Source organism: Watersipora subatra, chromosome 5, assembly GCF_963576615.1.
Source record: "Watersipora subatra chromosome 5, tzWatSuba1.1, whole genome shotgun sequence".
Lineage (NCBI taxonomy): Eukaryota > Metazoa > Bryozoa > Gymnolaemata > Cheilostomatida > Watersiporidae > Watersipora > Watersipora subatra.
Window position 1 is genome coordinate 62,610,258 of NC_088712.1, and position 144,179 is coordinate 62,754,436.

General features: G+C 35.4%; 4 protein-coding genes across 4 annotated transcripts; 3 read left to right on the forward strand and 1 right to left on the reverse strand.

Moving 5' to 3' along the window:
* Positions 1-31,381: 31,381 nt before the first annotated feature.
* LOC137396723 (protein ZNRD2-like) lies at positions 31,382-68,142 on the reverse strand. The gene is made up of 6 exons (XM_068083033.1): positions 68,051-68,142; positions 54,509-54,657; positions 52,662-52,746; positions 45,249-45,400; positions 35,354-35,476; positions 31,382-32,039 (listed from the first exon to the last, which is right to left on the reverse strand). The coding sequence occupies exons 1-6, from the start codon at positions 68,058-68,060 to the stop codon at positions 31,893-31,895; spliced, it is 666 nt and encodes a 221-aa protein (XP_067939134.1). The 5' UTR covers positions 68,061-68,142; the 3' UTR covers positions 31,382-31,892.
* A 2,580-nt stretch (positions 68,143-70,722) lies between these two features.
* On the forward strand, positions 70,723-102,044 carry LOC137397030 (Bardet-Biedl syndrome 1 protein-like). Its single transcript, XM_068083314.1, has 14 exons — positions 70,723-70,800; positions 72,361-72,527; positions 73,051-73,140; positions 73,681-73,852; positions 75,257-75,365; positions 77,370-77,501; positions 79,285-79,391; positions 81,664-81,784; positions 91,598-91,826; positions 96,724-96,885; positions 98,472-98,605; positions 100,131-100,265; positions 100,447-100,533; positions 101,694-102,044. The coding sequence occupies exons 1-14, from the start codon at positions 70,775-70,777 to the stop codon at positions 101,775-101,777; spliced, it is 1,755 nt and encodes a 584-aa protein (XP_067939415.1). The 5' UTR covers positions 70,723-70,774; the 3' UTR covers positions 101,778-102,044.
* Positions 102,045-105,107: 3,063 nt separating this feature from the next.
* LOC137397566 (glycoprotein 3-alpha-L-fucosyltransferase A-like) lies at positions 105,108-106,280 on the forward strand. Its single transcript, XM_068083858.1, has one exon. It carries the CDS (start codon positions 105,108-105,110, stop codon positions 106,278-106,280), a length of 1,173 nt encoding a protein of 390 aa, XP_067939959.1.
* A 12,082-nt stretch (positions 106,281-118,362) lies between these two features.
* LOC137397567 (glycoprotein 3-alpha-L-fucosyltransferase A-like) lies at positions 118,363-119,559 on the forward strand. The gene has a single exon (XM_068083859.1). It carries the CDS (start codon positions 118,363-118,365, stop codon positions 119,557-119,559), a length of 1,197 nt encoding a protein of 398 aa, XP_067939960.1.
* The last annotated feature ends 24,620 nt before the right edge of the window (positions 119,560-144,179 follow it).

The following is a 144,179-nucleotide window of genomic DNA, read 5'->3' on the forward strand; positions in this document are numbered from 1 at the left end:
TTTATGGTAAAACATGTCTGTACATATAGATTTTATGGTACCAAAAACTTCTTGTTTCAAGCAGCCTTAAAACAAGGATCATAAATCTGTAAATTCGTTGTTTTCTCATATAAAAGAAAGTTGGTTTTATCTCTTTTTACAATAAATAGGCAGCATATGACATAATTAAATTGCCGCGCCTTTTGCTTTTATAGCTAAAACGAAGTTTTCCAAAGTCCCGTGTGCCATGAGTGATCATCAAATGTAATCATTAATTACCCTATTATTCTATGTTGTTGATAGTTAGTGATGGGCCGCAGTCGATGGTGGGTTTTGCTGCAAGCTTAAATATCAGAGTTTGAGTCCCGTGCAGTGTAATTTCTTTTTTGACGTTTTCAGTATGATTTCGGACAGGCAGAAAGTCTGATGGGTACGGCTCTTATTATAGTAAAGACTAGCGGAATGCTCGATGTTGCACAGGTATTAAAACCAGCTTATAAACAGCGAAAGATAATGTAGTTGCCTGCCACTTGTCAGTAGCCTAGCACATCGCAAATAGCTAATTTGAGTAAGCTTACTAATAAGAGCTGTTAAAGCAAGTATAAAATTGTGTTGCGCCGTAATGGAAAGTGGTAGCGTATTTTCACCCAAATAGCTACATATACCGCCCAGTGAATCCATCAATCTCACATAGGTAATTAGTAAGGTATTGGCCTGGAGAACGGGAGGTTCCGAGATCCAATCTTCTGCGACACGAAATCTTCATTCGTATATTTTAATAGCTATAGCTGGACAAACCAAGCTGCACACGTACACGCAAACTTTGAGATTTTTATATATAAATCTATTGAAAAGGTTAAAAAACCCATAATATATATATATATATCATATATAGGAAGTAAAGCTAGAAGTTGCAAAGATATGTCCCTCAAAGAAAAGCCCTCAAATCCTTAGCCTGGTTGCGAGACACACTAAAACAATTTTTCACTAAAATCATTAAAAAACTGAAAGAAGTTGTAGAACATATTACAAAGCTCATGTCTCCTTAACTTATAGTACTTTTCATAAAAATTTTTATAGCTGCTGTTACGTTTCCTTAACCTAGAGTTGCTGTCTGCGAGACAAGCCAATTACAATTGTTTACCTGTAGAAAATTTTGTAGAGCTAACGCTCTACTCTTATTTTTCTTTTTGGGGCGGCAAATGGTAAAAAGTTTTTACCATTTGCTTGGGTTCTTTCACCGAGTACCAGTTGCTAAAATTTGGCAGAACTTTGATTCAGTCGTTTTTTAAAGCGGTTTGTTTGGTCCAGCAGTCTATAAACTTTCTTATGAATTGTCGCTATACTATCCTTTAAGTATTGTTTATACAACGTACTATACACATATGGCTCTGTACAAGGGCATGTAATTACATGTATAAGAACTGTGAGAGTTTAAAAAGAGGCTTAATTGCTCTGAGGTTTTAAAATTACGCTTCACATTAAAACTAATACCAGCTAATACATTGTTTATATTTGATGAAAATTCCCATTTTATGGATGAGCCTGGAACGATAACCCTGGTAAGTAGGAGCAATTATTGTGCTCTATAAATCTTTAAAACAGCAACTTCTTACCATGGCTTCAGTCTTTACAACAACAAAGAGATGCCTCCAAGTGTTATTCTGTTATAACGAAAGATGTATCTTAAATGGGAATACCAAGACAATAAATACTTTGATCTTATCAAAATGCTTCAACACATGCTTTATTCCTATAATATTTATATTTTATATTATACAGGGTTATATAATAAACTATATTATAATTATTGTAAAAAACGCCGCCCTGTCTTTCACGGCACAGTAGCTGATTCCCGTTTTTCAGGCCCAGAAGGCATCTCAGCTCTGCTTATAGGCATCACTAATCCAACTTTCTTTTAAAGTATCTAGAACACACACTGGTCTTTAGAGCATCTGTTGCTCCTCTGTACCGCTCATGCATTATATATGACGGTCACATGCATAACTTAACTTCACAATGCTTTTAGAAAACTTACCAATTGTTACATACTCAGCAAACAAGTGGAGATAAGAATAGTGATGATATGCAATAATTTATTCCTCTGGAAGATTCATTGCAACCTCTGTGGCTAGCAATTGGTTTTTTAAGAATCAGAAAAGTACAAAATAATCTCTGATGGATGAAATCAGTGATAATCGGGATAAGCCACATGCCTCATCAATATCTAACACCTGACTCTGTGTACTCTCCAGTCACCTCATCAAAAATAATCTTCTCTGATATTTGATACTTTATCTGAAATTGGTGCCAATCTGACTGGATATCTGCTTGAAAAAGGAATTGTGAGTCATGTGATGAAGTCATGTGACCGCTAAACCAGCAAAGCAAACACAAGCACTGAGTCTATTTCATCTTAAACCCTGGTGTATGTAAAGATTTGCAGGGTCTGGTCACTGGTCAGGCTACTAGAATCCAGCTTTGACAGGCTAAGACATGTTAAGACAGGCTAGGCTAATAATGTGTCTTTCACTGTTTTTGTGACAAAGTTAATTTGTAAGTTTGCGTAATTTACAAAATGAAGACAGGCAAAATCTACAGGTCAGCGAGTGTTTTTTCGAGAATCTCTATCCAATGTTTTATGATTGCGAAAGATGGAAATGGCACTTATGAATGATGTGCAACAAACTTCGCATTAGCTATTGTATTTTATAGATTTCTCAGACTTCAGGCATTCCTATTTTGAAAGTATGCTGCTAAGCAATACAAGATTGCCCCGATATGATCCCTGGGGTTAAATTTTTTATTTTTTTAATACAGCGCCTGCGTCAATCGCAACATCCAAATGTTCCCTGAAAAACTTATCGCACGGTAAATCAACGTACACACAATTCCAAGTCCGCACCATGCCTGCCATGGGAACGTAGTGATAGATTATAATGATACGCTGACCAAAAAGGGAGAAATCACAGTACTCCGATTAGAAAGTTGCCACTGGATCATAAACCGCTACAAGAAATTATCTGTTTTTACCACAGGTGTTAGAAAAAGATCTATAGTGTTAACCTCATGTGGTGAGCAGCAGGTGTCAACAGCCAAGCATAAGGGGTTTGAACCGAAAATTAAATTTAGCCATTTCTGCAAGTAACAGCAAAGTAGAAGTATTGAGTAAGTGTAACTTTTACTATGCAGTACTGACAGGTGCTCCTCTGGCTGTACTGTTATGCGCTGGAGAGGTGTGTGAAATGTTGCCTGTTTAGTTTCTGTATTTTTGCTAAGCTCCTGCTGCCATTGAGATTGCTCTACAAGTGTACTACCAAGTCATCTTTTTGCATTACAGAAGTAGATGTAAAATAGAGTGAAATAGCTCTTTTACCAGATCAGCAAGTCAGCAAGTCTGTAAAAGTGCATGTTTGTAGCAGAATGGGTTTGTAACGGAACAAATCACTAAATTGACTGATTTCTACTTGAACAGGCCAAAATATATCACGGATCTATGGAACATCAAAGCTCCTTCAGCTTACATTTGGTGCAATGTTCAATGCATGGTGTAACCATTTATGCATTGTGCAAACAACAACACATAGTGCAACCATTAATGCATTGTGCATACTACGCCGAACTGAATGTCGAGCTGAACTTCAAACTAGTCATTGATCTGGACGCCGAGCTGGACGTTGACCTTAGCATCGAGTTGAACATCGTACTTGCCATTGATCTAGAGGTCGAGCTAGATATTGAGCTAGTCGCCAAGCTGGATGTCGAGCGGGATCTCGAGCTGGACGTCGAGCTGAACCTCAAGCCGGAGGTTGAGCTTAACGTCTAGCTCGGCGTCCAGGTCAACAGCCTGTTCGACGTCCAGTTCGATGTCTAGCTCTACGTCTAGCTCAATGAATAACTCGAGATCCAGTTCAACATTCAGCTCAAAGCCAAGATCAACTACTAGTTCGACGTTCAACTCAACGTCCAGCCAACAACTAGCTTGAAACCTAGCTCGAGGTCCGAAACAATGGATAATTCGACATCCAACTCGATGTTAAGCTCTATGTTCAGCTTGACGTCCAGATCAACGGCCAGTTCGACATCCAATTTGATGTCCAACTCGACATCCAGCTTGACGACTAGCTTGAGATCCAGCTCAATGTCCAGCTCCATGGCCAGTACAATGCCCAACTCGACGTTTAGCTTGACGTTCAGCTTGACATCCAGCTTGATGTTTTACTTAACATCCAGACCAATGCTGGTCAGAGCGAGCAGTATCAAAATGATTCAGATCTACTAGAGAGTTTGGTGCTACTCTCTTTCTAATGAACTGCTTTTTTCAGGTTTTTAATTGTTGAATCAAAGTGAGACCACAGTCTATCAGATACATAATGATATTTAGTATCTAGCTTACATGCATCATCATGACTTATTTTTTTCACAATGACAAATTAATGGCTGGTTTGGAATAGCTATGCCAAGTTTATGTGAGACTCATGCAGATGTTTCTAACTGGAAAATATAATATTTACAGTCCTGAGCAGTTTTTATTCATTTTATTATAGTGTTTTCACTAGAGTCCTTGGACCTCTCATGCACGTTTTAAAAATGATTTTAGCAAACTTACCAATCGCTACTTTCTCAGCAAACAAGAGGAGATAAAAATAGCGATGATATGTAATAATTTATTCCTCTGAAAGATTCATTGCTAGCTAAAGCTAGCACCACGGATAAAAACAATAACAATTGCTAGCTTTAGCAAGCTAGCAATTGCTATTGCTTTAGCTAGCAATTGCAGAGCAATTGCTAGCTAAAGCTAGCAATTGGTCTGTTATGACTCAGAAAAAGTACAAAATAATCTATGACTGGATGAAATCAGTGATAGTCGATAAGCCACATGCCTAATCCTTAGCTAATGGCTGACTCTGTGTACTCTCCAGTCACCTCCTAAAAAATAATCATCTCTGATATTTGATACCTTATCTGAAATTGGTGCCAATCTGACTAGATATTTGCTTGCAAATGGAATTGTAAGTCATGGGACGAAAAACAGCCATACGGAGAAAGTGCAAGCAGAGCATTCTTGTGTTAGCATATGTTAACATATTTACCGGTATGTAATACTTGATTGCTTTTATAGAATCATGTAAAATATTAAGCATATGTTAATGTAAACTGGCAGTTAGCTAATTTAAAGGTTTTGTGCAGTATGTAGTGAAAAAAAATGAGTTTCTGTGCAAAGCCTGTTTCACAAATGAGATATGTTTGCTACAAACAAGATCATACTAAATTAAGCAGTTAATATGACATCGTAGACCTACAAAAATAATAGTTACAGACTCAGGTTCGATATAGACAAGAGCTGTGGTAATATACTCGCCAAAATGAGCACTGAATCTTGCTTTAGACCCGTATTGTGCCTTAATTGCCTACTTTTCAGCTTTGCCACAAGGAAATCCTAACAAGAGAGAAAATCTCAGTGCTGTATAGTTTCACAGAGTCCAGCAACGGAAACCGGAAACAAAAACTTTTGTTTCCAAACAAAGCCGATCGACATACTGATCTCTAAGGAATATTCATGCCTCGCTCTCAATACCTCACTTTTTTGCAAAGAAAGAACTTGTTGACTTGGACCTATTAAACACCATTTGAATAAGAAAAAATTTACTTTCTAACCATATACAAGAAGTGTGGTTTTTGATTATGTTTAATCTGATTAAATCTGGGAACTCCTTACAAGAAGGGAAATCCCAATGAGAGAGGAATTCCCAACTAGAAGGGAAATCCCAACAATTGAGGAAATTCCAACAACAGAGGACCAGACCTCATTGACTTTTTGTTGTTGACTGCAAACTTGGCCCTCCTTATTGCCAGTTCATGGGGTTATAAACTGAGACAAAGACTGAAATCTTTAAGTAGTTAGTACTGATTGGCCATAAGCATAAATAAATAATGCTTTTATAGAAATACGAAACAACATAAAATATAATTATTACACAATAAGTAAAAATCTTAAGATGCATCAAAACAGACTGTTTGAATCTATGGATATTATCTATCTTCGCAGGATAAAGGCCAGCAACAGTCTGTTTATTTTCCGCAACTGTTTTAACTGTGGCAACACTATTTAGGGTTCATGTGTGTCTATGATGTACAGTGTGTGGGTGGTGTGTGAACTGCGGCATGAGTGTGTGCATGTGGTGAGTGCGCTAAGTGTATGTTGTGTATGTGTTGTGCGTGCATGGTGTGAGTACGGTGTGGTGTATAGTGGTTTTATGGTGTGTGTAGTGTTTGCATGCGGTGCGTATTTGTTGTGTGTTTGTGTGGTATGTTTAAGGTAATGTGTACAGTGTGCGTATGGTGTGTCTGTTTGATGTCTGTGTGTGTTGTGTTCATCTTCAGGTATATCACAGAGTGGCCTCTATGCGCCAGACACCCGCTATATATAATTTCTTCTTTTGTGGCAGCGTCTAGGAATCTCTTCTCACCGCCATTTTTAGTGAGCCAAAGTGCTGCTGCAGTGATAATATACCACCAGCACTTCACTTAGGCTCTCAATGCACTTCACACAACTTAAACAGCTTCAAGTGCACATCATGGGAAGGAAACATTTTGAATTCTGTGTTTCTTACTAATCTTAGCCTACAAAATTATCTTTCTGTTAAACTGGTTTGTTAAAGGTGCTTTGTAGCACCTTATTTGCGAGGTAACTATGGGGCAGAAGAAGACTAAGAAGATTATTAAGAAGGGCACTTGATGTGTTTTGTTATTCCAAAACCTTTTTTAGGACCTGGTTTTGCACATCCAAAATTGATAAATCACAGGAATAGTCCAACTATCAGATTTAGTATTATAGCAGTAGAAAAATTATTGTTGCAACCACCTGGCGGAGGGTGGGGAGATATTAGGCTTCATGTAATGGATTCGTGCTGATAGCCTGTGTGACTTAGCTAGGCAGGGGGTCAATGTTGGGACTTAGTATTTCTTGGCTTGTCGGGGATTAGCAATCTTCAGGATAAAAGATGCGTGATCTTTATTTTGGGAATGTACCACTTAAGCAATATGGGCGTGCAAATTCTACCTCACTTTATTTTTGATTCATAGACACACATTGGGTGATCACGGTTTGTATTGACGAAGTAATGCTGGTTAATAGTTTACTTTCTGTATGCAATTATTGCATAATAAATGTTAGCTAAAGCTTGTGATGAATTGCTATCAACACTAATTCATTAGTACAACATTTGCTAGTGAATTTGAAATGAAGATCGGAGTGTGCAATACAAATAACTGAATCACTTTAATTGTCTATACAGCTCTTACTCGCTCTAGTATGTCTATGTCTATGGCTGTTGTTTCCGAATCCTGTTGCTTGTTCACTAGCAGTGGCATTTGTATATAAACTGTAGATTAGTTGTAGTGTCTAGGACAGGCGCAGAAAGACAAAATTAATACTTAATGCTACCACTGTAGTCCTTTACATTGCATATATATTGTAAATGAGAACTAAGTCCAAGTCAGGATCAGACAACCAATAATCGATCCGACAAAATAGTGGGAGTTGGCAGAATTCTACTTTAAACCATAACTGTCACGAACAACTTTTATTGTATTTACCAAATAAATCAGACACGCTGATTCCGATTTTGTACTCAAAATAAAGATTAGTCCACTAACCTTCAAAGTCATTTAGGCTTTTTTAAAGCGTTTCAATATCCGTTTCAAAAACAACACAATCGGCATTACAAGCTCCGCCCATAAATATGTGACGAAACCTAGCTTTTTCAGAAACGGAAGTTAGGAAAGTTTAGTCCGATTTAGAATAATAGAGATGGGTGTCTTAAAACCCATTATTATCTAAATCCAGCCTGTAAAATAATTTCAGTTTTTTATGAAAGGGATATAAACTATTTAAAATTGCTCGCAGCTTGTTACATGACGTTTAAATGGGCTGGACGCCGAGAAAAATGAGCTCAAAAAGCACGGTTTTATCACGAGCTAGCGTTGTTATCGCGCTTTTTAAATATGCAATGCTAAATAGCTTATCTACCTTTCAGAAAAGACTGATATTATTTTTAAAGCTGGATTTAGATATTAATAGATTTTAAAACACCCATCTCTATTATTCTAAATCGGTCTAAATATCTCTACGTAACTTCTGTTCCTAAAAAGCTAGGTTACGTCAAGTATTTATGGGCGGAGCTTGTTATGCCGATCGTGTTGTTTTCGAGACCGATATTAAAACGCTATAAAAAATCCTTTATTACTCTGAAAGTTAGTGGCCTAATCTTTATTTTGATTACAAAATCGGAATCAGCATGTCTGATTTACCTAGTTAATACGATAAAAGTTGTTCGTGGCAGTTATGGTTTAACACCATTGTAACAACCACAATTGATCTGAACTGTAATCAGTGAAGGAACATATTATACTGGCAGATAACTAGAGGCAAATGTTACAAACTTTTATATGCAACATAACAGTGAAATAAGAAAACAAGAACTAAACCGCTCGTAAATAATTATGGAGTTGTTCTCTCAAAAATGTTTGATTTCACAACTGCTATATAAATAAAATGGTTCTAAAATGTGTGTAAAACGGAAGCATTTAGTGAATCTGTTCGAGTTGTTCAGTAATGAGCCGAGGGTCTAAAGAAGAATTCACCGGGGTCCCTTGCATTTGATGATGAAACCTGCAATGAACAAAATATGTGTCGCGGTCACAGAAACCATGGTTAAGTCGCAAATCGCGAAGTTGAGTTATCCGACTTTGACGTTGCACCAACTGAAATTATAATATTGGTAACGATTTTTGTAACACGTGCATCTGGACCAATCAAAGAGTGATATTTCTGAATCTGAAGTCAGTTTAGCCAATAGAAGTCTTTTACCCTAAAAAAAAAACCTAAACCATTGCTATGCTAAACAGGAAGTACTGAAAAATGGCGTCCGATAAATATAATCGTTTCTTTTTTGCCGATTTTAAAAATAGCTCTGACATTTTGGACACTCATAATGAGCACTTTGGTATTTCAACTGATGTCAAAAGCGGTGAAAGTAAAGGGAATTACGATGATATTTTCCTAACAATTCTTACAAGATTATTATAATATTGAATTATAAGAATAATTATTCGATTTTATAAGATTATTATCAGATTTCATTATAAGAATAGTTATTCAAATTTCCAAGATCGAAGTATATAGTGACCGATGGTGTGCAATATGTTACTGTTATTATTTTTCTAAAGATTTTGTTGATGATTTGGCTGTGCCCGATATCGCGGTACTGCCAAGCTGTTTTTAAAATCTACAAAATTAAGTAATACATTTTCTAATAAATATACAGTTATTTCTATGACAACCAGCTAAAATCTGTTTAGATTTTTAAATTCAGCATAATTTTTTGGATATAAATACAGAAATCTAGATATATATCACAACTTCTTGATATTGGTTGCTATGACGTTTTGAAATGTAAACAAAACTGTGCATTGGTTTTCATTTCTCAAACTTTAACACCAGTTTTTTTCAGAACCATGTTTTCGCACTAATGGTAAATGTGCATTCAGTTCATTGACCATAAAATTTGCTGTAATTAAGCTAGAATCAAAATTTTGTTTGCAAAATAACTGTGAGAATTTTCTCCTTCTGCTAATGTAGATAACTCCAAATTTCACAATCTCGACTTTACCATGGTTTTTGTGATCATGGCCCATATGGTAAAATGTGGTCATTTCGATGGCATTATGTCATACTTATCCTTTAATTCCAGCAAAATTACTTCAGGTACGGAGGAGCTAACAAACAACATTCACTAATACTTCTACATTGCTGAATGCCTACCAAGTTTAACCAAAACATTCTGCAAAAAAGCAGATAGAAAACATAGAATGGAGAACTAGTCATGCTAACAGAGAACAGCGACATTCTTCAAACATGTTATAGCAAGCGCATGTATGATTAAGATAAAGATAAAAGGTTACGAACAGTGACCTGAATGGCTAGCTGAAGAGATCTTAGCCCACATTCTCATCATAGCTAGCCTCTGGTGGAGCGATAGTTGCTAACCCATCCTGCAACAAGCAATAGAAATTTTATTCGCTAACAACGCTACAAAAAGTCTAGGTCTATAGGCTAAAGCTACTTAAAACCATGATTTAGTCTGATTGCATGCTATAAGGATATATTATATTTATATAGTACTTTCTGAATTCAGGCCGTTGTGCGGGTGTTAAAAACAGCTTATAAACAGTGGCAGGTAATGTAGTAGCCTGACACTTGCCATTAGCTTGGCACATTGCTAATGGCTAAGTTGGGTAAGCTAGTATCCATATTGCTAAACTTACAAATAGTGAGAGCATGCCTTAGTGGCGTTGAGCTATAACACAGATTCGCTATGCGTATTTTGACCCAAATAACGACTCACACCGCCAAGAGAATCGATTGCACCTCGTGTAGGTCAATAGGTTAGGTTATAGCCTGGTTAATAGGAGGTTCCGAGATAAAATCTATGATACGGATTTGTCATTGCTAAATACTAATCGCTATACCTAGAGATTTAAACTATCTCTAAACTTTGAGATTTATATATACGTATATATATAGGCTAAAATGAGCTATACTTGGAAGTTATCTGTTTATAACCTTTCAACACCTGATCCGTTTTCATGAATAAGAAATTTGAACAGACAAGTTTTAGATAATCTAGTCCAAAAACAAGTGATAGTAATATAGCATCACAGCTGTTTTTCCAAAAGCTGTTGCCATGTTTTTTAATGGCATTAATTTATTGCGCTATAAAAAAACATATTCTAAGGGTCATTCGAGCTGAAAAGATATGTTAACCACATCATGCATGGTTTGGTTGTGAAACAAGGCTATTGGCCTTGCACCATGCACATGAATAACAACAAGAAAAACGAATGATAGTGTAGAAAGTACACAATACATTACTAGTCAGTTCCTATCTGCTTGTAAAAATCAGCAAAAATCTTAGCATAAACATATAAATATATATACAGTAGATGATCCTATATCGTAAACATATAAATATATATACAGTAGATGATACTATATCTTAAACATATAAATATATATATAGTAGATGATCCTATAGCGTAAAAATATAAATATATACACAGTAGATGATCCTATAGCGTAAAAATATAAATATGTATACAGTAGATGATACTATAGCGCAAACATATAAATATATATACAGTAGATGATACTATATCGTAAACATATAAATATATATACAGTAGATGATCCTATATCGTAAACATATAAATATATATATACAGTAGATGATCCTATAGCGTAAACATATAAATATATATACAGTAGATGATCCTATAGCGTAAACATATAAATATATATACAGTAGATGATACTATAGCGTAAAAATATAAATATGTATACAGTAGATGATCCTATATCTTAAACATATAAATATATATACAGTAGATGATCCTATATCGTAAACATATAAATATATATACAGTAGATGATACTATATCTTAAACATATAAATATATATATAGTAGATGATCCTATAGCGTAAAAATATAAATATATACACAGTAGATGATCCTATAGCGTAAAAATATAAATATGTATACAGTAGATGATCCTATATCTTAAACATATAAATATATATACAGTAGATGATCCTATAGCGTAAACATTTAAATATATATACAGTAGATGATCCTATAGCATAAACATATAAATATATATACAGTAGATGATCTTATATCGTAAACATATAAATATATATACAGTAGATGATCCTATAGCGTAAACATATAAATATATATACAGTAGATGATACTATAGCGTAAAAATATAAATATGTATACAGTAGATGATCCTATATCTTAAACATATAAATATATATACAGTAGATGATCCTATAGCGTAAACATTTAAATATATATACAGTAGATGATCCTATAGCATAAACATATAAATATATATACAGTAGATGATCTTATATCGTAAACATATAAATATATATACAGTAGATGATCCTATAGCGTAAACATATAAATATATATACAGTAGATGATACTATAGCGTAAAAATATAAATATGTATACAGTAGATGATCCTATATCTTAAACATATAAATATATATACAGTAGATGATCCTATAGCGTTTACATATAAATATATATACAGTAGATGATCCTATAGCATAAACATATAAATATATATACAGTAGATGATCTTATATCGTAAACATATAAATATATATACAGTAGATGATCCTATAGCGTAAACATATAAATATATATACAGTAGATGATCCTATAGCATAAACATATAAATATATATACAGTAGATGATCCTATAGCATAAACATATAAATATATATACAGTAGATGATCTTATATCGTAAACATATAAATATATATACAGTAGATGATCCTATATCGTAAACATATAAATATATATATACAGTAGATGATCCTATAGCGTAAACATATAAATATATATACAGTAGATGATACTATAGCGTAAACATATAAATATATATACAGTAGATGATCCTATAGCGTAAACATATTTATATATATACAGTAGATGATCGTATAGCGTAAATATTTTATGTAAGTTAGTCTTAATGTAAAAGAATTTACATAAAGTTTTTGCATCGGACTACATAAGAGTTTCCATACATTCTACAGCGTCAACTCGGTGCAAGTTCTTCAATTCAATTTGAATAACAAAAATCCCATAGTAAGCCTTAAAAATATAATATTTTTTCTGGTCTTACTTGGGAGCGAAAACATCATATCTAGGTATCTCTATTATAGATACTAGTACTCTGAAAGTCTAGCGTGCAGTGCGAGATTGTCAGGAGTGCCGATAAAACAGAGAATAACCAGCTGCACAATTATACAGAAATACCTAAAGGTGGTCAATTGGTGCAGGTGAAGGTCGGTCTAACACGTTGAATGTCACGAGGTGGAGTCTCTTTGAAAGCAATCTTTTATTTTAATTTCTAACCCTGAATTCGGACAGACAGACGGATCAACAGAAACTGGTCTTATTATAGTAAAGGCATATACTTTTTGTTTTACTTTACTTTAAACATATACAATAAGTTTTATATTTTTCAGCATAGATCTCGCCGGGTTAAAAAAGAGTAAAAAAACTGATTTGAATTAACATTGAAAGCACGCATCTTCCATAAAAAAATGCAAAATTAATGTAATTGTGCACTCTAAACCAAGTGAAAGTGACAAGAAAAAGGGAAAAGTTGTCGATACAAACTGTACAATAGTACAAAACACTGTACACAATACTGTACAGTTAAACCGTTATGTGTAGTTTTTCCTTTTTGAAGGGCTGAAAGAGTGAGCATAAAAAGATAATGGAGCAGATTAGACAATTTAAATGTATTTCACTGTTCGCATAACATAAAATCCCTATAACATTAATGTTCCCAGACAAGACAATTTATGTTGCTGGGCCGTCCACTGTATATCTTATATGTGCAAACCAATAAATAAGAGTGAGACGAGTTGTATTGGTCACATGACAGGATAAATATAAATCATCAACATTGTTGTTTTCGACTGTAGCGATGCACTGCCTGAGCTCATAGCTAACACTTGTCATAGACTGATTATATTTTGTTGAATATTTCTCACTAGTAGTTTAGCATGAGAGAACTGGGAATAAACAGGTAATCTGACACGTGTCAATATACCTTGGAAAACCTGAGAACAACTTGCAGCCTCCAAAACAAGCACATAATGACGAATTACACTTACAACATTAATAAAAGTACATCCGCATATTTAGATTCAATAAAAATAAATTTTAGCTTTAAATAATATGGCAATAGAAATTCAGTAATAACTTTGGTGCGATTAATACAAGGGTGACAACTCCAAGAAAAAGGGTTTATGAGTTGACTCTCATAAAGACAGGAAACTGTGGCTGAGCATTTATTGGTCAAACCATTAAAAGACACATTTGTGACCGGCTAACATAGAACTATACATAATATTGAGTACTAACCAATCCGGCTTGAAAGCATTCATTTGGATTGGACCAATCATACTTTGACATCAAGCGCTCACTGTCTTCGAGTAGGCCGATCACATCTGAAATTGAAAAGGACGACTGCTTAGCAGCCAGGTCCATATCTCACATATATAACCACAATTTTACACGATGTACATCTACATATATAATTCTCAAAGTTTGTGTGTCTGTATTCTGTGATTCGGTAAATCGGTCTGTCCAGCTATAGCTACTGAAATGTTGGATTGAAAATCTCGCTTCATGCTAGATTTGAACTCACAGAGATTACAACCGCAAGTTCCTAACCACGCGTTTAACCACTGAGTTACACATTCCTTAGATTTCTATCGCCCTTAAAATATATCGTACAATATTTTCTCGATTGTGCACGCTAGGTGACATATTAATTGATACATGGCGCCTATGTGTTACGATGCCCCTGTGATAAAATATTTGTTTGTATTAATTAAAAACAGTTCATATTAATAGTATCACTACCAACTCATCTTTTATTGTAATCGTAGCAAAACAGACTTAATTTAGCTATTACTTGCTAATTATTTCACATTTACATCTAAACCCTTTTATAGTTTTATTCTTTTGACCTGCACAAAACATTTTCCTCATGATATGAAGTCTTAAAATTAAATTCGTTTGACAAAGTTTGAAAACCTTTACAGTTGTTTTTATTTTTTCTATTAGATTATTCAACTGCACAAAACGCTTTTCTCATGTAGTTTGAAAGTAAGAATGGTAATTGTTATTAAATGTTGAACAAAAATAAATTTTCTTCGCAGACTTTTATTACCCAGGCATTCACCTAGTATGTGTATAACTAGGATGGAGAATTAGTGAGAGATCTATCCTGAAATAGACTAAAAGTAATCTACTTACAAATGACTCATCAACCAGCATCCCATTCTGCGTCATCAAAATACTAACTGTAAATAAAACCCTGCTGACTGATTGACTTAAACCAACCAATCACCTCGGTTGGTTAAATCAACCAATCACCTAGACTTAAATCAACCAATCACCTCGGTGAAACTACCTTCGCAAGGAAACCCATCTAATTGGTTGCTGACCAGGTCATCATCAGAGAATACAATTTCTGAAGTTCTAGGAGGAGTGAGCAGATCTAAGGAATTGGGGCAAGGCATAGTAGATGCTCCTGGTGCAGACACCGGAAAATCAGAAGAAACGGCTGGTATGTATCTCTGCAGGTGTATGGATGAGAATGGCACTTGAGAAGGCAAACCGGAATAATAGGGAGTCACGGTTTGTAGTGGGCGTGTTTCCGTGTTAGCTTGCTGCAATAAATTATAGAAAGTTGCTCATAGCGCTACTGGGAATAATCCAACAGAAAAAATGGAATAATATAAAATTGGTTCTTTTACTCTGTAAAAATTATAATTAATGAAAAAAAAATCTGCAATAAACAAAAAAGTGCCAATTATCAACATTCTCAAAATTTATAAAACAGCTGAATTCAAGCATAAAGAGCGTAAATATTTTCTTTCTTACATGTATCATACTTTTCGGACTATAAACCGCACCCCTATGTAAGCCGCAGCTGCTTTATTTTCAAAAAACGATAATAAAACAATACATAGGCCGCACCTTTGTATAGGCCGCAGAACTCAGGACGGTGCTTTTTGACACGGCAGCAACTTTCCTGTTTAAAACGGAACAGTGCCTAACGGCAGTTTCGTATTAATCGACGCTTTTTAACCTAGTGCCTAACAGAACAGTACCGTGAGGCATTGTTTCGTATTTTCTTTTACCGCTAGTGGCGCGCTAATCGGAGATTCTGGTTAATGCGCCCTAGCGATGAAAGAAAAAGCCACAGAATAGCCGCACCCTTATATAAGCCGCATGGCTCAAATCATCAGAAAAAAGTCGCGGCCAATAGTCCGAAAAGTATGGTAGTTTAATGTTCGTCCATCCGAAGGAGCGCAAAGAAAATTAGGAAACATACCCTACACAGAAATTTACTCTAGATATTCTGATTCTCAGCCCATCTAACCACTCAACCACCTTTCCACACCTGAGAATAATTGTGCACATGTTTATTACAACCTAGTCTGTCAGTGTACTAGTTTACTATAAATTCTCTAACAATTTAGCATGTTTATTGCTTATTTGCGCAGAAATACATCATGAGGAGAAAATGGCACAACTAGAAAAGAATCAAAAATATAAAATATAAGTTAAGTGAATGAAACATAAGAGCAGAGATAAAACTGATTGAGAAGAGAAAAGTGCTGGGGAATCCGTTCAGATTAGATGAAAGCTCGAAAATGAAAAGCTATGAAAACTTGAGATGAAAAGCCTAAGAACCAACGAAGTGGAAGTTACGGAATTAATGAAATCAACTATAGCAACGATAGTAACTAGTGCTATCATGTTACACATGCTTTCCTTCTTACCGTTTTAACTGCGATCAAGTTTTGCTGATTTCAATCTTAAACCATTTTGACAGTAAGATTACCTCAAACATAAAAAACATTCGCAAATGATAGAAAATATTGATACTTTCCGATAAAACTTTCTAAAATTTGTGCAAAGCAATCTTCAACAGCTCAGGCTGTTCATTGCTATGGCTATTTATTACTTATTTATGTATTTTGCACCGAAAAGTCATACACAGCCAAAAAATGGACAGACAAACAATTATGAACAAAACCGGTAGGACGATCAGTAAGTCAGCTTGTCTGTCAATCTATTGCAGTGAAAGTAGACGAGAAAATATCTGGAAATTTCTGAACCAGCGTACTATACAATTTTAGTGTATAAGTGATAACTTTCAGAAACAATACTACATATTAAAGGAAACATAACCTCGAGTTTTTAAAAGCCTGTATTTTTGAGGAGTTAAATAGGTTTCATATTTTATTTTTTCTGCTTTCAATTTATACATTTTTCATACATTTCAAAAGTTTATTTTGTCTAAAAAGCATTTACTTCATGTCAAATTTTGGTCATAAATTTTTTTGTAGTTTACCAGCTTTTTATCGATAATTTAAACTTTCCCAGAAAACCATTCCATTTTGTGATCATTCAAGCGCAATGTGGGAAATCCACTTTTCATTAAGTGGATTCCCAAGTTTCCAAATTAGATGGGAATGGTTTTTCCGAGTATGAATTACATTGGGAAATACATGAACAGCCAGCCAGCAATGTCATTCAGCCAACCATTATTGCTCCTTTCCTTTGAGAAAAGAAGCAATACCCTTAAACCATAACTGTCACGAACAACTTTTATCGTATTTTCTAGGTAAATCAGACACGCTGATTCCGATTTTGTACTCAAAATAAAGATTAGTCCACTAACCTTCAATTTACCAGCGTTTCAATATCCGTTTCAAAAACAACACAATCGGCATTACAAGCTCCGCCCATAAATATGTGACGAAACCTAGCTTTTTCAGAAACGGAAGTTCGGAATGTTTAGTCCGATTTAGAATAATAGAGATGGGTGTCTTAAAACCCATTATTATCTAAATCCAGCCTGTAAAATAGTTTCAGTTTTTTATGAAACGGATATAAACTATTTAAAATTGCTCGCAGCTTGTTACATGACGTTTAAATGGGCTGGACGCCGAGAAAAATGAGCTCAAAAAGCGCGGTTTTATCACGAGCTAGTGTTGTTATTGCGCTTTTTAAATATGCAATGCTAAATAGCTTATCTACCTTTCAGAAAAGACTGATATTATTTTTAAGGCTGAATTTAGATATTAATGGATTTTAAAACACCCATCTCTATTATTCTAAATCGGTCTAAACATCCCTACGTAACTTCTGTTCCTAAAAAGCTAGGTTACGTCAAGTATTTATGGGCGGAGCTTGTTATGCCGATCGTGTTGTTTTCGAGACCGATATTAAAACGCTATAAAAAGTTCTTCATTACTCTGAAAGTTAGTGGCCTAATCTTTATTTTGATTACAAAATCGGAATCAGCATGTCTGATTTACCTAGTAAATATGATAAAAGTTGTTCGTGGCAATTATGGTTTAAATACTTATATAGATATTTGATAATGTAAGAATACCATTTGAATGTTGTCCTCTTCAAGCTTTGGAATTTTAGCAAGGACCGGAGAGTGACTGTCTCCTAGTAGATTGACAGCATCCTCACTTGCGACAGCCTAAAACCATTGTAGAGATCATACAGGAAATATATGGATGTTTTAAATTCAAGCGTAATTCAGTTTTAATTGAGCCAGTTAAAAAGCAAGAGTCCCAGACAGGTAAAGACCTTGGAATAAAAGATATGGTGCGAGGGTCTTGGTTCTCTGAGCTTAGAAGATATGACACCAGAGTGTTTGTTCTCTGGGAATAGAATATATGACACCAGAGTGTTTGTTTTTTCGGCCTAAAAGATATGAAGCCAGGGGGCCTAAGCTTAATTGGACATAACCTTTCTGTCGGAGTCTGAGGACAAGTTTTTGGTTACATCATGGACGAACAATTAACTATACATATTTATATATATACATATATATGTGTATATATATATTGTATAGTTAATTGTTCGTCTATGATGTAACCAAAAACTTGTCCTCAGACTCCGACAGACAGGAGTATTTTAATATCTCGACACTCATATTCACATTTATGCATTTACATTTTAGCAGTATATATATATATATATCTATATATTCCAATGTAGCGTGTTAAAGCTGCCAAATAGTGCTCAATGAGTGATCAGGGCTTAAATATAAAATTTATTCATGTAAAACCTTAGATAAAAAACAACTTTATTACTATTAGTTTCATGTCTGTTACGCAGACAATCATCAGATAAAATTGTTTTGGTCCAACTGAGTTATATATGTAAGAGAGGTGTAATTACTATAACGCCTGATAGCTATGTAATTGCATTTCGTAGTGTGTATTTAGTAGAATGTCGGCATGTGGAAGCTAGCTCGTTACGCTTGTTGAGTGAGCTCATTTCTGGTTTTGTGAGGATGATGTACTTTTCTGATATGCACAGGTTACAACGCTTGGTGGCTGGGTCGTATGGCCTTGCGTGTTGAACGATTTTCCATTTAATTGTATACGGTGTGTTCAGGCCTTTTAGCTGCCAGATGTAGTTACTAAGCTCTGTGGCAGATTGCTTGTCCTGGTGCCTGAAAGATGATATGTGGCCGCTAAGTCGTGCCTTAAAGGTATTTTCTGTGAGGCCAATATAACTTTCTGGTAGGTTTGCTACCGTCGTCTGCGGTGACTACAGCTTGGTAAATGAGCGACTTGCTAAGACAGTTTCCTTCGAGAGGGCATTCATTTGGTGCGCGACAGTTGCATGTTTTGTTGTAGCACCCAGCAAACAACAAAACATGCAACTGTCGCGCACCAAATGAATGCCCTCTCGAAGGAAACTGTCTTACCAAGTCGCTCATTTACCAAGCTGTAGTCACCGCAGACGACGGTAGCAAACCTACAGAAAGTTATATTGGCCTCACAGAAAATACCTTTAAGACACGACTTAGCGGCCACATATCATCTTTCAGGCACCAGGACAAGCAATCTGCCACAGAGCTTAGTAACTACATCTGGCAGCTAAAAGGCCTGAACACACCGTATACAATTAAATGGAAAATCATTCAACACGATTTTCCACATGCCGACATTCTACTAAATACACACTACGAAATGCAATTACATAGCTATCAGTCGTTATAGTAATTACACCTCTCTTACTTATATAACTCAGTTGGACCAAAACAATTTTATCTGATGATTGTCTGCGTAACAGACATGAAACTAATAGTAATAAAGTTGTTTTTTATCTAAGGTTTCACATTTTATATATATATATATATATACATACATATATATACATATATGCTGCTAAAATGTAAATGCATAAATGTGAATATGAGTGTCGAGATATTAAAATACTCCTAGAGTACTCCTTTGATAGCAAGTGTTCTCGGACTGTCATTTATTATCTGTGATAAAATCAGCAGAAAAAATACTGTGAATTGTCCTCTCATGAAAAAGGGAAGCCGAATAAAAAATATTAGTGACAACGAAAATCCCAAGAATAAATTTTTATGTATTCTGAAAAACTAGTTTTATTTAAACCATACCTCAACACTGTGACGCTTCCTTTTTTCTCTCTCCTCTCTTTCTCGCCTCTCTGTCTCCTCTCTTTCCCGCCTCTCTGTCTCCTCTCTTTCCCGCCTCTCTCTATCCTCTCTTTCCTGCTGCTCCTCTCTCTCCTTAATTCTTCTCAGTTCCTGTTGATACTGGCAAATATACAGAAGCTTTATTCTCATTAACTTTCAATGGATAACAGCATTAGTTGCCTAAGGCAATAGCGTGTTCACCAAAGGACACTGAGGAGACTCTCAACAGAGTTATTCAGCTCTACTCTTTCACAAAAGCTTTAGCAGTCAGAGAGAACTTTGAAGTTAAGAAACAACAACTTCACGCACTAAATCTTACCACCCCAAGTTATTGACACCTGAAGACAAGCAACTGGCTTTTTAAGTTATCGTAAAGTATCTTAAAACATGCTTATATGTATTCAATTTTTCTGACAAAGAAGCTGCAGCTATTTTAGTCTTTTATTGGTTGTCAATAGTATGTGATTATCGCGCAGTGCAAAAGACCTTCTTGCCCACTTTCCTGATCTTTATTATTCTGATTGAATGTGTGGTACGTAGAGGTGAAAGCATCTCAGTTTTTTTTCATTGATTATTCATTTTTCCTTAAATTATAGTCAATTTGAAGAGTAGAGAAATCAATTTTACATTAGTCTGTTTTTATTATATTTGAACATTACTATTAGCTCTACCGAGCAACTTCCTGTAATTTGTTGTAGCAAGCTAGCCAATATTACCAAGAAATTCCAAACAAAAGAAACTGACACAATTCCAAAGGTTTGTCATAAAATCTATTACAATTATCGTAAATTTGCTGTCAACGCGACAAGTTTGAGAAGCAAAGGCTATGAAAAGTTACTTCAGCTTAGTAGTTGTTTCATATGATTGTCTCTGGAATAGAAAGCGACCAACCGTTTCTTGTCGTTGAGTTATTACTCGCAAATACTTAGCTTAAGAGAAAAAATCAGTGACTGTGAAAAGCGAAGCAGCAAAAAGATTCTGCAAAATTTTTTCACGGTAAAAGTTTTTCGGCAATTATTTATAGCAACCATGAAATTACTGTTGCTATAAATTGTTATATACGCAACATTGCAATTTGGCCAGCTCGGAAAATCTGGAAATAATTTTATAAACATCAACCAAATTTTAAGGATGAAATATAAATAAACTTTTAAGCAGATTCAAGTATATTAAAATGTAAATTGTAAATATAGCAATTACATTGCAAAAACAGTGTCGACACAGAACACCCAAATAAAAATATTCAACATTGACTTTCTACTCCGGAGTCTCATTGTTCAGAAACCAATATTTACTATAATAAGAGTCAGTCTATCCATCCGTAGTCATGCTAAGAGCGTTAGGAAAAAGAAATTATTTCTCACGGGAACCAAACCCAGGGATTTGAATTCAAAGACAGGCACGCTACCAATACACCACCCGATCATCCTGCTGCACCATGAAATAAGTATGTATACAGTTGGCTAGCTAGCTAGCTGCATACGTACTGCTAGCATAATAGTTTGAATACAACTTTCATGCAGAAAAAACTTGGCCACTCGGTGAAAACGATTCCTTAAATTATTAAAAAAATTGGCTGAAATCTCCTACAGAATAACAGCTCACTTGTCTCTCTTCAGCTTTACTTCGAGTGTGAAAACTTGTATTAGTTTCCCTTTCAATCCGCTCTATAGCTGCCTCCCGCTACAAAAAAGTTACCAAACGATCTTGAATACAGGTCGTTTATAAATGAAATAATATTATTGTTTCATAGGCTACTATTATGACAGTAAAAATGATATATACAGCTTGTATAGGCATCCATATATACACATATTTGTAGATTCATGTTTATATCCGTATATTTTTTTCTGTTTTTGTGTTTGTTAGTCCATGCTGGAAATACAGCAAGTACTCATCAAGTTCCCATATATCAATATCTTAGCCATTCCAAATATAGTGTTTTTCTGTACAGTTTTCAGAGTTAACAGTACTGTCGCAGGAGTGTATATATATATATATATATTCCAAAGTAGTGTGTTAAAGTGCATTAAATGGAAAATCGTTCAACACGCAAGGAGGCCATACGACCCAGCCACCAAGCGTTGTAACCTGTGCATATCAGAAAAGTACATCATCCTCACAAAGCCAGAAATGAGCTCACTCAACAAGCGTAACGAGCTAGCTTCCACATGCCGACATTCTGCTAAATACACACTACGAAATGCAATTACATAGCTATCAGTCGTTATAGTAATTACACCTCTCTTACATATATAACTCAGTTGGACCAAAACAATTTTATCTGATGATTGTCTGCGTAACAGACATGAAACTAATAGTAATGAAGTTGTTTTTTATCTAAGGTTTTACATGAATAAATTTTATATATATATATATCTTATATCTATTATCTATTTCTCAAAGTATGTTTTCTGTTTGCGGTAAGTCCAGCTTTAGCTATTAAAATTTTGGATTTAAAATTCCGCGTTATGCTGAACTCATGAAGATTATGAATGCAGATTGATAATTCAACGCTTTAACCACGAGACCACGGAAGCTCATAAAATTGCTCACTCTTTATACATAACGTATGAACAGTTTTCCTTTTTCACACCAAAATGACGCAATAATTAAAACTCTATGAACTCTTTTAGCTCTATATTATATGCTATATGCTATGTTATATATTATATTATATACTATATTAAGCTCCGTATTAGGACTAATATGTGTTTTCGGCAAAACAATATCAACACTAGACTCTCTCAATATTAAAAATTGGCGATTAAATTCTATAAACTCTATGAAACGCGATGCCTTTTTGCGTTTTCGTGAACCACTATTTCCGGCTTTTCGTAAGGTTCAATTGCTAAATCGCTGTACAGGTTAATACTTTTCATGCGGACAATTGTATTATCTCGAGTAGGAAGGCCTCTAGATTCTCTCAGCTTCGATCAGACTAAGACACTACAACATCTCATTTTTACATATCGTCGTACCAGTATCGTCGTATTCAGAGTTTTGATGGATGGTGGAACTGTATTTTTTATACACACACTTCTATGCAAGAATTATTATTATTAAATCAAAATATTCAGAATTTTTATTTTGTTTTCTCAGTTCGTATTAATTGTATCACTACCGAATCATCTTCTATTGCACTTGTAGCATAGCAGACTTGATTTAGCTATTACTCGCTAATTATTCCACATTTACATCTAAACCTTTTTATAATTGTTTTAGTTGTTTCAATTTATTTGAGCTGCACAAACAATTTTTTTCATGATATGAAGTTTGAAAGTTACAGTTTGACAACGTTTGAAAACCTTAAGTTGTTTTCATTTTTTCTCAAATTATTTCAACTACACAAAACACTTTACTCATGATATGTAGTTTGAAAGTTAGAACGGTAAATGTTGTTATATGTTAAATACAAATCAATTTTCTGTCCAAAAACCTTTTTATTACCCTTTTTTATTAGTATATATATAAATCTCAATGATTGTCCATTTGTATATCCGTTTGTCCAGCTACGTATAGTGATGTGATAAAGTTTTAAGAATGGGAAATGCGCTGCCAACTGGATTTGAACTCACAACCTCCAGTTCTGTAGACATCCATTTATCCAATACACTACACTGTCTAACTGGCATATCATGGAAAAAATTGAGCACTTAGTTGGAAATCATGCCAATCTTTCATGGCTTCACATTAAACACTGCAGCTAGCGTTATGCATAAAACCATACCAGAGGAAAAATGCATGCCCATACGTGAATAAAAATGCTTAAACTCATTTAGCCAACAAGACTATTACAATCATTATAGGTCTGTGACAGGCACTGCAGCTGGTACGTATGAATTACACATAAATAAACACGGTAAACAGAAATAGCACAGTATACGGAAATAAATACAGCACACAGACATGAACACAATAAGCAGAAATAAACTAACACCTTCATTAAAAAGTTAGAATAGTAAGTTTTGTATATGTTGATTAAAAGTAAATTTTCTGTACAAAAACTTCTTCTATTACCCGTGCAACGCCGAACATTCCTCTAGTTTATATAATATATATAAATCTCGGTGTCAGTTGTCTGTCCCATTATATAGTGATAAACTTTTAGTAACAAAAATTCCCTTTCACAAAGGATTCGATCTCGGAACCTCAAGTTCTGGAGACATTGAGCTTACCCATTAGACTACGCTATTAACGGTCAATAATAGTGAAGATATTCATTACATCGGTTAAATATGCATAACGCCGTTACGTTACACGTAACGAATACCAGCTGGCCTCACGGCTTCACTAGATGAACTCTGGGTGTTGCACAGGTAATAAAAACAGCTTAAAGGTGTCGTGTAAAGGTAATGTAGTAGGTAATGTAGTGTTTATAAGATGTTTTTCATTACCCATGCAACACAGGGCATTCATCTAGTACAAATATATTTACAAAAAACATATATATGTGTGTGTACTAGCTGAATAGGGTCATAGAAAAAAAATATAACTAAATAAATACCCGACGTTATGCCTGGGGTTGCACGGGTAATAAAAATCAGCTTATACATAGTGGCAGATAATGTAGTGGCAATTGGCTAATTTGAGCAAGCTAGAATAAATATTGCTCAACTTACAAATAAGAGCAAGCTTTAGAACAGTGTCATCACCCGTATTTTAATACATGTAATGACTATCTGCCAATTAATCCATTATATACCAAATAGCTTAATGGGATAGATTGTCGTCTTGCGAATGATAGATTTCGAGGTCAAATCCGCCGCGATACGGAATTTCCATTCATAGATTTTAATCACCATAGCTGAACATACACACAGACTTGGAGAATTATTTATAGACTAGCTGTGCTACCCGGCGATGCCCAGGTAATAAAAAAGTCTTTAGTCAGAAAAGTTATTTGAATTTAACATTTAACAACATTTGTCATTCTAACTTTCAAACTACATATCACGAGAGAAGTGTTTTGTGTAATTGAAACAAATTAAGAGAAAAAATAAAAACAGCTGCAAAGGTTTTCAAACTTTGCCAAACAACTTCTAAACTTCATATCATGAGGAAAATGTTTCGTACAAGTCAAACAAATAAAACGAATAAAGACTTTTTAGATGTAAATGTGAAATAATTAGCAAGTAATAGCTAAATTAAGTCGGTTTTGCTACGATTGCGATAAGAGATGATACGGTGATGATACAATTAATACAAACTGAGCAAACAAAATAAAAACCCTGAATATGTTAAATTAATAATAACAATTCTTGCATAGAAGTGTGTGTGTATACAAAAAGGTTACTGTTCCACCAACAGCTATCCATCAAAACTTTGAATACGACACTGGTACCTTTTGACATTGGTACAAATGTAAAAATGAGATATCGGACTGTCTTTGTCTGATTGTACGACGAGAGAATGTAGAGGCTCTTTCCTTGAGAGACGATATGATTGTCCACGTGAGAAGAATTGACCTTGACCCCAGATATGGTAATTAAAACTTACAACAAATATTTCATAAAAAAATCAGTGTGCACTATAGCTGGAGTGACAGACAGATCTACATACACACATACTTTGAGAAATATATGTATATATATATATATATGCATTGAGTCACTAAAATTTAATTGCCTTGGCAATTAATTTTTAGCCATGTTAGTGGTAGTGCCTACCTTTGGCACTAGCATTGTAGTGCCAAAGGTGGGTACTACTACGTATGATGGAATTACCTCAACATCGTTTTCCTGATAACCATCCAATATTGTTGGATAAATGTCACCCGACATACTTGCAACGTTTCTTTCTCATGAGCTGACCTACAAACAAAATTAACAGATAATCTGTGTTCTCATATTTTTGTGAGATGTATTGACAAAAGCTGATGACAGACAAAATATATTTAATTTTAATATTGGTTTCCTCTGCTGATGCGGCCACGTGTCATGATGACAGAGTAAATAAGGCCTCTTAAATGAGCTCACAGTAATGACTTCACTCAACTAGATGGCTTTATAACTAAGGCCAAGGCCAATATAGCTACATTGCATGCTGCTTGTTCATGAATATCAGTCAGAGCTCACTGTAGTCAAACAAGGGCTAAATCTGCATTCAATCCCCCTATATAGCATGTTTCAATGTTTGAAAAGTTTAATTTCAAAGGGATATGGTTAAATAATAGTTGAAAAAGCAATGTAAATTTCTCTCCAACTTACACAAATTATGACTATAGCTAGAATGATGACATGAATCATAAAATAATCGTAATTTAAGAAGCAACTTTTTGAGACTTTATATACGGTAGCATACTATCAATAGGCATATTACTTTCGGTCCCTATGTTAATAGAAACATGAACTAGCTATCAACGCTGACTGGCGTTCCTATTATTATCGTTGGTATCGCTGCCGTACAAGAAACAAACTAAGCATACATCATATTGTTTGACATAATGAACCTAAAAAGTTACCAATAACAAGTTTTTAAAACTATCTAGTAAAGAGAATTTAAGAAATTTCACAACACGATTCATAACTCGCAGAGCACAGTATACAGTGGCAGCATACAGTGTACAATATACAATGTATAGTATACAGTGGCAGTATACAATGTGCAGTATACAGTGGCAGTATACAGTGTACAGTATACAATGTACAGTGGCAGTATACAGTGGCAGTATACAGTGTACAGTATACAGTGGCAGTATACAATGTGCAGTATACAGTGGCAGTATACAGTTACAGTATACAAAGTACAGTATACAGTGGCAGTATACAGTGTACAGTATACAGTGGCAGTATACAGTGTACAGTATACAGTGGCAGCATACAGTGACAGTATACAGTGGAAGCATACAGTGTACAGTATACAGTGGCAGTATACAGTGTACAGTATACAATGTACAGTATACAGTGGCAGTATACAGTGGCAGCATACAGTGACAGTATACAGTGTACAGCATACAGTGGCAGTATACAGTGGCAGTATACAATGTATAGTGGAAGTATGCAGGGTACAGTATACAGTGGCAGTATACAATGTACAGTGGAAGTATACAGTGGCAGTGTACAGTGTGCAGTGGCAGTATACAGAGTACAGTGGGAGTACACAGAGTACAGTGGCAGTATACAATGTACAGCGGTAGCAGACAGTGTACAGTGGCAGTATACAGGGGCAGTGTGCAGTGGCAGTGTACAATGCACAGTGGCAGTATATAGTGTACAGTGGCAGTACACAGCGGCAATGGGCAGTGGCAGTATACAGAGGCAGTACAAAGATTATAGCGGCATTATACAACGTACAGTGGCAGTAGACAGTGGCAGTATACAGGGGCAGTGTGCAGAGGCAGTATACAGGGGCTGTGTGCAGTGGAAGTGTACAATGTACAGTGGCAGTATATAGTGTACAGTGGCAGTATACAGAGTACAGTGGTAGTGTATAGTGGCAATGTAGAGTGTACAGATGCAGTGTATTATAGTGGTAGTGTATAGTGGTAGTGTATAGTGGCAATGTACAGCGTACAGTGGCAGTATACAGCAGCGGTATACAGTGTAAATATGCAGTGTATAGGACAGTATATAGTTTACAGTGGTAGTGTGTAATGGCAGCGTATAGTGGCAATGTACAGTGGCAGTGTACAGTGGCAGTATACAGTAACAGTATACATATTCATTGTATAGTGCAATATATAGTGTACAGTGGCAGTGTATAGTAGCAATGTATAGTGTACAGCATACAGTTGGACTACAAACACACTTAGTTCCCTTATAAATGCCAGAAGTATCGACATCATACATGTATTATTTTAACAAACAAGTCATTCTGTCAAAAACCCAAACAAACATGCGTTCTGGTAAAAAGGATTTTCCAAACAAAGCATTCTATTTAATACAACATAACAATAGAAGCTGACATAAAATTTTCCTTTAATACTGCTAAGCCCCCTTTAATGGAGTCTTCCAGTTATAAGTTATATTATCAGAGCTATTGACTACGCACATAGAAGAGTCCTCTCTTTTTCTTGAGTAACACTTGACTTACTTTATATGCTCACACATTAAACTTCCAAGTATTTGTCAGTCATGGCAGCAAAAGCTGATAGAAGGCCAGCATATAATCAGTGCGACATATTAGTAATGTTTTGGCATCATGAGAAGATTGAAATTCTCAGTTTACTATTGACGACACAAAAATGAAAATATTTTTGCAATTCAGGATGTACTTAAAACTCCTGTATCAAACATGGCAATTGAGTGTTCCAATCTATTCATAGATATGCTTAAATTTGCCTGGTTGCCATAAATTTTGCATTTTATAGAGCATACAAGCAAAGCAGCAGATGGATTCCTATGAGTTGCGCTCTTGCAGGAAAGTGGACCACTACCTGATTGCACAGTTCAGTTAGTCCGTTTCACAACAAGCATCAATATTTCATCAGCACTAGGGAAGAGTTTAAACTTAAAGACATTTGATAGTGACAGAGTGGTACACAGTTTAATGATGACAAGTAGCCTAACTAAACTTTTATTTAGCGATCAAAACTTACGTTAAGGAATTGTCGATATATCTCTACCAATTCTCCTTGCCTAAAACACTTGGCAGCAAAGCGGTAAAAATCTGTGATGAGAAGTAATTTCTTTTTGTCCGCTTATCTCAGGATGCGACCACTCGACCAGCCCGCTCCATCTAAAATGGCTAATAAGTTTTGAATTTCATGCTTGATGACTTTGGGTTTTCCATATTGAATTATCCTTAGATTAACAGACAACGGTCATTCGTTATTGATCGCTATTCAATCAACAATGCTAGCTTTACACAAAAACACTGGGACCACGTGTTTACTAACATGCTGTGCAAAGAATTAGAAAGATTTTACTTCATGCAAACCACTATTAAATTTTAAGTGAGCCGTGCGAGTGACAGACTGCTCAGAACTTAGAAATGCCCAGAATTGTGTGTGAGTACACCTTGGCTTGGTTATTTGTAATCTAGCCTTGTTTTTATCAATCTTTTAGAGATTAAAAATCTGGTCTTTCAATTGTGATTACTAACAAAATACAGATTAATGCACTCATTAGAAAACCTGCCTTATAAGCTAAAGAGCAAAGGTTGGCACCACTTGTCTGCTTTTAAATAAAGTGGCACACGAGTCATTTGTCCATTGTAACACAAGCCAAGTAGTGGGAAGCTCGAGGAGGGTCCAGAAAACTTATTTTAACAAAGCAAGAGTCAGTATTGCTTGCGCATGTGTGGCCCATGCAACATTAATGAATATTTCTACAGAGCGACCTAGATGATAATTTGAAACATCCGTTTCTGGTACAATGAAAATATTGGAACAAACTGAGCTAAGCCAAAACATGGTTGCTAGACAAATACTGACATGCATCTCCTATCATGACTGATTTGATATGAAACACAAATTCATGCAAAACAACGATCTGGAATAATTATAATCAAATAATATAGCTTTGCATCAGGCTATAAAAAAAACTAAGTTTACAAATATAAAACAAAAACATACACAAACCAAATGGGTAACAACTCATGCGGGTCTAAAAGTATGAAAGGGCCTTAAATCATCACCGTATTTTTACAAAAACGTCTAAGAAATGAAAGCCAACTCTAGAAAAATACATGTTTTTTATATCGCTTTGCCTTTTTCGATGAAAGTTGAAAAAATTCTCCGCCCTCCTTATAAGAAGTTGCCAGTTTTTAAAATATGAATTTTCAATGAGATGCCAAAACGTTGAGCGGCATTTAAATCCTAATGTATGTTTTCTTGACTCATAAAATTACTTCAAGAAGACAGTAGTTCCATGTCCGAATGCTATAGTTTAGCTGTCGGAACGCAGCCAATTTGGGTGGGTAGATCTTACTAGTGAGGTAAAAGTCATCAAGTCAAAAATCGAGTATTTTCAGTTTTATTTGATTTTGGAAAAATAAAATCCAGAAGCCTTCCGCTGAGTTGATATCTCTATAAGAGTTATTGTAATGTTAGAGCAGAGAAGGATGTCACATTGTCACTATTTTCACTAATGTTTAAAACAGAAGTTCTTAACAGTCGAAACGTGTTTCACGCATTTGGTTAATTACTTGTAAAACTCGTCTGCTAAGAGTTGTCAGCACCTGAACATTGAATGAAGAGATTGAATGAAGAGATTGAATGAAATAGTCGATAGGCATACTGCCACTGACCATGTCACAGGTTTTTAAAACTGATTCTCAATCTGAATGCTATATTTTACCAAAATTGTTTTAGAGAGAAGATGCAGCTATCGATGAACCTTGAAACTAACTATAGACATACATGTAGGTGTCTATTTCTGTATATCGATTAAATCAATAAACGCATGCCAAATTTTAAAAGCACCTTTCACAATCTACAGCACAGCTGTACAGAATCAACAATTTCTTGCAAATCACAAACGAGTCCAAAACTTAAATGTAGTGCACCTCTTACCTCTTGAGATCAAATTTAAATGGTAGAATTCTCCATCTGTCTGAAGAGCAGTCGATGTAAAATTTGTATAAAATTCTCTTCCATGAACAGCATAGCAGCCAGCCTCGTCATGAAACCGATGAGAATCAGGGGATATATAGGCAGAAGACTTCACCAAGGCTTCAATTACTAAGTTTCCCTGCAGCGACAGCGTAGTGACACACCCCATATGGTGCTGCACTGCCATCATGGAAACAGCCGTCCCACTTTCATGACTTAGTGTCGCTGTTTGGAAGAAAAACATATGTGCGTTGCGGCATGTTTGTGCCATGGAAACGGCTTTAGGGACCTACCGGCGGGTGGGCGTTACACTTGTGTATGCGCATAGGTCTTGTTTTTCCTTGACCTATGCTTTGCCATAAGTTAAAAAAAAACAATACCTATTCGCATGCACAAATGCAACGCCGTTGGTCCCTGATGCTGTTTCCATGGCACAAACATGCCGCAATGCAAGTGTGTTTCTCTAACACACGTTTGGTCCTTGACCTCTTAAAGATACAACGTTGACATAAGGGGTCACTCGACCATGGCCCTACTATAGTGCCTTATGGAAACATGATCCGCTTGTTGGCACAGCATAACGTTTCAGCACTGATGCACCCAGGTGTCACTACCCCATTGCTGTATCAAACCTTGTATATATGTCCAACATATTAGTGTTCGTTATGTAGGCTTTAGCAGAACTAGTATATCAGAAGCTGATTCTATTCGTTTTGAAAAGCTACTGGAAATTACTAGCTCACAATTCTGACAAAATAGCCAATGACTTTATTATTACCGAAAAACTTATAATTTTATTGCGAATAGAAGAAAAAGCAATGCAGTGGTCAACAGGTAACCTTAAGGTAACCTTGAGGTCTCTGATGAATGTCAGCGACATTGCTGATCAGCTCTCCTGGTCAGCCTTATGATATAACATAGTAAAGCAACTCACACTGAGAAAGATAAAAAAACATACAAGTCTTATATTTGCCATCCGCTTGATTGTGATTTTGTAAAACTCAAACATAACATCTTCCTTTATACAACAATCCGCAAATAATTCAGCGAATGAAGTTTGATGTGTTCAGATGTTACGAGTAGCCTATTATACTACTATTTTACGATTGTTACAAAACAGTATGATTTAGCTAACACATAATGAACTTGGTAATCTTTGAAAGACTGACACACCCCATGCAATAGGATGATGCGAAAAGCAACTGGCAGCATAAATACAACCTATGTATCCACTCTGACCATGTATATAACGGAGCAGACGTTTAGATCCCCTTGAGAGAGCCAAGCGTAGCAACAAGTTTCTGTATAACTTCACAGAGCGTCAGTATTTGTTCAGGATGCTCAGCCCTAAGCAACTCTGTATTAGCCCATTGCAGCTTCGATTCCAGAATAGAAACTGACTCCGCGACCTAAATCAACAAGAAATACATGTTCCTGTTGCGTAACCTATAGAAGTCTCAGTATCTAGTGGGCTATAGAAAAATCCTAGAGGTCGAAGCAACTTGTAAGACATTGATAAACTCCTGAGATCAAGAATACCACCCCAACATGGAAGCTTGAAAAACACTATTAGCCCGTTTAGTGTTGTTACTAACACGATGGGGCAAATTTACCACAGGAATGTTTCTTGTTACTTGTACAGCATTAAACCATAACTGTCACATACAACTTTTATCGTATTTTCTAAGTAAATCAGATACGCTGATTCCGATTTTGTAATCAAAATAAAGATTGGTTCGCTAACCTTCAAAGTCATTAAGGCTTTTTTAAAGCGTTTCAATATCCCTCTCGAAAACAACACAATCGGCATTACAAACTCCGTCCATACTTGTGTGACGAAACATAGCTTTTTCAGGAACGGAAGTTAGAGAGATGTTTAATTCGATTTAGAATAATAGAGATGGGTGTCTTAAAACCGATTATTATCTAAATCCAGCCTGGAAAATAATCTCAGTCTTTTATGAAAGGTATATAAACTATTTAAAACTGCTCGTAGCTTGTTACATAATGTTTAAATAGGCTGAACGCAGAGAAAAATGAGCATTAATTAATTAAAAAGCGCGGTTTTATCATAAGCTAGCTAGCTTTTTTGAGCTCATTTTTAAATATGCAATGTTAAATAGCTTATCTACATTTCAGAAAAAACTGAGATTATTTTTAAGGCTGAATTTAGATAACAATAGATTTTAAAACACCCATCTCTATTATTCTAAATCGGTGTAAACATTCCTACGTAACTTTTGTTCCTAAAAGGCTAGGTTACGTCACGTATTTATGGGCGGAGCTTGTTGTGCCGATCGTGTTGTTTTCGAGACCGATATTAAAACGCTGTAAAAAAGCCTTCATTACTCTGAAAGTTAGTGGACCAATCTTTATTTTGTGTACAAAATCGGAATCAGCTGTCTGATTTACCTCGTAAATACAATAAAAGTTGTACGTGACAGTTATGGTTTAAAGCAGTAAAACAATGTGTAGCCTAGGCTAGCTTTTGAACATTATTGATGAGAAATTAAATGAAATGCGTGACCAATGGCGGAATGGTTTGACAAAAATCGGCCAATGGCTGACGAGCTTATTCAACAATATGGGCAGCTGAACAATGGCTGGCGGAGGTCAAACATAAACTATTACCAGTGTTGTTATTAATAGGGTGGACCAAATTTCTTATTGGAATGCTTCCATAAATTAACCCTTTCACTGCCAAAGACCATTTATGTGTTTTCTAAGGTCGAGTGCCATAGATGCATTTGTGCAACATGCCCAGCAATGGAGTAGTAACTTAATTTTATCATTCGTTGACAACATAACCCATGGTCTTTAGGACTTTTATGATATCGACAGTGTTGTCCGAAGATTTCTCTATAAAATTAGCCTAAAATAATGAAACAATTTAAAATTTCTGTTTGAGAATTTCCAACCTAAAAATGAACATTTTTTGTATAAGTTTTGTTAAGTACCGCGCGAGTCAGAAAACAGATAATTACTTCTGTCGATGACACTATAGCCAATTCAGATTTTTGTGATTATATAGATAATTAAAGTAGCTGCTCTGACTCTGATAGTGGTGAAAGTAATAGTTTTGTAAGAGTAAGGAACATTGTGGAGGATCGTTTTAGCTTCGTAGCGATCGTAGCTTCACATAGCTTTATTATCGCACAAAGTATAGATACATTGAATTTTTTGCATAGCAGTGTTAGTTAAAATGTTGGCAAAATAAAATATGTAACAAAAAATGTTCTAGATAAAGTTTGAAATTGAAAACATATTGTATACATATCATGAAGCGATATCGGCCCATTTTCGGTAAAATGGCTGAATTTGTACATGGAGGACAGAGAAAGGGTTAAAATTGAACTTGCTCAAAATTTTAGTAGATTTTATCAGAAGGTATTTTCCTATCACTTGCGATTGCTAATGATATTTGAGGTCATCTGACTGCCAAGATGTGTTAAGATTACAATCGACAAAACTGGATCTTTGAAAAAATCTGATATCAATTACAGCGATGACAACAACTAGTGAAGTCATTTCGCCCATATTTTTTTCTGAGTGTTTCAACTACGATCAAGTTTTGTTTGGTTCAATCTTAAAACATCTTGGCATTCAGATCACCGTCAAACATCAAAAACAATCACAAATAATAGAAAAATATCGACACTTTCTGATAAACTCTACTAAAATTTTGTGCAAGTTCATCTAGAAAATTGGAACAAATACTGTTTTAACATGAGCTACTCAGGCGTGACACAAATACTGTTTTAACATGAGCTACTCAGGCGTGACACAAATACTGTTTTAACATGAGCTACTCAGGCGTGACACAAATACTGTTTTAACATGAGCTACTCAGGCGTGACACAAATACTGTTTTAACATGAGCTACTCAGGCGTGACACAAATACTGTTTTAACATGGGCTACTCAGATGTGACACAAATACTGTTTTAACATGGGCTACTCAGACGTGACACAAATACTGTTTTAACATGAGCTACTCAGGCGTGACACAAATACTGTTTTAACATGAGCTACTCAGGCGTGACACAAATACTGTTTTAACATTGGCTACTCAGATGTGACACAAATACTGTTTTAACATGAGCTAGTCAGATGTGACCCAAATACTGTTTTAACATGGGCTACTCAGATGTGACACAAATACTGTTTTAACATGAGCTACTCAGACGTGACACAAATACTGTTTTAACATGAGCTACTCAGACGTGACACAAATACAGTTTTAACATGAGCTAGTCAGATGTGACCCAAATACTGTTTTAACATTGGCTACTCAGACGTGACACAAATACTGTTTTAACATGAGCTACTCAGACGTGACACAAATACTGTTTTAACATGAGCTACTCAGACGTGACACAAATACAGTTTTAACATGAGCTAGTCAGATGTGACCCAAATACTGTTTTAACATGGGCTACTCAGATGTGACCCAAATACTGTTTTAACATGGACTACTCAGACGTGACACTAACACCATATTTCAGGCTCTACATGAATGGCAGAACCCTAGACAGCGTACGAAAAGCCATTGAATAGACAAATAGTGATAGGAGCTGAATCTTTTGTACATGTACATCAGACACTTGCAGTTTGGTACATGTACATTAGACACATATAGTTTGGTACATGTACATCAGACACTTACAGTTTGATATATGTACATCAGAAACGTATAGTTTGGTACATGTACATAAGACACTTACAATTTTAGTTCTACCATTCAATACTGCTGGAGAGGCTGTCACGTTGCTCATCTCAAAGTCATTGCTGCCGGGCTGTTCAAGTCTGTTAAGCAGCCTCGAGGCAGCCACTGATATGTTAGGCAGCTGGATGTCATGGAAAAGACAAAAACACGTGTGCAACGAGATGACTGAAAAAAGCTTTAACACATTTAGAGCTTAGCGATATAGTATTCACTTGTTGGGTGGCGATTTTTATGGTAGAAAATTTGAACAATCACTACCATTTAAACATATATAGCCAATCGAATAACAATATAATTATGTAATGGCGATCTATCTCACACCTGACGATGTTCAGAGTAAGCGATAGTGGAACTAAAACGCACAGGCCTCATTCCTTCGACGCACATGGCTATCTATGGAATCAATGTTTCTAACTATCACTAACACAAAACAGTTTCTTTTCAAGTTCAAATATACAAAAACATTAACAAATATTTGCAAATTTTGGTATAATAACACCACGATATATCGCGAATCGTCTCGTGATTCTTGGAAATCGCTTTAAATATGATACAACTTAAAAAGCGGTTGACTAGGTAAAAACTTCATGGTTTGTCAAGTAGGGCACTGAAAGTTTGTCATTACTCAGCAAATGGCAAGTATTTCCCATGAGTTTGAATAAAAATCCTTGTGCATCAGGTGAATGCCGATTATGGCAATAAGTCTGTTTCATAAGCAGGTCACACTAGATTGAAAAGCCGTAATAATAAAGGTGAGTATCATCACGTCCACAAAAATGGCAACTGACAAAGAAACGAATATTAAACACTGAGAACTAGTTTAAACTTTGTTATGAGAGAAACAACAGAGTCAAGCCAGACAATCTGTGTGCAGTTATTCGTGCCACTCTGTATCAAGTTGCCGGATACTGGAGTCATGTCCTTACTGATTGTTGCCAACTGGGTGCCGAAAACAGCTGCAACTCCTGCCTCATAAATGGTAATTGCAGACCCTACAATACCATCATGACTCATACTCTAGTGTTACATGCTACGAATTTTTGAGCTTCGAAGTTGTGGTTTTGATCGTAGGAATGAGGACGAATTTACATGATACGCAAGAGTGGTCGCACCACTCGCAATTATTCGTAGCTGACGAGTTTACGTGCTACAAAGAAATTGTCGCACAGCTCGGCGTTTTCTATATTAGTCTGTTGCGCTTTTATTTACAACGAGGCGCAAGTTTTATATCACGACTGACACTCCTAAAATGCGTCTAAAGTCAAAGCGTGTAAGAAATTTTTCTTTAAAATTCCGAGTTAATACTTTTTATTTCAGAGATAATATTATTTACACACGTGCATTAAAAACAGAGCTGCATGGATATGCTGTAAGTACGGCACTAACGTAAATATGCTGTAAGTACGTCACTAATGAAGATGATTAAAATCCAACCTCCGATAGCAAAGATTTGTGCAATAATACGAATATCGATGTTTACATGATATGCAGTATTTCGTTGTCGATACAATGTTTTCAAAAGTACCGCCCCTTGAAATGGAGGTTTGAGTCGCTTCAAAGATTTGATGTTTCAAACCATTTACATGCTACGAAGATAATAAATACGACAAAATTTTGTAGCATGTAATACTAGTGATAGATGTCACTAACCAGCAGCATGCAATTATTGGTTTCATAATGAAAGGTCTTAATTTGGCAAGAAACTATCGATAATTGCAGTACAAATTAGTTAGACAGCTTTGATAAATTGTTGTTTTGCTACGAAAAGGTTTGACAGATCTTGACAGAATCTGCATAAACAGGTTTATTCAATATAACCGGCCCCCAGTCTACAAAGAGAATCCTTTTTATGCGTATTTGTGAGAAATAGATGGACACCGATACAACTATTAAATGGATAGCAATCTATATTTGAAATGTTGCCATAATTAGGTGAGTGTCGTTACACTATGAAATACGCAGAAGATAAAATTGCTAAGCTACCAATAGTTTTTACAAAACAAAATAAAAATTTGGAATGTTATAATTCAATTAGCAAATTCAATGTCAATTTGTCTCAGTAACTACCGCCAATTGCGTAAGGTAGGTGAGAAAGGTGAACCAACCATGAAATTTTGTTACATGATATGTTAGGAGTATATCTATGAAGTGTTGTATAGACACTTGCTGGAAATAATGAAAATGATGTTCAAACGGAAGTCGGAATAGTTTCCTGCTTTAACGCCGATTGTGTAGACCTTAAGTACCGATCAAACTTGATAGATAGCAGTGTGTGCGTGAGCTGCTGGTATAGTCACTTGAAATTTGGTACACTACATCAAAAGGTAAAATGCTGAAATATTTGTAGGATTTGAGAAATATATCTAACCTTTATATTCAGGCAAACTAAGAATTGCTTGTTTTAAGTTTTCAGTCAATTTTTTTGAAACAGCTTATCAACAAAAACTTGCGTACGCGAGAATACAGCCACAGCTCGTCGGAACCAATGATTATCCACAATTTTTGAGCAATCAAATTTGAGGATATAGCACAAGAACTATTTAATTCTAACTACAAGGTGATTCCAGATAACTTTTACCAACTGAATGCAACCCCTCAAGCATTAAATATGATTTATCATTTACTTGTCACAAGCAGTGACTGTGCATGTATTTAGGAGTATGTGTTGCACAAACAATGGCCATGTGATATCTGGACATGTCTGAGATCAAAAGAAACTCGTTGATTGGAGACATGCCCAGTTGCAGAGAGCAATTTATGTTTGGATACCACTGTCGTTACCACCAGTGGCCTTTCTGCTATCTGAACTCTAAACTCCTGTTTGTATGACCAGCGGTCAAGACCGAACAGCTTATGATAATATTGAAGAACTAAGCAAAGTGCAATGTTAGCTGCGATGCAGTACCATAATACAAATCAAAAGGTGAGATGACAATGTGGCAGCAAGCCCTATGAGCCACATAAACTATTACTATTGTATCAAACATTGAATAGTCTCGTTCATGGCAATAGACTAAAACTGAGAGACAAATCACACAAGAAGTTGCCGGAATTTGCCAGTTGATTGAGAAACCCGACAATCTACATAAAAGTAACTATCGCTAGTTTTTTTAGCGGAGTTATCATCAACAACATAGTCTTGAAAAAAAATTATATGAAACGTAAATCCTAAGAGAAGTTATTGTAAAGTAACAAACATTTTGTAAATTTTTCAAATTAACAAACATCTACGAATAATATGCCAACTTATGTGTCTAGTGTCTACGATTTGCATAATTTTAATAATCTTTAAATCGCTTTTAACGGGCCAAACTTAAAAATACAAGCCAGAAAATAGGCAAAAATATCTACATCCCTAAAAAATGTGGATTAATATCATATTACTTTTGTTTTGATGCAACAACAGAGATTCATTCAAATAAAATGCTTTATCATGTGATTTATTTATCAGTAAAAGCATTTTAACCTCGCTGTTCATGTGACAATATCCAAAAGCCTGCTTCTCCTTGACCTCTTTAATTATTGTTTAAAGCTGTCTGACCTTTGTAAGTAATTAAGACTGTGGAATGAAATCACACTCTACTGCATATCACGTGTAATATCAGTAAGTGATCGCCTCCTTTGCAGTTTGGTAGGCACAGGAAGGGGCTGAACTCTGATAATAGATTATTGGCTGGTGTACAAACTGAGTCTTGATTTTCCATCTTGCGATTTCTTTGATTAAAGCTTGCAAAACTTTTACTTTGGACACAAGCCAACGGCGGGAATGTGACTGGATTGGGTCACTCGAGGCGTTCAAATTGTAGCTTCATGCTATCGTCACAGCGCTATGAAAGCGGTGGTAGCATTTTCCTCGTGGATACACAATAGTAGGCCTATATGATAACCGAAAGTCAATAAGCCCATGTATGGGCCCATACATGGGCCCATACATGGGCGCCCTTTTTACGATGCTGATGCATCATAGAAAGGGTTCTACTGATATATTGTTAATTTGGGCTGCATAGAACGAGTAATAACGGAACAAGAGACAAAATGGCGCAGTTTTTGAGTGAAAGAAATGTGGAGTCAAAAGGTTAATAAAAGATTTCTGCTTACTGCGGTTAGGTTTGCCACAGCTGATGACTCAACAACATTCAGATGTGAATTAAGGCGGAGCGTGGCGCCTGAAGGCCAAATGATATCAGCACTTCTAGAGAGTGCTTTTACTAACTACGAATAGAGTGGACATTAAAAGTTTTATACTTATGTTGTACGAAACAGTTGTATGTGAAACGTATGTATTACTTGTACGTAAAAATTGTATGTTGTCCGAAACAAATGTTGTATGAAACTGAATATAACAGTTTATTGCACTGGACTGTAATAAACTAAGGTAAAAAAATATTAGTAACATTTACAATATTCTTATGAGCTTCAGTTATTCAGATATGAGTGAGCTTTGTATATATATTTGCGAAAAAAATCATGGAAATGTCCGTTTATCTGGATACGTGTTACATGCATAGAGCAACTTCAATTTGAAGCCCCCATCTCATCCATATCATCCATCCATCTCAGATACATTATTTGCATGCTTATTTAGTATAAAAATTAACATTATTTGAATATTTCTTTAGAGTAATTAGTTAGCATCTGACATATCATATGGCTAAAACTGGTTGTGACACTCATATATGCATTTAGAGAACTGATCATAGACAAGCATTCTAACCAAGCGCTTCCTTAGAATCTGGAGAGCGCACTTCTCATGGGGATGGCATTTGGATTTTCGAAACACTATCTAGATAATCATATCTGAAAACATGCTGAAAAGTCTAGTAAAGATGCCATGGTTTTCTGCGGTCAATTCTCATTGTTTTTTCAACGCTGCTGCATGTTGCTCACTAGCATTGGTGTGCATAGCCACAACAAATATCTACAAAATGCGTTGGCAGCGCATTTCGTTAGTGTGTGTAGTAAGACCTTAACACATTGAGGTTTCGCACTTATGCACAAACACTTACATGACCGACAGCCATTTTAGCAGTTTTGCGAATTTGTAGTGGTTAAGAATCTATGAAATTTCCAGCCGATGAATGAGTATAATATGCTTACCAAATATCTACAAATCTGATATATTCACTGCAGAAATCTATTTAGATTGCCTATGCAGCAGGTTTAAACAGTTCGAATGAGTGTTTCATTAATAATAGTGAAAGAAATGGATAGCGACAAAGTAATATCCATTTCATTGTGATGTTCCAAACGATTTCTAAATATTTATCAAAACTTACTAGTAACTCCCTTAACCTACATGTAAGTTCTATCACACTATAAACTAGTACACATCTATAATATATATTAAAAGGAAAGGCTATATCTTCGTTGGTAATTGCTGATCTAACCAATAGAAGATACGATGTCTCGGAAAAGTCGATGATCCAAAACCTTTCATTTCTATAAACAAAACTTACATTTTTGTATGCTGTTTTCTGTCCATGTTACGAGGTGTTTTAGTTTAAAATCAAAACCTTCCTTTTTTGGAGCATTCATTTAAAGAGGTTTCTGCTATTGATATTATATACTGTAAAATAAAAAATTATTTGTTAGTCAATCTTACATTTTTTCGGGGCTCTACTCATGTGGTTTATTTTATATTCATATCATGTTACATAACTCTACATTAATTTATTCTAGCTTTTTCAAACTTATTTTATATTATCTTAACAATTCTAACAAAATAAAATGGCTAGCATTGATGCAATATGAATCAGATCTTAAACAGTTGTATTTTTATTTTCAAAAACACTTTTTGTATTAGATCATCCAGTTTGCTATAAGGTCAGCCATGTCAGATACTATTAGGCATATTCTGCTGGTGAAAGGCTCCTAATGATATATTGTTAGTTTGGCCTAGCTCGAACAAGCAATAACGGAGCAAGAGCCAAAACAAAGTGCTGCCTTTTTTACTGAAAACTTTGCGCAACGAGTAGAGTGAAAGTCAAAGGGTTAAACTTGACAGGAGATAAACGATGCAGAAGTAGACCAAGGTCCCTGACCTTACAATTACACTGCGAGGTCAATTGACATTTGCAGTGTAATTTATTCTAAAGAGGTAAAGTTTAAACTAAATTAGTTTATACTGTTTTCATATTTTTCTCATTTTATTTTTGCTCCCAGCTTCAACGCCTTCACTTTTGCTGATTAAACTATGATGCCATGAGAAACTATGAACATAGCGTGTTGAAAATTACAAAGCATTTGAAGTCAAATATTTGCTCAAACTTTATATCATATGTTGGAAATTAATATTTAGATGTTTGACTGTATGCAGTTTTCAACAAGAAGGTGAGTTTAGACTTCATATAATAATTTTAAACACAGATGTCCATGTTAGGACGATAAAAAATGGCGGACTAGGGAATGCTGTACATGAATTAGCTAGACTCACTCTACAAAGATATAATAACTTGACTCCATCTTGTCTCTTAGATAACAGTCCCGTGTCAAAACTAAGCAAATGAATTTTGCAAAGCTGGTCAACTTTTGTTAATTTTGAATTGCTGGTTTACACCTGAAAGGGGCTCGTGATACAACAAAGTAAATGAATGCAGCATCGAAAAATTCGCAGTCATGCGCTTTCTGGCATGTTCATGAAGAATACTAACTCACAGGATGTCACAGCTACAACCTGTGATTGCTATAGCCGGATTATGTCTATTCCGACCTCATTCGGTTGAATCATTCATGACTTTGCCTCACAAGTTTTTTGAATGCAAGTGATGACAAGTCCACTGATCTGGTTTTCCCAAGCTAATTGGTAAAACCAATTAGCAATTGGTTTCCCAAGACAAGCGGTAAAACCAGTCATTATTACTCATGCGTAACCCTGAACAAATTGCAAACATAATACGGTAGTAGGTGTTTTGTGGCCATAAACAGAATTATAGATAGGCCTACACTATGTTTCCATGACAGCGCAAGTTTGAGCCAATCCGCAAGAGATCCACATCATGGAAACAGCAAAACTGTGCAAGTTAAGCGAGTTTTGCAAGTCGCAAATCTTTACTGAATGGTTCACACTTGCGAATGATGGAAACGGCACTTGCGATTGACAGCATTAAAATATCGTGCAGGCTATTCCATTGTAAATGCCATTTTAATCACAGGTGTCCTTTAGCGGGACATTGCCGAAGCCAAGGCCGTTCCTTAGTCTACACACACATATAAAAACAACAAAGATCCATGTAGTTATAAGCAAAAACAAAAGTATCCACCCAAATATTTCACCAATCCGATAAGCAGCACACACAACTAAACCAATCGACAGAGTCACTCATCATGTCAAAATATTCCAAGTTTCAAGTCATGTCTTGCACAACTCACCTTATGGTTTCTCAAAACTTGTCCCAAAGTCCCTATTAATTTGAAGCTGTCCCATTGCTGTTTTAGAAATGGTCGCTGCTAGCCTAACCTAACGTCCTGATTCAACATCTCACTAACTATTGGGGCATTGCTAAAAGAGAGAATCAAAAAGTTCGGGAGCACTCAGCATTGCCCGATAGTTACTGAGATGTTGAATTAGGACGTTAGGCTAGGCTAGCAGCGACCATTTCTAAAACAGCAATCGGACAGTCTCAAATTAGTAGGGACTTTGGGACAAGTTTTGAGAAACCATAAGCACTATGTTTCCATGATGCGCAGTGCTTCGGAGTTGCGCTATCTCCGAATCATGGAAACGGCGTCTTCGCACTGAAATCACTGCGCACTGATCAGTGCGAAGCCAGTGCAAATTCGCAGCAAGGAAACAGCGACTGCGCAGTGGCTGCGCATAGCTCTCATGCCGTGGAGACGGATTCTTCGAGGGCCATAACCTAGTACAAAGGTTGTCCTGCTAATCTTGTTTTTTTACTATTCTTCCGATCTTCTTTCACCTAAATTTAATTATGGTCTGCATTCACGAGGATGATGAGGTGATTACTTTCCTGGACTTTGTTATCGATGCCAACACTTTTTGAAAAATAGGTGGCAAGTCCTAAATTAACGTTTAAATAATATACTTAGAAATACTTATTAAAAATATATTACTATGTAAAAAGTGTGTTAAGGTTTGTAAAACCTTGTGAATGTTTATTGTAAATAAAAGTATGACGACAGAATCATAAAAAGACCGTTTATGACGTTCAGTATCTGTGATCGATTCTATTTCTCCATCAGGCGATTCGATTTATACAATTTCTCTTCTCTGGCTAATTTGCGGTATTTGCTGAAAACCACTGCGCAGCATGGAAACGTACAATCCCCTCGACTTCGGAGGGGGCTGCTTCGCAGTACTGCGCACCATGGAAACATAGTGAATGTGAGTTGTGCAAGACATGACTTGAAACTTGGAATATGTTGACATGATGGGATGATGGGTGGCTCTGTCGATTGGTTTAGTTTTTGTGTGTGCTGCTCATCGGATTGGTGAGATATTTGCGTGGATACTTGTTTTTGCTCATAACTACGTGGACCTTTGTTGTTTTTTGTGCGTGTAGACTACGGCCCGGCCTCGGCAATATCCCGGCTTCGGCAATATCCCACTAAAGGACACCAGTGGTTTAAATGCTGCTAAGCTTTGACAAGACTGTGCTGCTATTTATTGACCTGTAGAGTCAATAATTAGGTACACAGTCTGTCTTTTTACCAAAGCTCTGGCTTTAAATGCCATGTTCGAATGTCAATTAAAACACTTATCATACGATAACTGAACGTGCATACAACTCAAAATTTTCATCATGTTATAGAGTTATAGAGACACAGTGATAGCGCCTAGCTTAGTGCTCTGCATGTTTTGATATTGGTATATATGCTGACTTAACTCCGTTGATCACAAAACATGCATGTTTCAGCTGTTGTTTACTGAATAGAAGTGTATTCCATCAACACACAGAAATCTCCTTAATAGATATTATACAGATAACATCAGAAATCGATTAATGTTGGTAGGAGACTTCGTGGTCGCACATAGCCCTTACTTTTGAGCCTATCCAATCCTATCAAATTTCGATAGTTCACTAAAGTTGGATATTTCACCAAAAGAGCCTTTTGACTTGCTGTTATTTACAGGCATTTATTTACTGGCGTTTTTCTGCGAACAACAGATTATTATACTAGAACCGAGCCTGACCTCTAGACCATCACTCATGCTGATTGGTCCATCACAAAATGACTTTTCATGACCGTCAGCACGGCTAAATTCACTCAAGTCGAAATATAAAAATAGTACAAAATATAAATCCTATATATGTACAATATCTACAGATGTCAAAATGTCTTTACACAGAATTCATCTAAAACAATGTAATTATAAAAACTGCACTGAATATGTATGCTAAGTAACTATTTGCCTATTATTGTCCTTTTTCTGCTGTAAGTTTGTATATTTTTTGATAGACTACACGATATCTTGTAACTATGTACATCTCCTTGCCTTCAATCTTATCTCCTCGTTGTTCTATTTCACCCATTTTAATGAGCCCAATCTTGAGCTCTATCAGCTCCGAAGGTTCAAGGTTATTACCAAAACCGGACCATTAGAGGGGCAACTCCCTCTTTTTTCCCCATATTCAGTTAAGCAGGATACCTGTGTCACTCCTATGAAATAGCAACTTACTTACTTCTTTTGAGAATCCTGTTTTAATCTACTTCAGCCAATCATGTTTGGCACAAAGCATTATTTTTTAATCGCTTTACGACAGTGTAATATGGACAGGTTGTAGTGTTAGTGATTGCTGTCTCAAATATACAGACCCACGTAGCATTTGGTGACGCACCAATAATATACGTACTTTAAAGTATTTTTAAATGAGGTTTCATTTTAACAATTTTTTAAAGTTTGAAAACAATATATTATCAGCCTGTGAGCCTACCGGTTGATGTTCAACAGAAGGAGAAGAGATCATTGGACTAGGCTGTTGGTCGACATAGTGTAGCCCTGAATCTGCATCAGCTGAATACTCTGTCGTTGTCTGGCCAGTGGCCCCCTCTCGAACTTGTGAAGCGGCAGCTATGTCACTCATTACTAAATATACAATAACCACATGTGACAACCTAGCTTCAGAGGAGGACTTGAGTACCACTATTTGTGCTAGAAATTGTCTTTTGACTGGCACCCATCATCCAACATGAAAACCGTTACAGCTTTTTACTCGCGAAATCAAGGTGACATTCAAGTTTTCAACATCTCATAGTTTACTGGCAACCAAAACCATATAAATTAACTAGATAAATGGCTACAAGTAAATAACCAATAGGAAACAAGAAATTGAAAAAGTCAGAATAAATGAGTTAACAAAAGCCTCGGCAACTGTTTGGCAAACTTTTTTGATTCTAAGAAATGACAGCTACATACAAGATGTATGAAGAACAAGCACTTTTTAGAAGGAAAAGGAAACCCAATGATTGTATATGACTGTCCAGCTGAAATACAACAGCTGCTATTGTGAATAGAATGCAAGCATCAAGAGAGATGTCTAGATATGTCTATATAGTCAATCGCAACTAACCACTTGGTAAAAAGTGGAATGTGGTTGATATTCATTACAAAAGCCACTTGAGCTAAAAATTTGCATATTTCTGTACCTACCAAATGTACTGTAACAATGCGTTTGTTTTCACACGAGTTGCCTCTTATTGGTCACATCTAAGTTAGCCTATACCACGGAGAATGTTATACATGCCATCTCTACCGGTTTGGTTTAGCAAAAGAACAAGTTCAAAATAGACCTAACTCATTCGAGAAACATGCTTGTACATGTTATCCTGGAAGAGAATAATTTCTCAACTGAGAACATGCAAGAGACGAAATGACAGACAAGTTGAAAACATCTCAGCACGATCAACATGCAGTTGGGCTATTGACTGTATTCTTGTTCGCAAAAAGACATTTTTAAAAGTTGTTATAGAGTCCCTCTCTACATGCAGGACCTATTCCCTTTCTCAGATATATCAATCATCTTGCTCAAAGCACAAATAACCTCCAGGCTATATCATTTGCAGACGACACTAGATTGTTCTATAGGCTACGTCGAAAAATTTAAACGACAATATCTTATCTATACACTGTGAATTACAGCTTATCAATGATTGGTGCAATGATTGGTGCAATGATTGGTGCAATGTAAACCAACTTACGCTGAATGCTGATAAAACCAATTACATAATTATTAAAAATCCACAAAACTAGTTTAGATTGTTAAAGAAAATTCCATCAATAACCACCACATAAATAGAGCGGACAGTAGATTTTAAGATTTTTAATTGACAGCTCTTCCAATTCGTGGATCTACATTCACTAGGTTTCCATGCTTCGAATGGTTTGGGAGTTTCTTCCCCTCCGAATCATAGAAACGGTAGAATTTGAACGGATTTGATGTAATCTCGCTTAACAAAATTTGTACGAAGGCATTCACTGTGAGACTACTATTCGATGTCACAGAACCGCTCACTGCGGATCGATTCGACTGTCAGTGTGATCGTCCACACTGTCGGATTTGGCAACTGAACTCCGACAGATAAGCGATTTTGGACGATTCAAAACAAGTCTCAAGCAACACCTCCTTGATTCACCGAGTAGTCATTGTGTCTTTTTCTCATCTAAGAAACTAACTAACTGCTAACCATGTCTCAGCTCCATGACCAGCTACGAGATTGCGTATGTGAATCATCATTGCACTGCTTTTTGTTAGCATTTCCAGCTGTTATATAATTTTTTCAATGAAATAAAACAGTCAGAGGAAGAGGTAAGGAACCAAATATAAATTCTAGTTGACTATGACGGCATGAGGTGATAAACCGTTAGGCACATTTTCCATTGTTGTAAACAAATGCCTGCCAGCATCCATTTACAACGGTGATGTCGTTTTTGAGGCTATTCAAATAGTTAGTTTTAAACATTGATTGTCAAAGTAAAACTGCAGAAAATAAATTGATTATTATAGAAAACCGAAATGAAACTGATGCAAAAATTACAAAGCACACACTTTAATACAAGCTGGTACTGCTTGACACAGTTCAAATAATAATCCTATGAGCCACTGGTCAATAGATGAAGTTTTGGCATGGAAGGAAGGTACACGTGATCAAACATTCAAGCATTCAATAAGGGAGTCGCAGTATTAGGGATTACTAGTGTCTAAGTGTGGCTGTTGCATTCCAAGCTTGACCCAAAAACCCTATAATGAGTTTTTAAAATTTCCACGCTTTGAGATTGGAAAAAGCTTCAGAGGCCATCTAGTCATAAATAACATTTGGAAAATATGTCCCAATATTTGCAATTAGAGAGCAAACATTTACTGTCTCTTTGCAAGTTAACATGTCTAAGAGAAGAGGTCATTCAGTATGCAGGCATAGCAAATATCAAGCAAATAGCTATGATAGTCAATAGCTCCAGACAAGCTGCCACAAAAAAGTGCTACTTTCTGCTGTTTTGTCTTTGGAGAGCTTGAAACAGATTTACAGTTTTCAGTTTGCTGCCAAGTCAACTAACTACAAGCCAACTGATAGAAAATACAAAGAGCAGAAAACATCTAGAAATCAGCGCAAATTTGGTACAAACTAGTGTTGGGCCGGTATTGGGTTATCCGCTCTTACCGATACCGAGGGATTCTCGGTATCCGAGGAAACCAATCATTTTCGGTGACAGCTAGGTATCCGCGGCCGGTTTGATATGATCGGTATTTATCCGTAAAAGCCTACCGGTAAATGGTTATACGGATATCCGGAGAGATTTTTAAAATGCTTCGTGACGAACATGCTAATCTCAGCAAGCATTGGCGAACAAATTCAACGAAAATTTCCACGCTTACTGTATCTACTATTATATTACGTTACATTGATAATGCCCCCAGCCTCGAAGGTTTGGGAGTTCTACACAGATGGGAGGATGTATAAAGACTCTAACGGGACTGGACTCTAATTGGACTGCGTATAATTATGTGATAACATTACCTTATTACAATATGTGATAGTAGGATTTTTTTTAAACTGTTTCAGTATATTTAACAAAGAGAGCCCCTTGCCATTATCTATCTGTTCTTGATTATAAATAACGTTTGTATCAATAACTATATTTTTAATAGAATAAACAATAAAAAACATCTATCATGAAAATTATATTTCCATCTTTCTTTTCTTTTTTGGCTTTCGAAAACAATGAGTCTCTTTGCCGTAACAATATACTGCTGACTAAAGAATGTTTTTTTGCACAGGCTATTTTTTGCACAACGATAAAAGTTGTTCGAGACAGTTATGATTTAAAGTTTAAACCATTAAACTTTAAACCATTTAAATACACACTGATAACCACATACCGAACAATAGTACCGACAATACCGAACTTTCTTAGTTGGCAAAGGATACCGAATATGGTAAATACCGAGGATACCGATACCGGGAAAACTGATAAAAAAGTGCAAGGATATCCGATCCGGCACTAAATTAGATACCGGCCCAACACTAGTACAAACTCCTATATAAACCTTTACATTCACGAACAAACCACACGTTTGGCAACACAGTCAGGCCTCAAAGGAAGATATCTGGTGCTGGCAGCTAATCACATGTGAGCAGTTTTTGAGACAAATGCTTTAAAATACTAGCATAGCTACTAGACAACATGCGAGTTCAAGAGGGGCGAGGTGAAAGTTTTCAGACATCAGGAAAAGTTTAAGGCCTTTGTGAAGTAGTAATAAATACATGCTTTAGGCGTGTACCTGTAAACTGACCTATTCTACTGCATTAAAATGTGATGCATTCATTGTGGGGATGCATTTGAGGGAATAGGCAAATGCTAATGTTTTAGCTTCACAGGTTTTGATCGAATCAGATTTTGAACAAAACATTCCGGAATTTTTCTCTTGTTTCTCTTTTCGAACAAACATTCAGCAGTCGAATAACCAAGAAAACGCGAGAATACGAATCGGTTGCCAACTGATGCTCTCCCTATTCCTTTAGTATTCAACTCCTTGTTGTTCAAGTTCGTACAGCGAGTTCGCTGTGATTTATAGAAATAGCAGAATACTGACTTTATTTAATGTTTTGTATTTGTAGTTGCAATCGTATTTGTTACTTTTTACAAATTCAGGACTGACCACTTGTTACAACATGAGATGAAATAGAGAAATGTTAATAGCGGACAAAACGCGTCGCACCTTAGCAAGTATAAAACTTGCAGCTTGAAACTGAGAAGGCAATGCGAGAGCTGGAATGGCTGTGATTCCATGTGATGCTAGATGACCAGTAAGTAAACAGACCAGGACCGATGATTGCACTACTCTATAGAGGCACACAGACACAGAATATGTAAATACCTATTCGAGATCCTCTACAGAAGAGAACAGACAATTGTCCCTGTGTGATAACTAACTAATACGATGGATAATTGCATTACCATCAAGAATATTGTTGTTACTAGTGACTAGTTGCTGTCTTTTAGACAATTTTAGCTTCGTGTTGGTTGACTTATATCATGTGATCATTCATTATAAAGATTACCACCCTTTGCTCACCTATTACTATACATTTAATGATGATCATTTAAGACATCTGTGGTTCATATAAGATCGAATGAATATTACAACTTGAAAACTAAAAGAGCTGCAAAACATATTGGTTTAGCTTATCATAAAACCTCTATATGAACGCCACCTTTATTTGAACACCGCCTCTGATAGAACACCACTACAGAAAAAGGACTAAAACTACAGCGACACCTTTTAATTTAATGCCACCTCTATTTGACTGCCACTTTGAAATTAATTGATCTTTACAAATCCACAATAGATAGTGATCAGTCAGAAAGTGTCCACAAAATGGTAGACCAGATCAAAAAGCCATAAACAGCGGGGCTGTTTATGCTTTCACGGCATGAGCATCAGTATATACATTTCAGTGAAGATACACATGTAAACATAATGCAATGTGAAGTTGTCTTTCTATGATAATTCTGAAGGAGAAGAAAACTCCAAAAGATTGAAAAACAGTTTGCCTTTTATTTTAAGAACTCAAAGTTTTCAAAAGAACTCAACAAAGGAGAAAAGTGTAACTATTTATAGCTATTTATAATTATAGCTACTTCCACTTACATGTGGGTTAGTAGACTGGTTATTTTATATTTCAACAAAAACACTGGGTAAGCGATGGTTAATTGCTTCAGGCCCTTGACGCCATAACAGCATACCATGTCAGCATATCATATCTATCTTCCACGACCAAATTTAACGGTATTTTAAAAAACTGTAATTTATTAACCAAAAGAATTGTAGGCTGTCAGAGTACTGAGATTAACAAACTTTCAATTCAATGCAAATAATATCTAAATATACAGTGAAACTCGGATAAATCGCCCTCGGATAGATCGAACACATGGTTAACTCGAATGGATTTGCTTGGTCCATTCCCACGCAATGATAAATGGCTTTAGATAACTCGACCGAAACTCCGTTAACTCGAACGGTTTTATTCCAAACGGCTACCAAGACGGTTGTTACTATCGCTTTAGAATATCACTTTATTCCAAGCCATAGAGATAAACATCGACTTTTAGTAGTTCTTAGGCCTCGTTATTACCAACATCGGCAAATATTTTCATTAACGACTTTTCTAAAGGTTTGCAAAAATCAAATTTTACCAAACATCCGCTTAGCGATAAGCCCTCCGAAAGCAAGAAAAGCGAGGTAAAATTTGGATAACTTTAAAGTAATATCGGCAAAATTGATAATGGGTTTTTAATAGTAAAACAGTTTTGTAATAACTGACTTACTGCAAAATTGATGTTGGTTAAAACGCTCGGTAAAAAAATACGCATGTATTTTTTCTGAGCGTTTTTAATCTGAGAACGTCCTGGCAGTCACATCACCTAAAGCAACAAACAAATCTCAAGTGATAGAAAAATATCTATACTTTCTGATTAAAAATATTTAAAACTTCACACGAGAAACCCTCTAACTTGCAACAAGCAATCTATGCTTTTGATTGATATATAGTTTGTATATGTACATGTATCTACTGATAAATACGTGCACTTATGACTGTCCTGCTAACTTGAACGCTCTAATAACTCGAACACTTTTGCTCGGTCCCTTGAAGTTTGAGTTATCCGTGTTTCACTGTATATATAGACTAGCGAAATTACCGGCGTTGCGCGGGTATTAACAATCAGCTTATAAACAATGAGAAGTAATGTAGTTGCCTGTCACTTACCTTTAGCCTGGCACATTGCCAATGGCTAATTTGAGTAAGCTTACTAATAAGAGCTAACTACTTAGACTAACTGCATTAGTTATGTAGTTAGCTCTTTTAAACTAACTGTGTTACGGAGTAACTACGTTATGGAGTACTGTCATGGAGAGCAGTAGCGTATTTGCACCCATGTAATTACATATATCGCCTAATGAATACATCTGGCTCGGGTGGCTTAATTGGTATAAGATTAGACTGGTGAGCGGGAAGGTCCGAGATCAACTCTTCTGCGATACAAATTGTTTATTCCAAGATTTTAGTAGCTATAGCTGAACAAATGCAGACAAACTTTGGGAATTATAGATTATATCATATATAATAATTTATGATGATGGTTTTTCATGTTGAGCAAGACAAGTATGTCTACTTGTTTTGACAAATTGAAAGGCAACTCCACATAGCCAATAGGGAAGAGATAAACGAGCTAGTGCGAAACATACCCACTACACTATAGGTCACTCGATTGGTAAATATGATGGCAAATTGTTTTCACAGAGCCAAACCTTGACTTTGAACTACGATACACAGCTAACTTTCCTTCTAGGCAGCGTGCTTAGAAAGGCATATGATAAACGTTAATTGACTACCCTACAACACATGCATGCCGTGATATTCATCTGTTACTAAACAAGCTAGAGTTCTGCTGTCAAAACCGATTTGGAAAGTAATTTAAACGGAGAATAAGATACTCATTTTGTTTGCAATAATTAGACAAGCACCAATCACATTCCTTCTTCTAGAGTAATGCGGCGCTTGCTTATTTTTAGTGGAGATTGAGAAAACTAGAGTAGATTCTTGCTCAAGTTGCTTAATTTGAATGCTTACGAACAACACGGACACCATGACCTGAGCTCAATGTCCTTTCCTATTGTGGACGATTTAGCCAACAAAACTGTATGAGAAGTTGAAATAATACAAATTAAATCCTTCCACCAATTTGCGGCAAGTAAAAAATCATTTATCTTTGGTAAAGGAAGACAGTCATAAATCCATAAGGGTAGTCAGGCAACGCAAGGCTGTGGAACTAAAAGACTAATCCATACCAGGGTTGTCTTTGTCAGTGTCGGAGGTGAGCTCCTTGCAAGCCACACAGTAGTCCACGCCCTGTTTATCTCTGAGCAATATCGTCTGCAACACCAAAACAGCAGGTGGTGTTTGGTCAACTACTGCCCTTATTGGAGAAAAGTTAACTTTCAAGCTAAAGACCGAGAAAAATCTCACAAGGTTCTTAGGGTCGACTTTGACATCTGTCATCATACATGATTATAGATGTCAAAACTGAGACAAAAAGAAGTTATTCACTCTCTCACCTTGGAGGCCGTTTTATCATCTACATGTACTCGACTTGTTCCAATTGAAAGAAAAACAAGCTGTCTAACATTGGTGTGTGTAAAGCAGGGACATTAGCATCGCTTGCAAGTGGTTCCCCTCAAGATTATGAATAAAATCGTAAGACCGACATAAGCAATTTTATTAAGACCGCGGTCTATCTAGAGGGTAGAAGATCTGGGGCTTAGATGTATCTACCATGAACAGGCAGCCAGAAAGACATGTAACTAGACCCTAAACTAGCCATAATTAACACCAAAAACCACTCTAGTCACAGACATCTTGTAGGATGTCAAATAAAACCAATTTTTTTGGGCAACGGAACAGCAGAGACTAATGCATGCATAAAATATTTATGAAAACTGGAATTTTACTAGATAAACTAAAGTGCTGCAATGAGTTAAAAATAACTCTAGACATAACTTTCAGAATTTTATTAAAATAAGAGAGTTCAAGCATTAAGACAGTGGAATATGGACAGGTTGTAGTGTTAGTGATTGCTGTCTCAAATATACAGACCCACGTAGCATTTGGTGACGCACCAATAATATACTTTAAAATATTTTTGAATGAGACTTAATTTTAACAATTTTTAAAACTAATTTAAGGCATGTGTAGGCAATTCCACGTTTAGTGGAATTGCCTACACATGCCTCTTATCTATTATAATTATAACTAGCAGCCCTAAGCTTGTTGCACCCCAACAAATTTTGAAGTTTGCCACACTGTCACAGTTCAGGTAAGCCTTAGTTGTATAATGTTTCTAGAACACAATTTTGTCGATCTCCAAATGTTTCTAGGATTTTTAAACGATTTCAAATGATTTTAGGATCAGAAATTTCAGGCATATAACCATTACAAGTTGATAAACCTTACCAGTTTAAAATTTCCTTGATGGCGCATTCAAAAGTTCATTCAAGTGATTATAAAGCAAAAAAAGATTCTCAATAAAATACTAGATTTTTTTTAACCAATACACCATTGCCAATATTTCATACTGCTTCCAAACAAAAACAAGTGAGTCCAGAGTTCCATCACAAAGGACCAGTTTTCCAATAGACTTACGAAAAACTTCAACATTTAATAGTTTTAAAAGAAATGTCAGGAGCCACTTATTAAGCTATAAGTATATTACTCAAGATCAAGTATATTAATCAAGGTCGGCCTACTATTCAAATTTCAATGAAATGTGCCAAATATTTCAACTTATATGCCAAAATATGCCCACTTCTGTGGGCTTAGCGCCTCGACTAGCTGCAGTGCTACTGCGCATGTTGGCCTTATTATATCTTAATATGTAGGAATTAAGCGTTCATTTATTTTTTTCATTTAATTAATGTTGTACTTATATCTTAATTTTTGCTTAATGTCATATTTCTACTAATTGATAAAATAAAACACACACAAGCACGCAATTAATGTTTTGGAATGAAATATGGCGATAACACAAAGAAGAACACAGCATGAAGAACATGCACAAGTTTAACTGAGGCCTCTATTTTAAATGCACTAGCAGTTATGCATGATAATTTTTGAGGTGACTCCAAATACATATACTTACACCACATTCTTCACATATTTCTCCGAGCATTTTGTATCCTTTAAGTAAATACTGCCCCATTATTTGGCTGATCTTATCTTGTCTTTCTCTTCTGGCACTCAGCACTTTCATTTCTGCCTCAGTAGGGGGCTTCCAGTCGTCTGCATCTCCTACCACATACTCAACAGTAATTATTTCTATCAATCTCACTCTTGCAATATTTTGCTAATGATTCACACAAAACAATTTAAATGTGTTAATATACCATGAAAATAGAAATGTGAATTTGAAGCCTTCACAAGATCAGCATGTATGATTGGTACGAATAAAGTTATTGCTGAATAAGTTGAGGCTCAGATTGATAACAAATAAATCCGTCTAGCAGTCATAACCATCTAATCGGTAGGCTATTTAAAAGAAGTTCTAAAAAACAGATTGATAACCTAGGGACATGGAAGGCATACATGGATAACTAATTGCAATATTCAGTCATACCTCGACATACGAGTGCCCTAACATACAAGAAAATCGAGATATGAGCAAAGTAGGTATTTGATCATTTGTGAGCAAGGGTACTGAACACAACAATTAAAGCACATTTTTCCATCGTAATATCCTGTTTTAAATAGTTGTTTCATAGGATAAAAAGGAACTAATTTGTATTTAATTATTTTATATAAAAAATATTACCTTGAGATCGGAGAACATTGACATACGGGGTCAGCCCCAGAATGCATTAAGGTCGTATGTCGAGGTATGACTGTACTTAAATGAGAGCTCAGAACCCGTCAATGGTTCTGTGCTTCACAGTGTATGGTTTCCTAACTTCAAGCACCCGTCACACCAAGTTCTGATGAAAAAGAAGCAACCATAATTTGCTGTTCTATTGAACAATATTTTCCTCACCTGTGATGCACAATGAATGATTTTACAGTAAAACTTCCAAATGAATGCCACCTTTATTTGAGTGCCACTTTTATTTAAACGCCACTATAAGGGAAAAGTTGAAAAATAGAGCGCCACCTTCGTTTGACAGTCACTTTGATATTCTTTGATCTTTACGAACACATAATATCAACAGATCATTAAAAAGTATCCACAAAATCGTACTAGTAATGACTCGGTTACATCAATAAAAATTAATTTTGTTGTTGTTTCCTTTTGTACCGAAGTCTATTTTCCAACTAAAAAGCTTTTCGGTTTTTCCGTTAAAACTTTGGAGGAGTGTAAATAGATGTAATATATACCATAGATATAATTAACAGCTGTATCAGGCTAATAGTAGTTTCTTGTTCAATGCGGTCTTCATACATACTGTACTGCGACGTATGTGAAAAAGGGTTTACATTTATGGGTATACACACAACTAGTTTAGGCTAAAAACTGCGCTTAGTGCCTATTCAGCTACAAGCTAATCATTATTTTGCAAAACGCAATGCGTAAAAGTTGTGCCTTGCTAAAAACATTATTTGGATGTTAATATCGACTAGCAGAAAAAGAGTTGAGGTGAAAAGACATTGTGAAGGGTATTGAACAGGCAGAAGATACTCGTTCTAACAAATGCAACAATCAGAACACAACTGACCGAGCAAACGATGAAAATATTTCTGTTTCGAAAGTATTAATTTTTGTTTCTGCCTGTAATATTAGTATGGTTGGGTTGTCACTTATTCATGAATATATAGTTGTAGCATTTGATAGGTTATCAATATATAACTAATAAATTTGCAGATTTATAGCATACTATTTGATAGGATACTTGAGTTTACCTTAACTTGGTTTACAATGGATCAACGCTCATAACTCCTTTTCTATTGCACATAAAAAGACAGTTTTGGCTGCAAACAGTAGCAATAAACATCAATGAGTGCAGTGAGCTTTTATGTAACAATGGAAATATAGTTACACAATGAAAGTATGCCTTCAAATTTAGAATGAGATAAAAAAATTGAAAGTGCCAACAAATTACGAAGCAGGGCATAGGATATAATATCATCGCAGGTTAAAGATGTGGTTGCGTCAAAAAATTCGATTTAATGAAATTAAGACCCATAAAAGGCTAAAACATCAGCTACAATTTGATGCCATTTTTGTCTTTGTAGACCAACCCTGTCCAGAGATATATGCGTTTGAATGTGGCCTTCTTTTAAAAAGCTCACGTTCCAGCGGGTGCTTCTTTCGTGACGTCACAAGCAATATATCTGAAAAGAAACCACGAGCGATAAATATGAGGTCGCTTCATTAGCCAATCATCAGCGCGAAATTTTTATATAGGCCGTAATAAATGTTATCACTCGTAAGACGCGTTGGCTGTGATCTCAAATTTAGGAATTTTACTCTATTATTAAATCGCATGGACATCGATATTTACTAAATTAATTAACATCGTTACTTTAATGAATTACTCGATCGACACGCTTTATTGGCGAACAACATAATTGTAAAAATTGCTGCGGAGGTGACTGCGAGTTTTCTTGGCATCAGGTAGTAAAAGTTCTACGGAGGAAGATCGGAGAATGGAGGTATATTTATCTTTTACTATGAGTCTCCTATAGAGTTTCCTGCTGAGTTTACATTCAGATTATATTTCCCTGTTTGTGGCTAAAATGTAATTTCCTGCGCGTGCGAGATACATATGTACAGTGAGTTCTTGATGGCTTCTTTTTAATCTTTAGCATCTAGCAATACAATGGCTTAGATTGATGAATAAACTAAAGGTAATATTTTAGTACTCATTAATACATGTACTAATTAATAAAATTATAACTTTTTGCTATCACTAATCATCGTTTTATGGTTTTTTATCGGTTCTCCTAGCTACATTTGCTTCAAATTTTCTGTGGCAGTTTTATCTAGTAAATTAGATTTATGATTTGATATTAGATGTTCACTTTTCACTTGTAGAAAGTGAAGAAAATCGAATGATCAATGCAAATCTTTAATTTCCAGAACCAAAGCTCCGAATCGTTGGCTTGGCGTACTTGTGCCTTTGTTGAACGTTTATTCGTTTTTAAAATTACACTCGCAATCTATCAAACTCCCAATTTGAAAGCTTTCAGTAGATACGCTTTAGAATGACATGTAGTTTGCATCGTATTATGTAATGTATTATGTAACACCCTCTTTGTCATGTAGCTAGAACTAATCCCTCAAGCCAGCATTAATGAGAATACATGCATAGTGTCAAGATGTACATTGTGTGATTGCTCTAATAAACCACAAGCTATTTCGGCTCTAAACTACACTAGAAATGTCAGTGAAGGTATTCGAGCTTATCAAGACATATGAGGATGGTAAAAGCTGTGACTTCAGTGTCTGGGTGGACAAGCTAGAGTTAGTGGCCGAGCTTCAAAAAGTGGACGATCTCACAACCTTCTTACCACTATTCTTGTCAGGAGCAGCATTTGCCGTGTATAAACATTTAGAAGATGATATCAAGGAAGACTACCCTAAACTAAAGGCAGCTTTGTTGACAGCTTTTAGTGTAGACAGGTTCAGCGCTTATATTCAGCTGCAAAACCGAGCTTTAAGAGATGGTGAAGCTGTAGATGTATATCTGGCAGACCTCAAACGTTTAACAACTTTGATGGGACAATCAGAACCTGACCCATTGCTTAAATGTGCATTCATGGCAGGATTACCTACAGAAGTGGCTACACAACTAAAATCTATTGCTTCTGTAGAAGACATGGGTCTTTCGGAGTTAGTGAACAGGGCCCGCATGATGATAACTGCAGGAAACGGCGAAGCGACCTCTTGTGCTGCTGGGAAAAGGAAGCAGCATTGGCAGCGCCGTGAGGTCTGGAAGGTAGCATTGTAGAAGATGCATCATGGCTAAGGAAAATTGATGACAGTATGCATATAAATGTAGCTGAACTTGAAGCCATACTTAAAGGATTAAATCTTGCAATAAAGTGGGGAGTAAAACAAGCTACGATTGTCACTGACTCATTACCAGTGTATAACTGGGTTAATTCCATTATCACAGAAAGCCATTGCCCCAAAGTCAGTGGATTTTCAGAATGATAGTCAAAAGGCGGCTTGGGGTTGTAGCGCAATTGGTAGAAGAATATGGCATCACTCTACAAATGTCCTTGGTCAAGTCAGCGGACAATCGTGCTGATGTTTTAACGAGGGTGAACAAAAAGTGGCTGAAACCACTAGTATCATGTGTGGGCATAGCAGCGGAAGAAGTTTCAAGTATTGATGAAGAAATATATAACATGCATCAAGTTCACCATTTAGGAGTTGACAAGATGAGTTACTTAGCTAATCAGAGGTTTGGTGACAGAGCCTCAAAAGATGTGATTGAAAGGGTTGTGAAAGAGTGTCAAATCTGCAAACCAATTGATCCTTCACCTGTGAGATGGGAAAGAGGAAATTTGGAAGTCGAAGAGGTGTGGCATAGACTTGCTGTTGACATTACACATGTGGGCCGAATACCTTATTTGACCATCTTGGATTGCGGGCCTAGCAGATTTGCAATATGGTTAAAACTGAGAGATGAGACAGCCAACTCTGTAATAGCACAGTTGGTACGCATATTTGAGGAGCGGGGTCCCCCACAAGAGTTGCTTTCTGACAACGGTCCATGCTTCAAAAGCGCGCAGTTGTCTAGCATCCTAAAAACATGGAACGTAAATCATTTGTTAAGTTGCGCTTACAGGCCATCTGGTAATGGCATTGTCGAACGTAACCATAGGACAATTAAAAGAATGGCTGCGCGTTCAGGAAACGAGGTTAACAGAATGGTGTTTTGGTACAACAATACCCCAAACAGGCGAGGTATTGTACCTTCGCAAATGCTATACTCCTACGCAGTAAGAAATCCTGACGTTGTTGCAGAGCCACAAAGATTTTCACGTGGAGCGTTAAGAAACCCATACAAAATTGGTGACACAGTATATGTTAAGCCAGTGCATGCTAAATGTACTACTGTATGGGCAAAAGGAACAGTAACTGCGTTGGTATCTGATGTAGTCTTAGAGGTTGATGGCACAAACAGGCACATTTCAGAAATACGGTTAGCTGATTGTAATGGCGAGGATACGGGCAGTGATAGGGTGTCAAGTGACAATGCTGTGGAAGTTGAATTTGATAATCTCAACATCTGTAAAAATGACAATAGTTCTGCAGACTCAGATACTGAGAGCGACAGTGATCATGACAACGAAAATACTGCAGTGGGCAATACCAGACCAATTAGAGACAGGCGACCTCCAGAAAGATATGGAGAATTTTATGAACACTAGAGCCATGTTTGGGTTGTGACGATTTGTATTGTCAGTTCAGATATACATGTATGTTATGCTAGTATGTAATCTATTAATATTTTCTGATTACCCTGGTTGTGATTTATAAATCAAGGGGTGATGTAGTTTGCATTGTATTATGTAATGTATTATGTAACACCCTCTTTGTCATGTAGCTAGAACTAATCCCTCAAGCCAGCATTAATGAGAATACATGCATAGTGTCAAGATGTACATTTTGTGATTGCTCTAATAAACCACATGACATATCTATGAATGACATATATTTATTGCATTTGTTTTACTGATTACAGGATGTTTATGTCGTCCCACCAGCCGAAGCAGCTTTGTCAGTGTGGAAACTGCCATAAAGGGGAAAGAGAGACTTGAATGTGTGCTGCATAAACCATGTTTTGTTTGAGTTTCTTGCAATAGATGAATTTGTCTTATTGTATCAGCTAAAACTATGTGAGTGGCCACGACTTGATGAATATTTTTAATAAAAGCTTTGTGCCGGGATGAAAATCTTTTGCTTGTAAAAATTATATAATAAAATTATATTGTTGAAGATAATGCAAAACATAATTTGCAGAATATTTTAGTGAATTGGATATGATATATGAATGTCCGCAGAACTGGAGAATGTGAGTTCAAATCCAGTTTGCAGCAGACGTCTCATCCTTAAAACTCTATCCCTATGTATATTATTTTCAAAGGTAGTAAGAAACTAGTTTTCACTGTTGGCAATGATATACAGCCCCGCCCCAAGGATAGGCGACGGACATAATGTGGGCGGGGCTTTTGGGAGGCGGTATATCGTTAGTGTGGGTAGCGGCGGAAGTGTGCTGATACAAAGACAGTTCTTATTCTACAGTTAACTTGACAGAATTACCGTAGACCGGTAGAATTGGTAGTCGGTACTCAAATGTTTACACAGCATTTAGAGAAAGTGAGTAAGACAAATTTTCAATTTTCGTTATTTGAGGCCTTTGAAACATTCATAATAATGTATCTGTAGTAGGGTTTAAAATTTTATTCTAACCAACAGGAGCAAATACAAAATAAAATATATGCCAATAGAGCCGCGTAGGACTAGACTTTTATCGCAAATAGCCGATGTGAATACGAGATATATTGACAGATACATTCACTCGTGACATCATTTTGGGAAAGTCTGGGCATGTTTTTTTGGCCTGAGCGTTTTTACGGCGACCAGATTTTTTCGATTTTAATCTTCAAATATCTTGGCAATGAGATTGCCTAACACAACAAACAACATATCAACTGATAGAGAAAAAAAAATGCTTTTTTTTAAGATCAACTCAAATTTGACGCAACCACATCTTTAACTACAAGCAATAGATATCAACTGTAGAGATATTTCTTGGCTTCCCAATGCGTATTTATTTAGAGATCTTTGACGAGTTCGAGGCAAGTTAGCAAATTTATTGTATCTAAAAGGGTTAAAGTCGCTCCGCCCGAATGAAGGTGTAAAATATAGGCGGCATTTGCTTCACCCGTAAAAGAGCTAAATTGAGCTTCCCAAAATTCTGATGAGCTATTTGAAAAATACAACACCAGCCTCTATTTAAACGCAGCTTCCATTTGACCGCTATGATAGGGAAAGGGTTGTCGAATAAAGCGCCATATATCGTTTAAATCGAGGTTTAAAGGTAATTTGCATGCTGCTTCGTTATAACAGTTCATGACAAAAACAATGCAATTAGAAATGAACATGTCCATAAGTCGTTTTGATTAATCTCCAATCAAACTATCTTAAATATATATTAAACAAACATGGAGTGTTTCAAAATCATGATTGGTATCTCAAGCCCTCGGTGCTTAGATTAAGAGTATGAATCTTGTCCATTAATTAGCCTCATCATCTAATTATTTGAAATTCATCTTCTACCTCAGTTTGATCTAAAAATATGGATATCAATGTTATTTGTTGGATCTGGGTTAAAACTAGAGCTGCACAACGATTATAAAATTAATCGTGATTGATAATTGGTCTGAACCAGTTAATCTTCAATTAATCTTAGAATTAGTGTAGCAAAAACCTGCGTATTTGAAAACAAATATTACAGCTATATATAAATTAATTATATTTGAGTCAATTATTGTTACCAGGGTTACACGTTATGTACAATGTACATAAGTTAAAATGTAATAATTATTATAAGTATAAAAATAGTCTATGAAAGTCTATAATTAAGCCAGCCAATAGTTGAGGCAGCACAGTTTATTCACATTATCCGAATGAAGAGATGCACTCTTCCTACATACAGTAGCAGTAGTTATTGTCTGCAACAGCTGGTGATGATGTTTGAGCGGTAGGATGAGAATTAGTTAAATCATATCTTAATGATGATGTGCTGTGGTGGTAGGCAAATTCTTTCTGGCATATATTGCACTTCCCTTTCTTGTTACGCTTCCAACAACATATAAAAATGCGCTATGTAGTACGGAAGACATTATTCTGCTTTCATGTTCCAATAAAGTGTCAATCTTATATTACAATTATTCTAAAGCTGAAATATGATCGGGAATTTTTTGAAAAGATACATGTATAATTTACCTTAAAAAGTTATTAAATATAAACAAAAAATAGGTTGTAAAATATTAAATAATACTGAAATCATTTTTGTTGCTATTACCTAGAAACATGTTCAAACAACTAACAACATGGCTGCTTACAACTAGATCGACTCGGCGCTTGTGTCTTTGTATTGTATAAACAAGTTTTATCTTAGTGACTTACTTCATGCTTTCATAGTTGAGTGCAAAATAATTGTGGTTGTATCTAATTAGTAAAGAAATGTTGCTGTCATAATATTTATTTGTTAGTAAATTAAATAGTAGTAACCTGCTTTGTTAATGTTATAATGTAGCGGACGCCGGGCCACGAATTTATGTCCTATATTTTATATACTTTCATATAATTACTTTTATATATATATTGCATGTTGTGCCTGTCTTTATTATATATTTTACTTGCATATAATTACTCTTATATATATTTTGCATATTGTGGTTGTTTTTATTATGTGTTTTATCGCTAATACTTTGTTAGTTTGGCCGTAATTGAGCCAACATGTTAGTGACTCTATTAATCCTTTATACTTATACGGTTTCTAACTCGGTTCCATTTTACAGTTCGGGGAAAATATATGTACAGTGTATATATAGGGAGTGCTCACGCAAAGAGAGCAGAGTAGTCCCAGCTCCATGACTAATGGAAATTGCTTCGGAATAAAACAAATGAAAAACCATACTCACTTCTTTTACAATTTATGCAATATTATTGCAATCTAGATCGTGTTTGAGTAAAGGCCGGCAAAATCCTTGACAATATATTAAACAATAAGGAATCACATCATGATTATCATCTCAGTTGCATTTTATTTGAAGATTAATTGGCTCAACTCAGTTAATCATGTATTTGTATTGATCACGTTATTCGTTTAATTAACGCGATCATTGTGCAGCTCTAGTTAAAACCTTAGCAAACACTTGAAAAGCTTGCCAAAGTAAATAGTAAGCCTCCCAGTTGGCTTGTTTTACTTACATTGAGTAAGGGAACAAAGTTATTAAAAACAAACCTGGTTGACAAGATTAATTAATCTATATATACATATAAATCTCAAAGTTTGTGTGTCTGTATGTGTGTGTGGGTCTTTCGGTATGCCCGGCTATAGCTATTAAAATTTTGGAATTAAATGCTCGCATTCTGCTGGATTTGAACTCCTGAAGAACGCAACCGAATGTTAGTAGTACAATTGTCTAACTATGAATCTATGAAGGCTCTTGCGATTCATAGCTCTTACTATAAACTATATACACCCTTTTCTTGATTGCAGGCGCTGAATGACGGATTGATTAAAACTATGAAACGCGATGCTTTTTCATGAACTATTTCTGGTTTTTCGTAAGGTTCAATTGCTAAATCGCAGTCAACGCTTTTCACGGGGACAATTTTATTATTTCGAGTAGGAATAGCCTCTACATTCTCTCTCCTTTCGGTCAGACAAAGACAGCCCGATATGTCATTTTTACATGTGTACCAGTATCGAGAAGCACCAATATCATCGTATTCAAAGTTTTGATAGATAGCTTCTGCTGGAACAGTAACCTTTTTTTAGACGCACACACTTCTATGCACAAATTGTTATTATTAATTCAACAAATTCAGGATTTTCATTTTGTTTTCTTAGTTCGTATTAATTGAATCATTACCAAATCATCTTTCATTGTAATCGTAACAGATCATACCTAATTTAGCTATTACTTGCTAATTATATCACCTTTGAACACTTTCATAGTTGTTTTATTTTGTTTCATAATTTATTTGACCTGCACAAAATGATTTCTTCTTGATAAGAAGTTCCAAAGTTACAGTTGTTTGACAAAGTTTGAAAACCTTTAGTTGTTTTTATACAGTTTTTACAGTTGTTTTATTTTTTCTCTTAAATTATTTAAAATGCACAAAACACTTTTCATGAAATGAAGTTTGAAAGTTAGAATGGTAACTCCTGTTATAAGATAAATAAAAATAAATGTTCTGTGCAAAGACTTTTATTAGCCAGCCAAGACCGGGCATTCACCTAATATGGTATAGAAATGAACATTAATAACAATTTTATGTACTACTAATACCTACTAACTTATTTTTTTAATGTTTATTAACGAAAATGTTAATGTTCAATTAAAGTTTATTAAATTCATTATTTAAGCTATTATATATAAACTGAGGATTAATGAAGGAAGGCTTCAGGTGATTGTTCTAGAATTGTATTCTGGTCATGTTATTCATAGTGTATACTGCCTACAAGCTTTGAAACCAAACTTTCACTCCCCAAGCCAGTTTTAAATACGATATTACTAAATTACTATGTAAACTGCATCAAATGATCTTTATTTAGGTTGTCTTTCTCAAAATGCTATTACAAAATTTGTAAAACCTACATAATACACTTAATAATTGTATGAAGGCTGTTAACAGAGTCAACATCAACAAAAATGGCAGCACTCACAAAAAGAGGAATAGTTTTTTCCAAAACAGGTTAAATTAGAATCAGTGATGAAATCTTTTTAAATATTAGAAGTTTGCATTATATACCTGAATTAACAATCGACTTTTCTGAGGAAACATGCCAATGAGGAAATTTGGTAGGTAAGTTTTTTTTTTAATTTGTCGTCTGGTCTGTTTGAAATTTTATTTAGTCTTGTAGCACACTTTAGAGTATATACTTCATTATATATACATGTATATATATAATGAAGTATATATTTCATATATTATATATATTAAGTATATATAATATATGAATATATATAATATATATTTCATATTATATATAATATATAGTATATATATGCTATATATTTCATATATAGTATATATTCATATATATATGTATATATATAGGTATATATATATATATATACAATGAATGTATATATTTCATTGCATGATTACTAGAGCTATGAAATAATTATGCATACTTCTCTAAAATCACTTGTTGAATGTAGCTGTAGCAGAGCCAGAATTAAGAATTGCCCACTCATGCGGAAATTGGTAAAAATTACTTCACTTTATACTTATACAAAAAGCTGCTCAATATAGCTTCGTCTATGATGAGCTACAACTTGTACAACAATTAATTTGTCAATTTGTCAGTTTTAATTTATCGAATATGTGATAGTTCACGATGCATCTGCTGGTTTTATTGATCAATATATAAAAGCTTGAATCATACACAGATTTATGTACACTTGGAGAAGATTTATGTACACTTCTCCAAGTGCACGTGGCTAGCTAGCTGTAAGCTAGCTAGCCACATGCATGGCTAGCTAACATGCAAGCCAGCCACGTGTACATGTGGATAGCCATGTGTACACATGACTATAGACACGTCTCCGATGTGTCTATAGGTATCGAAGACGCTAAACCTAACCAATCAGAACTCCAGGTGTTGTTAAAAAGGTTTTGAGAAAGCAAAATGACTTAGGACAAGCTCCGAGCAAGTACTTCTACCTATCTCTCATTTATTTTCTTCTACCTATTTTATGTATATTTTTACAGTTATACTGAACTATACCAAATAATAATCATTTATTGCTATATTTCTACATGAACATAAATCTTACATAGTATATGAGTTTTAATACACTTGCACAACAATCAAGGAAAAACCGAATAATCTCAAAGTAAAAATCTGTTTCCATTCATGATTAGCTTGCCAAGCAAGCTGGTTAGGTTGCAATCTGACTTGATTTGCTGATCTTCAAGCTTTTAGATTGTGCGATGAGCATGCTAAATCCCTTGTGTAGTAACATATTTTGTTGGCATTTTGTTAAATAAATATGCAGGTGGACCCATCATAGGTAGTGATTCTTGTTTGTTTTATAGTTTCAATGTGACTACAACAAGTGTATTTGGCAGTTTTACATCGGTGTAGTTTCAAATATTGTGCCATGATAATGATAAATAAATGAGAACTGATGATTCACTGCGGCTGAGATACAGAGGCCTAACTTGGAAGACAAGGCAATGTTGAGAGTCAATGATGTTAATATTTTGTTAAGATTCGTTTAAGATGTTAAGACACTATTAATTATGTTAACTAAAACATGTTAATTATCATAATAGCTGTAAGGCAAGCTAGATGAAATTTTATTAATGTTCAAGTGTTCAAATGGAAGTAGAGTGAGACTGATAGCACCTTCAAACACTTTGATTTTCGAGGAATATGTTGGAGGAAATAAAGTTTCAGCTGAGCTTTTAAAAAACTATTGTTGTTTTCAAAGAACCACAGAAAGGTAACAACAAGACTTCAACCTCTGCGCAGCTGAACGTAAGATATTAAAACCATGCATACTGGTTAAGAAAAGTCAGTAATGTTATGGTGTGTAAGTTAACCAGAGAACAACCATGAAGTGAAGTAATTCAGAAGCGGAGGTCAAGATTCTATGGGCATGTTAGCAAGATGAAAGATGAGGCGCCTGTGAATACTGCCATGACAGAATACTAAAGACAACTCAGGATGAGCAGAGGATTGTCTAACTTTACACGGGAAGAGAAATCCGCAGTCAAACTAGGATAAGTTGGGCATCAGCGTAAGTGAATAGCAGATGATCTCTCAGAATAGGGAGATGGCGGTTTTAATAAGTTATCTGGGCAAAACTTAAAGAATAAATGTATGAAGCAACTCAGATGATGACAGCTGGGTGCATATACAAATATATCAAAAATTTATGTTCTTACATTTACAAGTATGACCGTCTAGGTACTTATTATTGTATACTAATTTCAGCCTTCCACTCGATTGTATTGAACTGTACTTCATTGTTCTTTGATTGTTTGTACTTATAGAGCTTGAATAAGAAACAGCCATACCGATCAGCCGGTCGCATCGCTTGCAACAATTACAGTTGTGCGCGAGAGCTATTACTACCCAGTATAAGACAGCTTGTACGAAGAACCTATTTGCAAACGACAAGTCAACACTGACTTCCACAACAATAGCATTGTTGTCGTGGCATGTGGGGCATACCTGCCAATTCTCACGCATTGGGCGTACGTGGGACTCACGCAATTACCCCATGCCTCAGGCATCTCACACCTGTCATGCAATTGCCCCTTTTACCCAAGCAAACCTGGTTTTTGCCCCAATCATGAAGTAGTAATCATATACTTACTACTAATTAACGACTATGTATAAACCTATTTGTGGCATTCTCATCTATCAATAACCTTCACGACATGTGATTTCCATATGGAGTTATAGGTATTATCTTTCACTGCGGTGTTTTTATACGCTATGAAAATTTACCCCACTTATCAAATCCTCGCGTTTTCATTGCCCCCAAAATAGACTCTCACTCCTTTCCCCACTCCAGGGTTTGCAGGTTTGATGTGGGGTAACAACTGGTTGAAGCAGATAAGCAGCAAATAGGCCTTTGTGATCAGAAAAGCTATAGGAGATGCACAATGTTTATGTCACTGACTTGTCATAGACCACAAAAATCCACGATTGCCTTAGCACCATGATAGTGTTTGCTTTCTTCAAGATATTTTGCTTTTATCAGTAGGCCCATCATCAATTGGCAACTTTGTGCTACTGCCCCTATTGAGAACTGCAGTTTAGTTCGTGGTTTCGATGCAAGATTCCATAAGATAAAGCTTATCTTGAAATTCTATCCTCACATCATTACTTCAACTCAACCACAAAGCGCAGGTTGAAAACCATGAAATTCGTGAGTAATAATTTAGTCTTTCTTCAGTAAAGTGTCATAACAGCCTCACCTTCGGCCATTCCAGAGGCCAGATATTGTATCGATTACCGCCTTTCAAGTTGAATAGCAAACGGAAAATGCAGAGACAAGGATTGGTGAGCCCATTTGATAATTTTTTTCTACAAACCTCTGCTTAGCTTCGGTTCCATATAATTAAAGGCACGAGTTGTCCGTCAGCGCCACTTTAGTACGTTTCAGTCATACATAAGCGAATGGCTCTTTTGAGGACGTAGGTCTAATAAGTGCTGTGGAATTTTTCGTTTCTATAACCCGATTCATTTGCGACAGGAGAATTTTTAGAAAATTGTCGCATTGCATTTTTTGTTTTTGTAAAGCCCCTGCTTGTTACAGCTATCGTTTTGGTTGTCCAAATGAATAAGCAGTATGAAATGCGTAAAATGTAAAATAAAATGCGTGGTTTTTTATTTGACAAAATGCTATTTTTACTGTAAAACCTTCGCTCAGCTATACTGTATAGTTAAAAAAAGTTTGAGATAAGAAAAACGTATCTCGTTGAACGCTTTATGATTTAGATTTTTTATATTTAAAGTTTTTGATACGTGATTGATTGTGTAATTTGTAGTTTTTCGTCTACTTAGCTTTTAATTATGGTCTCGTACACGCATGTGGACATATAAACAGGTTTTATTTTAAGAAGTTTGTTACCTGTCATACTAAAACAAAACACTCACTTTAACATTAAACAGTTTTATGAGAAATATAACGGGCCATGTCTGCAGAGTCGTATTTCAATTTCCTTTGCATGCCAATCTGAATGCTACATTCATATAGATTAGACTCATAGTTTGAGCATTAACATCAACTCATTCCATACTTCCTATTGAACCCTAAAGAAAATACATTGCAAAAAAGGAACAGCTATTTGAAACTGAGGCAGCTATAAAACATATCCTGACCTAGAGAAAGAAAACCCTATTTAAAGACTCAAATACTCTTACTGAAAGTTATTGAACATGCATCCTAATACAGTAAACTAACACAAAGCAAAATTGCAATAACAAAAGCTAAAAGGTCATTACTGATACAAATTCAAACGAAAACTAAAGAAATTTGTTGTGCTAATGAGAAGCTTCGGTGAGGCAGTCATGTATCTTATTCACAGAATTCCTTCCACATAAACGTGGAGAAGAATAAAAATGTGAGGTAGTTTTGTATTGAGATGATATATTAATTGCATTCAAAGCCTATTTCAATAAAATAAAACAAAAAATAGCAGTGTGTAAATTATTCAACCTAAACATAACTATAGATAGAAACTTAAAACAGATGTGGTTCTAAACATAGCAAACTAAACAGATATTGTTCTACAAAGGTTGAACCTCGTCGTAGCCTATTTAAACTTGCCTTAAACCTGTGGATATAATACTATATGCTAACTCCAAGGGTACCCGTACATAACTGAAATACAAACAGAAAGCTATTAAAGATTTAATTGAATTAATTTGTCTGTGTTATTGGGCTATGTCACCAATTCTTAGACAAAAATAAACGTAGTTTCTGTTTAAACAACCAACCCAATGCATACAAAACCAATCAAAATAATCAAGGAAACATAATCTAGTCTAGCTTCCTTCCGTCAGAGGTAATTTACAAAATTTACATGGGCAAAATATTCATAACATTTTAAAAAATGGCTATACTAGTGACTTACTGCTAAAGAAAATGTTTAATTATACGCTAACTTGCCTTGCATAAAAAACTAATGTAGATGCACCCAATAAAAAATAATAAGCAGACAAAAAACAAATAGATAACAAAATCAAAAACAAACAAACTAAAAAAGTTTCACAATTACAGGAGTCAAAAAATATTGTAAAAATCGTTTAGAGGAAAGTATAGTGTAAAAGGCGAAAGTTACGGAAGAGGCTAAATTTAAAGAAACTTGTGAAACAAAATTTTAAACAAGTTTTATCAACCACAGATTTTCATTACTAGAGCCAAAAATATTAAACAAAACTCAACAAACACCTAGAAACTCAAGGAAAAACAATCGAAACATGCCGTAGCCCAAAAAATATAGTCTAACTGCACTAAAAGATGCAACCTATGCGTACATGTAAAATTTGTTATAATTTGCAAACCAGAATTGTACGCTGTAAACAATAATATCGAAGTAGCATCTCATTGCCGATATTTCAGGAGCTACCTGATCAGTCACAATAAATAACTTAATCACTGCACTATAAAATTTAGCCTTTATCTCTTACAATAAAAAAATAAGTCAATATTAGTAAAAACCATTCTACTTATTCTATGTATATATATTCCATGTTTGCCACCAGAAAAGTGTGGCTACACAAAGCAGATTTGATGAGACCTTTAGCTGAGTATTTTTTTCTTCGCCCATATTATTATTATTTTACTTCATGGAGATTTTATTTTCAGTGTAGAGTTTTCTTTATGTAGCGTTTTAGCAATAGCAACTGTATATATATTTTTAAAAAATGGTTTCTTTACTCTGGTTTGCTCAAGCAGGTTGTAATGTCTACTCAAACTCGGGTTTTTTACCAGACCCGAGCTGATAGGAGCTGATATTATATAAAAAGTATATATAGATGTATATTCAAGTACTATATTCATATACTATGGAGTTTGTATCGTGTTTCTGCATCACTTGCATATAATGAGGTTAGAGGTCGGCATTCTCCTTTTATTTTGTAGCTTTGTTTCATACAGAGTAATTGCTAGCAGAGCCTGCATTCGATTCTTACAAATGGGAGAGATTTCTGAAAATGCAGGGTATGTATACCATATACAGTCAAACATGGATAACTCGAACTTCAAGGGACCGAGCAAAAGTGTTCGAATTATCAGAGCGTTCAAGTTATCAGAGCACTGTCACAAGTCCATATATTTACTTATTTATTAGTAGATACATGTACATATACAAACTATAATATAAATCAAAAGCACAAATGGCTTGTTTCAAATTAAATGCTTCTAATGTAAAGTTTAAAACGTTTTCATGAAAAAGTATAGAGATTTTTCTATCACTTGAGATTGGTTTGTTGTTTGAGGTGATGTTATTGCCAGGACGTTTTTCAGATTGACATTGGCAAAACTTGATCGTTGTTGAAATGCTCAAAAGAAAATACATTTTTTTCTTTTGGGGTTTTACCCGCGATCAATTTTGCCGTTTTTTCTTGAAGTTTATGCAGATTACCTTACTTTACCTGGGATTCGTTGAGAGCAACACTCCGAGGCAGTTCAATTAGAAGTTTTACGAGGTTTTACGGTACATTCTATATCACTCACGCTTTTTTAATAGATACTTATTGAATGTACACACGTATTCTGTGTTTAGGTCAAACGATGAATAGTTTTTTGTAGCTCAGACAACGTATACGTTTAATTACAACAATTTTTAAGACGTTTTAAACACTCAACATTCTGACGTTGATTCAACACGGAATCAACGTCGGAAAACTATTCATCACGGGCTAGCCGGGTCACGCACTCAAGGATTTTCGCCACGCACATACAAAACAACATGCGATTTTTGTTTTGTATGTGCGTGGCGAAAATCCTTGCGCGCGTGACCCGGCTAGCCCGTGCTATTCATCGTATCGCAGTATAAATCAAATTTCACCAAACTTAGAAAAGTCGTTGACAAAAATATTTTGCCGATGGTGGTAATAACGACGCTTATGAATTACGAAAAGATGAAGTTTACCTCTATGGCTTTGAAAAAAGTGATTTTCTAAAGCGATAACAACCGTTTCGAAGCCGTTGGGCAAAAAAACAGTTCGAATTAACAGTGTTGAGTTCGAGTTATCTATAGCAATTTATCATTACGTGGGAACGGACCAAAGGAAATGTTCGAATTAACCATGTGTTCGAGCTATCCGTGGACGAGTTATCCATGTTTGACTGTATCTATATTAGCAGTGATTGTTCACCCGTAAGTCTGGGTGAAGAGAGCTTAACTTGTTCAACTCATACAAACTGACTGGTACTAGATGGAAACCTTATGTTTGCTTACACTTTGTTTCTTTATTATGTGACCGTAAGAAAAGGTTAACTATAGCTATATGGCTGGCTGTTCTGCAAGAGTTTACTTAGCTGACTTCCTTTACACCTGGAAAAATACAAACCTTGTCTAAGACACCCTTTCTGGTTTATAAGCCTGATCCTCTCCGGTTTACAAACCTGATTTTCTCCGGTTTACAAACCTGTTCCTCTCTGGTTTACACTCCTCATCCTCGCTGACCAGAATGTTGGTAATAAACTCTTAGCCTTCTATTATTGTTTACAGAATTTTATAAAGCTGTGTGTTATGGTGATTGTGTGAATTTGCAGTGATGGAGAGGGCAAGTGGCTTGAGGCATTTTATGACCCCATGGCCAACCTGTACACCTTCACTCAATGCATGACTTTCAGTGATATTCATGCTGATGGAGATATGAAACTGGTTGTCGCTCATCTTGGCACTGGAGCGCAGGATATGAAGCTTAAAGTATTTAAAGGTTGGCTGCAAGTTGTTTTTGACCTAACGTATTTTCATTAGCTTATCCAAAGTCAACCTTGACCTCTTGCCGCTATATTTTAATAGTAGTGCTATAACTATTTCCATGTATATTTGTTGATGAGATACATTAACTTTCCTTGTCACATCACCGACAATCCCTCTTGGTAGGCCCAATCATTTTTGGTAGTATATTTTTGTTTACGTTTGAGAATTTATTATTATTATTCCTCGAAAACACCTTGCTAAATATATAAAACATTTGACATTTGCATATCATTGACCATTATTAGAGTTACGGAAGTTGTCCACTCACAGGGACGTTTATGATTTTCTCAGATTGTGCGTCTTAAATCACATTTTTAAAATACTTAATTTCCCACAGGAATGTATATCTGTACCGTGTGTCAGTATATGCAAGTATGTAGATTTGTTTTGTAGGCCCTGTATCACATAGCATGTTTTGATGGAATTAGTTCCATTCGCCATCAGCTCCTGGTTGACCATTTTTCTTCTTTTTGCAGGGACGAATCTAATTACAGAGAACACCCTAATAGATTTGCCTACCGGAGTTGTCTCCTTTTATCTAGACACAAATCAGCCACGAACACCAGGTAGGTGAAAGCATAGACACAGAAATGTTACGGCACAACTGAAATTAAGTCTAATATTAGATCAGTTATCATTCATTTGTCCATGATGCCTGTCCCAAATGCGTCACGGGTATTGGGCTTTTAAGAGAGTAAGTTTTTTATAAATTTTTTGTTCGACTGTATAATCTCAACATGCATGTACTCTTGATGACTGTATACAGTGGCAAAAGCTAAATTGTTGATCTTTAGACTTTATTTTATACCGGGTTTACACACGGCAATGCTATTTCCTTTGTTCTTACGACAACGCTACTAAAATAGAGAGAGTTCAAGCGATACTTATGGACAGCGTTAAATACTAGACATTATGCATATTTCTCCTGTCACTTCTTTATGCACTCTCATAAACCGTTACTTCTATGCTTGAGAAACGTATTAAATGGAGTGAGTTACCTGAAAATGGCTAAAAGAGAGAACCCTTTGCAGTATTTCCAATGTTGTATAAATTTTATGTCGTCTGTTCAGCTTTTGTATGGCAGAGCTTTTCTGTGTATTCCACAGCTATTGCCGTAGCCTCAGGACCGAATATCTTTGTTTATAAGAACATGAGACCTTTCTTCAAGTTTACTGTACCTGCCCTCGATGTTAACCCTGTGGAGGAGGACTTGTGGAGACAGGCTAGAGAAGAGAAGATAGACATCGGTGTGCTCCATGAAATGCTCGAAGAGTTGAGGTAACGCATTTCCCTGTATGTGCCTGTCAAGCGCACCTGTCAACCTGTATGTGTCTGTCAAGCACACCTGTCAACCTGTATGTGCGTGTCAAGCCCACTTTACCGCAGAACCACATCAAATTTATAGATCAACCTCAACATCCACAATTAATCAGTTCCTATTTCTTATACATTGAAGCTGTTTTATGTTGGAGGAAATATTCTCATAAGGCCCTCTAGTGTTTTATTCTATTCATTCCAAAGTTGAAAACAATATCAATACTTTAAATAATTTCATATAATTATGCTGTATGACTATGTAAAAAGCTGTACCAAAAATTATTATTTGAAAACTCACACAATAAAGTCATAATTAATAAAAAATATGTTTTCGTTACATTACCTTAAAAACGTTAGAACTCAAGTGCAGACTGATCAATATGTAGGATGAGTGGTAGAGTAAGTGATAAACATACCAAGAATAAGTTACTATAACTTCCACTATACACTTACATTAGATACAGTTTCAAATAAATTTAATGGTATTTTTTATTTTATGTTTCTTCAAGTTCTGCCAGCTATTTACTTCTATTTATCATACCTCAATATTCTTTTTATAAAATCTGGACATCGTATGCTGGAAATAACTTAAAGTGTAGTAAAAGGGTTTTCAATTTTTACGTCGTGTGCTGAAAAATTCATATGGAGAGGGGATTATCAGCTTGACTGTACGGTGCTAATGGAAAAATGACGGGACGTCAGAGCAAACGTCGAGCTAGTAAGCACTCGCCTGTTGTACAATGCAAAAGGGACGATTTAACTTGACTTATGTGGGCGAGGTTACATCATATTTGCTGAATTGAGTTGAATGTTAAACATTCCAAAAGTTTTGAAGTATTCTTATCAACAGTTGCCTGTAACGTAGCAAGTACACTGCTCTTATTTTCATAGTCTATCAACACTTAATAGAACATGCAAGAAGTTTAACTTGCTCTGTCATTAAATATCGTAGCCGGGTCTATTGAATCGTAATTTTTGTGTAGTGTATATTCTCCATTAAATGTTGCAATTGTGAATGTTTGTTCTGTTGATGATAGGGAGTCATTTGTTTTAAATTGCCAATCATTGTGTTGACCTTCACTCCGACTGAACATGAGATAAACTGAGTTTAGACTGGTGCTAAAACTAGGCATTCATGAAGCAAGCTTTGTATGTGGACATAACTTCTTATTGGCATCAACGACTGCCTAATTTTAAATTTTGAATGGCATTTAGCGTAAAGTAGAGAGTTATCATTTTAGTGATGAACGTATCGCTTATATTCAGTTTCATAAACTTCTACTTGATGGGATATTAACAGGAGTAATTAAGGAGACAACTCCAATGGAAAATGCTTTCATTGTCAAATATTTAAGTCTTTTGCAGGCAACAAGGTGCAGAGCTGACATCTAGGTCTCTCAAGTTCCTCACATTAGATCCAAGAGAGTTGGAGTCATTTGCTCAAGTTCACAAGTATGGCTCCCTCAAGCGTTTGGTGGGTACCTTTAGTTGTCTTGTCTGCGGTGATGTAGATAGTCATAATCTTCCTCATCTCATGTCAGCGAGTGACCCGCTGACATGACTCCGCCGACAGTGACCCGCTGTAAGAGGGCTAAGTGAACGTGTAGCACACTGTTGCCCCAACTGATTGTCTGCATTTAGGCTGAGAAGACAGTTTATTTTAAATGCTTAGCAGCACACAGTTTACATGGTGAACTCTCTCCTCCACCACCGGTACAGTCTCTAGAAACACCTTATCATCATTGTACTGTATTGTTGGGAAGAGATGACTGAAATATTTATATTATAATTTTATATTACGGATTAGTTATTGATTAACTGTAATTTAGGTTCCATACGATAAACTCTCCATCGTGGTGTAGCCTGTGCACTTGCGAAACACTAGGTATGAAATACATAGTCTGCAAAGGTCTGCGGATTGCGTGATGGGAGTTGTCTTTTCCTATCATTTTCATCTCTTTGTAATTGATTGCCTGATATTGATCTTGCTTCAGAAGATTGAATATATTTTTCTCTTGGTATTACTTTCTTACGCTTTCTTCAAGCTTCTTTAAAGGTTAACTTGCAACAACATTCACATCACAGTTATTTGGTATCAAAAGATTCACCATGTCTTACTCTGCTGTGTTGTAGGTGCAAAATATGTGGAAATGTGATTACAAGCTCTTAAAAGCTCAAAAACGAACAGTTAATCACACCCATCACAAAACCGCTGTAGATGGGAATCTCTTTCCAAAACTGCTCAAATGGGACGTAGTTGTACCAGATGGCTTCTGTTTAAACTTTCACGCAACCTCATTGGTTGAAATTTTTTGACAAATATACTTCACGCATTCAGTAAAACCATGTCTATTGTTCTTACGCGTCTATTTTATTGTCATTGTAATGCTGTCACTTCCGGCACTGGTAGTTTATAACCTACCATAAAAATTCATTTTACTTTTCAACCTTAGCTCGAAGGAGTACATATCATTGTCTGATAAACATGACGAGCCTGTTGCTCACCTGTGATAATTGAAAAATGCTGCAGAAATTATTCACAAAGTATGGGTCACATGATCAGATTACGACTAGACGATTAGACCAAGCCGAAACAAAACTGTAAAGTAGCGACTATCTGATATCAAGCATATTTGATACGGGGTCTTCGGTAAAACTCGAAGTGTTTGTCATAAACTAGTGCTACGAGAAGTTTTATATTGAGCCTTTTATTGGCCTTTCAATTCACGTGAGAACATCAAGTGACAAGATGATAACCAAACTGTAATGACTACGTCATCGAAATAAACAGATTCCAATCTACGGCGGCTTTTCGTTTTTGAGCTTCTAAGAGCTTGTAATCACATTTCCACACATTTGGCACCTACAACACAACAGAGTAAGACATGATGGATCTTTAGATACCAAATAACTGTAATGTTAATATTGTTGCAAGTCAACCTTTAAGGTTTGCTTTGAAGTGGTGAAATATTAGAAGTTATTTATTTAGCAAACCTCATTGGACCTATATTATATATATTATTGCAAGATTAGTTTCGGAACAGCAGTAGTTCAATCGTTAGAGCATATAATCAGTAGGTCAGTGGATCCCGTCACAGAAGGACCATTGGTGGTGTTATGAAGGGCATCCAGCCACAATTGCACCTGTGCCAAATCCCATGCGCAAATGGTCACAGTTTATTCTGTGCCCGGATATACCATTTGCAGTGGTGACCTCGAAATGGGAAAAGCCAAAAAGAGGAAGGGGACAAAGTTTAGAAAAACAATAAAGCCTGGATGATATTGTTTTAGTTAACCTTGTATCTTATGAAGTCACTTCCTCCTGCAAGGAGAGAGAGAGAGCAACTACAAATGGTTATTTGTACAAAAAGATTTTGTTCGACTGCAAAAAGTTGTTTGCCCTCTTTTTGCAAATAGCTTGTAGTTTGCAAATAGAGAGCAATTACAAGTCATCAGGGCATAGATTGCATGTTTTTAGACGGTGATCACATGCATAGACACCCTGCAAAAGTCTATGACGGATGAAGATGCAATTAGATGTCTAGTGATTGGCACTGAAAACAGACATATCATAATACTGGATCCAGAGGCTTTCACAGTTCTTGCAGAAGTATGTAACTTCTTCCGGTATACTCTATTTTATTGTTATCTTTATTGAGCATTTTATTCAGAAATAGATATCTAAATCTAGCAAAAATAGCTTCCATGGAAATGAGGGATATTCATCATTGATAAGGCTGCTGTGTTATACTCGGTGAGGAGACAAGTGCTATGTAGGTGGTTTCTAGCAAACTTGGCAAGGACAACGATTTATTCTGCTATGGTATTTAAATCTAAATTTTTGGATGCAGTTAGCGTACACACTGCGAGTTCAGGTTGATCAGGGTGACAGACCGCATCGGCACCAAGTTTTTTAAAAATCTCCACTCTATTAGAGAATATCACTTATTGTCGCTGGTGAGATGAGTTTACTATGGTAATTGATATATTTCATTCAGGCAATTTGATGTAACAAAATGGTCTCTCTTTGTCATTTATTATAGTAGCATTTCAAGGGTGTCATAGACTCAGTTTTGGGATTTCTATTAATTCTGTGAGTTTCTGGTGGATTTGGGCGGATAGAATACAGCTGTGTGAAATTAAGCTAGGGAAGTCTGAGATTTCAGCTGAAAAAAGTGGTTTAAAGCTGTCAGCTCTGTGGGGCTGAGCATAAGTCTAGTGTTGCATATTCAAACACTTAGAACTGAGCTGCCAGAGCTGGTATGCGGGTAGTGTGTATAATTTGAAATTTTATTGCTGAATGTAAGTTGGCAGTTTCTGAACTATTTGCTACCAAGACCTAAACTAAAATAAACTTGTGTTTATTCTTAACACGGAGAAAAGTAAGAACATTAAAGTAAGGAGTTAGCAATCATACTGACTATGTTCCTAGCAAGGAATGCAAACTAAAATCTTAGGCAGAGTTCATACATCTGCCTTTGACTTCTTCTTAAAAGTCTAATCAAATCATCACCCGCTGCTTACAGGTCTCAGGCAACATGCATGCCAGGTATACTACAGTTAGTATAGCCCACTCGTAGACATAGGAACACCATACTGGCATCATACACTATATTAGCGAGTTTTTTAGAATGGCAGCAAAGAAAATGATCAGAATATTTCTTACCGCTTTAGTGATTGTCTTAGTAGATGAGAAACTTTGTGTAATTTTTAGCGGGTTAAGTTTGATGAGTGGTTTATTATAGAGCCTCTTGTAGATGGTAAAGTTTTCAGATGTTTCCTATCATTTTTATCTCTTTTGGAATTTACTTTTCAGTAACATTTAAATAAACATGTGACTAATAACTCCGCTTTCTTTTTCAAACGTCAGGATAAAATGTTTTTGCAACAACAGAGATTCGAAACCTTTTTATTATCTTTTGTACCAGCTGTGAGGAAGCATCGCTTTCCTTTTTTGTTATGATAGCAAACTCAAAGCTTCTTGGTGAGAGTGGTTTGTTGTTTCCTTGCACCCATAGTAACAACAGCCTTGGGTCATCTTCCTCCTGTTTTTTTAGGTTTCAACTATAAAAGAAAAGGAGCAAAGCAATTGTGTGCAAAAAGAAGGTTATCTTTTCACAGCATACATTTTCATGCATCTTAAGATGCACATGTACACATGCACTTGCATATGTACTCACACGGTTTTAAATTGGCATTTTTCTTATAAATTTTTAAGATTTTTTAAAATATAAAAAGTAATCTGTTCTTTTAGTAGAAGCAATCATTTTTGTGTTTTGAAATAATTTATTTCTTTAAAATGAGGGCTCTTAAAACTTAAGCTTGTATAATTATCACTCCTGCCAGAGTCATGGTTACAAGATACATTCATGTTGTTGTGTTTTACCCTTCAGCTGCAAGTACCGGATGTGCCTGTGTTCCTGTCTGTCAATGGGCTCTTTGATGTGGAGTACAGAATTATATTCTCCTGCAGAAATGGCTGCATCTATACTTTGAAAAGGTTTGTTTAACTGATTTATTTTGTTATTTAATGAGAGAGTGTTTTTATAAAATGAGCGTAGCACACTGTTCCAACAGTAGCCTGCCTTGAATAGTTGTTGCTGCCCAACATTTTTAGGCTGGTTCGCACTGCATTGTTTTACATAGGAGTTGTCCTCTCTGCGATTTTTCATCCGATATGTGCGCCGTAAACTGATGACATACCCGATGTTACGCGGAAAGGTGGTCAATATTTGCAGCTGTCAAACTTGATATTTCGCCATCTACAACCGTCTCTGGAATGTCCATCCGCCCGCAAAGGTGATTGGCAGTCGTTGATTGCTTGATCTCTATTTCCCTTTGTGATAGTTGCTGTAGGACTAGTATTTCATCGTGTTAGCGACGAATAATAATAATAATACTGGTCCTGCTGTAACATAGTCATAGCAGCTATGTTACAGCCATAGCAGTAACATAGCAACTGCAGCCGGACATTGTGTTCTCATTGTGTAATGAGAACGCTATGTCCGGACTACTCACCGATATCAAAGGTTTGTGAATGTGAACAATGCTATTACAGACGATCACCAATGCATTGTGGGATTAACACTGACATACCGTGTTAGTGTGAACCAGCCTTAGGTCCATTGAAAAAATCAAAGTTTAAACGCAATAATTCAGATGTGTATGACAGAGATTTGGTTTCTGTTTAGAGACACCTCTCCATGGGCCACATTCTTACCAATGCTGTTACCCGCCCGTACTAGTTTATTTAAAGGCACTTAGTGACTTATCTACTACCAGTGCTAGACACGCACAATACACGCACAATACACGCACAATACACGCTGTCTGTTTCTTTTGGCTAGACAGTAAATCCTGCCTGCACAGCGGTGTGAAATTATCAGTCAGTTGTTTTTTTTTGTGTTTGTGTCAGCATAGCCTTAAGTACTTCGGATTAGTACTTATAGCCTTAAAACAAATTTATTTTCATGTAGCCGACACTAGGTTACATCACCTTCAGCGACGGAGGAATTCTGAACGAATTTATGGGAACATATGCTTTATCCCTCACTTGCTCATTTGGTTGTCTGCATTTGTGTTGCAGATTTTAAACTCTTGTGTAAACTATGCCCAGAATAGTTGTATTCATTCTTCCACACACGTGACAAACACCATTGCCTATTCTGTGACACCAACTTGCCACATCCACATCATATGTTCCAGTTTATGAACTTTTTGTTACTTCTATCTTCAATACACTATCTCGACTCTTCCCAATACTATTAGATTACCTTTTAAAACATGTTTGTTAATAATTTTCATAAGTTAATAAACTCAATAATTTCTAATTTGTGCCATTTCTTTTTTTGTCATGTAACGAAAGACATCATTTTTTTGATGATTTCCAATAAAAAGTTATTCGAACATAAATTAATGATGAATGAATTTCGTGCGCTTCTTACATATACATTAAACATATTTTATATATACAGTACATCTCACTCTATATATACATCATACATCTCATATGTATCATGCAATCATATATACATCATGTACATCACGAACAAAGTTTTGACATATTCTCTTTCCAAGATTAATTTTCAGCTTTAACAGCAGGCAAAAAATCAGTTTTATGGCTCTTGCAAGTTGCGAAGTATTTCCATTGGGTAACCATCAAGACTGGGACAGTGTAATTAAATGAATGAGACTCGTGTCCTTACTCCAGTAATTCCCTGCTTTTTGTACGATAATCGGGACCAGCACTCCCACTATAAGTTAAAATTCGCAAAATAAAAGCCAATTTTATTCATTATTTTATAGATCTTAAACATTTTCTTCTTTTTTGAGCTCATTAGATAATTTTAAAAGTCAAAAACGTTTAAAAAGTGAGATGAAGGATGTCATAAGCACATTGCACTTTTCCACAAAACGGAACAGAAAAATGGGAACCGCGACGACTGCTAGCACAAAAATGCTCATGGAGGGATTACACTGGGCCAGAGTATGAGAGAGATTTATGTATTTTATATATTTCTTTTTTACTTTATATTGCAATTTATTTTCTTTAACTTTTACTTTTTTAACAAATATTTCTTATCTCGCGCATGACTGAGGCCGTGAAGGATGAATTGCGGAGTAGTGAGGAATCACTGTATTTATAGAACAGAAGATTGATCTCTAGATGTTTTTTATGAAAATCTTTGATCACATTTTGGGATTGTCCTCTCTATCTCTATATGTTTTACGTTGGCCACAATTACCAAGGTGTCATTGTTTCCTTTTCGCAGGGGAATGAAATCTGTGGAGAAAGGAATTGAAGTGAACTCTCACCCTGTTGCCATGTCTCGCATCGGGAAAAATATAGTTGTTGGATGCATGGACAACACTCTTCGAAGCTACTCGACAAAGGTAAACCACACCTCTTTCTATAGTGGATAAGCAGCCTATCATAAAGTGCTCAAAAAAGTGATTTATTTTATATTAGGATGGATAATATGCTGAAATAATGTTCTAGACCAGAATTTTATGCTGATTCTGAATATTTAATTTTTATACCTCTAAACTAGCCACCAGACTAATTATAATGTATTACATAATACAATAACTTAATATAATTTTTATAATTTACAAGTTCAACCAGTACAGAGCGGGGCTGTGATGCAGGAAACTAGATCAAAATTTGTAGCTGATTTCAAATATCATGAAATTTCAAAAATTCATGGATTTGAATTTATATTACATAATAATATTATTATGTAAGTTATATGCGTAACTTGAAGTATGTATTAAATATGATTGTGAATACCACCCAATTCCATTTGTTTTTGGACCAGACTTTGGAGCTTGTTTTGAGTATGTAATTGACGATTCTCTCAACTGGCCACAACATTTTTATAATGTATTTGATTTTATGTAATACATGAATTTAAAGATATAATTTCAAATTTCGCCAGTTTATCATTTGGGGAAAGCAAAGAGGTTGCAACACATCAATCAAAATCAGAATTTGTAGTATATTTCAGATTTAATATTTATATCTTTCCAACTTGCATAGATTTGAAATTATACACGATATTATATAATATAATGGATTACATAATTTGTCTGTCTCTCGGTCTGATGTAGTACCGTGACTGTGTGTTATCTCCTACACATCTACAAGAAGGAAAAATCTGTCAAAAACTGTCACAGCTGTTTAAAGATTTGACCAAGATGTAAAATCTTTTTTCCTGTCTTGTATCAGGGAAAGGTATCATGAGTGGAAATATTCTGCAAACTTTCAAAGACATAACCTGATATGTGATGTATAATAAACTACCTTCACCAGCATCCTCATCAGAATCTGTATTCTCTTCTTCAACACCAGTCTTGTTTCCACAATCCTTGCACTGACACATATCTGTACATTTGAGTCCAGCCTTCTGACACTGGCATCTATTGGATGAACAACCTGTCTTACATCCACAAAACATGTCTTTCCTCACATCAGAAGGCGCTGAGTTCTGTGTCATCCATGTGATTTTGAAATTGCCATTAGACAAAGTCCAGCCATGATTAGTGGGTAGGGGAGGATCAATTGTTGGCTGCGCAGCTCTATGCCATATGGCTGCTTGGTAACCAGCTCTCATTACATGCAGCCTCAGTTCATCTTGGGTTGGAGGAAGGTTAGCTTGGGAAATCCTTGAGGGAGAGCAATAAACCAAATATCTTGCTTCATTGACCTTTTCAGTTGTGTCAATATAATAAAGCCTGCATATGAGTTTCTCTATAGAGTGCTGAGTATCATCATCTACCTCAAACTCCAAGCCCAAAGAGCTTAATACGTTGATAAACTCAGGGTTCTGCTTGAGCAAATTCAGAAAAGATTCTTTCCTTTTGAATAAAATGCGCTGATACTATCACAACCGCTGAGTGCATGTAGTCCCAGAAGGGCCTGTCAGTAGGGCGGTGTTAGAATACCTAATACATTTCCAATGTGTATGTATCGCATTCGTTTTTTCTTTCCACAAAAGTAGTACAATTGATCTGATGGAAGCTCATGTACCAAAGATATACAAATCCTAAACACATCTGTATCTTGACACTTTATCATCACTGTACATTCCGATCCTTTGTCTTCCATGATGAACTTTATATGCGCTATCATTCTTGTGTCAGCTTCCTCATGATCTAATGCTAGACTCACTATATATTTATTACTAGTTTTCCCATTCATTTGAAAACTGATCTTGTTGCACTTGGAAGAAAATGCTATGTATATATCAAGATCCTGTTTGATCTGTGCACTGCTCCACTCCTTACTCAAGAGAGTCACCAAAGTTTCTTTGTTAGCACCCTCTGCCAGGAAGTCTGACCATTTTGGTACCATTTGATTTAGTCCAAAAATTGTCACCTTTTGACTACCTTTCAATTCACGATGCATCATTATGTTGATTTGATGCTCCCCTCAGGATTGCTATCACGGACAAAATCCACCCGAGAAGAACAATATGATGTAGCGATTGATGCTAGCATTTTCAATAGGACACTAGCAACCATTCCAAATGTTGAGGAGGGTTTCAAAGCTTGAATCTCAGCCATTCCATCGATGACCACAGCATCAAATTTTGGAAGGTTTTCAAATTTTGTGTAAAATGTTGGATGTGGCTCTAGCTTTTTCTCCAATGCTGTCATAAGGGTAGACTTAGCTGTCTTCATCATCAATCCATCCTCATTTGCCAGGCTCCAGCTTACATTGCCAAGGGAATAAGAAAGTACTTTTCTAAGATCGATGTTCCTCTGCTGGCTGATTACAACAAGACGATCAAAGATCCCTCCTGTACACTGTAGACTTTTCTTACTAGAAGTTTTTTTAGCACTTTGACTCCTAGCAAAACCTTTCAGGTTGTTTGCCTTTAGTGGCGCATTGAATTCTACTTCTTTAGTTGTCATCCGTTTGGTGACAAAATCTTGAAACTGCTTTTCTCTGATCTATCTTGCATTTTGTAAATCTTAGGCAATGTTAGTTGAAGCCTCCACTCCACTGACGATAGATACAAGGTTTTTACTTTTGTGCTTGAATGGGTTGGTTCGAGCTGATATAATTTCTTTGATGAGACATATTGTGTCTTCATCAGCTTTCCATGCTGATTCTGACAAGCTGTGCTTGTCTGAGCTAGTGGAGTCCAATTCTAGAAGCTTCTTTATTTTTGTGTGCACAGCTGTCCTTTGTGGATGAGCCATGGTCCATTTCTGTGAGGCAAATTGGGTTTTTGTGAATCCAATGAAACCTCCTTGTGATATAGAATCACGATTGATGGTCTGTTCTATTGCCATATCACAGGTAACGCTGGAGAATGGGCGGTGATGCTCATATTGAAAGGTAGAATAATCATGGTGATCTGCCATTGCTTGGTAAGTTAGAGGGTGAGTCTTTGCCAGCTGCATCATCTCCATATAGTAAAGTGTGCCATACCTTGCATAGTTGGAGTGGTCATATGCAAAAAACCATGGCAAGAGTCGTTGTAGTTAGTTGACATGGAGGTTTCAATCAGATTCCCATGTGGCTCGGATAAAACTTAGCAGCTGTGTCACCATTTCAATATACTCTACCCAGAATCTAAATGTGGGGTTGCCTATTGAAGAGGTGACTATAAAATATTGGAATGCCTGATTCATGTGGGCGAGTTCAGATTGATAACATTCAGTGTGATCGAAAACAGTTCTACTAACGTCCAAACTAAGAGAGTCAAGGGCACTAGAGAATTCAAGACTTTCAGCGAATTCATCCAACAATAGGTCATACAGTGCTTCCATGCAGAGTTTGTGTGCCATGATGGACCTATTGTAACTATGACCATTGATCACCCCTTTCAGGCTTCCTTCAGCGATACATTGCGATTCTGTGATTATTTTGGCCCACCCATCATCACCATACCTTTGGCCTATCACACCAAGGAAAGCCATCACTGTGTGGAAATCTCTTAATCTAGAGACAAGTCTTGACATCATAATGGGGTTGAGGAAGCGAATAGTTTGTGCTTTAAAATATATAGCTTGGTCAAACACTACTACTGCAGTTTCTATAGCAAACTTGTCAGCTTCATGGATACGGTTCTGAAGAACCCTAACCAAGGTATCCCCACAATTTTCCACACAATAGAAGACACGCTCCTCATCATCCACGCTTTTTTAACTCTAAAATGTGAAAAACTATCTCATAGTAATTCCAAGCAGGAGAATGGGGATTTTCTGAAATTTTAGGAGTTGTCCTCTTTCGAAATAAAATCGTCGTAGAACTTCTAAATGTGACCAGTTATAGGTGTAGAAACTATATCATCAAACTTAGCATAAAATTCTGGCCTAGAATCTGGTCTTACTTTATTTTAGATATTTATATAAATAAGAGTGAAAGATAAATGTAGTTCTGGGCTGCTTCTCCACTACTAGTCATTTTATTACCTTCTTCCGAAGATCACTGTTGGTATCAATGATGGCAAGGAGAAATGTCAATCTGCTCAATTCTCTTGAGATATGCCATGTTTGCGGAGCCATTCAACTACTTCTAGTCACAACTCATTTCAAGTGTTAAGCGCGAATGCAAATATTTCGCCGTCCGTAAGCTGTTAGCAAAGTTTTTTCATATTTACCAGCCTTCTCTTACTTGAAGAAATAAAAGAGGACATGCCTAATTCCGCGTTATATGGCGTCCTTGTTATATCGTAACTGTTAGCCATTCATATCCTGTACATATAATATACGCTGATGTCTTGCCAGTGGCAGTTTCGCCGCTTCTTTTTATCTAACAACTAATTAACAGTAATGATTTTCCACAGCAGGAAATGAGTATGTTGTATGTAAAAAGCTGAAAAGCGTCTGTAACCTGTCACATTTTGATTACAGACTGGGCTGTTGTTCATGCCACGCATAGAGTGAGTAGAGGTTAATTTTATGTGAAAGAGTTTTAAATGGAACCTTTCTTTCATGATGAATATAGTTTGAAGCATCATTGGGGTGAACAGAAAGGCTTCGTGCAATGTCTTAGGCAGTACTTTCTCAGTGTGCTTCAGGTTTGCACGTAGTCTGACCGGGGAATCTTGAAAATTGGATTTGGCGTGTAATTTCTTTATTCTTGTATTAATGCCTGAACCAATTGGAGATTTGCCTCCCTTGGCGTGCCTTTTTGTGATCATATTTTGAAATGCTAAAAACTAGTGCAGTGTGTGCAATATACGCATATACGCACAGCATGTTCTCATGTTTTAGTATTAGTAAAAGGTGGAGGTCTCACACGTTCTACGCTGATAGTATTTTAAAAAGTTTGATGGAAGAAAAACCAAAATTCAACTACAATGGCGTTTTGCTCACTTTTGAACTGTGGCAATAGAGATATGTTCATATTGGTAGAAAACTCTATGCAATAAACTTTAAATGTTTGACAAAGGGTTATGTTGTTTAAATTCTACCCTTAATCATATTAGTGATGTTTGATTTTGTATGAAATATTGGGCTATCTTGTACAAAGGTCGTAAAAAGCCCCCGACAACAGAAAGTGACATAGTTATAGTGTGATTCGCACAGCATTATACTTTAGTTAGTCGACTAGATAGTTTGCTGCCTGACTATAATAAGTTTAAAAATATATGGTTTTAGTAAGGTTTGCTATAAAACCGACCAGTCTTGACTGAGTAAGCGGGTGGAGTGGAGATCAGTTATTCCATCATAGTGCCATCATACACTAGCCACTAACATCATACACTATAGACAGTCTTAATTGCCTCAGCTGACTGCAAGAAGAAGGCAGTAAAAACTCTTTATATCAGCACTCAAAACAAGCACTTTCTCAAATACTTACCTGGTAGCTGGTAACACAACTTCTGGTGGTTCTGGTAGCTGGTGCGAACCGTTAAAAGTCGGTTATGTATACAGTAAACATTCAATTTTGAAAACATAAGTTATGACTCACTACAACCCAAACACTAGTCAATGAATTTTTTACTGGTCAACGAATTTAACATTGTAGGTTTGTCCACTCTTTGATGCCATCCTTGAACAATTTGTTTGAAAATTTGCTTAGAAATTTTGGCAAAATTCCTTCCAGTAAATTTTTTTAGAAAATTTAGCAAAAATCCTTTTTCATGTAAAGTATTATATCTGAAAAAAACAACGTTGTGAAGCTAGTTTGTGCATCAGCCCTATTTCATACAAAGAACACTGGAACCTTCGAATTGGAGCAGAATTGTTTGTTTTTATGAGTGATACAAATCGATTTCTACGATGACAGCATAAATTGTATATTTTCTAGCATTTGTTTTTAAGAATTTAAAATGTTTTGTAGCTTTTAACTGTGTTACATTACTTTCTTAGTTTTTTTTATAAATTGAATTACTCTCATTTGGATTCCATTTCATACCATATCGGTTAAAATTTAGCTAGCTAATCATGACAATGGGGCAGGGGTTGAGATTCAGACCTTCTGCTCTAGGCTATCCGGTCATCGCTAATGTCAGCCACAAAATCAATTTCATTCTTTCAGATGTCTTTCTTTCATTAGCAAATTGGCTTTATATATCTCCGGGTCTGCTTAAATCTATTATTGTTTCCGTAGTCTTGCAAGCTCTTTGTCATTTCATTCTAAATACTAGTGCATGTAGTGCATCAGCAAGTTGGAAGCGACTAGTATAAGTGTAGGCCAGTCACACGTTTCCTCTGGCGAATCAAGTTAACAAAGTGAAGATTTTCTCAAAATGGCTGCCCATAAGTTGCTTTTAAGTTGTTTCACAGAAGTGCTAGCATTTTGTAGGAGATTTCATAACTCTAAATACTGTGGAAAACTTGCGATCTACACAAGCTAAAGGGCTTTAAAAACTTGCGTGCTTTCTGATTGCTTTTTTGGTAATTTTAGCTCAAACATATACAGATTTACCAGAGTAACCAAATTATCTTTAATTCAAATGTGATTCATTTAAAAGAGATATTATGCTACTAGGGTTCCTTGGCGTATCATACAAGCAAGAGATTGTTCGAATATCATAACTATTTGCTAATATTCCAATTTGTTCATTTTTGTTTCCATCACTGATTTAAGAAATAAAAAGAAGGAACCAGAGCTTAGAATGTTACAGATAAAAATATATTTATGTACCTCAGCACATCCCAACTCTAGAATAATTACAGGCTTCTGCAGTTTTCTTTACTATTCCACATGTCAGCAAATGGTCGGTTCTGTGCTGACTTCAGTGCCTCTGGATAGTTGACGCTTTCACAAACTTTGCAAATTGATTGCATGTTTGTCTTTCTAGTCACCTTGTAATTATGGCGCCATGTGAAGTACCTGTTGTAGGCATTGTCATCTGTCATCAGGTGCTTGAGGTATTTCCCTAGTGTTTCTACTGAGGAGAAGTTGTACACATGAATAAATGAATCAGGTGGAGCCACATCAGTGTATTCTTGTACAGATAAACCTCCTAAAGCTACAGGAATGAAATTTCCTTCATTTTCGAAAGTTTTCCAAAATTTTTCTGTTATATAGTCTTTGCATAAGGAATTTTCAAATGCTAAGTAGAATCGGTACTGGGAGTGCACTTTAGCTTCGCACTCGATGTCACCTTTCCTTGGACATGGTTGCTGATGCGTACATTCCCCAAATATGGCAACTTCTATATAGGCAGACAGTCTTTTGATTAACTCTAATCTGTCATATCCTTGAGAGCCACAGTTGGAGACGTATGTATACGCCCCTCTTAACTTATCTTCAGCATAGTTTTTATCCCCTGAATGGTTGGAAATAATCTTTTCTGTGTACCCGTAAGGAAACTGGACAGGAACTGAATCTCGAGAGTAGGTTATACTTCCATTGAACGCGTTGATGATTTTGTTGAATCTGTTGTGAGGGTAAGCCGGTGACTCCATACTGAATACAAACCATAGCTGACGCTGTCTCACGCTAGCAGGGAGTTCCTGCAGTAGTGATAGCTGTGTAGAGTTAGGAGAGAATACCAGAGCATCTGCCTGTGAAGCGAGGCTAATATTATTCAGACAGTGTTTGAAGACACAGTTAGAATATTCACATCCTCTGAAGTGAAACTTCTCTCTTAGTGACAGTCCTCTTTCATCTATACTCACTATAAGCTTGACAAACTTCTTGCTGTTATCACACATTTCAGTACCATTCTTTTGAGTGAATGCGCTCAGAATCAAATCGTCACTAACATTTCTGTTACCGTACAGTAATATAATGACTACGCAAAGGGCAGTTAAGACTGCAGTTATCATAAACCTTCTCGTCGGAGCCTGCATTTTGTTGTATTCGTACTGCATCAGCATTGCTTATAATCTATGAGTTTCTCTTTTCATTCATTGATTTACAATAGGCCTTTGTATATTTCAAGAGATTGGTTAGTCTGGAGGAACGAGCCTAATATGTTAGCCATACAAACACTAGTTTTGCTAGCCTGTCTTGACAAACTGTTGTTTTTGCGGAGTTGGCCCCTGTTGAGCGGGGCGAGCAAAACAACAGCTTGTCACAAAAAGCACCGCACCTGATGCATCAGCTGTACTAAAAGGAAGTTGTTCTCTTCCGTCTACATGCTAAGAATTTTCGTTGTATTTTTCATCTTCGTTTCTCAAAGCAATAAACGTCTTTATTTGACTGCTATAAATGTCTTCAACTAACGTAAAACCTCTATTTAAATGCTACTATAAAAGAACAGTTAATAAACACTGCACTACCCTTTGATTAAATGCCGCTATTATTTGACTTCCCCTTTAACAATCTTTGATCTTTATGAACTCATAATAGAAAGTGATCAGTTAGAAAGTGTCCACAAAATAGTACTAATAATTACTCGGTTACATTAATAACAATTAACCTTTTTGTCGTTGCTGTAGTGGCTGTCACAGTTTTAGTGACAGTGCACCCGAGAAGATCAATCGTCATAATCATCAGAACTACACTCTCCATTGTCTAGGTTCGTCCAAAATTGGTTTACAATCTGACCTGAAGATTTTAAAGCATTTTAATGAGCGATGAGTATACTCTTTAGAAACACTGTACATGTATGACGTTATAGCAGCCGTTTTTATGGCGTATTGAAGTCCATTTTTAGCTCCAAAGTTTACGGTTTTTCTTAAAAACTCTAAAAGCTACATCATCGAAATATATAATAACCATATCTGGCTAATATGTTTTAGTTAATGCAAACTGAGATGGAGATTTAAAAAAATGCTATTGAAAATTGTTAAAAAGGTGTTCTGATGTTCATACTAAAAGATGCTGCAGAGAAAAAAGTGGCTATATAAAGCTGAATAAAATAAGAATGTTTTACACCGTAGGAAGACAACTGAGACCTGTGTTGATATTAAAGAAAATAGCCACAGTGACAGCGTATTACACCGTAGGAAGACAACCGAGGCCTGTGTTGATATTGAGGAAAATAGCCACAGTGACAGCGAGTTTGCTAAACCTTCTTCTATATACATCAAAGTTTCAGACCGAGTTAAACGAGAAACTATATGTACTTTAAGTCAGTAATCACCTGTTTATCGCATTTGTTATGATAATGTTTTAAATGGGCTCCTGATGATTGATTTGCAAGTAAAGATTGGATATCATATAGATTAATTCTATGAACTACATAGAATTAGACACCAACAGCTTGTCTGTCTTTTATCCCATTATACTGTGTGTCATTAGTATTATATTAGTTCCATATTTGAAATTAATTAAATAGGCTTCACATTATACATGTATGATATCTCAGCCTGCTAAGGCATTAATGTATATCCCTCAGATTAGGCTGCTATCCAATGTTTATTATTATTATATAGTAGTTTTCTCGAGTGAGTAGCCATATTTACTATTTATATTTATTTCATAATTTAATATTTATATTTGTTTATTTTATTATACTGTAGTGGTTTACCATTTGTATAGCTGTGATTCCACATGCATTGGGACATGATGGTTTATATTTACAGATATAATGAAAATAGTTCAACCGTATGTTTTATGTGAGATACCAGGGTCAGATAACTTGACAGTTTCGAATAACTCGATGAACACTTTTACTCTAATTTTGTTATACAATTCACTCAAGGATACTTTTTGCAACGTTTAGTCGAAGAAATCCGGTATAGTGTGAATTGAAGTGTTCTTTTAAGCAATGATTCGGTACTTCATCATGTCATTCATTTTAATTATTAGCGTTTCATCTTTTTCATCCAACATTGTGTATCAACCAGGGCAAAAAGCTGTGGTCAATCCAGCTGCCAGCGGACATCACTGCTGTCGGCGTCATGGATCACAAGCAGAGAGGCTTCAAGGCAGCTGTTGTTGGCCTCTCTAATAAGACAGTCTGTATTTATAAAGAGAAGTTTCTTGTCAATAAAATCTCTACTCCTGACGTTGTGTCCTCCATCTTGTTTGGCAAGTTCGGTCGGGAAGATGGCACTCTGGTTTTAGTTATGAAAGGTTAGTCCATTCTTTGTTTGTTATTAATAAAGAATCTGTGCTATGGGTTGTTGTGTAGCAACTTTCCCACACATGTCTATTATCACATGTCTATTATCACGTGTCTATTATCACGTGTCTATTATCACGTGTCTATTATCACGTGGCTATTATCACGTGTCTATTATCACGTGTCTATTATCACGTGTCTATTATCACGTGTCTATTATCACATGTCTATTATCACATGTCTATTATCACATGTCTATTATCACATGGCTATTATCACGTGTCTATTATCACGTGTCTATTATCACGTGTCTATTATCATGTGTCTATTATCACATGTCTATTATCACATGTCTATTATCACATGTCTATTATCACATGGCTATTATCACATCTCTATTATCACATGTCTATTATGACGTGTCTATTATCACGTGTCTATTATCACGTGTCTATTATCACGTGTCTATTATCACGTGTCTATTATCACGTGTCTATTATCACGTGTCTATTATGACGTGTCTATTATCACATGTCTATTATCACATGTCTATTATCACATGTCTATTATCACATGTCTATTATCACATGTCTATTATCACATGTCTATTATCACATGGCTATTATCACATGTCTATTATCACATGTCTATTATGACGTGTCTATTATCACGTGTCTATTATCACGTGTCTATTATCACGTGTCTATTATCACGTGTCTATTATCACGTGTCTATTATCACATGTCTATTATCACGTGTCTATTATCACATGTCTATTATCACATGTCTATTATCACATGGCTATTATCACATGTCCATTATCACATGTCTATTATCACGTGGCTATTATCACGTGTCTATTATCACGTGTCTATTATCACGTGTCTATTATCACATGTCTATTATCACATGTCTATTATCACATGTCTATTATCACATGTCTATTATCACATGGCTATTATCACATGTCTATTATCACGTGTCTATTATGACGTGTCTATTATCACGTGTCTATTATCACGTGTCTATTATCACGTGTCTATTATCACGTGTCTATTATCACGTGTCTATTATCACGTGTCTATTATCACGTGTCTATTATCACGTGTCTATTATCACGTGTCTATTATCACGTGTCTATTATCACGTGGCTATTATCACGTGTCTATTATCACGTGTCTATTATCACGTGTCTATTATCACGTGTCTATTATCACGTGTCTATTATCACATGTCTATTATCACATGTCTATTATCACATGTCTATTATCACATGTCTATTATCACATGTCTATTATCACATCTATTCACACATGTCTATTATTAATGAGGTAAGGTCCATAAAAGTATTGAGTTCATAGAGATTATAGTTTAGTTTCTAGTAAACTAGCAGGAAGCTTGGTAAGGCTCAGAATTCCTTTCATTGTCCATCAGATATCCAGCAGGTGGCTGTTTAAGTGGCTGATTATTAGGTAGGAGACAGAGTTCTGAAAACAAATATTTGATTAGCCTTGTGTAACAGATGGAGCATATGTGTGTGTGATGTTTGGTTGAAATCGGCCAATCATGGGGAAACATAGCGTTTACACGGAATACACGGAACATAGTTTACACGGAATAACATGCGGAATAACATGCGGAATAACATGCGCATACAATGAATAACTAAGTTTGGGACTTACATACTAATATAGATATCGAGTACTTCTGAAATATTATATATCAACATTTTTATTGGCGGTCAGTAATTAAAAACTAAAGTGTCTGCAGCTTTTAGACCCTGAAGCCATTAATAAATGCAGTTGCGTTAACAATGTATTCGTAAAACATGTACACTAAAAAAATATTCAATTTATACTAAGAGCGCCGTACTATAAAATGATATATATCGATATCAAGGACAAAAGATTGCACTTGGCAGAACGTCTATATTAATAGTGCAGCTCGCACTAGCGTTCTGAAGTGTCTCTCATTTCACCCTCAGTGTGTATCAGCTTTGAAGTAAGTGTGATAGGGCAAAGTTTACTTGCTTTTTAAAACTCTTAACATGACGGAGAACATCATCTTAAGCAAGGAACATGTCTTCATGGAGCAGCAGAGCGTTAATTCCTTCTATTATTATTATATAGATGACTAACATGTTAGCTGGCTTGAAGCACCTGATAGTGTTAGAATTGTATCGTTCACAACTCATTTTTATTTTTCTGAGGATTATATAGAACTTTGATTAAGACAGCCTAATATTACTCACGAGAACAAGTCATTTGCTGGTAAGAAATCGCTCATGAAACTGATAAAATATGAGTCCCGCAGCATTTGCCTTGAAAGAAGATCTAGATCAAGTAATCCGTGACAACCAAGCACCATCACCAAAGTTGTGCACAGGCTGTCGTGGATGTTCGATGTACTATCAGGAAAGTTTGGCAGCTTCAACTTTATTCGATGCATTCGCGTTGCTTCGACAATGCCATAGGTTTACAGTGCACATAGTCGACAAATAATCGCTGATAGCACAACTCCGAAATGTGGCGATAAAGTGGGAACTAGCCTTCTGGACTCGTAAATATATACTAATAAAAAAAAGGCTGACATGTTATCTTTTGATTATTATGGACTCATCAATGGTGTCAGCATCAAGGAGTCAGCATCTTGTTAGTGCCTGCTCCTTTCCTAGGAATATCAATCTGAATAGCTATTATGTAATAGTTATGTAACATTTATATAATAATAATCTGTCGCTGACACTAGTAAAGGTAGTTGTTGGCTATAAGTATATAATAAGCTTATTCTTTGTGATAGCCATCTGATGTAATAATGACATAGCCAATATCCAAATTTACCAGCAACAGATGCTCTCCAACTTACGATACGTTCCAAACGGCTGTTTGTTAAGCGAATTTGCTCTTAAGTTGTTTCAGCTCGTTATTTGTACAGAATGCATGTTTAAGGATTAGGAAGTATTTTAAGGGTTGTATAAGTAACCTGTATTGGTTTGTACTGCATTTAAAGAATACTAAATAATAATAAGACATTGTGCTCCATAAAGATGCCTTTTTATTAGTGCCAATTTCGTTTCAAATGAAATGATCGACTTGCTTTTTTGCACTTCCACTATTACTAGCAGCCTTACCATATTCATTGATGTATGCACAAAATAATAAAAGTTAGAATTAACGCATAACACCGCTTGTATCTTTCGTTCGTAACACAAATGTTTGTAAGTAAGGTAGCATCTGTATCGCTGGAATTATTAGTGAAAAGGTGTTATAACGATTTGTTTAACAAGCCATCACAATACAAACATAGTCATCGATGTACCCGCTCATCTATAAATAATAGATAATGTCGGCAAAAGATTTCAGCTTTTGTTTTGCTCTCCGTTGAACCGCAGTAGTCTTCACCGGTTAAACAGCAGTTGTCTTCACTTTTTGTTGTACTCGCTGTTGTAGATAATTCCTATGTTTGAATATATTGGCCAATGAAATTACTTGTTAGAATTTCAGTTGTGCTTGTAGACTTATTTTGCTAAGTAATATTAAAGATCTGAAACTGTTCAAGCCTACACACATAGTCGTATTGGTTATCATACAATTTAGTTTTAATCAAGAGTTATCTTCTCATGAAGCTACTAGCAGTAAAAGCAGGTCAATAGTAAATATAGATTATTATCCTTAATAAGATGTTTAATGTAGTTATCCGGCTGTTTATGTAGTTAATCCGGCTGTGCAGCCAGCCATCAACTAGGTTAGCTAAAGATTTTATGCATTTGATAATTTTAGTTTTTTATATATAATGTTTCTGTAGATCCTTGTGTAATATATCCCAATATTGGTTCGATAAACAAAATCTTTTACTGATACAGTTGTAGATGTTTTATATATATTATATATATAACTTTATTGGCATTAACTACACTTCAAATAGAAAAAAAATTTTCATGTCATACAACAATTTAAATAAAACAAAGAAAAAAGAGCAACATGTTTTGTTTTCAAACTTACTCCCGTCTTGTGTATTGCTAACAATCTCAAGTTTTTTTATATCTCTGTATATTGTTATTAGTCATATTAGTGAAATAAATGTAAAAAATGTCATAACCTAATGCATCACATTTTTTATTTTAGTTTGTTTAAAATTTCCCTAACCATAGCAACATTAAAAGGTATGAAAGCATTCCAGTCCGTACATTCTTGTCTATGCGGGTTATATGAACGACTAGCTGACTGCTTGGCATTGCACGAGTACTAAAAACACAGCTTATAAACAGTGGCAGGTAATGTAGTTGCCTGCCACTTGCCATTAGCCTGGCACATTGCCAATGACTAATTTTAGTAAGCTACGATCCGTATTGCTAAACTTACTAATAAGAGCCGGGAGAGTAAGCTTTAGTGACGGTGCGTAGCGCAGAGTCACTATTCGTATTTTAACTGACACCGACTCATATCACCTAAATAATTCATTTCATCTCGGCGTAGCTTAATTGGTTAGGTTATCGCCTGGTGTATCTAGAGGTTCCGAGATCAAATCCAGCACAAAGCGAATATTTTATTTCTAGATTATAATAGCTATAGCTGGACACACTGAACGGCAGACTTGGAGATTTATGCATATAGATCTCAAAGGAAGCAGTAAAAAGGTCTGGGTAGCAGAGCTTGAGTGTAGCATTGCTGAAAAGGCAGACCAGGAAGGTCGATACAAAGTTTTTTTTAAACAAATCAGTGAGTGAAATGTCATTCATCGTTCAGTTTGTACCAGTCTCATATAAGTAAATAAATGTTTTGAAACAACAGAATCAACGCATGAGGTGCAAAAGAAATTTCACTAAAGACGAATATGTACGTTATTATTAATGCAGATGCCATCCAAAGTCTTTGCTGGGCGGATTGCTTAAGACTGTTTGTTACACAGGCGGTGGACTACTCGTCAAGATTCTGAAGAGAACAGCTACATTTGATGAGAAGGATATCCTAGCTGCTGGTCCACCAGCTGGGCAAGCGCTCAAACTAGATGTTCCCAAGAAAACCAAGCTGTTTGTGGATCAGACTATTAGAGAGCGAGAGAATGGAACGGGTATGACGCTGCCTCAACCCATTCACTTTCAGCTGCTTTGACTTTAAGTTCACAGGCTATTATTAGCGCTTATATTTTTTAATAAGCAGATATAGAGAGGTTTTTTATATAGTCGGGTGGGCCGAAGGGGCGCTTACAGAATTTATTAACAGAATTTTGGTAGTTTAAAACCCACAGCTAGCCGTGTCCAGCACTGACTATACCCACAGCTTACCACACCTACTGTTGACCACATCCAACACTAACTATACCCACAATTGACCACACCTATTACTGACTATGTCCACAGCTGACCACACCTACTGTTGACCACACCCAACACTGACTATACCCACAATTGACCACACCTAATACTGACTATACCCGCAGCTGACCACGCTTACTGTTGACCAAACCCAACACTGACTACCCTGACGCCGTGGTCACACGATGGCCGAACCGACTAAGGTTTGATTTCGTTCGGAGGTTGTTTTACTTTCGTTCGGCTAAGCCACATGTCACTCGGCATCCGAAGTCACTTCGCTTCTTAGATACGATACGTATGGAGACAGGACACCGTTTCATTGGAAGTTTTTATTTATTTGAGCTAAACGCTTCTATTGTAAACAAAAACTTTGAGGAGCAATTATTAATTATAATTACGCAGCAGATTTATCAGAAGATCGTTCAGCTGCTCAAAATAAATCACTCTATACAAAGATTTTGCCAACTCTTCCCATCAACAAAATTATATATTTATTAACATATGAATGTTTTTCTATGCTGAGTACATAACAAACAAAAATATTTTTTATCATAGTACTGTGGTTTTACATAAATAAATCAGTCAACGATACTTTATCAGGAGGAGTATGACACATTACTTCTATTCTACACGAAAGAAAACCACAACCATTCTCTTACATTTATACAAAACTCAAGTGCAACATCTTACATTTATGCAACACAATCACAAGTCCGGGTGAGCCTCGTCGTAAATTGCTTCAAGTTGTTTATTTAACGAAATAAAAGTATTCCATTTATTTTTTAATTTTGCTCACTCGCATGTAAGGAGAAATGGGACGCGTGCTCGCTAGAATTTTAACCAGCCAATAATAAGAGCAAGGGTTCGGCCACGAAATTTCGAGCAGGACTGAAATGGTTCGTTTCGGCCAGAAATGTCTTCGGCCGAACAGTTCACAACTGACAGCGACGTCGTTTAGTTCGTTTCGGCTCTCGTGTGACCACCCCTTTAGCTGACTGCACAAACACTTCGCTGACAAGAGCTAAACATTCCAGAGATATATTATAATAGAAACGCCTTTTGTCCATAAAACAGCACAATATATCTGCAAAGTGATAATTCTGTCATTTTGACATCATGCTATACTATGGCATTTGGAAGCATGCTGGAATCTGCAAAATCATCATAAAATGGAAAATGAAGTATCGGTTGTCAGTAGTATATAATGTGTAGATTCAGTTCACAGTCGAGACCTACTTATGTACATAACATATTGTACGCTTAGCGAGCTATTGTCAGTATAGCTGACAAATATATGCATGTGTTTTAATGCCAACAACGAAGCCTCTTTGCTCTTTTATAGTGATGCATCGTCAGTTCATGCACGAGCTGCAGAGACTAAGGCTAAACTCTGCCAAAGCCTATGCCGAATCACTCATGAAGGGAGACAACCCCATATCTAACAGCGTCATGGAACCTCTTAAGCTCAATGCCTTGGTTAGTGTAAATATAAAATCTGTGGCTCTTTCCCAGAATGCACTGCTGAAGTAGACTAGTACAATTGTCACATAGTGCAACAGGGAAGGTTAGCTGAAACAATAGAGCTATTTTGTGTAGCCACAAATAATGGTGACAGAAAGCATGAGCTAATCTGAGCCTAAGTTTATAATCAAATGGGATGAAAAAGATTCGAGGCTGTAGAACAGATAGTTTTGTGGGTGAAAATCATGTCAACTTGTCACCAGCTGCCAGGAAAGGAGAAAGAGATTATGATTAAGGAATTATAGTAGCATTATACCATAAAAAAATTGACAATGCAGTAATTGGTTTTTACATTTTTACACCTGTCTTATCTTCCACTATGTTTCTCCCTATTTTATATATTGAAAAGCTGTATTATGTATATATGCAGTTGTAGATCAGGATATTATAGATCAGGATATTATAGATCAGCATATTATAGATCAGGATATTATAGATCAGGATATTATAAATCAGGATGTTATAGATCAGGTTGTTATAGATCAGGATATTATAGATCAGGATAGTATAGATCAGGATATCTTAGATCAGGATGTTATAGATCAGGATGTTATAAATCAGGATATTATAGATCCGGATATTATAGATCAGGATGTTATAGATCAGGATGTTATAGATCAGGATATTATAGATCAGGATGTTATAGATCAGGATGTTATAGATCAGCAGATTATAGATCAGGATGTTATAGATCAGCATATTATAGGCCAGGATATTATAGATCAGGATATTATAAATCAGGATGTTATAGATCAGGATGTTATAGATCAGGATATTATAGATCAGGATATTACGGCATCAGCCTTTGTACTGCTATACAAGTATCAAAGGATGGGAAATAGTTTTAGCTTTTATATCATCGTTAATGTTAGTGTTTTTAAGCCCGCTCATCTGCTTTTTATCAAAGGGATGATGACTTCACTAATATCTTGTATCACTTTGGTATAAACTCGCTCATTTGCTTTTTATACACGAGATGACTCGAGTATGTCAGTCTACCAATGGTTGTGTGAGATGACTCGAGTATGTCAGTCCACCAATGGTTGTGTGAGATGACTCGAGTATGTCAGTCTACCAATGGTTGTGTGAGATGACTCGAGTATGTCAGTTCACCAATGGTTGTGTGAGATGACTCGAGTATGTCAGTCTACCAATGATTGTGTGAGATGACTCGAGTATGTCAGTCTACCAATGGTTGTGTGAGATGACTCGAGTATGTCAGTCTACCAATGGTTGTGTGAGATGACTCGAGTATGTCAGTCTACCAATGGTTGTGTGAGATGACTCGAGTATGTCAGTCTACCAATGGTTGTGTGAGATGACTCGAGTATGTCAGTCTACCAATGGTTGTGTGAGATGAGATAACCACAATGTTATAGGCACACTATATATATTTATATATACTGTATATTTATATATTTAAATATCTAAATTAGTACTACTTGTACTACTTATTCTTTTTCATCGTTGTATCCCGCAGATAAATGGAATCGGTCCTACGTTCCGCCTTAAGGTCAACCTGCAGAACACGTCAGAGAATGAGACGGTTATAGGAATGATTATAACATTCAGTTATGATGGCTCTCTGTACAATGTTCACCGCAAACTTATAACAGTATGTGCCCCCGCTATCTTTTCCCCCACTTTACTCTGTAAAAAGTAGAAAGTTGCAATCACATTTCAGCTTATGCAAATGCAGTGAATTACCGGATTAGCATTTGGAACTGAGCACTTTTTTCAAATCTGGAAAAACTATGGGATACTTGATGCGTTTTAACCTTATCATTCTGTTTCAGTGCCCAATGCTCGTTCCTGGAGTTGTCTACACGTTTGAGACATTAGTCGACTGCATAAGTGACAAAGGAATAGCAGATGTTGTTAAGGTAAGGTAACTCCTAAATGGAACCATTTTATCCACCATTATAAGTTGTAGTCATATTGAGCTTGGACCAACTTTCACAAGAACCATCGCTATACAGGCCAACATCGGAACTCGTAGTGATGGCGTGAATACATAAAACCAAATGTGACTATAGGAAAGCCAACAGTCTATGCATTTGAATAGATATTAAAGGGTTGTGAGTATCCACCGCTGAGATATCTAGCCTGTGACCTTTGATATAGCTTGGTAAGGCTATGTGATGGAATAATATAGTAGGGGAGGTAGACTTCGACTTTCTTACCATCTAAGAAATGTAACATCGGTCAAATCTAAGAAAACTACCAAACAGCAAACATCTCAAAGTTGAAGGTTTTTGTTATCTACATTAATATTGAATATTGAATATTGAATGATTTATTGGTTCTTATTATGCTACATAATTTAGGATTGCAAGCCAATATTATATCTAAGAGCTAAATTGGTTTATTAATCATAATATAGAGGCCACAGCTAGTATAGGCATAACCTGTTAATAACTGACTTCTCAGCAAAGCCACAACATGAGTTTTCTTCTCCTACTCATAAGCATACGCAAACCTGCCATTTTGGCATGGAGTGTGGATGAATAAATGAATGCCATTTTAAAAGAAGGGAATTCTATTGCTAGGCACTGCTATCAGTACCAAGCTCATCAATGGAAGACATAAACCGGCAGTGACTGTGTTCCACGGCTTCAGGGACACCGTTAACTTCTAGCAAGCATCTCATCATTTTAGTAAAAGGTTTACTAGTTACAATGAGTGCACAACTCCTAAATGTGTCATCCTAATAACAAGGGCTAGAAACTGAGCATGATTCTAGCAAAAGCCTGGCGTATAGGCTGCTGCCAGAGTAACTTCCTGTTTGGAACTATATCACAATCACACCTGCCAGATCATTGCTTTAGAGGTGACCAGTTTATCTCGATGTTCCAATTGTTGGCATTATGTTCATCCTATTGTTTTGTTTGGTTCTCATCATAGACCCATGGTAATCAATCAGCAATTGGACTGTGTGAGTTACACAATTGGCTCTGAACTTCTTTCAGCCCTAATGTTTCTACATTTGACCAACAATGGTAAAGCCATGAATATTTGTGTTGCTATCGTTATTGCCTTGCAGGTGTTTGTGGTGAAGTCAGGGAACAGCGTGCCACTCATCAGCGCTAATATCAGTATGCCCGTCAGTGAGATAGCTATACAGTGATGGCTGAAACAGCGGTAGCTGACTGGTACATTTAGGGCCATAGCTGAACAGTGAACCCTGAAGTAGTTCGATCCTACCCTATCCTATCCTATCGGCAATCCTACCTTATAGGCGGAGTCGTCTGCTTTTTATCTCATTTGCTTTTAGTTATCCGTCCATCTTCAATCAATAACTTACTTTATTTATATTTATTACATAGATGGCTCTTTTTAAACACCGTTTGTTTCTTTACTGATCTGCCATGATATAAATAAAATTTTTGTGCATGGGTCATATTTTATGTAGACCAACCTGTCTTCTTAACACCAGTGTTAAGGCAGCCTCTCATAGGCACACTTTTTTTCAGCAAGATTTAAAAGGATTTAAAATAGTATCAAATTATGTCAACGTGTATAGATAAAAGTTGTTCTTTAGGGAGGTTTGTACTAAAGCTGCATCAAATTGGACTTGCTTACAGACATTTTTCAGCAGAAAATTAGCCGGCGAGTTATTGTTATTTGCTTCAGTTGATTTCTGCGCTAACAAAGCTAAGAGCTTATGTTGACTCTTGCGCTGACGAAATCTATCTTATTTGTAAATGAATTTAGGCCTGGAATAATCAATACTAGTCAATAACTGTTGACGCAAGTTTTTCAAGTTTTCTGGGTGATTTAGGTAGAGTCTATAATCATAGGCTAGAATATCAACGTGTTTACCAGTTAGATATAATATACAGTCATTGAATATGGAATGAATAATTAATAGGCCAAATATTTCAAGTGGCATTTTTGTGTAGTTTGTAACATGAATTTGAGAGTCTTGAGATGTCAAATAACTCCTACAATGCTTAACACATATATAGATATGTATAATATATATCATTGCTTTGCTGCTTTATATTAATTACCATTACTACATAATGACCTTCTGATGTAATCATTTACTAATAATACCATTAACATGACCTCCACGTAGTCTGTGGTATCCATAAGAACCAAAACTAGGTTCAGGTCTATAAGCAGACGAAAAAAGGCAATTTTCTTTCACAGCGTAGGTTAGACTGTGCAAAGGCGCCTGTTCTATTCTCAATGAGGACATCAATGCCTAGATGTTTGGCATAAGGTCTGGTAGCTTCGCTACAGAAAAAACAAGAAGTGAAATTAATGCGGATAGAAGGCAATTTCATGAACTTGAAGCTGTCTATAGTTATTCAACGGCTTTCAGCTGATATTGTTGACAACTTTGTTTTTGAATCCCGTTGCGATCATATAATTATTTTACTTGAAAGCGGTTTATCCTTGACCGGCTTTGCCCTATCAACGGTTCTGAAAATTATATCGAAAGGAACCAAGTAAATCCATACATACAACTCCACCAAATTCATAGACTTAAAGCATTTGGCTCACATACTTCTCATATAAGAGTGAAGTAAAACATGCATATGGGTGGTCCCCACTCACAAAGTTTTCGGCAGTTTTGTCCAGCTCACCTAATAAGCCATTGATTGCGCAAGCTCTATTCTGCACGAAACCAAACGTCGTTTTTGTTCATTAATACAACATCTGATAGAATTATATCTATACACCATCTTACAGAGATCTCTTTTCTGCTATCAGTCATGCCACAATGACTGTCTAGTGGTTTAGGCTTTATCACTGACTTCAATGCAGCTCTGTTTTCCACCTTTTCTTGTCATCCGTTTGTTTCTAGTTCAATCAATTCAGTTTCCATAAAACTCTATGCAAAAGATATTAGGGAAAATGTTTCAAATACGGTAATGCTATAATCTAGGAAAATCACACAAACAGTGAACATCTCTAATTTGCAAGCTTGTGTCATCTATATGAATATTGAATGATTTTTATTATAATCCCGTTGCACAGTTTAGCACAGTAAGAAAATATTGCATATATGAGTGAAAATTCTTTATTAATAATATTTAGATTATCTTTCTGTATTTTGATTTATAATTTGTGTAAATTTTGAAATAAAGCATTTTGATATCAGTATCAATTAATTAATAAGTACACTTTTTTGTATCTGTGCCTAGACTAAAAATGGTTTTATTTCCCATAAACATTGGACCAATAGCATAGATCTAACTCTATCCAATAGGAAGCTTACAAAAGCATACAGTTTTCTGTTTCATCGATTTTATGTATCCGAACACTACTTGATTTCCAGAGAATCTTAGCGGATCAGTTGTTTCCGCCTAAAAAGATTTCTTGTGAAGATTTCCTCATATGAAAACTCGTAATCATGTTCACTAGATATCAAAATCACCGTAATTGCTTATAAGCAAGTGTAGCCCTCCCTTGCTGGAATGCAGTTGGCTATTTACTAAAGACATACAGAGCTAAGGTCATTCGTGTTTTGTGAAGACATTTGATCAGGCACAGCAGAATAATTGGCATTGAGTAGTCAAATATAGCTTGATTAAAATGAAACCACTCGCTTCTTTATGTCTTACATTGTGGGAAACACATCTAGCTAAATGATTGATATTTTAACTTTTGGTAGCAAAGATGGGGACTGTAGAGCCGAAACTTAAAATTCCATACCTTTAATCGCAGGTTTATTCCAAAGCAAAAAATAGTGGTCATCGTAAATATTAGCATTGTTTAGCCGAGTCGAAAATGCTTTTCACTTAATTTTATGAGTAATTCAGGCAAACAATACTGTACTGCAGTGCACGGAGGTTGTCTAAGTACATGACAGCCACCCCTCTTTTACCTTGCTTCTATGGTTACTTCAAATTTTGTGTTTCTACTTCAACCTGTGAGCCGGTGGCAAGGTTACTCTTTTTTATAAAGCACCTGTTCAATCTAGTCTACTTCTCAATTGTTCATTTTTTACATTAAAAATTTTGATTAACCCCTTCGACTTTTTATGCATTTTGGCATTTATTCATAATCTGTTAGCAAAGGTTTTTTTCATGTTTCATATGGCTAATGTCCACCTTCATTCCCACAGCTGTTAATGATTTTAACCACTCCATACTTCCATCTACTTAGAGCTATAAAACTTTACATTTTCGCATGACTGCAGATAGCCTTAGCTCTGTAATTTCTTCATCTACCTTAATGACTCAATCATTACATTATTCGAGCTCATTATAGAAGTAAACATTCCACAACTCTAAAAAGCTCAATTCCTAGATTTATCTGTCAACACATGAAAGCTAAGGCTTTGGTATCAACCACCGCAATGATTGGAACATTAGCACGTTTCTTAAGCGGTTAGTATTAATAGGTTTAGCACTGGCACATGGTAGCATCTCAATGCGTGCAGCTATCATGAGCTCTGAAGTAAACTACTAATACAGAAGGCAGACTTATACGCTGAGCTATGATGAGAAGCTCCAGGACACTGAAGATTTTAGCAGCGATTGCCATCTCTGTTTTTTTAATTGTTTTGCACCTGGGCAATAATCTCTGGAATAAATCTTTTAATCAACCTCGAGTGTTCAATGCATCTAGGTCAAAAAATGAACCAATTGTGGATGTCGAGCGGCAGCAGGAGGCAATAACTCTGCCGCTTAAAAAACCAAAGAGCAGAAAACTGATAGTGAGTATAGACAAAGCTGGACTTTGGATGATCGGGCGGATCCATTTTGATGGATGTGAGTATTCAAACTGTGATCTCGTCTATAGTCCAGATAATGTCAGCTATGCTCTCCAAGCGGATGCTCTTGCGTTTTTTCCAAATACACAGCAGAGTTCAATAGAATTTCCAGATGCGGTGAGACAGCGTCAGCTATGGTTTGTATTCAGCAAGGAGTCACCCGCTTACCCGTCTAACAGGTTTAAAAAAATTATCAACTCGTTCAATGGAAGTATGACTTACTCCCGAGACTCGGTTCCTGCACAGCTTCCTTATGGCTACCTAAAAAGGACGACCTCCAACCTTTCAGCTGACATAAACTATGCTTATGGCAAGACTAAGGGGGCTTACGCTTACGTCTCCCATTGCTCTTCCAAACAATACGATCGGTTGCACCTGATGCAGCAACTCAAAGCATACATAAATGTAGACATATTTGGAAACTGCACCAATAATAAACCGTGTCCAAAGAGAATTGATCCTAAATGTGAAGCGAAAGCGCACTCTCAATACCGATTCTATCTGGCATTCGAGAACTCTTTATGCAAAGAATACATAACAGAGAAATTCTGGAAAACTCTAAGAAATGAAGGATATTTCATTCCTATAGCTTTAGGCGGTTTATCTGTACAAGAATACAATGATGTGGCTCCACCTGATTCATTTATTCATGTGTACAATTTCTCATCAGTAGAAACACTAGGGAAATACCTTCAGTACCTGATGACAGATGATGCTGCTTTTAACAGGTACTTTGAGTGGCGCAGCCGCTACAGTGCTGCATTAGATATGAAGGCTACTTGCGCTCTTTGTAAATCTGTTAATGACCCTGAGTCCCTCCGATCAGTGCAGGGTCGACCATTTGCTGATGAGTGGAATAATGAAGACAACTGTAAAGACTTAACAATTTCGACTCACTGAAACTGTCAGTACAAGCGGAAAAATAATGGTTAGAAGAAGTGAGCCTTTTCTCTCTACATTTTTCAAGCTATTCACAGTACTATCTGTGTCATAGTAGTTTTACCTCAAAGTGATAGAGGGAAGCGATGATGGCCGATCGGAACCATGTCATTTGATAATTTCCTAGTGTTGTCTATTTGTTATGATTGATTTTGTAGTCAGAAATTAGAATCCAACTTCACAGACTTTTTTCAAAGTGAAGTAATTCATTTTTGCTATTTGGTCAAAGTACTGCTGTTAGCTACTCAGAAAGAGCAATTCAACTGATGCCCTCTTTTGATAAACTTGTGGTTTGAGATGGTTTGCAAACTCTGTGAGAATACACTGAAAATTATAGTTTTACCTCTCTTACACCTGATCTACTGTCACATAGGTTTATAGTCAGCACTCGTCACAATCTTTTTCTTAGTTTCACCAATGATATAAAACCTCCACTGTGGGGGTTTTATATCATTGGTTTTACAGACAAGCAGCTCAGCTATAAACGATATCTTAAGACTGCTGAAGAACCAGTCTCTACTGTAGGTAATCAGACACAAATACATAAAACTAGACAGTCTTCAGCAGAGCCTATCAAAGTCAATCTTTCACGCCGTGGCCTGTGTTGAAAACCTCAGGGCTAGTGAATAGTCATAGTAATGGAAATGCAACTCCAAACATGAGCAGCTGATCAGTTGTTTTATTTATAGCTCTGTGTCAGTCAATCATATAAAAGCGTTTATGGCCATCTAAACACCTTTTGGTGGCCATTTCTAGCCTAAGTTCAAAGGTTTTGTATAGACAACTTCTAGCAGGGCCTTGGAAACACAGTCAGCTGTCTTTCAGCCAGATGTCTAAAAGCATAAATGTATATTTTCTTGCACATCACAATACAGTTAACCTTAGGAACATGCCGCATGCAAACTATCCAAATTATCTGAATTATCTTTTTCCTAGAGTTTTACAACTAGATTTATAGCATTTCTCTAGGCCTATCTTAGAGATTTCTCATGGTAGACCCGCCAGCATTTCTGGTATTTCCTAGTATTTCTTTTATTTTTAACCAGCTAGCTCACAAAATACGTGTAAAGTTTCAATGCAAATTGCTATACTGCTATCATGACAACAATCCATGAACGCATTTATTGAGGGCAGTTGAACTTAATGCATCATGAGGCACATCCTTGAGTTTCAAATCAGATGGGTATTTATGAGGGTGGTTCTCAAGGACCAGACAGAGTTTTAAAACCAAATATTTTGCTTTAAATTTTCAAGTTTAAAACCAAATATTTGAAAATACACCTTGAAGTTTCAAAGTTTCAAGGCGCAGTTTCAAGCTTTTAATCATGTGGATTGTAATGCATTGGAAAAAGCTCTAAGATTGCCAGATCTCTACAGCATTGTTTGGAGCTGACCTGATTTATATTAAATAATCCGTAGGTAGTACATTGAGCTTTGGCAGTCTGCTCTTATTACAATTCCTATACGCAAGAATGTTTAATGTCATGAAACACTGCTTTTTTTAGATTTAAAAGTGTTGCGTAACTCCATAAGGGGATCAATTAGTGCAGGTAATAATGCGTTGTCACAGGTTTTAGCCCTATACATGGTAATCTTTGGTGAAACCCTATAATTACTGTCTATATAATTTCTTTTGAGCAACTGTTTCATAGAGATTACAAGCTCAGAGCTTTGCAAGTATATCTTCTATCTATATCAATCTCAAAGCCTGTATGTAGTTCAGTTTGTCCAGCTAGAGCTATTGTAATTGAGATTTGATCTTGGAACCTCCCATTCGCCTGGCAAACGCTTTACCAACTTAGATAGCGAGGTTGATGAACTCTTTGGGTGATATATGTCACTCTGTGGGTGAAAATAGCGTTACACCGCAACAATTTTTAGTGTATTAGTAAGAGGTATATAACTAGCTTACTTAAATTAGCTATTGGCAGTGTGCCAGGCTGAAGACAAGTGGCAGGCAACTACATTATAAGTTGGTTTTTAATACCAGTGCAACGCCCAGCATTACGCTAGTATATATACATACCATAGATGTTTCAGCACATACAAACAAATGATGTAAGTTATGATATATTGGGCAGTTTGATGCATTTGTTAATTAGTAAATGGCTTGATTCTACAAAAAGCGTCTGCCAACTTGGTTTTTAAAACTGTAATTTTGTTTTTAATACAAACATTTGGCAAAACAATTAGTACTAATTTCTATTAAGCTAGATAGATTGATTTTTGAAGCTATTTTTAATTGCAACATTTGGAAAGCTAATTAGTTGAATATTGTTAGTTGAGAAATATGAAGAATTTCCTTACGCAGTTCTTATACTAACACAAGTGATTAGTTACTTCAATCTTATACTGACTAGTAGTACAATATACATGTATATGATTGATTGCCTCTGAGTTCCTTTTAGCCATCTTCAAGGTTGCTAAGTATTGAGGAGTAAGTTGTAAAGCTTACCCTAGATGTCTAAGGCAGACTCGCAACTATGTTAAAAAGTTTGTAGAGCTCAGTGAAAATCACTGTTTCCATAATGCAGTTACTTCTCAAACTTGCTTCAACCGAGATTTATATATAATTGCGAGTATTCAGCGAGCCTCACCTCATAGTTCACGTCGTGTGACAGTTGTAATTACAGACAGATTGCTGTGTCTTGCATTTTTGTATACTTAATAGGTGTAATAGCAATGAAGATTTAGTTCAGCACTAATTTAAACTAAATCACTTAGTTTAGATTAGTGCTGAACTAATCTAAACTAGTTAGTTTAGTGTGTGCACTAATCTAACACACTAATATAACTAGTGTGCGATTAGCGCAATTACGCATTATTTTTGTGAGGGACTTTACTTAAAAATGGCATGTATAGAACAAATCGAAGAGATGAACTGACTGCTACTAAAAATTATTCGGTTTATATAGTAAAGTATATCAAAAAGCTTGTCTGAATAGCATGCTTTTTTCTAAAAAGTTCATCTCGAAGCTCACCATCAAATTCATCAATACATTATAGCTACTAGCTTGAGTTACTCCAATTCATTGGGTAATTGCTCTATTACTAATGTAACGTCAGGCCCTCAGCTAGTAGAAGTAGATAGAGTTGTAACTAAATGGAGAGGGGTAAGCGAACAGAGACCCTTTTATTGTTTTTGTTGGACATTTGTCACCATGGCGATCACTTTGTATACAACAACAACCTCATAAATAAAAATGCTGGAGACTTAAATAGGTGGAACCATCATTTGATATGAGCTTTTAGAGCACTTGAGCCATACCATCTTAACCTATTAATTCTTTTTGCCCGTATGAATCAAAACATGATAAGGCAACTCTAACACGTTGACCAAGCAGCAATATTATAGAAAATTCCCTGTGATCACAAATGATGGACAGCGTGTACTTTGGCATGCCATTGCTTCATAAGATGACTGAATTTTTAATAGTTGTGTATATACATGTACATGTAAAATGTTAAGCAAAACATAAAAAAGACAAAAACTGTATATTGCCACAATCATGATAATGCACATGTGAGGGCATATATGAAGGTAAGGCTACTTGCAGAAATACTGCTACAAGTCAAATGAAGGTTAAACCAAAAATATAAAAACATTACTACTAGTAAAAGCTAAACAAAGTACTATGCACATCAATGCACTAATATATATGCACTACTATATATGCACTAATATATATGCACTAATATATCTGCACTATTATATATGCACTAATATATCTGCACTACTATATATGCACTAATATATATATGCTCTAATATATATGCACTAATATATATGCACTAATATATCTGCACTACTATATATGCATTAATATATATGCACTAATATATATGCACTAATATATATGCACTACTATATATGCACTAATATATGTGCACTAACATATATGCACTAATATATATGCACTACTATATATGCACTAATATATATGCACTAATATATATGCACTAATATATATGCACTACTATATATGCACTAATATATCTGCACTATTATATATGCACTAATATATATATGCTCTAATATATAATTACTAATACATATATAAATATATATATATATATAAATAAATATATATAAATATATATGCACTAATATATATGCACCGATATGTATGCACCGACATATAAGCACCGACATATAAGCACCGATATATATATGCACCGATATAGATGCGCCAATATATATGCACTAATATATATGCACTGATATATTTGCACTATTATATATGCACTAATATATATATGCTCTAATATATAATTACTAATACATATATCAATATATATATATATATAAATAAATATATATAAATATATATGCACTAATATATATGCACCGATATGTATGCACCGACATATAAGCACCGACATATAAGCACCGATATATATATGCACCGATATATATGCACTAATATATATGCACTGATATATATGCACTAATATATATGCACTAATATATATGCACTAACATATATGCACTAATATATATATATATATATATATATATATATATATATATATATATATATATATATATATATATATATATATATATATATATATATATATATATATATATATATATATATATATGCAGTAATGTGTATGCACTAATATATATATGCACTAATATATATGCACTAATATATATGCACTAATATATATGCACTGATATATATGCAATAATATACATATATATATTATATATATATGAGTGAGTAAGGTGAGTAAAGTTGAAAATGGTAACATATGTTTGAATATTTGATAAGATGATAAGATGCCTATCACATCATTTAAAAGCATATGCAAAATGTTCCCAATACTTTTGATGAGACTTGTCAGGTGCTTTTAAAGAGTGGTTGCTGCAGCCAAATGCAGCTCAAAAGTTAGGAATGGTTTTGTTTAGAATAACATGCTACAATTAAAACAATATCGTCAATGCAGTAGATTGTAAAATTAGAATGCTGTTATTGAAAAATTTCCCAACTTATCAACCTTTGAGGAGCAATTGAATGGCGAGGAAAAATATCTCTACTATCAACTATGCAGGCAGGAAATCTCGAGCAAACGCAAGAAATTGGTAAAAAAGAAGATGTTTTTGACTGTCACCATCCCACACATTACTACTAGAGAACTGCATTCTCATGTCAACACAAATATTTTATTCTTTTTAGCAACAACTACTTCTACAATGTACATGATTGTGGGAAAAAACTGGTAAATGAAAAAATTGTAAAAATTTTATTTACTACCACCATTATTATCACCTTTTATCACTTATTTACATTTATTTATTTGTTATTTTATTTTTATATTTAGTAGTGCAATAAGTAATGCAAGAAATAAGTCTGCCCACTAATAAAAGGTATGTGCGACCTGTGTGGTCGCACAAAATGAGACAGTATTTTGTAACAGAGCGGAGATCACATATTATTCTTACTGGTGATTGTTAGTTTAAAAATATAGTTACAATAACAATAATATTAATTGGTGGTCTGATCGATGAGAGTCAATAAATAAGTAATAAATAACTAAATAAATGCATAAAAGGATAATTATTTTGCAATAATAAGGATTATTGTTGAATAGCTATTCAAGAAACAACAACTACTAAAACTACTGTATAGTAATCAACAATAGTACTAGTGGTGGTTGAGAAGAGGAAGTGATACTAGTCAGCAGTGGTAACAGTGGTTATCTAGTAATTAGTACTGGAATAGTACTAGTTGTAGTAAGTAATGACAACAATAAACAACAATTATCATAATACTAGAAATTCCACTCTCATACAGCCCACGACCAAAGGGATATTGGAAAAAAAAGAAAGGGTACTGATGGTTGAGAAATGCAATATTAGCAGTCAAATGGCACTGCAGTGCAATAGGATAACTGCAATGGTAGCTGTAATGTACTGGGGGGGGGGGGGGGGTGTTATTATATACAACAAACAGCAATGATGAAAGGAAAAGATTATATGTTTATATCTCTCCCCTGCAATAGGAGAAATGCAATATTGGCCAATATTAGAAGTAAAATGCACTGATATTATTAGAATAACCAATATTATTAATATAGTAATAATATAAAACCAATGCACAATTTTGTTTACATTTCAAAACGTCATAGCTAACAATATCACAAAGTTGTGATATTTATATAGGTTTTTAGAAATTATGTACTACGTAGTCATTGTTCTGTAGTCATCCAAACTTATAACTAGTTATTGTAATAATCTCATGAGAACCGTTAGAAAAATATCATCGTCATTTTTTTTTACTTACACTTCGTTGGATATCAGTTAGAATACCAAAGTACTCAAAATTGTCTAAAATGTCAGTTACTTTTAAATCGGCAAAAATGAAACGATTTCAGTACTCCTAACTTAATTAAAGAAACCTTCGGCAATGCTATAGACTGGTGTAACGTGCACGTTGTTTTTTTCGTGAAATGCGCACGACTTAATCGTTCTATTCTCTGTCGCTCGGAGTTTTAATTTTCGGTCTTAACTTTGATAAAAGTGAGGCTTAGCAAGTTTTAATAACGATTTTCGGCCAAATAAATCTGTCTATTTATGTATAATCCGATCAGATGGTTTAGTTTTAGGAATTTGCGGTAACCTTTCAAAAGCTTGGTAACATATTTAAATAGGTTTATATGCGTTTTGTATCATTATTATATTTAAACGACTTTACTGAAAAATAGTTAAATTTGTTGATAGGATTTCGTTACAAGGGTTGGGTGACGGCCGTTAACGAATAATTTTTCGGGAGTTGTGTGCACATGTGCATTTATCATAAATCTCCCAAACCAATCGCTTCGCTCGTGTTTGGTCGTGGGAATATAATAATAATGAAGTGGCAGTAATAACGCTAAAACCACTAAAAAAATAGTGAATAGAAGGCAGATGGAAATAATGGATTTTTGCAATGACAATTAAATACATTCTGCAGTGTCTATAAGGCATGTATTGAAGCCAGTTATGCTCTCTGGATTTAGAAACAAAACTAGAACACATAGAGCACAAGCATATGACTTACCGTCTAAAATGGCGACATCATATTTCCAACAAAAGGGTTATGTGGGTCCAGATCGGTTTGCTCTCATAGCGAAGTTGCTTAGTTACTTAGGGCTCCATGTACTTCTATGGCCATTCATATTTTGAAAGCGTGCTGCTAAGGGAGACACGGGTGCATTCCTATGACGTCTGGGATAAAATTCCTCATCTTTTTTAACAATAGGTTTGTTTCAATCCGCAACACGTTTATGTACATTGAAACACTCACATTGAATCACACGGTAACTCAAAGTGTGCACAACTCCAAATTCTCATCAACTGCACAATGGAAACATGCATTAAGTTACTCATTATTCTTAAAATGCCAGCACTTAATATATAAGTAGCAACTTCTAGAATAAGAGTTCAAGTACTACTTATAAGGACAATTAGAATAGAAGTACATAGTAACAATAAGATGGACTATATTTAGTTAGTTAACCCTTAGTTAATACAGAATAAGCGCTTACTCATACAGCTGCTATGCCCTTAAGCCCACTTCTACGAGCCTCTACATTTGAAAAAAGCAGAACCATTGTAACTATTATCCATTATAGATGTCTCTGTTTATGCTATAGAGGTTGTCATCTTATTGGATATTGTCTTACATACGTCAAAAGCAGCCTGGGTCAGGAGGGCGAATATGGCTTTTTTTGTCAGTTCTCAGCTGAAATTTGTGTATATTATGAAAATTTACTGGTCGAAATTAATGACCAACTCTTCGTATCCAGGTCTTGTCTGGCAAAGGCTGGCTGAGCTCGACAAATTCAATTGCTTCTAATGGCTTTTTGTGTTTCTCTGATTTGCTGTTAATGTATCTTTCTGATTGACCTTTCTTTCATCTGCTTTTAATGTTTTTGAAACTTCTCTGACCTCTGACCTCCTGGTTAACGTATCCCTCCGATTTCATTCCCTTAACGCGTTATATGTTTTTGCTGATTTAACGAATTTTACCGATTGTTTAAGTTCTCTCATTTCCAACCTCTAGCTGCACTAATATCTCTATACAACAATATCTTTCTCAATTGTAGTTTTTAACCAGAAGGATATTTACTTAAGCTAATTGCTTTTAAAAAGCTAGTTATCCAGCACATCAAATGTTTTCCACGGCCCATTTTAGCTAGAAATGTCGCGATTCAGAAATCGGTATCGACACCAATATGTAGGTTAGGTATCAGTGTTATATTCGATTTCAGTAGTTCTCAATTATCACTTGAAACTTAGAGTCGTCATCTCGCTTTGGATAGCTCATACAGCGATTCGTGGTCACCGGTTTATTTTGTGTCGCTTGCACTGTGTTACAGTATTGGTACCTTTCCGTCTTACATCACGATTGTTGTTTGAATTGACCTAGCGGTGGCACGGTTTGTCCTTAGCTTATAGAATGACACCATCGAGCCTGGGTCATTCATATTAGCCAAGCTCTCTTTTGATAGGATAGTCTACCGACACTCCCCCTCCTTTACCGTAAGCTGTGAGTGATCCTGTCTACACCTTCCGGTGCTCAGGAAGGTCAGACTTGCTACGGATGCTCTTTGTCTCTGTTTCGTTCTCTCTCTTCAATGCCTGATGATTAGACGTGAAATCCTGATGTTGACTATCAAAACCAAAAATCCACACTTATTGTGGCAGATTGCGTACATCCAAAAAGGATTGACCAACTCGTCGTGCACGCTGACTTTAAAACAGGTATTCTGAATTCCTGTATACTTCAATTTTTTTCAAATTTAATAATAAATGTAATCATGTAATAATTGCTGCTTTGAATATTTCTTCAATTAAAAACAATAATAATTATTGTCTCACAGTTAAGAATAAGTTAATAAACGAATAAACTCTTGCTGCAAGCGAGTTCTGATATTAGTAATATATGTTATAGTGGAGTGTGGTTCAGTTAATTTCGTTATTAATTCTCACCCTTTTGTTTGTTCAAGTGATTGAGAACCCTCACATTCCATTATAACATCAGGATCAATGTCAGCCTATCTTTTTTAAACAAGAATGAAACTCTCGATACATTTCGGTACCTTCTACACATCTTCTACTAAGCATGGAATAGTGTTCTAATTTGCTAAACTAGAAACATCTCAACTAAAAGTTTTTATCATTCAGCTAATAAATTCCAGGCCACATCAGATATTTCCTGCCCATTGCTTAATCAACATCAGCATAGCTAGTAGATTTTCTTGTTTCACTCAGGATACAAATAATAGTTGTAAAGTTTAACGCGCCATTTACAAGGAAATTTATTATAGCCAATCACAAAGAAGTAAAGTAGGAGTACAGTGTAATACTTATTTTTATTAGCATTATAAAACTAATTTGAGCAGAAAATCCACAAAAATAGCTTAAAGCTCTCTCAAGACCATAGCTTATTCCAATTTCTTTGATTGTGAAGCTAATTTGTTTTTTTACTAATATATTTATATATTAAATCTTAAAGTTTATATGTTTAATTATGATCTTGGAGATTATTTAATAAAATAGTACAAGGTTTACTTTAAAAACCTTTCTTATCTCAGTTTAGAAGCCAAGATGAGCAAATATGTTCCATTTATTTTTTATAATCTTTAGTAAAACTAGCCTTATTATTAAGAGTAGCGTTTATTCGTAAAGGAGAGACTTATCACAGAGAAAGCCAAAACACTGAAATTGATTACTAATTACGAAAAACATTGACTGACTCTGTCTAAATTTGCTAGTACATGTATAGAATTTGAATACATATATTTATGTTTGTTTAGCAAATGGCTAATTACGAATACTTATGTATGTTTATATTAATATTTTCTGTAACAAAATAAACACTTATCTACGTAGCACAAAATATTTGGGCTGGTATACGAATCGGTATAATTTTCAATAAGAATTGATAGATTGGATCAGTATCAGGATATTCTGGTGCATCTTAGACACTGGGACATCTCTAACTTTAACCAACCAATCGTATCAAAATGTTACCCTTGAATATAAAAGCGCAAAGTGAAAATTGTAATTAACTCAAAATCTTAGAGAAACAAAGCTACACCAACAAAAAGTGTCGAGTATCATGTATTTAGCGAGTATCATAACAACACTTTCTTCAGCAAAGAAATTTAATACACACACAGTTTAAGTTTTGTAAAATACAATAAAGAAAAACAGCATTCACAATTAGTAGAACAATAAGGAGGGCACAACTCTTATGATGAACTTAATATACAATAGTTGCTCCATTTCATATTCCAACTTTCAAAAAAGCATAGAAAATGGCAACTTAAATAGTGTTTAAGAACATGGCAACGGAGAAATGCTTTAATTACAGAAACAACACCAATCCTAGAAAATTTTGAACTAAAGTGAACTATCAGCACATACTACAGTTGCGTACCAAACTGATTAAAGATATGGCCGTTCAGTAGAACTGCAACTTAAATAGTTTCTGAGAACGTTTTTGCGTCATATAAATGGGTTTGGTTAAATTAGCTTACTTTGTTATGTAGCTGTCACTTTTCAGTTTTTATAAACTGGTTTCATCGGAACCTAAATCTCTGAATAGTTTTAAATCTTACAAATGAAGCCAATAGAATGATCTATCTGGCACCATATATTGTTCCCTAGCTCATTATTTATAGTTCAAGAAGGAAAAAGAACAGAACTACGTTCATTGGAGAAACTTGACTAGGTAACTAAAGCAAATCGTAACAGCTGAAGAACAAAGTAATCATTGGCCTGAGCTGAGCCAATCAAAGTAGAAAGAGAGGTGTAAAACTTCATCTTTACTAGTAGCTTGATGTTAGAGAGGTTATTGACATCGAGAGCGGTTTAGGCCTTCATTACACAGTTCATAACTGAAATATCTGGTGGTATATATATGACCTTGGCTACAGGAGAATTACTGTCGAAAGGAAATTGACGAAGGAAGAGGGAAGAAAGCTGACAGGTTGTGTTCAGACTACACAATTCTTCAAAAACATTTTGATTCAAAGTTTAAACACGCACTTACCACTTAGACATTTAAACTATTATTTATTTCAGCATGAAAACGTAACTAAATAATTTTGTATGTCTGGTCACATGATAAAAGAAAGGCCTCTTGCAAACATAATCACAGCTAACTTGTCAACGCAGTTAAGTTTCGACCAAAATATACATGTGTATAAATATTATACACATGTTACCAATAATTAACAATTATAGAGATTGTTAATTGTTGTTGTATTAGCTTATTCTCTATTTTCAGTTAAGTGATTACACTAGATAACATACACAATTCCTAGTTAACTTTTCCATTTTCCAGTCAATTGATTTTTAGCTGCTTAATTTTTTTAATTCATCCAAATTTTCTTTACTTTTGCAAATTTATATACTATCATACTTTCACCATGTTTTAAAAATATTTGATTCTTTTGCTCTTTTATGGCAATGTAATAAAATAACCAAATTAAAATATATAATCCCGCGTGTGTCCCAAAATAAAATCTATAAATGCCTTCACTTTTTTCAGTATTTTGTTACATAAGTTTATTAAATCCAAAGAACTCTGACTAGTTTTGTTTGCGCAGCTAACTCTGATCAATTTTTTTCAAGACTATATTTCTACTGAAACAGCCGGAGTCATCTGCACTTACACGAATTGTGCGTTCTTGCATGCAGAGGAGAACGACTCTGATTTCATAAGCACAGGAACAGTTTTCCTCTTACCGAAAGATTTTTACCAATTTTTTAAACACTTTTACCTTTTTAATAGGCTATAGACTTACCTATTCTGTTAAATTGAGATGTAGGTCAGAGTTTATCAGCTTCTAGAAGGAACTAGAGTAAAACAGTTACATGTGTAGCTTTTTTAAAGTTTTCTTCTTTTTCCCTTTTTGTATGCCTCAATGATTTAGTTGCGTAGAACTCAAGATATTTAAAAGCTAAAGCTAAACGATTATTTTGAAGCTATCAGAGCTATTTTAAATATTATCAAGAAATGGTCATTTATTAACAGTCACAATGGCGATAACTGTCTGGAAGAAGGCCAGCTTCACTGGGATAGTAGCAATCTGTTTCCTCAGTTGGTCTATTTTATATAAAAGAAATTATTTCCAAAAAGTACCATTGTCAGAGGTAGCTAAGCAACAACATGAAGAGGACTATTTTATACAGAGCATATGGAATGACACCGGTATACAACAGAAGGAGCAACATTATCTAGAAAACTGCAAAAAAGTTGACAGAGATGAAAAGAAACTGCTAGTGAGTATTGATGCAAGAGGACCAGCATTGAGTGAAAAGTTTCACTTTGGAGGGTGTGAGAATTCAAACTGTGTCTTTAGACACTGTCTGAATAACTTCAGTCTTGCTCTACAGGCAGATGCTCTGGTATTCTCTCCTAACTCTACTCAGCTATCACTACTGCAGGAACTTCCTGCTAGCGTGAGACAGCGTCAGCTATGGTTTGTATTCAGTGAGGAGTCACCGGCTTACCTTCACAACAGATTTAACAAAATCATCAACTCGTTCAATGGAAGTATTACTTACTCTCGAGATTCAGTTCCTGCCCAGTTTCCTTACGGGTACACCATTAAGGAAGCAGCAAACTATTCGGCTGACATAAACTACGCACAAAATAAAACTAAAGGGGCGTACGCCTACGTCTCCAACTGCAACTCCCGGCAGTATAACAGATTAGATTATATGAGAAGACTTGCGGAGTATACAGATGTAGACATTTTTGGAGAGTGCACAAATCATCAACCATGCCCTAAGAAAAATGATCCTAAGTGTGAAGCCAAAATGCATTCACAGTACCGATTCTATCTAGCGTTTGAGAACTCTTTGTGCAAAGAGTACATAACAGAGAAATTTTGGAAAACCTTGAAAAATGAAAAAAATATAATTCCAGTTGCACTCGGTGGTTTATCAGTACAAGAATACACTGATGTAGCGCCTCCGGATTCATTTATTCATGCGTACAACTTCTCATCAGTAGAAACACTTGGGAAATACCTTCAGTACCTGATGACAGATGACAATGCCTACAACAGGTACTTTGCGTGGCGCCGTAATTACAAGGTGATAGTGGACGCAAACACACGATCAGTTTGCAAGCTTTGTGAAAGTATCAACCATCCAAAGGCACTAAAATCCACACAGAATCGACCATTTGCTGACATGTGGAATAGTAAACAAAACTGCAAGAATTTGTAATTATTCTCAGGTTGGTATACAAATATTTTACATATTTTGTTGTACTGTTCAAGACCTGATGTCATATGTAATGTCTCTCACCTTTTAATGGACCAAAGTTCTGAAATGGATGTTTGCCTATTTTTAATAATCTAAACATGAGTGAAATATAGGAATGGTTTGTACTGGCCTTTAAGTGTATGAGATATATAATGAATAAGAAGTATTATTTCTTCAATTCTGTTATCATTTTTTGGTTTACCAGTCAAGCTGTTGTCAATAGAACCTCATTTGGAGCAAAGCTAAACATTAAAAAGTTTAATAAAGCCATTGGCTCGGTCACCACTAACAAAAATGACACCATCTTTTCCTCTTTTTATTTAGAAAGGCTCATTATTGACTTTTCTAGTAATCGACTGTTTTGATCAGCTCTAGCTACCTAGTCAAGCGTCCTAACTTAATTTATGTGCATAATTACATGTACATGACTGAATGAATTTTTACGTGCATAGGTTACCCAATGATTGTGTTGTAAAACTACAAGTAGTTGACAATGTAATAATTTAGCGACGAGAACATACAAAGTACAAGGAAAAGTAAATCAAATCGTAATAATCCAAGCCTAACTTCAAAAGATCTTAAACCTAAAAAAATTTCTTTCAAGAAACAAAAGGTTTCGCAGAGAGGGTATTGGCACAGCACCATACTCTCACTTGTACCTACCTCACTTGTACCTTGTACCTTGTACTTACTCTCACTTGAATTTAAAATATGAAAGCAAATGCGCTCAACTTGGAAAACTCTCTATGGTGTGCTCTTCAGCTCAAAAAGTTGGTCGCATGCATATTTTCTAACATGAATGTTGTCTCTGTATTTGAACAAGTTTCTGGTTTGAATGTTTTTAAGCAGTTTATTTCAGGACTAATAAGCAAACAATAGAGAAGTCATAAAAAAGGATAAAGGTAATAATAATAATAACAACAGTTATCCTTCAAAAACATGGATGGCTTCAATATGATTCACTCTCACCTTTGTCAAAATCTTCAAAAGTTCATCGCTATGGAGTTTAGGTTTTAATTTATGGAGACTATTTATGTAATACTAATACCTTGGTAGTCTAGTGTGCCTTAAGAGATTGTCAGGTGCAATGACTACTTGTATGAGTATAATTTTTCAACCATATCAATGAGGGCTGGCCAGCACAGTTATTAGAGTGTTGGTCTACCACACTGAAAGTTCGAAGTTTGATTCCCGTATGAAGAAATCCTTTTTGTAACCTTTTACTGTGGCTTAAGACAGACGGACAGACACAGCTCCGATCGTAGCGAAAAATATTGATTAGTCTTCTCAGGATTTGCTCCCACTTTGGTATTCTAGAATATTTATAGCCATTACAACTACTTAGTTTGTATCTTTATTTTGACCCGAAACTGTCAAGGTGTACTGCTTAAAAGCGGCAGCTGATCTCAGTGTACATGTGTTACATACAGTAGAGCTCCAATAACGTATATAGTTCATTCTGAGAATGTTTACCTTATAGCGATTTTACGTTATACGAACCGCAGGTTTATAGTCCATTCCAAAATTGTTCAAAATTCACTCCTTTGGCCTTTAAAACAGGAACAAACTAAACATAACTTTTTAATTTAATGACTGTACAGTAACTGTGGCTATATTGGTTTGCATAGACAACTTTTTCCATTTGTCTTATCACTTTCACTTGGTTGAATTTTGATGCTGTCAACCTTTAAGTTGAGAGAGCGCTCACTTGCGGTATTAAGTTAAACTGGTTTTTTTCCCTTTTTTGTTAGATGGCAAAGTGTATGCTGCAAAAAAATATGTATAGTTCTAAATTATAACAGCTAATTATTTTATGTGCTTTGTCAGCACGCCTGGCAATCTCTCATAGCACACTGGACTTCCAGGGCACAGATGTGTAGAGAAACCTCTATTTATCGTTTTCTCTTCCGAGTGGTGCAAGAGGGAAAATTATAATTTTAAAACTAATTACGTGAGTCTCATTATTCAAATTCAATAAATCTCATTCAAATCAAATTTGAGAGCCTGTACTAACCTGAGGCTTTACATTATTGAACTTTTCACACAGTATAAAGGAAATCTTTTCATAAATAATAAAGTTTGTATCATCATTATATTAACATTTATCTGAAACAAACATATTTCACTGACTTACTTAGTTGGACTTTTTGAAATTCTTTTCAACATTGTAGAGCCGTGACAAACTCTATTCAATTTTGTTGAAGCTTGTCAAATTCTGACAGTTTCTGGCAAGTGCTGTTTTCTCTAATAAGTTCATTGTAATTTTGTTTAAATCTGTATAATTCTTTTAAATCTTTTTGAACTCGGTTGAATCTAGTTAAACTCAGTGACAAAGTAAAGATTACAAAATAAAACAACATAGATATGTTTTACTTTCAAGCAAAAGCTTAAATTTCAAGCAAAAGCCAAGTAGAAGAGGGTTTACACCAACCCATCTTTAGACTATATTTATGTTTACGTCAAATATCTAATTTTCTGGTGCTGTAGTCAAGTCCAGACCAGCGCCAAGTTCTCACTGCTACATTTTATGCTAGATTATCCTAGCTCCTTTTATTGGCTTACATCGCTCAAAATCCTGCGCTACTTTTAAGTAAACTTATTCTTAGATGCAGGTTTGTAGCTATTGGACAAGCAGCCGAACTTACTTCTTCTAAATTTTGAGCATTCGTTTCTGCTTTGCAAGGCATTCGGTTTTTCACTTGAAATCAAGAAAGTGAAAATTTACAAAAAAGGCTGACGATAAATTGCTCTCAAAATATTTTACAAAAGCCACTGTTGGTCATGAGAGAAGGTCAAGAACAAGTGAGTCTTAGACAAGCTTAATGGGAAATAAATGTTTAGCAGCTTTGATCGTGCTATTTATAAAAGACATCCCAGATTTTGAGGTTACCAAAGTTTATAGCGTGGTTGCTGGTGACTAGCGTTGCTGAAAACTTTGTTTTCGTAAATTATGAAGTTTTTTGAGTATCTGACAGCTTTTCTTTATTTTCACTAGTTCAAAGAGCGATGGTTGATAAAAGGAAAAGAAAGATGAAAAGGACAAAAAGAGAGAACACATGAAACCAAATAATATAGGTGGCTACTGGTGCTAATATCAGAAATAATTTTCTCCTCTCAACTGGTAATAATTACCAACTGTAATAATTACGATAGCACTGTAGAAGGAAACTGCATTGTAATAAATTTACTGTGTTCTAGTTTGAGTATATCGAAAGCTGCAGCAATGAATAAGCTCGCATAGAATGACAGCCTTTAGGCAACTTTTTGGTTTTGCTCGCATGATTGCAGTTATGCATTGGTTGCCAAGGGAGACGGTCTCAGCAAAGGTACATTGTTATGCTATGCATACCTTGATTAAATCACCTCTAGTCACTAACCAGACCAGGAAGTACAGTGTAAAATAGCACAACACTGACTAGTATCTCATCTCGTCAACACGAAATTATAATTGAGGGAATGTTACATATAGGCGTAACATAGACGCAGAGTTCTTGCGGCTAGAATAAAAGGAATTCTCAGAACAAATTACAGCTTAATGATAAAAATTTTTTATACAACTTAAAAAAAACAAACAAACTTGTAGTTAGAAACAACTGAAAATTTGGCATCTTTCACAACCTTGCTTATTAGGTGCACTTTTTTGAAGTGCCTTGAACAATAAAGTGTGGAATTTCCAGCAGCCATAACCTAGGGGTCTAGAAATCTTGATCTGTTAACAACAGCTTGGGACTCAATTCCCAAAAAGGTCACTGATGCTGACAGGAATGAAATTGAACCTTAAATTCCTGTCCGCAACTGGACATGTCTACAGTCGCTGAGGTTCTCTTGCTATTAGACTCAGGCGTGTCCAGTCAAGATTACAGAGTCATAGTTTGTTCAACAGATACTCTTAAATAAACAGGCACAGCATCTGTTTGCATCAAGTCAATCAGATTTAATCAATCTTTGAGTGATTGCTTACACACATAGTAATAATAACTTAAAGGTGGACTTGCAATAAAATTCACATTAAAGTTATTTGGTATCAAAAGATTCAACATATCTTACTCTGTTGTGTTGTAGGTGCCAAATATGTGGAAATGTGATTACAAGCTCTAAAAAGCTCAAAAATGAAAAGCCGCCGTAGATTGGAATCTTTTTATTTCGATGACGTAGTCATGAAATTTGGTTATCGTCTTGTCAGGTGATGTTCTCATCTGAATTGAAACGCTAATAAAAAGCTCAATATAAAACTTATCGTAGCACTAGTTTATGACAAACACTTCGGGTTTTACAGAAGACCCTGTATCAAATATAGATGCTCGCTACTTCACAGTTTTGTTTCGGCATTATTCAATCGTCAAGTCGTAATCTGATCATGTGACCCAATACTTGCAAATAATTTTTGCAGCACTTTTCGATTATCACAGGTGACCAACAGGCTCGTTGATTATCAGACAATGATATGTACTCCTTTGAGCTAAGGTTAAAAAGTTTAACGAATTTTTACGGTAAGTTATAAGATTTCACTGGTAAGAGTGACAGCATTACAATGACGATAAAACAGACGCGTAAGAACAATAGACATGGTTTTATTGAATGCGTGAAGTATATTTGTGAAAATATTTCGACGAATAAGGTTGCATGAAAGTGTAAACAGAAACCATTTCTCACAACTACATCACATTTGAGCCGTTTTGGAAAGAGAATCCAAATTACGGCGGTCTCGTGTGGCTGCGATTTTCTGTTCGTTTTTGAGCTTTTAAGAGCTTGTAATCACCTTTCCACATATTTTGCACCTAAAAAAACAACAGAGTAAGACATGGTGAATCTTTTCATATCAAATAACGGTAATGTGAATTTTGTTGCAAGTCAATCTTTAAAGAAATGCAGTGCAATGTTTAACAGTGCAGATTTTATGGTACTTTCATTCATGAAATATTTTGTTATATATTTGCAGAAATGGGCACTCGAGTTAACACGCTTGCTCAAGCGCACCTTAAGGCTCCATTTGCAATCGCATTGAATTGTATCGATTTCTGATATATTTTACTTACTGTAGAATTGAAATGACTCGGAGTATCCTGCTAGGAGGAATAGAATAGAATCGATTCTTTACTGTTATCATAGACAAATTGACTCGATTCTCCATTTTTCAATAAGAATATAGACTCGAGCCAATGATTCTCTTCATTATTACTCTTGGTATCTCTATGATTAGTAATTTGTTACTGTGCTGACAGCAAATCTCATGAACAGCGGTATCCTATTAAGCGACTAATCTCAATACACTCTATTCATGCAAATCTGTCTGACTTTAAGACTCCAGCTGGTGTTGTAGTCAAAGGCCGAACAGCGCCAAGTCCCTACTGCTATTTTTTATGCTAGATTATCGCAGTTTTTTTTGATTGGCTCAAAATCCTATCCTATGGTATACATTGTTATGCTATGCATATCTTGATTAAATCACCTCTAGTCACTAACCAGACCAGAAAGTACAGTGTAAAATAGCACAACACTGACTAGTAGCTCATCTCGTCAACACGAAAATATAATCGAGGGAATGTTACTATATAGGCGTAACATAGACGCAGAGTTCTTGCGGCTAGAATAAAAGGAATTCTCAGGACAAGTTACATGTTAATGATAAAAGTTTTTTATACAACTAAAAAAAAACAAAAAACTTGTAGTTAGAAACGACTGAAAATTTAGCATTTTTCACAACCTTGTTTATTAAGTGCACTTTTTTGAAGTGCTTTGAACAATAAAGTGTGGAATTTCCAGCAGCCATAACCTAGGGGTCTGGAAATCTTGATCTGTTAACAACGGCTTGGGACTCAATTCCCAAAAAGGTCACTGATGCTGACAGGAATGAAATTGAACCTTAAATTCCTGTCCGCAACTGGACATGACTCCATTTGCTGAGGTTCTCTTGCTATTAGACTCAGGCGTGTCCAGTCAAGATTACAGAGTCATTGTTTGTTCAACAGATACTCTTAAATAAACAGGCACAGCATCTGTTTGCATCAAGTCAATCAGATTTAATCAATCTTTGAGCGATTGATTACACACATAGTAATAACTTGAGGAAATACAGTGCAATTTTTAACAGTACAAATTTTATGGTACTGTCATTCATGTAATATTTTGTTATATATTTGCAGAGATGGGCACTCGAGTTAACACGCTTGCTCAAGCAGCAACTTACGGCTACATTTGCAATTGAATTGTATCGATTTCTGATATATTTTACTTACTGTAGAATTGAAATAACTCAGCGTATCCTGCTAGTGAGAATAAAATTGAATCGATTCTTTACTATCATCATAGACGAATTGACTCGATTCTCCATTTTCAATAAGAAAATAGATTCGAGCCAATGATTCTTTTCATTATTACTCTTGGTATCTCTATGATTAGTAATTTGTTACTGTGCTGACAGCAAATCTCATGAACAGTGCTATCCTATTAAGCGACTAAGTTAATATTGAGTGCAGTCCATTAATGTCAGTCGCAGCGTTTAGCATTTTTATAAACCTTGATATCACCACATTTGTTTTATTTGTCAATCACATGTAGTATTATTATTTATGTACCACGCGATGTTAAGTACAGTTACCGGTATATGGTTTGCCTGTGCACCGGCAGCAAGTTTGACTATGCTGTTTTGATTGTCACACGAATGAATGTAACTACATCTCATTCAAGCATCAGGCCTCATCCTACGCAGTTGTAAGTTGGTAAGTTCAACCTTGTTCACTGGTCTGGTTGTTCGCTGTTTTTTGATTAGTTGGAAATATTTTCTCTCGCTGGATAAATAATTTCACTAGTTTGGAAAGCCACCGAGTTATTCACTATTTATTAAATATGTTTTATTAACTCACGAACAACAGCATCCATTCTATTACATTAGCGCATATTTAGCCAGGTGGCATCATCGTGCACCCCATAGATTGAGGATGACCCCAGCAACTTTAGAAAGACATATTTTGTAAATTTAACCACCAAGCGTATTAAGAAACTGTTCCATGTTATATAATAAAATAAAATTGCAGCAATCCATGTTCATTTTGTTGTTAAGCTTGTTTTGCATAGGAGTTGGCAGAGGCTGAACGAGCTAGCTGGTGAAAAGCTGGTGAATTGATGAAGAATTGATCTTGTTTAAAGAACAGAATTGAATCGATTCATAGAAAGTTAGGATAGCTAAAGAATCGAGATATGAATTGTAGTGCTTGGATTATTGGTATGAAATTAATCAATTCTTACTTGTTTTATGATGCGAAAGAATTGAGAATTGAATTGCTAAAATTTTGATCAGAATTAGTTTATATCGAGTCATGTTTCAGTCTTTAAAACATTCCCGTATATTTGAATAGCCAGGGTATCAGCAATAGGTCTTAACGGATTATCATTAACACAGCTTACTTGACTTGAATCATGAGGACCTCAGCTACAACTGGGTCATCCACAGTGCAGAGAGAAATATACTGATGGAAGCTTAATAAGAATGAAGCATTACTAACACAGCATACAACAAATAATTAAAATAATCAACTTATAGTTGGTAAAAACTTAATAAACTAACACATGAGGCTTGCGGCTTTAATGACAGCAGATGCAAACAAATTGAATCACATGGTAACTTTTATAAAATGAAATCGTTGAAGGTCGCTGATATTTTATTGCATAGTGAAGAACTCGTAAAACTGTTGAAACTGAATGGGTTGCTGGTGTGATAGACACTCACACAAATATGGATACGGCGTTTTGCTTCAGCTCAAGAGTGTTGTTCTAATGTCCTATGATCAGTTTTGTAGTAGAAGCCATGGAACTTAGATCTACAGTGAGAACTGGTCAATCAAGCCCTGGTTATTCTCAGCCAATAAAACGTTTCTATTTATCAACGACACTTCTGATGGATGAATAATTAAAAGTTTTAACTATTCATCCATCAGAAGTATAAGAAGAATATGGTTTTAATTTAAAACCATATCAAAGACCTGCTTGAAATGCCAATGAGTGATCGTGGATAACTCTGAAGCAAACTTTTTACTCATCTATTAGGCCTGTTGTACAGATTACAGGAAAATATTGCATTTAGGAGTAGCCACTATTCATATGGTTATTTTTCAAAAAACAGTTAGTTCCTCATGTTTATGTGTTAATACTACATGCCTTACAATATAACCAATTTTGTAGGCACTGTTGAGGAAAATGTACATTAAAATTGTGGGTAGAGGCATAAGAACAATATCCTGCTCACCAACTTCATAGACTGACAGTTATAATAATCTTAACAATAGTGCAAGGCAAGCAGCCGCACATTGTCTCTAGACAATTAACTTTATGGAATTACCTATGCAATGATCTACAAATAAAGCCAGACATTTTATTACTACTACTATCATTTATTTTGCTGTAAGTTACGTACAAATTTCACCGATACAAAACTTTTTATTGTCCTAGCTAATGAACTCATTGCTCGCGTTGATGATAGTTTTCATTTTGAATCTTATCTCACAAGTTTTCGTGTCCTGAAAAACTTAGTTTTCTAAAATACAACAAAGAAACATATCATTCATAATTATTAGAACAATAAGGAGGGAACGACTCTCATGAAGGACCTATTATACGATAGTTGCTAAAATTTCATATTCTACCGTCCAAAAAAGCTCAAGTATTTTAGAACATGGCAACGGATAAATACTTTAATTACAGAAACAACACCAATCTTAGAAAATAATATTTTCTAAGATTGTATGCTCTTTCCCTTTTTGTATGCCTCAATGGTTTAGTTGCGTAGAACTCAAGGATATTTAAAAGCTAAAGCGAAACGATTAAGCTATCAGAGCTATTTTAAATATTATCAAGAAATGGTCGTTTATTAACAGTCACAATGGCGATAACTGTCTGGAAGAAGGCCAGCTTCACTGGGATAGTAGCAATCTGTTTCCTCAGTTTGTCTATTTTATCTAAAAGAAATGGTTTCCGTAAAGTACAGTTGTCAGAGGTAGCTAAGCAACATCATGAAGAGGACTATTTTATACAGAGCATATGGAATGACACCGGTATACAACAGAAGGAGCGACATTATCTAGAAGGCTACAAAAAATGTGAGAGGTAAAAAGAAACTGCTAGTGAGTATCGATGCAAGAGGACTAGCATTGAGTGAAAAGTTTCACTTTGGAGGGTGTGAGAACTCGAACTGTGTCTTCAGACACTGTCTGAATAACTTCAGTTGTGCTCAGCAGGCAGACGCTCTGGTATTCTCTCCTTACTCTACGCAGCTATCACTACTGCAGGAACTTCCTGCTAGCGTGAGGCAGCGTCAGCTATGGTTTGCATTCAGTGAGGAGTCACCAGCTTACCTTCACAACAGATTTAACAAAATCATCAACTCGTTCAATGGAAGTATTACTTACTCTCTAGATTCAGTTCCTTCCCAGTTTCCTTATGGGTACACAGAAAAGATTACTTCCAACCATTCAGGGGGATAAAAACTATGCTGAAGATAAGTTAAGAGGGGCGTATACATACGTCTCCAACTGTGGCTCTCAGGGATATGACAGATTAGAGTTAATGAAAAAACTGTCAGCCTATATAGAAGTTGCCATATTTGGAGAATGTACGCATCAACAACCATGTCCAAGGAAAGGTGATATCGAATGCGAAGCTAAAGTGCACTCTCAGTACCGATTCTACTCTATTTGAAAATTCCTTATGCAAAGACTATATAACAGAAAATTTTTGGAAAACTTTCGAAAATGAAGGAAATCTCATTCCTGTAGCTTTAGGAGGTTTATCTGTACAAGAATACACTGATGTGGCTCCATCTGATTCATTTATTCATGTGTACAACTTCTCCTCAGTAGAAACACTAGGGAATTACCTTCAACACCTGATGACAGATGATGCTGCCTACAACAGGTACTTCACATGGCGCCATAATTACAAGGTGACGAGAAAGACGAACATGCAATCAGTTTGCAAGCTTTGTGAAAGTATCAACCATCCAGAGACACTGAAGTCAGCACAGAATCAACCATTTGCTGACATGTGGAATAGTAAGCAAAACTGCAAGAACCTGTAATTATTCACAGGTTGGTATACAAATATTTTACTTATTTTGTTAAAGTTAAGTTAAAGTGTTTTTATTTGTTTCAGTAAAAAAAGTAAAGATGTTTGTATATATGCTCATAAAAAACTGATGCTGAACTGAAAAATCCATAAATAAAATAAAAATATAAAACCATAAAAATCATATTACTTGGTAAAAATGTGATTAAAATATGATATACAGTTAGATCTAAAACAGTGTTTGCGTAGGTTCACTCTAAATTTTATCGCAGACAGATAATTATTCTGAGGGTAGTTTTGTCAAAGCTAAAATTGGTGTGGCTTCTGATGTTATTAGCCTTAAGCTTTTACTGGCTAAGTGGCAGTCATATAGTTGTTGGACAGACTGCAACTCTGAAACGCCACTAAGTGTTGTAGCTGATTTTACTACCCTTTTTAATAACTTCTTAGAGTCATTAGTGAGATAGGAGAAGACAACTACCAGATGGTAAGTCAGAACACTTTCGATAAAAGATTTATAGCATGTTGTGATGATACTAGCGCTGATATTCAAATGCTGCAGTTTACTCATGATATGTAGTTCTTTGTGAGCTTTTGATACACACTTTTCAGTATTGGCTTTAAAATCTAGTTTCTTGTTCAGAGCTGTGCAATATAGGTGAATTCTGACACCTGCTCAATAGTCGAGTTGTTTAAGACTAGATTGTGAACGGCAGGGTTATCATGACAGTTACTGAAGATTTACTCTTTCGTTCTTTTAGAGTTTAGCAAAAGGTCATTGTCAGCGCACCAGTTATAGAGATTATCTGCTTCATCCTTGAAGTTTGATGTTTGCGTTTCTGTAAGGAACTCCAGTCCAGGACCATCGTGTTGTCAAAATATTTGATGTATTTGATGTTATCATGCTGACATGGCATATTTGAGATGCAGAACGAGAACATCAAGGGACTGATGTTTTCGTTTTGCTGTTGTACTGTTCAAGGCCTACTGTCATATATATATAATGTCTCTCCCCTTTTAATGGACCAAAGTTCTAAAATGGATGTTTGCTTATTTTGATCATCTAAACATGAATGAAATGAAGGAATGGTTTGTACTGGCCTTTAAGTGTATGCGATATATAATGAATAAGAAGTATTATTTCTTCAATTCTATTATCATAATTTGGTTTTATAGCCAAGCTGTTGTCAATAGAACCTCATTTGTAGCAAAGCTAAACATTAAAAAGTTTAATAAAGCCATTGGCTCGGTCACCATCAACAGAAATGACACCATATTTTTCTCTTTTAATTTAGAAAGGCTCATTATTGACTGTTCTCGTCATCGGCTGTTTGTATCAGCTCTAGCTACCTAGTCAAGCATCCTAACATAATGTATGCATATAATTACTGTACATGAATGAATAAATTTTTACGTGCTCTTTAGGTTACCCTAGCTTGGGCATGGCTCTCTTGGAGGATGGGGGGGGGGGGCGAAAGAGAGCCTGGGACACATAGCAACACCCGGGGAAGACAACTCTAAAAGTCAACTTCTGCAGTTGCTAATATCACAATCGTTATTTCCGAAGGAGTATTATGTGACAGTCATATTTATGATCTATGCGAGTATTATGTATTATTTTTAATCTGAATTGGCAGCAAACTAACGCTGGTTGGTAAGTGTGAAATGTTGGTTGCACAATGAATCAATAACGGGAGTTATATTATTTCATAAGTTTAATTAATTATGTTTTGATTTAATTATAACGAAAAAATAAATCCATTAAATAAACATTTTTCACAATAATAATACAAACATAGCAAATGAATAGCAATAGAACAACAAAAATGAATCGCACGCTGCTAGTAAAGAAAAGTTTGTCTAGTAAAAGGTAATCTCAGTTTTATTTTACTCGCGAGTATTATGATTACTCGCGACAGTTATTATGAACAGCTCGGACCTACCACTGCAAAACGGTACTATCTGAAAGCATATACTTTTTCTGAAGCCAGTAGGAAGAACTATAAGTTGGTCATAACCTGCGATAATATGTTGTAAAGCTTGAGACTGTTCTGGTCTCAATGTGACTATGTCTAGCTTTGATAGATGATTTTTGAATCGCTACATTTTTTTTATCAGTATATGAAATGAAACTGCAAACGTAAAAATGCAAGATAATAGTAACCTATAGTTGTTATTGTTTTGTTATTAAACGGGGTATCGCATAACCACCCAGCCTATCAAAAACATAGGGCCTTTTACTAGATCAAGTCACGTGACCGTGACGATAGGCTTTTAAACACGCCACATCTAATACATCGTGAGATCTGAATCTATCGACAAGCTTCCATTAGTATCAGTCTGAGCTAGTGCTGGGACGATATTACGATATTTCGGTATACCGTCGATATCACTTTTTGATACCGACCGTACCGAGTGCTTTCTGTCCATATCGAAATATCGGATATCGTCGATATTAGACGATATCGACGATAATATAGATTCATCGGTTTTTTGACGTCATCGCCCTGTTTGCATACGCGCTCGTCTACAAAAAGCCGCCATCTTTGTAGAAAACGATCGTCATTCTCTTGATTAATAGTATGTTAGTTAGCAATATTTAATTTTGCTGATAACAAAATAACAAAAAGCCTCTATTTGCAGGCATATTATTAAATAAAATGGAAACTGTGAAAGTATCCTGAATGGAAGATAGTAGTGAACAATTCATGTTTAGTTTGAGATTATTTGTGTAAAAATTAAAAGAAAATTCACATGAGATAATGACTTCAAATAAAATATGCAGAATAACTTTTATAAAAGTAAATTGATTGATACTATACACAAAAGTTCAGGTCTGAAGAATAGACCTTCTATGAGTATTGATTGTGGCAAGATTGATTGTAATTAATAATTTGATGACTATAATATGGTCTGTACCATCCGACTGTGTAAGTATCGTTGATGTTTACATGATTAATAGTATTTTTCAGTGTTGTTTTGATACTAAAATAAAAATTTGCAAACAAAAGCATTGTTTGCAATAATTAATTGCAGAAGCTTCGCGTTTTTAACGATAAACGTTCTTCATAAAGATGGCGGACGACGATAGAATGACAGTAGTATAGTGAGAGCAGATCTACACATTTGTGCACTTAAAGTTGGATTTTGGGTACATTTTAGCCCGAGAACCTCGGAGAATGGTGTTGTCTGATGGAAAGTTTGGGGGGGTAGGTGTGTGAGTGTTGGAGCTAAGGTTATAAAGTTTGAGAGGAATTGTGGGAAGGATGCGGTGCTGGTCGAGAGGAATTGTGGGAAGGATGAGGTGAAGAGGGCGATGGTTTCGGGTTTCGATGCGATGGGTTTGGGGTTCGGGTGTCGACGAGTTGAGCGATCGATCGTCGAATGGTTGGGGTCGGGTTGGCGACCGGTGGGGTGAACGGTGTTATGTCGTTTCGGTTGAATGAACGCTGATGTTGGACGAGTTCGGGCGTGTCTATTCGTGGAATCGGTTAAGTCTCCCTTCGTTATAAAACTCTTTAAAGATGAGTAATAAAAAAGGGGAAAGTCGAATGAATTATTCATTATGAAAAATTTCTTTTGAGAAGACATGAAGAGTCTTTATAGAAAACTAGATGATATAATTCAAATTTCTCCAATACTATTTATTAGTTTTGGATTTTTTCTGGTTAACGGTGAATTTTTACGAAATTTAATTCAATTTGAACATAACCCCTCGGATTGTACTTATGGTATAGCTAGTTATGAAATTATTCAAAGGTTGGGAATTACTGAACGACTTGTTCAATGGGCTTATCCATCTTCACGATCAGCGAGATATTGTGTAGGCAACTCAGCTCGTTCAAACTTTTGTGGATGGAGATCAATGCCTATTAAGTTTGTTTGTTATCATCCACAATTCGAAGAAAATAATAGTAGATTTACAGCTCCAATTAATTCTTCCACTACTCGATCCACCATCAGAACTACACATACATCCAGAATTCCTACCACCACCACAACTACACTCGCTAGTACAATTCCTACTACCACCACAACTACACTCGCTACCATCATTCTAGCAAGTGGAATCACAACTCTTCCATCATCTGAAAATCTTAAGGGAAATATAACTAATACCCCTCCAAGTAATAAAGAAAGAGGCTATGGAAATGAAAGTTTTTCTGTAGACAAATTACAGGATGTCGAAATTTTTTATCATAATCACATGCTGCTGCTAAAGTTGTAATCTAATTTTCATGCTTTCCTAAATTTTTATTCCACAATGAAAATGATATGTGAATATTGTATTGATTTTATTTTAATAATAGTATCTTAAAATATACAATAAAATATAAATTCTCCATCTTTGGAGATGAAGATTTTATTTCTAAAGGTTCTATTGATTTGCATATATATTCATTCAAAAAAAAAAAAAATCTTTTTTATAAATACTAATTGTCAGTTTTCTGTGGAGATGAAGAGCTTGTCACTTCAGAATATTGTAATTCTTTCTTATCGAGAAAGAAGTATGTGCTGCTTGACTCGCTTTTCTCATCATCTTCTTTTTGTTTTGCATCATCACTGTTTAAATATATAAAACATTGAGGAATGAGAAAGGATGAAATAAATGGATAACTATATATCTTTGGTTTTAAAATTCTCAAAATCTACTTACCAAAATATACATTGAGCTAAGCCATCGTATACGTCTTGTCCACATGTGCAGGAAGGTAATCTGTCTATAGGATAATCCAATGGTAAATCCAATTGCAACTCCGTTTCACTATTTTGAGAGTTTGTTTCTTTCGAGATGTTTTTTTCATCACTTTCCTCACCATCTTCTTGATACCTGTTTAATTTTTTGAAAATCCATTGAAAATTGAGAAAAGATGATGTATATAAAATGAATAATTATATATTCATATAAAACTTTAGAATTTAAAATTTCAAAATGTACTTACCAATGTACACATTGTGCTAATCCATCATATACATGACCACATGTACAGGAAAGTAGTCCGTGTGTACAATATTCCCATGGTGTAGCCCAAATTTGAACACAACTATCTGTACATTTCCCTTCTGACATTTTACCCTTCTCAGAATTCTGTTAGCTTATGAAGAGTGTTATGATAATAATGATTTGTTCTCGATTGCTTTTATAAAGTTGAGCATCTGTAAAACGCTTGAATGAGTTTAATGAAAATTTATAAATAGATTACAAAACATTTCTCTATGCTTACAATTTCGCGAAAATGAATTTCGCGAAATTACACATATATATTATATAGTCAACTTTCGCGAAATTGGATTTCGCGAAATTTCACATTATATATATTATATAGTCAACTTTCGCGAAATTGAATTTCGCGAAAAGTGAATTTCGCGAAATTGGATTTCGCGAAATTTCACATCATATATATTATATAGTCAACTTTCGCGAAATTGGATTTCGCGAAATTTCACATCATATATATTATATAGTCAACTTTCGCGAAATTGAATTTCGCGAAAAGTGAATTTCGCGAAATTGGATTTCGCGAAATTTCACATCATATATATTATATAGTCAACTTTCGCGAAATTGAATTTCGCGAAAGTGACTTTCGCGAAATTGGATTTCGCGAAATTTCACATCATATATATTATATAGTCAACTTTCGCGAAATTCAATTTCGCGAAAATCTGTTTGCTATTTTCGCCTCATTAATTCCTTTGGACACACCCATCATTCTTCAATTCACTATATAAGCATTGCATGATCTGATGGAATATTCTGCCTCATTAACCATCTCTTGATGCCTACTTATATTTGAGAATTTGGGTCGATCGAGCGTTGATACCATAAGGCTTGTATGCTTCAGCTAGAATTCGGTTAGTCGGCTACTCGCGATTAAGTTCGTTGAGTGTCGCTGTTTTCAGGGGCTGTTGTGTGGACAAGCGCCTTGGCATTCGACCTGATTGTTTTCCTAGGTTTACCTATGGAATTCTCCTGTTTGGTTTGGCTTAACCATTCCATAACAGCCTCTCGACCAGTAAATAGATGAAGATGATGAACTAGTAAAGAGGCATACATGGATTAATATGTGGATTATTTTGAGGATAACTCCAACTCAGCGTGAGTATATCAATATATAAAACTTATATCAAAAATGTTACGTTATTGAATCATTGGCTTTGCCGTTTCCGGTTAGTGCATGCGCACGCAGTTCTGTTTTTATCCTCGAGGATGCGTTACACATTTTTCTAATGCTCTTGTATTGTATTCCTTATTCACATGTACTATTGTTCGTTATTCATAATATACGTTCTACAGCATTAACTACACACATAATCAACAAAAAAAGTAAATAACATTCGGTTGTATTTTTTACCAAGTTTATTTCGATATAAAGTATATATGTATATTCAATTGTACAATATAGAAAAAAATTTTATGTCAGTTCTTCTAGTAATTTAACAATTTGGGAAGTTCCTTGAATATGTACATTGTCAATACCTTCATTTTCTTCGTTATTAAGACTTTTACTAATTTTTCCATTCCAATCATATCTATCTAGTATAGTTTTTCGAACTACATGATCTCGTGTATCTTTTTCAGAAATTTTTAGCATAACTGTTAGAAAATCTTCTATTGAACATCCTCTGCTCCAAAATATTGCAAAGAGAAGACAGTAATCTCCACATGTTGTTGAAAGAAAACCTTGGAGTAGAACATCATTCCATTTAATTAACTTTATTCCAGAAAGTTTTAAGATTTGAGCGACATCTGGATATGTTGAAGGATCTCGTCCTGTTGAATCGAAATAATTAATTTCGGATTTTGTTCGAATAACTCCTATCCAGTGTTCTCCTGGTTGATAAGAATAGTGTGTGTTAAAAATATATATTCCTTCATTCGATAAAAATTGTTCTATAAATTCATTTCTTGCACAGACAGCAAAAAAATGATTATTAGTCATGTGATCTTGGGAAAGAACATCGAAAATATTTGCTGTATTCATCCTTAGAATATGCTTCCACCACTGAGTCGAACACTAAAGTCAGAAGCGATTTCCATCATTCCATCTTTTTGTATATATGTATTAAGATAGACATTTTCTGGTGTTGCAACCCGAAAACCGATATCGATTGTTAGTGAAACATGTCTCATTAAATGAAATCCTTCGGATGAGAGATCTCCTGTCAAATCGAAAGCGTATATTGCAAGTCCAGTTACATATTCACTCAGTCCAATTCCACTTCCTTCAGAAGAAAGATCTTTTCCCATTGCATTTAGAAGTTGTACATATGGTCGAGTATACATTCTATTTACAAAATTTGGAGTATATCGTTTTCCAAAAGGTAGTCCATCAATTTGTAGTTCTACATGACTCACATCGTAATGACCAAATTTGAAAGGATTACGATTGTATGATCCATTTTCTCCATCGTGTGATGAAAGTGAAACAAGTATTAAATTTGGTCTAAGTGTGTTATCAGCAATTTTTATTTGAGTATGGGTTAATCCAGTATTCACATTATAAGATCTGGTGTATACCCGAGAAAGAGGATACTTTGCATTAACACCATTAAGTAGTTTTTCGTTATGTAAAAGCTGAATTGTTTGGTTGATTTTTAATTTTCGAAGATGAAGTACACATTTCGTCAACTTTACTTTTCCCCCTCCTCCAGGAGTAGCTGTTGCTGCCATCAAACAATAACTTGGTTTACTTCGGTCTAGTTCTAATTTACAATTCAATCCTGGAATGAGATATCTTTCCTGTTGAAAAATGCTAAGATGGAGTCGTCCAAAAAACTCAAATGAGTTTGAACCTCTAATAAGATTCTTTCTTGCTGTAGCCGCACTATTATCGAATTCCGCACCATCTTTTGCAAGATTATCATCTTGAAACCATCCTTCTGCTTTTAATTGGTATTGTTTTGCTTCTCTGCTATTATTGAGAAGGGTTTCTATGAACGATCTCATAGGATAATCACTTGAATGTTCAACAACAGATCCATTAATTTTGAATGTTGCTGTTTTGATTAGCGAATGAAAAAACGCATCCCCTGGTACAACATTTACATTAGCAGCAGTATTGTCTAAATTGGAACCATCGTCCTTGACTACTTTTCCTTCGATTTGCAAATATGAATTACTTAAATCGATATAGTGATCTACATCTCCAGGTATTTCAATTTCAATTGGCCCATATTCACTGAGACGTGACGGAGCTAATTCACTATAATATCCGCGCTCCACCGAACTATGTGTGCCTGGAACATCAAATATACCCAAACTTTCGTTTATCGTAAAAGGAGAACCCGATATTTTTAAACCTGTTGAACCAATCTCTCCAGAACTCATCTTTCACTATTGATGTATGTCAATGAAATGAACTAAAAAATATTGAGATAATAATATATAAAGCATTTTCAAATTTTAAAAAATATTTGGAGTGGCTTTTCTCCGTCGCTTTGCAGGTTTGCTACGGTTATTTAATTTTCTTTTCCCAGGTTTTCTAACTCTTGGAATTACTACTTCATCTGTTTCTTCTTCTTCTTCTTCTTTTGGTCTCTCTACCATGTTATTAAGATAATTGGATGCAGCATCTAACCCTTTTTTCCCTAATGAGATAGCCGTTTTTTTTGCTAGAGGCGCAACAGCTTTTGCTAATTTTTTAAATATTCCTGATAGTCGTCCATTTCCCATCACTCTCTTTCCTTTATATGGTGTCAATCCGCCATTTCCTGATTGATTAGACGTGTAATATTGAATGTAAAAGTTTTTTGAGTCTTCTGGAGTATATGGAATTAATATGGAATTCATTGTTTCTTTCTGAAATGAACCGTTAGTATAACCTTCCCTCCATCAAATGGTACTTTTTCTCCATCATCACTTGTTATAAGGGTCTCTATCACATCAGTAGAAATTTTATCCACTTCAACGTAATGCGCTTGACTGAATTCTGTATAAACTCGAGAGAACTTCTTTCCACTTACTGGGACAACTCGTAGCAATCGTACATTTGCATCTCCAACGAGTCTGTTACTTACAATTGATGAATATACGTATAATGATGTAAATCCATAGTTGATATCCGGAGATGTGATGTTTCCGTGTTTTCCCACATTATAAGTTATCTTCGGATCTAATCCTAAGATATTTGCGAAATCTTGTGAAAACGAAACCTGAACACTCGAATCTCTTACATACAACATAGATTTGTTGGATATTTTGTCGTATTCGAATTCTATAGTTGGATGGAAATTGAAGGGTTTTAGAACATCATGAGTTCGTTGAATTACTTCATCTATATCTTCGTATCTTCCATTTCCAATTTTTATGTCGAAACGACGAAATCTCCCATTAAGTTCCGCTTTTGTGATGCTTATTATTCCTTCTACTACATTTGGCCAATTATTTAAAAACGATATATCTTTTAGAGCAACTTCCCATTGTCCTTCTGTAAAATCTACATATCTGGCTAGTCTAACTGTAAAGTTTGAATTAGTATTTTTAGGAAAGTCACTAAAACTAGCATCAGAAGGAAGAGTTACGAACTCCGACATTTTCAATTCTTTCAATGAAGTTCAATTCCTTATCATCCTCTTTTATTTAACAAAATCTCTTTCATTGACCCAGCTATTGAATGAATCAGGATATCCCATCCATTTAACGAGTATTTCCTTTGTTCTTCCTCGTTTCCGAGATTTGAGAATTTTCTCAATTCGAAAAAATGCGGGTTTTTTTACTTTCTGTAGTTCATTTTCATAAAAAGTTCCATCAACCGGTTCGTTTGCTAAATCACGTAATTTATAGATAATCGGTCTTTCAAAATCAGGCACTTCTGTAATTTGAAAAACTTCAACTGTCCAATTTATTGTGAAACCTCTTTCGAAAACTGTTCTAGCTTTACTAATACGAACGTAATCATCAATATTGAATTTGGGAGTACTGTCAGAACTATATTCTCCATTTTCATAAATCCTATTCCAGATTCTTTCTTGATTTTCATAATTTACATCATTCGGTTTTATTCCTAATGTTGTGTGAATAGTATTGTTATATGCTTTTACCATTTGTGGTAAAACATCAATATATCTACGATCATCCGAATATGTCATGAATCTATACATCTTCACCCGTAATGTTTTGTTGAATCGTTCTATGATGGAAGCTTTAATTGTCTCATTCTCAGATGTAAACCATTTTACTTTATTTTCTTTCAAAACTTTTTTGACATCTCGATTATTAAACTCTTTTCCTTTGTCTGTTTGAAAAACTCTATAATTAGTTCCATCCAATACTTTTTTTAAGGCTTTTGCTACCAATATACCTGATTTGTTAACAAGAGGCTCTACCCATGCTTTTCTTGAAAAAACATCAATCATTGTAAGTAAAAATGTAATTCCATCATTTTCAGCTCGATGAGATCTAACATCCATTAAATCAGCCTGTAATTGTTCACCAACTCCTGCAACAATTGTAGGTCTTCTTCTAAATTTCGTTTTTATTTGTTTGTGTAACGTATAAGCATCTTCACCACTTAACCAATCTCTAACTTCTTGTTCGCTTTCTTTTCTCCGAAGTGCTTCATTCAGTTTTCATGCTCCACCTAATGAAGATGGTAGATCCGGGGTATAATAGAATTCATTTAGTAAGTCGTCCATTTTCCTCTTGTTCCTACATAAGGTTTTCGTGAAGACGATCTATTCGAATTGGATTTTGATTTATTTGATAAATTCGAGTTCGACTCCTTGATAATTTTTTCAAATAAGTTATATTGTTTCTCAAATGAACTTGGAGAAAAGGGAGAAGATACAATTGAACTATCTTTAACTCGAATCTTTCTTTCAAGAAGATTTCGTAAGTTCTCAGGTTTAATCTCTCCTGTAGATCCTGTTATTTTCCCGGTTAAAGAATCATAATTTCCAGACTTTTTCAATTTTTCCAGAAGATTTTTCGCTTTAGTTCGATCTTGTTTCGAACCGAAGTCTTCAACTATTGAAGAAATGGAATAAGATCTAGAAGAATTTGACGATGGTTCTTCTTCGTTTAACTTCGGTGGTAATAATGTGTCTTCTTTTTTTGGCGATTCTTTTAAAACTGTAGAGTCTTGAGATGAATTATCTTCGGGTAATTCAGGTGTATCTTTCTTTAGAGTTTCTTTTGAATTTTGTGGAGCTGAAGGTGTTTGTGACATCATTGAAATCGGATTTCGAATAGTCGGAGACTGTTGAATTGGATAACTCCGAATTGAATTCATTTCATCTAAAAATTTTTGAAGTTCAGCTGCATACAAATTAACTTTGTTATAGTCTGAAATAGTGTTATCGTTATTAATTTGACGCATCCTATCTGTGGTCTTCTTAACCTTACTTACTCTTGGATTTTCTAATGGATTGAAACGAAGTGACGAACTATAGCCATCATTGATAATTTTTGAATCCTGTTGACTTTTAAATTGGTTCCTTTTGTACTCGTCTTCAGAAACCAAAAAAATTTTTTTTGTATACTTAGGAAAGCTCATCTTCCTGCTGAATGATTAATACAAGTTGAGGGATGGCTTTATAATCCGTTTCAATAATCCTTTTCCGTTTTGCAAAATCTTTCGTTTATATTTAAGAGGTTTGTTTTCATCGATAATATTCATCAACTCCTTTTTATGTTGACTCAGAGAATGGTATTGATTTTTCGTTAAAGGTACATTCCCATATATAATATTTTTAACAATTTCAAGTAATGTTCTAATTACTTCTTCTTTCATATGAGGTAAAGCAGAACTTGCAAGTTCATCGGTAAGACTGTTCAGTATTTGCAGAATTATTCTGTTTTTTTTCATTCTCTTAGAAAGTGGAGAATTATCCATGATAACTTAATTATTTTCTTCTTCGTGTTTTAAACAATCCTCCGAGCAATGGTTCAACTAATCCTGGGAGTATAGCACCCGCGATCGGACCTAGTAAAGCCGATAAAAACCCTCCTTTTTGCAAAAGTTGTTTCTTTTCCAAATTCGATGTTCTAGGACTAATCAGTCGAGCGATGTTTTTACTTTGTCGACTCAAAGCTTTATACTGAGCATCAGTTAGTCGTTCTTTTCTTTTAATGAGTAATTTCACACAATCAATAATTACTAAAATTAAATCCGTTTTAGCATTTTTAATAATCGATTGTTGAGAAGAAATAGAATCTCCAACTAGAGATAATAAAGTTAGTAAATTTCGTTGAATTCTTTTTGTTTCAGCCATATCTATGTGATATTTTTAGTGATGTTATAGTAATCACTCAGAGGAAGATACAGAAGTGGTATGGTGAATATTTAAAGAGAACTTGGAATATATACTTGTTTTATTTAATTATGGAATACAAATCAAAATCGTTTGCTTAATTAGGCTTATAAATAATCATAGGCGTAGAGTCAACAGGAGGGAAATTTCCCATAATTCTCATTGTATCATCGGTTTCTTGTCGGAGGTCCAGTCTCATGAAGGAATATGGTGAAGATGTTGCATCTCGGTAGGATTCCTGAAAATATTTAACTTGTCCAGGAAAAACTTGTTTTCCTAAAAATGTGATTGATGTAAAATCCCTGGGGTTTTTTCCTATAAAAAAATAGTGACTATTCAGCGAAATTGTTCTAAGTTTACCAAAGAATAAGTTTTGTGTAATAGTAAAAATACTAATATTTAGATGGTGACTTTCTCGAGTATACAAATTGTTAGCCATCTTGATATTTGATGATAATTCCTCCATTAGATCATCAATGATCATCCATCTATTTTCTCCATCTTTGGGAAAAGTACTCGGATCTTTCAATCCTTCATAAAATTCCACTCCTTTCATATCCTCAAAAGCTTCCTGCCATATTCCATAGCAATATATAATTTCGATTGGAGGAGGAGTAGATATTAATTGAGATTGTTCAATCAACCGTTTAACGAGTTGAGTTTTTCCTGATCCTGTTGGTCCTGTTATCATAGATGTGAAAGGAGAATGTAACCTCACATCAATTGATTGTAGTCCGTCTTTCTCCATGTTTTGATAATTACTAACATTTGAAGTTTTCATTTAAACTAATTATAATGATGAGGAGATGTTTCAAAAATCATACTTTCATTATTCACAAGATTTTGAAAAAATACTTCTACATAGTTCACAGTAGCATTCATCTTTTCTCCTGTAATCCGAATAAAAAAATATTCAATCAAAGATGAAGCTACAGTTATTGCAATTAATATTAAAACCACTCCAAAAAATTGAAGCAAACTTTGTCGAAGCGGTTTTGATGTAGATTTAGTGATGTTATCAAAATGATTATGTAATAATACAGCCTCTTCAACTAATCCATCTGTTTCATCTTTTTCTTCTTCACAAGAATTGTAAACTTTAGAATTATCCTTATGAATAGTTTCCATAATTTTATATTCCTTCTAGTTGAACTTCTCAATGATATAATGTTCATATATATAAAACTCTTAACTTATAAATAGTGAATGGACAGTTAATCGATTCCACGAATAGACACGCCCGAACTCGTCCAACATCAGCGTTCATTCAACCGAAACGACATAACACCGTTCACCCCACCGGTCGCCAACCCGACCCCAACCATTCGACGATCGATCGCTCAACTCGTCGACACCCGAACCCCAAACCCATCGCATCGAAACCCGAAACCATCGCCCTCTTCACCTCATCCTTCCCACAATTCCTCTCGACCAGCACCGCATCCTTCCCACAATTCCTCTCAAACTTCATAACCTTAGCTCCCAACACTCACACACCTACCCCCCCCAAACTTTCCATCAGACAACACCATTCTCCGAGGTTCTCGGGCTAAAATGTACCCAAAATCCAACTTTAAGTGCACAAATGTGTAGATCTGCTCTCACTATACTACTAATGACGTCACGAAAAATGACGGATATTCTAGTCGATTTGATACCCGATTCTTCAAAGAATTATACTGGTATACGGATTTATTAAGGAGTTGTTCTTCTGTGGCAGCTTTTTTGACAAACAAGACAACTCCGAATAACATAACAGATATTTCGATATATCGGTTGACTACGCCATCATATCGTACCGAAACGAGTTTGTGATATCGTTCCAGCACTAGTCTGAGCGTCATATGTAACAAATGTCGCTCGTTTTGCAGAAGTTATCTTACCTTTTTTTCGCTGTGTCCCAGGCTCTCTTTCTCCCCCCACCCCCAAAAGAGCCATGCCCAGGCTAAGGTTACCCAATGATCGCGTTGTTGAAGCACATGTAGTTGACTACATAATAATTTGGCGACGAGAACATACAAAGTACAAAGAAAGAACAAAAAAAGAATCAAGAATAAAGTAAAAGTAACAAGAAAGTAAACAAATCATAATAATCCAAGTATAACTTCAAAGCTCTTCAAAATAATAAGTTTTTTTTCAGAAACAGACAGAAAGTTTCGGAAATAATACTGGTGCAGCGCCTTACTTCCACTCGTACTGAACTTAAGTTGCGGCGACAATTTTTCTATTTTATCTTTCACTTCGTTTATGATCAATGATTATGGTAATTT

Coding starts and splice junctions, on each gene's coding strand:
- LOC137396723 (XM_068083033.1), bottom strand. Junction 52,747..54,508: donor AAATATGTGAAGAATGTGGT/GTAAGTATATGT, acceptor TTGGTGTTGCAG/ACGATATTGCTCAGAGATAA. Junction 45,401..52,661: donor CACTGACAAAGACAACCCTG/GTATGGATTAGT, acceptor TTGTATATTTAG/TAATGAGTGACATAGCTGCC.
- LOC137397030 (XM_068083314.1), top strand. CDS start 70,775: ATGGGAGAGATTTCTGAAAATGCAGG. Junction 70,801..72,360: donor GAGATTTCTGAAAATGCAGG/GTATGTATACCA, acceptor GTGAATTTGCAG/TGATGGAGAGGGCAAGTGGC. Junction 100,534..101,693: donor GAATAGCAGATGTTGTTAAG/GTAAGGTAACTC, acceptor ATTGCCTTGCAG/GTGTTTGTGGTGAAGTCAGG.
- LOC137397566 (XM_068083858.1), top strand. CDS start 105,108: ATGAGAAGCTCCAGGACACTGAAGATTTTAGCAGCGATTGCCATCTCT.
- LOC137397567 (XM_068083859.1), top strand. CDS start 118,363: ATGGCGATAACTGTCTGGAAGAAGGCCAGCTTCACTGGGATAGTAGCA.